This window comes from Melanostigma gelatinosum (assembly GCF_949748355.1).
Source record: "Melanostigma gelatinosum genome assembly, chromosome: 17".
NCBI lineage: Eukaryota > Metazoa > Chordata > Actinopteri > Perciformes > Zoarcidae > Melanostigma > Melanostigma gelatinosum.
In genome coordinates, this window is record NC_136650.1 from 3,031,028 (window position 1) to 3,152,923 (window position 121,896).

At 42.0% G+C, this 121,896-nt stretch overlaps 6 protein-coding genes and 1 pseudogene across 12 annotated transcripts; 4 read left to right on the forward strand and 3 right to left on the reverse strand.

Moving 5' to 3' along the window:
* The first annotated feature begins 6,251 nt into the window (after positions 1-6,251).
* Positions 6,252-8,457, forward strand: agr2 (anterior gradient 2). The gene is made up of 8 exons (XM_079287442.1): positions 6,252-6,300; positions 6,819-6,939; positions 7,030-7,093; positions 7,179-7,231; positions 7,422-7,498; positions 7,813-7,876; positions 8,060-8,143; positions 8,243-8,457. Exons 2-8 carry the CDS (start codon positions 6,831-6,833, stop codon positions 8,290-8,292), a joined length of 501 nt encoding a protein of 166 aa, XP_079143568.1. The 5' UTR covers positions 6,252-6,300; positions 6,819-6,830; the 3' UTR covers positions 8,293-8,457.
* A 5,191-nt stretch (positions 8,458-13,648) lies between these two features.
* tspan13b (tetraspanin 13b) lies at positions 13,649-23,477 on the reverse strand. Of its 2 annotated transcripts, XM_079288374.1 has the most exons (6): positions 23,364-23,477; positions 21,924-22,091; positions 20,382-20,462; positions 19,142-19,255; positions 18,817-18,927; positions 13,649-14,328 (listed from the first exon to the last, which is right to left on the reverse strand). In XM_079288374.1, the coding sequence occupies exons 1-6, from the start codon at positions 23,424-23,426 to the stop codon at positions 14,254-14,256; spliced, it is 612 nt and encodes a 203-aa protein (XP_079144500.1). In that variant the 5' UTR covers positions 23,427-23,477; the 3' UTR covers positions 13,649-14,253. The 2 variants fall into 2 exon arrangements, with proteins under 2 accessions (XP_079144500.1, XP_079144501.1); XM_079288375.1 differs by lacking the exon at positions 20,382-20,462 and having other exon boundaries at positions 21,939-22,091.
* A 4,630-nt stretch (positions 23,478-28,107) lies between these two features.
* Positions 28,108-47,055, forward strand: LOC306791105 (annotated as a pseudogene). The gene is made up of 11 exons: positions 28,108-28,178; positions 29,144-29,153; positions 29,296-29,460; positions 31,713-31,835; positions 33,125-33,263; positions 33,438-33,536; positions 33,612-33,771; positions 37,952-38,166; positions 45,336-45,436; positions 45,896-45,979; positions 46,901-47,055. The product of its transcript is annotated as an uncharacterized misc_RNA (transcript).
* A 16,621-nt stretch (positions 47,056-63,676) lies between these two features.
* LOC306791106 (sclerostin domain-containing protein 1-like) lies at positions 63,677-64,914 on the reverse strand (the record flags this gene model as incomplete). Its single annotated transcript, XM_079287731.1, has 2 exons — positions 63,677-64,092; positions 64,722-64,914. 2 exons carry the CDS (start codon positions 64,912-64,914, stop codon positions 63,677-63,679), a joined length of 609 nt encoding a protein of 202 aa, XP_079143857.1.
* Positions 64,915-71,813: 6,899 nt separating this feature from the next.
* ssr2 (signal sequence receptor, beta) lies at positions 71,814-77,471 on the forward strand. 3 transcript variants are annotated; one of them, XM_079288764.1, is made up of 6 exons: positions 71,814-71,965; positions 73,843-74,003; positions 74,988-75,086; positions 76,133-76,241; positions 76,324-76,401; positions 76,989-77,471. In XM_079288764.1, exons 2-6 carry the CDS (start codon positions 73,843-73,845, stop codon positions 77,097-77,099), a joined length of 558 nt encoding a protein of 185 aa, XP_079144890.1. In that variant the 5' UTR covers positions 71,814-71,965; the 3' UTR covers positions 77,100-77,471. The 3 variants fall into 3 exon arrangements, with proteins under 3 accessions (XP_079144890.1, XP_079144889.1, XP_079144891.1); XM_079288763.1 differs by lacking the exon at positions 71,814-71,965 and adding an exon at positions 73,195-73,260; XM_079288765.1 differs by lacking the exon at positions 71,814-71,965 and adding an exon at positions 73,240-73,260 and having other exon boundaries at positions 73,840-74,003.
* Positions 77,472-83,321: 5,850 nt separating this feature from the next.
* LOC306791602 (death-associated protein kinase 2) lies at positions 83,322-102,969 on the forward strand. Of its 3 annotated transcripts, XM_079288401.1 has the most exons (13): positions 83,322-83,520; positions 87,883-88,031; positions 88,827-88,961; positions 91,197-91,418; positions 91,867-92,005; positions 92,108-92,237; positions 92,445-92,493; positions 92,765-92,791; positions 93,044-93,196; positions 94,607-94,652; positions 94,732-94,821; positions 96,812-96,898; positions 100,170-102,969. In XM_079288401.1, exons 2-13 carry the CDS (start codon positions 87,943-87,945, stop codon positions 100,248-100,250), a joined length of 1,248 nt encoding a protein of 415 aa, XP_079144527.1. In that variant the 5' UTR covers positions 83,322-83,520; positions 87,883-87,942; the 3' UTR covers positions 100,251-102,969. The 3 variants fall into 3 exon arrangements, with proteins under 3 accessions (XP_079144527.1, XP_079144526.1, XP_079144528.1); XM_079288400.1 differs by having other exon boundaries at positions 91,867-92,237; XM_079288402.1 differs by lacking the exon at positions 87,883-88,031 and having other exon boundaries at positions 91,867-92,237.
* A 1,270-nt stretch (positions 102,970-104,239) lies between these two features.
* On the reverse strand, positions 104,240-121,201 carry tpm3 (tropomyosin 3). The gene is made up of 10 exons (XM_079288403.1): positions 121,008-121,201; positions 118,086-118,211; positions 116,285-116,418; positions 115,350-115,467; positions 114,952-115,022; positions 114,192-114,267; positions 107,673-107,735; positions 107,431-107,500; positions 105,967-106,045; positions 104,240-105,191 (listed from the first exon to the last, which is right to left on the reverse strand). Exons 1-10 carry the CDS (start codon positions 121,119-121,121, stop codon positions 105,188-105,190), a joined length of 855 nt encoding a protein of 284 aa, XP_079144529.1. The 5' UTR covers positions 121,122-121,201; the 3' UTR covers positions 104,240-105,187.
* Positions 121,202-121,896: the final 695 nt, after the last annotated feature.

Here is a 121,896-nt window from a genome sequence, read left to right on the forward strand (position 1 = left end):
GTAGTCATAGTAATAGCTGTAGTATTGGTCATAGTATTCAATATCACAGTAGTAGTAGTAGTAGTAGTAATAGTAATGGCAGTAGAATATTTATATTATATTAATTGCCCACTTTCACACACACACATACACACATTATTATATTAATTGCCCATTTTTCCCGTTTTTATGTGTATTGAATGTTTTATTGTAGTATAGTATATGTTTTAACTAGGATATCTGTCTTACCTAGCCTAGGAAGTGTTTTATGTTTTATGTGTCGTGCTTGCACTTTATGTTCCACCGTGGGAGAGTGGGAAACGTAATTTCGATTCCTTATATGTCCTGACATGCAAGAAATTGACAATAAAAGCTACTTTGACTTTGACTTTTTGACTTTGAGAATATGTAGCAGTAGTAGTAGTAGTACAAGTAGCAGTCGTACTAATAGCTGTAGTAGTATTACTACTTTTAGTAGCATTAATAGAAGTAGTAGTAGCAGTTGTCGTATAAGTAATAGTAGTAGTGGTAGTAATAGCAGTAGTGGTAGTAATAATGTTGATGGTAGCAGTAGTAGCAGTAGTAGTAATAGCAGCAACAGCAAAGGTTATAGTAGAAGTAGTAGTAGCAGTAGTAGTAATACTATATTAGCAGCAGCAGCAGTAGTTGTCGCAGTATTAGTAAGAGCATTCATTTTTTTAACAAAAAAAGCCTAATTTTGAGCTTGTTTAAATACAGTTAATCCATGGGGCTTTTATTTTGAAAGGGTGGTGCTGGGTGGGGGAGAGGAGACATAATCATAATGTCTGACACACATAAACAGAGGTTATTAAATGCCTGGCTTCATCACAAGCATTTCAATTAGAATTCACTCTTTGGGGCTTTTATTTTGAAATGGGGTGTGTGTGTGTGTGTGTGTGTGTGTGTGTGTGTGTGTGTGTGTGTGTGTGTGTGTGTGTGTGTAGGTGTGTGTGTGTGTGTGTGTGTGGGGGGGGGTCCTCTAAAAGTCTCTAAGAACTGAATGAGAGACACAGACAGAGAGAGAGAGAGAAGAAAGAATTAGTGAGTGAGAGAGAGAGAGAGAAGAAATAATTAGTGAGTGAGAGAGAGAGAGAGAGAGAGAAGAAAGAATTAGTGAGTGAGAGAGAGAGAGAGAAGAAAGAATTAGTGAGTGAGAGAGAGAAGAAAGAATTAGTGAGTGAGAGAGAAGAAAGAATTAGTGAGTGAGAGAGAGAGAGAGAAGAAATAATTAGTCAGTGAGAGAGAGAGAGAAGAAAGAATTAGTGAGAGAGAGAGAGAAGAAAGAATTAGTGAGTGAGAGAGAGAGAGGAAAGAATTAGTGAGTGAGAGAGAGAGAGAAGAAATAATTAGTGAGTGAGAGAGAGAGAGAAGAAAGAATAAGTGAGTGAGAGAGAGAGGAAAGAATTAGTGAGTGAGAGAGAGAGAAGAAAGAATTAGTGAGTGAGAGAGAGAGAGAGAAGAAAGAATTAGTGAGTGAGAGAGAAGAAAGAATTAGTGAGTGAGAGAGAGAGAGAGAGAAGAAAGAATTAGTGAGTGAGAGAAGAAAGAATTAGTGAGAGAGAGAGAAGAAAGAATTAGTGAGTGAGAGAAGAAAGAATTAGTGAGAGAGAGAAGAAAGAATTAGTGAGTGAGAGAAGAAAGAATTAGTGAGTGAGGAAAGAATTCATGAGTGAGAGAGAGAAAAGAATTCATGAGTGAGAGAGAAGAAAGAATTAGTGAGTGAGAGGCAGAGAAAATAATTAGTTTGTGAGTGTGAGAGAGAGAGAGAGGCTCTGATATCTCTGGCAAACTTTCTCATTTGGAGATTGTCCGATGTTTTATCTTTTACAGCTTACATGACTGTTGTCCTGCTCTGCCATGTCTTTCCTCGTCTCTCCCTCCTGTGTCGCGGTGTGTGTAAATGTCACTCGAATCAGGAAACTTATCAGAATCCTCATATCTGATTGGCCGAGCTGCAACACGTAACAGCTGCAACAAACCATGTGTGTGCGGCTTTTATTTTAAAATGTGTGTGTGTGTGTGGGGGGGGGGGGGGTGGAGGAGGGGGGAAAGACCTCTAAAGATCCCTAAGACCTGAATGACTGTATGAGAGACACAGAGAGAGAGAGAGGAGTGTATGTGCGCGTGTGTCTGTGAGTCTGTGTGTTTATCAACATCACTAATTGGCTCAATCGCAAACACCTGTGTGCCTGAAGCCATTTGAAAATATTCTCCATAGAGATCCCATTGAAAATAAAAAGCTTAATAATTCAAAAAGTTTAAAGGTTAGAAATATGAAAAGTCATAGCAGACCTCTGGTGAAAGAGCTGAACATTTTAATAGTTGAAAGGTTTCTGTAGCTTAAAAAATGAAGGAGAAGAAGAGGTGCGACGGAAGAAATAGAAGTTGAATAAAGAAACAGGATAACAATAGTTGGAATGCTTAACAGCATTCCAACAATAAAGAAACAGGATAACAATAGTTGGAATGCTTAACAGCATTCCAACAATAAACAGAAGAACAATAGATACTCCGCTCCGACTACGTCTGGCCCCAATAAAAGCAGTGATAGTAATATAAATGTGACTAATAATACCAGTAGTAGTGGTGTGTGTCATGCAAGGCCACAGCAGCGGCTGTGTGATGTGCTCACCACGCTCTACCTGATCATCAGGCTCAACACTGGTCATTGTGTCACAAAAGCAGAAATGAAATAATGAAAAGAGAAAGTGATCTAAGGGAAAGCAGTGAATATGTGTGTTTAGTGAAGTCTTGAGTTCGTTAACATGTGTGTAAGTATTTCTCAGCTTTATCTACAGTGAGCGCAGGTGCGTTGTGCTACAAACCAGGAAGTTGCATCCTATTCGAGTGGGCCAGCCAATAACAGTGTGTGTGTGTTATCAGGGCAGGGCTGAGTACAGCTGCTGAATGAGAAGTGTTAATAGGAGCGCCCGTTAACGCTGCCCTGTAGTTCAAATATTGACCCTGGTGCTGTGACAACACACTGACAAAAACAGAGACACACAGTGAAAGAGTGAGCCGGGGGTTAAGGACACCTCAGCACTAAACTGCTCCCACATCCTGGTTACAAGCCAACGTCACAGCACACAGCATCCAAAACAATTATTTGTTTAGGCCTTTGGGATATTTGGTTTGTCAAGCTTTTGACGACTAGATGAATGCAATGAGTGTAGTACAGGAAACAGTATGAGCAAGCAGCTTCACTAAGGAATAAAACAGCAATACAATTCAATCAGAAAGAGACAATGTTTCTATTTGACTGAATGCTGTTGGAATGTCTCGTCTTCTGAAGAGCTGTTCACTGCATGTCAGCATTCAGCCATTCACTTCCACATTCATCCACTGTAGGCAGAGGCTGCCATGTCATGTGCCACCTGCCCATCAGGAGGGGTAGCGTTAGGGTTTGCGATCCATACCTGAACCCATCAGCTATCGGTCTCAGGCGGATTAGCCTCTGGCTGCAAGGGGCAATGTTTGCAGGGTTCCGGTGTAGCCATCTGCTATCTGGGCCAAGACTTCCTTTTCTGTGAGCTGCTCATTGTTAACAGTCCAATTAGCAACTTGAGATGCAAGACTGGAGTTGAAGTTGTGAGACGGTGTGTACGACCAGATTATTTCACAAGTAGCCAGTTTACAAGTGATTTTAAACCAGTAATAAGCTAAATCATCGTCGGATGATGGCCGATGGGTTCCCAGATTGCATTTTGGCCAACGTGTTCCGCCTCTTTTGCTCTCTACATGGAATCTTTACCTGCATTCAACCAAAGCCTGCTCGATACCGCTCGGACTGGACAGAAAACCAGAAAGCTTCCGATACTAAAAAATATTGCCCCATTGCCAACAGATTCTACATGTGAATCCAGAAAATACTCACTCCAGCACCAAATGTAGATTAATCCACCATAGTCCCCACCATAGTCCCCAACGAATACACTATTTCTTTCAGTTTCTTTGATAAAAACTGCAGTGACCAACTGTTTTAGGAAATTGCTGAAACCCAAATGAAACTATACATTTGTAAGGTGTTTTTTTTTATAGATTTGTGTCTACAGTAGAACCAATAGCTTGAGCTAAGAGCTGTGGACAGGAAGTCAGAAAGGTTTTGTTGCATGCCGGTTTTGGTCTTTTCATGTGATTACACGTGGACTGTTCTGTCTAACAGGTGGCACTTTGGTTATGTGGAATATATCCATTCAACTTTCATCTACTGCTTTCGTTTTCACCCAAAGCGTGGTGTTTGTTACATTCATGGAACCAACTTTTCAATAATAACCCAAAAGTCTCAGTTACCTTTCTTACACTATTTGTTAATCACTGAAATTGCTGTTGGGTGCCATGGTTATATAGTCCTCCATGATTATTTCATGATTTTGTAAAAGGAGTAACTTAACTGGAGATCCACTTATTTGAGTAGAAAACCTCAAAACAACCTGGCCACCCAACGGCTGAAAAATAAATGATTTATTCACCATTCATATTTAAAAACTAGTGGCTTGAGAAATACCATGTCTGACCACTAAAAGCTTGGATCTTTGAACAAAAACACAGATGTGGGTGGCTTTTTTAACCTAAGTTTAATTGAAAAATGTGAATGCAAATACCAAATCACAACACATTAGTCATAACATGCATACTCAGCATTTGATATCATTTTATTGTCCTTGTGTTTCATGATTTCATGTCTTGCTTCTTGCTTCTTCTGTTCTTTGCCTTGTTAAACTCTCATGTTTGTTCCAGATAAAACTCCTTCGGAGAGGAGAGACGTGTGTACAGCAGCAGTAGTCTGCAGGTGGATCTGGTGTGGACGATTAGAGACAGAGGATCTGCTGTTCCAGGATGCAGGACGCATTGAGTCATTAAACAAAGCTGCCATTCACAGCAGCACGTCTCGCTGAGCCCCCTGCTGCAGGATACAGGATACTGTTGAGATGCTTCACGATAAACCTCAGACTCCTTTACATTTCAATGTCCGTTCATGTTGAGAGATTGCACAACTCTAGATGCTCTCAGTGCTACACGTGTCACTCTTCAACGTTCCGGGACTTTTTGCGCACTGGCACTTCTCACAAGCTGCCGGTTCAGTTCTCTGTCCTCTCCATGTCAGGTTCTCTGGGTGATTCATAACCGCGCAGCGACTCAAAACCCGCATGAACAGAAAGGCAATGTGGAGAGCATGTGAAGAGCTGACGCCCGGTCCGGCCCGGCACCGGGGGGGGGGGGGGGGGGGGGGCTGTGGACATCCCATAATATATTATAGAGTGACAACATAGGCTACAAGTAACACAGAAAAGCACTTTAAGTATTCAACACACCACCTTAATCCTATGATGTGTCCAGTGGAATATTAACTAGAAGATGCATAGCCCAATGTAATATAACAATGAAATCACAACTGACACAGAGCATGCTTAAATAAATAATACATGAATATGTACGTATGAGACTGACACACACACCAACATGTGAATATGGGGAGAAGAACCAAGTCCTATACTTCCACACCCAGTCTGATTAAAAGAAGAGTAATCACTGTCTCACTCCTTTGAGTGCTCACTGTGATTAGGAAACCTGGATGCAAATCATTTACTGTGCATCTTCATGTGTTCAGTGTCAAGTTGTCTCTCGAGCCATTCACATAAAGACCAATCATCGTCATCATTGTCGTCCAATCACACATGAATGAATAAAACCACTAAATATCCACGGTGTCCAAACTGCTTCAGATGAATGATACAATGGGATGAAACCCCGTTAAGGACATGCCAAAGAATACATGTCTCTTGTGTTCTTTCAAGTGAGCAGAACGGAATGCCAAATCCCATGAAGAAATCTGATCATTTAAGAGTGCGCAGCTTATCGTCCAGAGGCAGAATCGCCTAATAGTGTTCTACATTCGCAGACAGTGTGAATCTACATTTAGAATTGGTTCCTATTGTTCTCGCTCCACCAGCACTTCTACATTTCAGAGGAAGAAGATGAACAGAATATAGGAGACTTATGATAAAACGGTTTAATCTAGCCTAATTTATAATGTTACGTGCTCATTATCTTACATCGTGATGCATTTGGCAACATATGGAATGCATATGGAAACCTTTACCAATTTCCTCAAGGGAGTTTGGTTTGTAAACCAAATGAAATATGAATCACCGTGATATTCCGGCGGAGCAGAAGGTGGGGGATGGGAAGAGGGCGGGCCCGCAGGTAAACGGTGTTTAAATAGGGACAGACGAGAGTGGAGGCACAGCAGATCCTGGAGCGGCGGTCTACCTACATTCTCACCTGGCCACTCAGGAACAGGTAAGCGGCAGCACTGCTCTTCCAGTGCTACTGCATTTGAACTGGAGGGAAATTTCACTTTCTCTTCAGTCTGTAAATGCTGAACCTTCAGTTTAGTCAATTTTATTTCTGTATCCAACAATGTGATTCGAATTCCAACTGTGCTATTATTTTGTAATAACTGACAAACTTAGGAATAACTTGTTGATGGAGCATTTCATCCTGGCTGTCCTTGATTAGTATCTGTAATTTAATGGCATACTTTTTTCTCAGTAACTGTTACTGATTACAATTACCTTTATTTTCAATTGAATTACGTAACCACATAACAACTACACCACGTGTAGATTGTCATATCCTTCTCTCTCTTCACTGGCTTCCAGTTCAATAACATAATCATGAAGAACGCTGCAGATTGTTCTGTAACAGGAACTAGACGAGGTTCCTTCTCAAAGGGAAGGGGAGTTTACTTTTCTGTCATTTTGATGCTGTTTCTTCATTTGCTCACTCTGTACCTTTGTCTGCTCCTCGTGTTCCAGTAAAGCTTAAAGATGATCAAAGCGGCGTTGTCTGTCCTCTTGGTCCTGGTGGCCATGTCCTCCACCTCCGGGAAATACATCCCTAAATCTGGCAAAAGGATCACTCAGACTCTGGCCAGAGGTCTGTGAGCATTATCTGCCTCTCTATGCTGAATGGCTGAGACTAAAGTATAGTATGATGAATATTGAGGAAATGTCCATGTCTGTCCAGGTTGGGGCGATCAGCTGATCTGGGCTCAGACGTACGAGGAGGCTCTCTACTGGGCCAGGTCAAGGTAACAAATAATTCCAGCACTGACACTGACTTTCATTGAAGTTGATGATTAAATGTACTGTAAGTGAAGCTGATTTGTGTTTTAGAAACAAGCCTCTGATGGTCCTCTTTCACCTTGAGGACTGTCCACACAGCCAGGGTAAGTCCAACTCCTGGTCTCTGTTCATTCACTCATGCAGAGAAAGAAATGTACCAAACTTGCCAAACCTGTTGGAAGGGCAAGCAGTCATTTGTTTGCACATGTGACGTGACATCCTGGTGCTCTTCTGCACTGACCTCATGAGCTGCCTGGACTGAGTTGTTGAATTAAAATCCGGTTTCTCCTGCAGAACTCAAGAAGGGTTTTTCTGAGGACAACATGATCCAGAGAATGCTTGACGAGGACTTCATCGTCCTCAATCTGATGGTAATTACTAACTTACCATTAGATTAGTAGTAGTTCACCATTAAACTAGTAAAGGTTTAGCTTAACTATTCTTTAATAGGCAACATGCCCTGTCCCCCCATTGTCATTTTCATATTGCTAAACTAGGATTGGTGCATAGAGATTTGTCACTGTTTTCAATCTGAGCTCGGACCACAAAATACTGGAATCTGTCATGTCAAATAATAACTAATAACTGTTGGACCCCATTGCTCATAGTAATACTTTAGGCCCTATGCTGTGAGATGGCATGGTTCAGTATGTTTGTGAGCTGTTATTCCTTCTCTCCCCTACAGTATGAAACCACAGACAAACATCTGTCTCCTGATGGACAGTATGTCCCCAGAATCATTTTTGTTGGTAAGCGATATCTGTAACACGATGTTTCCTGTTAACAAATCCTGTCTAACTAGTTATACAGACTGAAAGATTCACTTTTCATACAAGGCATGAGCTGCAAATGTGTGAGAAAACATTTTCACCTTTGATACCTTTGATACAAGCAAAAGTCCTGCTCAGCCAGCAGCAATAATGTCCTTACAGATCCCACAATGACGGTGAGGGCCGACATCGTGGGTCGCTACTCCAACCGCATGTATGCCTACGAACCTGCGGACATCAAACTCTGTAAGTGCTACTGCTAACTCTGAGGCTGGCCAGCGGTGTCTGTTTGTGCCCATGAAACACAGACTGATTCAATGTAAATGTTTCCTGCCTCTTCCTCAGTGAAGAGCAACATGGAAAAGGCTAAGAAGCTCCTGAAGTCTGAGCTGTGAGCATGAGGACGAGGAACACACATGATGCCAGTCACATGCTGTCACTACCGTTAACATGTGGAAAACGAAGCACTGGGAAGGTTCCCTTCTGATTCTTACATTTGTTATTATTGCTGTACATCCAGAATGTCTTTTCAATAAATATGAAACTGTTCATACACACAAGATGGAGAGTGTGCCGTTTTATTTGCCAAGAGATATACAACTCAACAACTCATGAATATTACACAGCATATTTGGTTACACAGCATATTTATGGTCATATTTAGCTCTCATGCTGCTACTGCTACTGTAAATTAAGGACTGGATGAAATTAAGTAAATACATTTTGAGCCTCAGTATAGAGCTTTTTTAAAACAGTAATAGGTGTTAGAGAGCTCAGGCATCTATATTCCCTCAGTAAGGCCTGCAGGGCACATAGCCTCCTGCCAGGTTGCCAGCCACTTAGCTTGTGAGCTTGTGCCTAAGATTTGTGTTACTGATAATCAACGTACTTTTAAACAATTGTGTCAATATCTCTGAACATTAGAGTCTTGGACTGCATTCAGCCTATATTAACAGTAAGGACCTTCTAACTTGTAAAATACTGTACCATTCATCCCTATCATCACCCTCCATGTGTCTACATAAAAAGAAAAGGACTGTAATTTTCTATATCGCGCTTTTCTAGTCATCCGACCACTCAAAGCGCTTTAACATCCCATGTCATCATTCATCCATTCATATTCTGATGGCAGGGGCTATCATGCAAGGTACCAACTGCCCATAAGGAGTCCAATCACTCAATAAGTAATCAGTCATACCCATTCATACACTGCAGGAACAGCCTGCGGGAGCAATTTGCAGTTAAGTGTCTTGCCCAAGGCCACGTGGACATGGACTAGTGGAGCCGGGGATCAAACCGTTGACCCTCTGATTGAAGGACGACTCCGCTCTACCATTGAGCCACAGTCCCCCCTCATCACCCCACTTTCTTTCTGAAGTCCCTTTATCTTTACCCTTTATATTTGTCCTGTGATGTATCCCCCAGTGAAACAGAATAGTTGAGATGTGTACAGCTCCAAGAGGGATTTACATAAAATCCTTCACATTTAAAGGACCGCTTAAAGGGGGAAGAAAAGATGACTGGATTTTGATATGAAAATATGAAGAAATAGTGTTTTTTTCAGATATTGTTATATGACAGTAAATGAGATCTAAAATGGTAAAATAGCTTTTTCATTATTTTGGCCACGTGGGGGCAGTAAAAACCAGAACTGACATTATCACCTTCTAAAGGTGCGTCACACCAAACGCAGTGCGAATTGTTTGGTGTGAACACAGCATCACACATCAGCAAGGAGTGGCATGTTCGACCATCCAGCTGACACAGAGCAACATTAGTACTGGAGCTTAATGTCCACCAGCTGGTCTGCTGAGCAGCTATTGTACGGAGCTTAGGCCTTTTTGTGATCCATTGTTGATATTAAAAGATTGATACTTTAAATCAGAGGTCTTCACAGTTTAAAGTGTTACATTAGTCATTCAAATATCACAGTGACCAGAATGTGTGTGATTTGGTTAAAGGGTCAGAAACTAATATATGTCTCAGAACATTTGATTTGGTGTTGTCTGAAATTATGTCAAACAGCAATGTTATATCTTAACTCAGAGGGGAAACCCCTGCTTTAATATGAACACATTGTTTGGTGCCGCTTGAAATGTTTTTCCGACGCAAAATGTGATGTTTCATTGGCACAGGGCTCTCTTGTGAAAGGCAAAAGCCAGAAAACCTGACAGACAACACCAAGAGGTTGTCTGTCTAACAGCTGTGCTGGGAGGAAAGGCAAATAGCAAACAATACGTTTCTCAATCTGTTCTATGCATACAGTCTGTGGTTTTACAATACGTTTCTCAATCTGTTCTATGCATACAGTCTGTGGTTCTACAATACGTTTCTCAATCTGTTCTATGCATACAGTCTGTGGTTTTACAATACGTTTCTCAATCTGTTCTATGCATACAGTCTGTGGTTCTACAATACGTTTCTCAATCTGTTCTATGCATACAGTCTATGGTTCTACAATACGTTTCTCAATCTGTTCTACGCGTACAGTCTATGGTTCTACAATACATTTCTCAATCTGTTCTACGCATACAGTCTATGGTCTACAATACGTTTCGCAATCTGTTCTACGCATACAGTCTATGGTTCTACAATACGTTTCTCAATCTGTTCTACGCATACAGTCTATGGTTCTACAATACGTTTCTCAATCTGTTCTACGCATACAGTCTATGGTTCTACAATACGTTTTGCAATCTGTTCTACGCATACAGTCTATGGTTCTACAATATGTTTCTCAATCTGTGCTACGCATACAGTCTATGGTTCTACAATACGTTTCTCAATCTCTTCTACACATACAGTCTATGGTTCTACAATACATTTCTCATTCTGTTCTATGCATACAGTCTATGGTTCTACAATACTTTTCTCAATCTGTTCTACGCATACAGTCTATGGTTCTACAATACATTTCTCGTTCTGTTCTACGCATACAGTCTATGGTACTACGATACGTTTCTCATTCTGTTCTATGCATAGTCTATGGTTGTACAATACGTTTGTCATTCTGTTCTATGCATAGTCTATGGTTCTAAAATATGTTTCTTTCTGTCCTACGCACAGTCTATGGTTCTACAATATGTTTCTTTCTGTTCTACGCATACAGTCGATGGTACTACGATACATTTCTTATTCTGTTCTATGCATAGTCTATGGTTCTACAATATGTTTCTCATTCTGTTCTATTCATACAGTCTATGGTTCTACATTACATTTCTCGTTCTGTTCTATGCACAGTCTATGGTTCTACAATATGTTTCTTTCTGTTCTACGCATAGTCTATGGTTCTACAATATGTTTCTCATTCTGTTCTATGCATAGTCTATGGTTCTACAATACATTTCTCATTCTGTTCTATGCATCCAGTCTATGGATCTACAATCCGTTTCTCATTCTGTTCTATGCATTCAGTCTATGGTACTACGATACATTTCTTGTTCTGTTCGACGCATACAGTCTATGGTACTACGATACGTTTCTCATTCTGTTCTATGCACAGTCTATGGTTCTACAATATGTTTCTTTCTATTCTACGCATTCAGTCTATGGTACTACGATACATTTCTCATTCTGTTCTATGCATAGTCTATGGTTCTACAATATGTTTCTCATTCTGTTCTATACATAGTCTATCGTTCGACAATACGTTTCTCATTCTGTTCTACGCATAGTCTATGGTTCTACAATACGTTTCTCATTCTGTACTATGGATCCTGTCTATGGTTCTACAATACGTTTCTCATTCTGTTCTATGCATACAGTCTATGGTTCTACAATACGTTTCTCGTTATGTTCTATGTATACAGTCTATGGTTCTACAATACGTTTCTCGTTCTGTTCTACGTATACAGTCTATGGTTCTACAATACATTTCTCATTCTGTTCTACATATACAGTCTATGGTTATACAATATGTTTCTCGTTCTGTTCTACGTATACAGTCTATGGTTCTACAATACATTTCTCATTCTGTTCTACCCATACAGTCTATGGTTCTACAATACGTTTCTCATTCTTTTCTACCCATACAGTCTATGGTTCTACAATACATTTCTCATTCTGTTCTATGCATACAGTCTATGATTCTACAACACTTTTCTCAATCTGTTCTACGCATACAGTCTATGGTTCTACAATACATTTCTCAATCTGTTCTATGCATATAGTCTATGGTTCTACAATACGTTTCTCAATCTGTTCTATGCATACAGTCTATGGTTCTACAATACGTTTCTCAATCTGTTCTATGCATACAGTCTATGGTTCTACAATATGTTTCTCGTTCTGTTCTATGCATAGTCTATGGTTCTACAATACATTTCTCGTTCTGTTCTATGCATAGTCTATGGTTGTACAATACGTTTGTCATTCTGTTCTATGCAGAGTCTATGGTTCTACAATACATTTCTCGTTCTGTTCTATGCATACAGTCTATGCTCTGCAATATATTTCTCATTCTGTTCTACGCATACAGTCTATGCTCTACAATGTTTCTCATTCTGGTCTAGGTATACAGTCTATGGTTCTACAATACATTTCTCATTCTGTTCTAGGCATAGGCTATGCTCTACAATATGTTTCTTGTTCTGTTCTACGCATACAGTCTATGCTCTACAATATGTTTCTCGTTCTGTTCTATGCATACAGTCTATGCTCTACAATATGTTTCTCATTCTGTTCTAGGTATACAGTCTATGGTTCTACAATACGTTTCTCATTCTGTTCTAGGCATAGTGTATGGTTCTACAATATGTTTCTCGTTCTGTTCTACGCATACAGGCTATGCTCTACAATGTTTCTCATTCTGGTCTAGGTATACAGTCTATGGTTCTACAATACGTTTCTCATTCTGTTCTAGGCATAGGCTATGCTCTACAATATGTTTCTTGTTCTGTTCTACGCATACAGTCTATGCTCTACAATATGTTTCTCGTTCTGTTCTACGCATACAGTCTATGCTCTACAATACGTTTCTCATTCTGTTCTAGGCATAGTGTATGGTTCTACAATATGTTTCTCGTTCTGTTCTACGCATACAGTCTATGGTTCTACATTACATTTCTCGTTGTTTTACACATACATCAGCAGGCTCATGATTATGCATCAACATTCATAAGGTGCTTTGCGTCGACCATTTATGGACGCTACATGTCATCATTCACCCATTCACACACTGATGACAGGGGCTACCATGCAAGGAGCCACCTGACCATCAGCACCAACTAACATTCACACCCATTCATAGCGCTTTGAGTGGTCGAAAGGCTAGAAAAGCATGATACATGTGCAGTCCATCATCCTCACCAGTGCTTGGACTCCACAGGGGGTTTATCTTGCTGCTGGTCAGGGAAGATGCCCCTCCATTACAAATCTCCCTGTAGAGTCCAAGCACCAAAGGCTATGTCAAGACTATCATCACACGTCAACTGTTTATATTGATAATGTTTATAAGTATCTGTCCTTCATCTTACTTGTCTCTCCTGATTGAATTGTCAAGATACTGACTCAGTTCAATAAGAACCTTATGGAACTTGTATTTTAACTTGAAATAATCTTTCTGTGCTGACATATTTCTTCACTTATTTTTTGAAAGAAAATAAGACCTTTAGGACTGAATGACAAAAATAGTTTTTTGCACTATTAAATTCAAACATTTTAGACACTTGTAAAACACAATTGACAGCAAAAGACACATAGCCAGGGAAAAAGATGTATTTTTATCCATCGGTGTCTTATTGTGGTGTCCAGTACAAAGGCTCAAACAGGTTGTTTACAGAAACATCATTGCAGCTCTCATAGTAGCTCATATTTGCAAAAGAGTCATGCAAAATGCCAAATATACCACACACACACACACACACACTCACACACACACACACACGCACACATCTCCATACTTGATGGTCAAAATAATGTAGTCATATCAATATGCAGAGTAGCAGTTGACATTATTGCATTCAGTCAGGCAGACAAACAACAGCAACAAAGGGAAAATAACAGTGTTCAGGGTCAACATCAGGCAGGCTGCATGAATACTTTTGGAATATACAACAGACTGCTGGAACAATATTGCCTCTTTTACACCCACAACTCTTCAGTGTACTAACTGCATATGTTCAGACACTTTCTTAGGCAGAGCTGTCACACTGGAGGCAACATGTGTGCTGTTCCTTCACACACAACCACTTGTTTTAAGAACACATCTCACTCTTGACAAACCAAACACATCATGTCAAAAGAGCATCACTGCAACAATCAGTGGAAACACACAGGACAGTGTTGTATCTACAGTTGAAGCCCAGAGAAGGTCCATAGAGGTGGTGAGGCGACAGTGCAGATGGGCTGATGCTGTCTCACAGGAAAGCACTGGGGTTCGCTCGGGGGTCCTTCTGGTTCCTGTAGCGATATGTGAGCCACACCCCCAGAACCTGAAATAAAAACACAATAACCGTTAGATACTGTGAGACACACATAAACAGCTGCTTATGTATGTGTTTAAGTTTCAAACCCACAATCAATGTATCTACTAATCTACTAGTGTTCGGAACCAAAAGCACCTTGTTTGAGTTATCAGAGGAAATATGAAAAACTAAATTATTGGCATTGTGACGACCCCTCCCATCCACTAGGGGTCTGTGTCCTGTTTGCTGCCTGGTCTGTCTTTCAGGATGTTGATCGGCAGCTAACGAGCCCCACCTGAGCCTGCTGGAAGTGGCCAGCCATAAAGATGCACCACCTGACCATGGGTACTTCTCAAGTCTTTTAATTGTCGTTTCTCGCTCCTCGCTTGAGCCGGAAGTTGTTTCTGCGCCGCCATATTGACGGCCGTCCCAAAGCTCTAACGTAGCTCGGAGGAGCGAGGATGGAGGATGGAGGAGGGACCTCGGAGGAGCCATGAGCGAGGAACCACGAGAACAGACTTCCAGGAAGTCTTTTAACAGTCGACACGCCCCCTCATTGTTATCAGTCATGTGATTGGACGCTGCAGCCGATCGGACTGATGACTGGAGTTTAACACCAGAGTGAAGACAGATCACAGAATAAAGTCAAGCTTTATATTTGATTAGGTTTCCGATTCAACATCTGGTTTAAATAAATGTTCATTGTAGTCTGAACAACAAAACGACCACAAACAACTTTCTACATTTATTAGAATGATTTGTATTTTCATGATCTGATGTTTCCCTCAATAACTTTTATTATGGAAACAATCAAAGTCAGAGAGAGCTGGAGAGATGAAACACTTTTTACATCATTCCTGAGTGTTTGATGAGTTTTATAATTTAAGAGAAACAATAATCATATTCTGGGTTATTTAATAATGACGCCACAGTCACAATTTCAAAACGTACAGACGCAAATAATTCATAAATAAGACGATCGCATTCCGCCAGTAGAAATGGATCCTGTGCTTATAAACAGAACACAGGACACAGTTTGTTAACAGACTGCAGAGAGAAACACCTCTACAGTGATGATTACTGTGTCTTTATAGTTATTAGTATTATTAGTTACTATTATTAAGTACAGTGATCATGTGAACAGACAAACTTATCAAACGTCTCTCCAGCTGTTAAAGCCGACTGACAGCTGATGCAGCTGTGATCATCAGCACCGTCATCAGAAACAGACGTCGCTTCACGTGACGCAACTGAGGAAAGGACGTCTCAAGTATTTTAAAACATATTTCCTCGTTCCTCTCTCCTCGCATGGTTTCCTCCATGCATCCCTGGTGGGAGGGACTAAAACGCAAGGAAAGGACGCAAGTGAGGGAAACGAGGATGCAATTAGAGACTTGAGAAGCACCCCATGGCAGGGCTCTCGCCCCTCCTCTCTTCTCTGACTCGCCTGGGCTGACACGGATGGCACTTTATTTGATTGATTGATTGTTTGTTTAGTTTGGTTAGTTGTTCTCTAAATAAATGTTTATTTGTTATAGTGATGGTGAGATGAAGCTTCATGAAGCATTGACGCTTTCCATCTAATTTGTTCACTCATGGGCCGAAGCCTCATGGTGCTTCATTTGCTCTACTGCGCCATCAAGTGGACAGTAATGGTAAAACAGGCAGAGTGATTAAAATGACACCATGGCTTTGGTGTGAAGCATTGAATTGAATAAATGAATGAATGATGTTTGTGATGCGTGATACATAACTTATGAACTTGTTAATATGGTGTCTGTCTTTATGATACAATGGCGGGGTCAAAAGGGAAAGTGGAAACAAATTGGTGAGAGGGTTGTGATGTGAGAAGTTTAAAAAAACGTAGGATTTTATTGTCATATACATAAATCCAAAATTTGACTTCTGCATTTAACCCATCCTTAGCTTATACTTATACACAAAATTGCGTTTCGCTGCCCCTTGTATTTCGAATCGCACGCCAGACCCGTGAACCATTTCCTGATTCAGGTACGTGGCTCTGCTGTTTGCAATTGACTTGATGTGCAGAGACTGATTTCCGGATCAGTAGTAGCCTACTAGGCAGGTGCACCTGGTTTGGCGATGAGAGGTTCAGTCTGGTAGTTTGGGAGACATGGACGAGTTTCGTGAGGTGTCTGTTTTCCTGTGTTTGGTTATTGTGAGCAGCTGGAGTGATCAGTGTTCCTGAGGAGTGTGTTTGTGTCACTGAGCATGTGTTGTGCTGGTGATTTTTGTGGAACAGAGTTTGGGTGGTCCTATATACAGTGTGAGTAAATTGCTGCTGTTCTGTTCCTGTTAGGTTGAAGAGCGGACTCCCTTTGGAGGTCGTTGGGGGGGGGGGGGGAGTTTGATAGTGTGCTGATGAAAGTGGTTAGAGCAGTTGTCTCGGGGGCACGTCCGAGGCTGCAGGTGGGTGGCCAGTTCCTGGTTGCTTTACCGGGCCTGCGGGCTTTAGTGCGTAAGTACCCACCACAAGTAGCACCTGCAGACGAGGGGGAGATTACTTAGTTTCTGGCTAGGCAGTCAGAGGGACGGGGCTGCAGTGATGTTAGGGCTGCTCTTGTTAGTTAAATTCTGTATGGATCAGTTTGGGTTTTGTGTTCGGGCAGTCGAAGTTTGTTTCCTCTATTATGGCTTCTGTGGAAGTATTCTTCGGCGGAGTTACTGGAGCGCTGTTAGGTTTCAGGTTTGAGTTGGATGCTGTTCTTAGGCTTGAAGTGTTTGCTGGTCCGGGCTTTACTGAGGAAACAATAGTTTCTGGTGTTTCCTGCTGACTGCACGTTTTGTATTCCGGTTTTTGTGATGATGGTAATGTTCTGGATAATTCTGGACTCTGTAATGAGCAATGCACAGCCTGTTGGGTGCCTGGGCATTGGACCCAGTTACCTCGCAGGTGTTTAACCTGAAGACTGCTGCTGTAGTTATGAATGGTTCATTGGGTAAGCAAGTCGGTAGTTAAAGGAGGGATGTGGTGAACTGTTCGTCGTTGTGCGGTGAAAGGCAAGTTGTTACCTTCGGAAACATAAGCGCACAGCTCATGCCTCGAATGGTGTGAGCTGAGTTGTAGTTTGGTTCCCTCCTGGCGTTGTGCGTCTGAGGACGATTTAGCTGGCTAGTGAGCCTATTTCAGAGGAAGCTTTTTGAATACTACGGATTAGCGCTTATGGTACTTCCGTTCTGTGGTTTTTGGTCTTCGGGAATTATGGAAAGTCCAGTCCTTCGTGTTCACCACTTGTTGCTCTCCTACGAAGACTTGCTTCCCATTCATGTGCTGTACCATATCACTGTGTCTCTCTGGCCTTCCGTCCTCTGCTCTCACGCTTAGATGCTTCTCCACATGTTGGAGTTGGGCTGCAGAGTTGCAGAGTGGAGATTGATTGGTGGGCCGGGGAGATGCACTCACAACCGGTACTCCCACTGATACTACTACTACTACTGACGCTAGAACTACTACTGCTACTACTGATACTGACACTACTGCTGCTAATACAACAACTACTATCACTGCTGGTACAACTAATGCTACTACTGATACTGATACTTTTAGCCTAATACTGATGATATTGTTACTGTTAAAACAACTACTTCTACAACAACACTATTGCTACTGTTAATAAAGCAACTGTTGATACAACTACTTCTACTAGGTATAATACAGACGCTACTGCTACTACTACTGCTGTAGCATCTGATTAAAGTTAAACATGTAAATGCAAAAAAATATTTTACAGCAAATTGAATTTGGCTCTTACAACTGCTGAACTACTACAGCTCGTAGCTAAAGGCGGTAAAAGTGCGAACTACACGGAAAGTGCTGACAGAGTTAACGGTGTTGAGGGAGAACTGGAGGATGGGTGCTAAGTTTCCACGACGAAGCTGTCAGTCTGGATGGCGTTATCAGCTGTGCAGAGCGGCGGCCGTGAGATACCCGTGGGGCACGTTCACATGTACTAACGTGCACTAAAAGGCATGCGGCCGGCCTGCTATGTGAACAAAGAGAGGAGGAGCTCTGATATACACATACAGAGAGAGACACACTTCACTCTCTGATCAGGAGACATTACTCCTCTAGATCTTTGTAGACTGTAGTTGTTTGAGATATTAATGCTCTTACTGTCGTATATTCCTTCCTGTAAGATGTAACCATTCAATTATGTTGGTGGCATTTTGACGAGCACATTGACTGCCCACCTGCATATGTTATTTCAGTACAGTTGGCTGCGTCCTGTTTTCTCCCACATAGTTTGTCAGCACCACCCCTTTCCTTTCACTTTTCGATACCCATAATCTCTCCACAATTCCGATGAAGGTAGGACTGTATCCCTTTTTCTCCTTGACTGTTGGTGGCAATGTAACCTGTGTGTGTTTGAATGTGGAGACAGCCGGGGTGCTAGTGCGTCAGCACAAATATTGTATAAGTTATAAATATGTTTTTATCATTAAACTGTGCACAGCATCTAGCAACTCAGCAGTGTTGTAGTTGTGATAGCTCACTTCAGTGAAGCTGAAAAAGAGTCCGATCCCTCCTACAAAGTGAAGAACCTCCCCAGCATGTTCCTGGATCTTATCTGCACAGGGCAGACAGGAGCGGTTGGGGAAACAAGCCTGCAGGAGAACAGGAGACACACAACTTGCTTCAGACAAATACAAAACAAATACTTCCCACAGCATGGTTAGAGGCCTTCGATAGAATCTGACCAACAATTTTAACATGCGGAAATTGTAAAGCAAATTGTGATTTTGGGCCAAATACAAAGATAAATAGAATAGAATTGAAATGTAGCAGGGGCCTGGACACATTTCATTAATCCAAACTCACAGCATCACAAGTGAGGTTGGGGTCCACCTGTTTGAAGCCACAGCAGTTGAGGCTCTTCTCCACATCCCTCTGAGTGCTCTGAGAGTTATTCCAGCCCACCTCCAGCAGGTGATCCTGCAGCACAGACAGGAGCAACACCACGCTTTACTCTTCTTTACTGCTGTGTGTAAATGACTGAATTACAGTCGTATTTTAGTAGTATTGTAGTAAATCACAGGCGCCTGTCACATAGTGAGTACATGCAGTGATCAGTGACTGGGATTATTCAGTAAATAGACTGTATTAATATTGTGCTTTTCTCAAACCATTCAAATCGCTTTACAACTCAAGCCAGCATTCACCCGTTCTTACACTGGTGGCAGAGACGACCATACAAGGGGCCACCTGCCCATCAGGCGCGATACACACTCACACACTGATGGAAAAGCCTTCAGGAGCAATTTGGGGTTCAGTAAGAACACTTGGACATGTAAACACAGTCTTCGTGCCATCACTGTATGAATGTGTGTGTGAATGGGTGAATGACGACATGTATCGCACCTTTCTAGTCTTCTGACCACTCAAAGTGTTGATGCATCTCTGTCATGGGCCAAGTCAAACGACCTGTTCTTGTAATTTGATATATTTTCTCGCCCGATGAGAAGAGTGTAACTTAAATATCATATAGTATATATCAGTAAATGTATCAGGCAGGCTATTTACGGTGCCAGAAAAAACAGCATCATCATATTTTCTCCTTGGCAGCTGTGCTGTAAAACAGGAACACCCCAGTGTAGATACCTTCCATAAAAAGTCTCAAGTATTTAAGTCCTAGTTTAACTCTGCATGAGTCGGCTGCTTATTGTTCCTTCACTTGGATGTTTGAGCTTCACTGTGCACAATGAAGTCTGTGACACAAGAAGGATGTTTTCAGGGAAAGTTTCTCTGTTGTCACCTTAAATCTCACATCTGAGAACGTACCAACAGGATTTATGATATTACAAGTATTTATTACAATACACAACCAGAACAACAAGAACAGTGAATACAGTCCAGTTAACAACGTAAAGTGAAAATCCCCTCAGTGTTCGGTATGAACACACTTTTATAGCTGCATTACACCAAAGTCTCTTGAAGCTGCTGCAGGTGTAAACATTTGTATTTCTGGTACAAAACAGTGGACCACGGTGGCCAGTTACCAATACAAATCAAACAAGCGGAAACTAGGATGGCTTCTCTTACTGAAAGACTTTCATCTTACCTGTTGCTCTCTGTTGATAGCCAAGCAGGCACTGGAAACAGAGAACTGCACAATAAACACCATGAACAGAACAACCATGTACTGAGATTGACTGTTAAGGAGTCTGCTCACAGCCAGTGTCACTAAACCAGTGCATTTACCACAGACGATTGTGTCAGGCTGGAAATAGAGCTGAATGCTCCGTCTCTGCACGACTGAGTGGGAAATACGATGCTCTGTATTGCACATGCTTACATGGATGGAAAATAATTTTACAAACATTGAGATGAAGAGAGAATCCTGTAGTAAAACAGCTTCCTTAGCCAGACTGCTCACAGATTCATACTGGATATCTCTCGTGGTCACGTATGTACATGAGTGTAGAATATGTATTCTACACTCTCTCTTCATGTAAGAATTTGGTGCTTCAAATATATTTATTCAGGTTTCACAACATAAATCAGCAAACACACATCTAACTCAGGGCCAGCTGAGCCTTCTCTGCTGGCCTAAACACAATCACAAAGTTATAGCTATTTTATAATTTAAGAATTCTTTCCCGTTTATCTTATATTCTCATTGCACAGCTCCTGTCTTCCTCGGTTGCTCTGCTTCCAGCACTGCTTGTTTTAAGGAGAGATTCTGAGGTGTTGCGGCGGATTTATTTGTCACGCGTGACAATTTTATGTGACTGGTTCTTGTCATTGTGTTCGGTTCGTAAGCCTCGTACCGAACGGTTTAATACGAATACGTGTATTATTACACCAACAAATAACCGTAACTCAGTAGCACAGCACAGAAGGCCCAGGTATAAAATGCACGGCCCGCCACTGAAATATGGCAGGTGCACAACTGACTGAACATACTGTATATGTAACAACTGCTACAACGGGTAAGTAGTTGAATTGATTCGTATTAACATTTGTGACATTTTCAGTGGTGGTAAAATGACAGTGAATATGCACACTATTTAGAGGGTTAAACATGTGTTTTATATTTGTGGTCCCCGTTCTTAAAATGTGGCTTTACTAACACGGTAAACTCTCATCCAGATTAGATTGAGTTGTTTTACCTGGATACAGTTCTCTTGGATTACAGTGCACTTTTGAAATCTACAAATGATAGAGTTGTGGCCATATTAGGCTAAAGCTATATGTGAATAAACCAGCACCTAACTCCTAACTCTTGACCTATTCGTTTAAGGGGTTGTTGCTCTGACAACAGCTCCACTGAAGTCAGCTTTGAAGAACTGAAAACTGCAGGCTTGTGTCAAATCATCAGCAATCCATTCAAGCCAACTCAGTTATTCAGAGCAGAGATCCCTGCCATGCTCCAACCAGGATATCATCTGTACAGCTGAAGGCAAACACGTATTTGAACCCACAGAAGAAGTAGCAGCAGTGCTTTCTGTATAATTAAGTGATGGATTTTTTAAAATACTGATCCAGTTCAACCAGTCACACGCTGTGGACATTTTCCTGGCTGGTAAGATCATAAATGATGTCAAAGCTATAATATATGAGTATCCTATATCAGCCACAACATGAGCAGTGTGAAGGATACGAAGAAGAGCAGGACCTGGTGATGCTTCATGGCCCCGATGAGGCCAGCCAGGGCCACAAAGAAGAGGAAGACGCCCACACCGATGATGCCTCCCACCACCTGGAAACTGGAGACCAGACCGAACCACTTCCCCCATGCTGCGATGCCGATCATCAGCAGGCTCACCATCTGCAGGACAGACACACAGACGGAGTGAATGCTCCAATGTTTGTATGAAATGGTTTCGTAGGATTTGTGAAATATGAAACAATAATTCTAAGTTCATTTCGATATCAAATGAAAATATTAGATGCAGGCCGTTTTTAATTTAAAAAATCCTGTAAGGATGGAACCCTGCCAGGCAGACAAACACCTGGATGAGCTTGATATCCTATATGAGCTCCTGTGATGTATGTGGACATTGACCTCACACAGCAAGCTGTACAGACATAGTGGAAGACATATCTGCTAAAAGCATTACAGTAGAGGAAAACATATTCAGATTGTTTACTAAATTAAAGTAGCAATACTAAAATGTCAAAAACCTCACTTAATGTAAAAGTCCAGCATTTAAGTTAAAAGTACAGAAACAAGAGGGGTCCTGCCCCTGCGACTGTGGTCAGAGAATTTGCAGGTGGCAGGACTTGAACTTGAATGTGAAGTCTGAGGACCGGCCCCTGGGGGCCCCCCTGTGGCTCACCTCAGTGACAGACAGCAGTACAGCGGATACTGGAGCCAACCACAGTCCCTTCATTTGCATTGAAATCGCATTGAGCGGGGATCTGTTCACGGCCAGGATGGACATAACTACAGCAGTCAATAACTTTTTGAATATACTGTACATATGAGCATGTACTTATTGCTTTCAGTGAAAAAATGTGAATTCGTCCTTTAACCTGCCGCTGTCGGAGTTAAAAAATAATGGTAAAATCGATGACATCATTATGACGTCATCAGTCAAATTCCTTGTGTGTGCATGCAAATAAAGCAGATTATTGTCAAATCTCCACAGCAACACCACACATTGTGGCCCTTTTTAAAAGAGGACTGGAGGACTCGGACCATGGCCGTCCGTTGGACTCTGAGATGAAGCCCTGCTGGAACCTGATGGGGTCTCACACACACACACACACTTAGTTTATAATATAGAAAGCAGCGATGAAAAGAACCACCAGCAAAGACAGGACGTCCTCTGTATGCCATACTATGTGACGGAAGGAAATAACATTGCGCTGTAAAAGCGGGACTTGTAGTGTATTCTCTCAATAGCTTTATCTGGCGGACACAGTGAGCATGTGATCCTGGTGCCGAGTAAATCATGGATCGACCGGTGTCTGGCATCAGCAGTGTACTGATTACAGAAGGACGTTTCCTCCGCTGTGTTTACAGGATAGGAAAAAACACAGATAGAACCGGCGCTATATTCATCCATATGGCAGCTATTCTGCTGCGGATACTCACAACATAGAGGATGTTGAGCGCGCACAGGGAGTGTTTGGAGCAGGTGAATCCAGTGCAGCCCATCTCGGTCAATTAATCAACCAATTGAAAGAAATGTTTCAGCTCCAGAGATCAGATCCAGACAAACACAAGCCCGCAGGAATAGACGGTTGCTCTGCAGCAGGTCGAACCTGGAAAGAACGGAGCTTGTGCGTCAGCTCCAAACAATACAACCAGACTCCAGAGGAAGTTACAGATGAAGCCTTCAAAATAAGTGCATATCATTTGTCATAATATAATTGTAAACTGATATGGCACACATTGAGCTTTAGCAGCTTTAGCAGCCTGGGCGTTCACATTCTACGGTTAAAGATGTAGATGGTGGTTCATTTAAGCGGATTCCTCTACTTTTAGACTCAGTACATTTTGATTTGACTATTTATTTGGTCAACAAAGATAAAAACATAAATGTGTCAGTGTTTATCCACCAGGCCTGTATTACTGTTTGTAAGGAGAAGGCTTTGAAATAGCAGTAAGTTTCCTGGAAAGATATTCAAGCTTGTGCTAATTATGTGGACATTAGTTTACATTTACATTACATTACATTACAGTCATTTAGCTGATGCTTTCATCCAAAGCGACTTACAATAAGTGTATTCAACATAGTTATTCAAGAGAACTACTGGTCACCAGAAGTCATAAGTGCGTCTCCTTGTTTAAACAAGCATCTAAGAGCATAAACCAGAGCATAAGTACAGTGCAGAAACAAAGTAATACAATAAGTGCAACAAACTAATACGAATACAACACTGGATGCGAGCTCTTACAGGCAGTGTAGAGAACGGAGAAGGGAAGTTGTGTGGGAGAACTTGGGGCGATTGAACAGCAGGCGACCTTGCAGCTTTCTGGACAAGCTCCAGCGGTCTGATGGCCGACGCCGGGGCTCCGGCAAGTAGTGAGTTGCAGTCGTCCAGGCGGGAGATAACAAGAGCTTGTCTCTCAGTGAGGAAGGGGCGAATCCTCCTGATGTAGAGCAGGAGTCTGCAGGAGCGTGTAACCCAGTGGTTCTCAAACTGTCCCCTCTTGTGGGGCGCGCCCCACAAGAGGGGCGCGCCCCTCTAGTGGGGCGCGGTGGTATTACAGGTGGGCCGCAGGGGGAAATGCAGAATTTTTTTCTTCTTTTTTTTAAAAGTAATTAATAAATACATGGCGAAATGCCTGTACTTTTCGTGTAAATGTTTACGTTACGCCGTTAACTTGCGCATGCGCGACGGCCACGATCCTTGGCGACTCACATGTGTGGCTTAGTGTTCCAAATGAAGAGACATTTGGCGGGACCAGAAAAGCAACCGCAAGCGATGCATCCGAGATGAACAGCAAGCAGCCAAGAAGAACATATGATGACGCCTCTCTTGCTCTGGGTTTCACAGTGAACGCGGTAGGAGATGAGGAGAGACCAGTCTGTGTTTTATATCTGAAAACTAGCTGCGGATAGTATGAAACTTGTTTAGTTTTTCACAGGTTGCACTTTATTGTTATCTTGAAAAGATGTTTAGTGCAAAACAGGTTAATTGCAGCCAATTGCAATTAGCATTTTTTTTTGCCAAATTGTTGTACTTTTTTGCACAGATATAACTTTATTTGCAGTGTTCTAACAAAGTGATTGCAATTTTCTTTATTTTATTATTTGAAAAAGCACAGACGGAGGAGTCACAAAATGTTCTTTCAATAAAAATTCAACATGGACCATTTTGTTACAATTTTGTTGGGGCGGTGGGGCATGAACATTTTTCTTCCTCCAAAGTGGGGCGCGACAGAAAAAGTTTGAGAACCACTGGTGTAACCGATGCAATGTTTGCTTTGAATGACAGTTGGTCATCCAGGGTCACACCCAGGTTCAGTCCGAGTTGGCGTCACCACGGTATCGTCAATGGTGATGGACAGGCCTCGGTGCGGGCAACCCTTCGCCGGGAGGAACAGTAGCTCTGTTTTGTCCAGGTTGAGCTTCAGGTGGTGTGTCGTCATCCACTTTGAGATGTCAGCGAAGCACGCAGCGATGCGTGCCTCCACTTGAGTGTCACCGGGGGGAAATGACAAGACCAGCTGGGTGTCATCGGCATAACAATGGTAAGAGAAGTCATGCGAGCGAATAACAGAACCCAGAGATGTTGTGTAGAGCGAGAAGAGAAGGGGGCCCAGGACTGAACCTTGTGGAACCCCTGTAATCGGCACCCCTCCATGTCACCTGGTAGGATCGACCTGTCAGGTAGGATTCGTTCCTACACATAGTTTTAGATTTGAGTTAATTTGGCTGATAAGAGGTCAATGGTTCCCCATGGAATATCCTTGAAAGAACTTCTCCATTTAGATATAAACTTGCAGAAAATATAAATGGAAAGTTAACACAAAAAAGGTCCAATGTGACATAAGAACGTATGTCTTTACAAAGAAAATTGTTTCTCATTATTATGGCATATCTATTGATCTATCTGATTCCAGTAAATATGCCACTAAAAAAAGATATGAGGGTATTTTGTAGTGACAAGAAGCTTAAATATGCTATTATAACCTGTAGAAAAGATATTGCAGACAATAACTTGTCTACCAAACTTGCTTATGTTTCATTTCATGCTTTGGATGATCCATTTGAAGAGATCATGGGGATATGCTGTTCAGCCCAGTAGATGATAATGTGGACTGTACAGACGTCATCATCATTGTGGATGCTTGGACAGTGTCTTCTTATAGCAAGAAAGAGATTTGATTTAAAAAGTCAAAATTCATAAAGAGACAGAGCAGATCATTTTCTTCACACTGGCGGAATGTGTTTACTACCAATGATTTCTGAGGTTTGAACAATATAGCTCATTATTTAAATAAAAAAATCGTATTAAGTATTCGTCTTCAGTAAATTACTGGCATAAATGATGTATAAAAGCAGGGTATCTGAGTCTCTTTAGGCTTTGGTGAATTCATATTATTTTCATGCTCTTATTTTGAAGACAAAATGACATAAAATCCCAGTGTTACTGTGGTGAATTATTTTAACTTGACACCTGTTCAGCATGTGACTCAGTGGTATCGAGCTCCAGAGTATCCAGGCCGCTGATTGGCTACACAGAAGTACTGTTATTTCCACTGAAGATCGTCCCCAAAGAGTCTGGATCAGTAGAATTAGCATGGAAGGCCCAGGGATCTGCAGTCAGTCAGTGAGCATTAAACGCTGTGAGGAGGTGCCTTATTTGTTTGGTGATGCATATTCCTGCTGTCTTATGTTACTCTCACAGTTCATTTATGATTCATCAATGACCCGAGAACACGGTTGTTTCTGCATTACACCAAGACTCTTCTCAGTGCACACACACACACACACGCACACGCACACACACGCACACGCACACACACACACACACACAAACACACGCGCACACACGCGCACGCACGCACACGCACACACGCACACACACACACACACACACACGCACACGCACTCACACACACACACAAACACACACACACACACACGCACACGCACACACACACACACACAAACACACACACAAACACACGCGCACACACGCGCACGCACGCACACACGCACGCACACACACACACACACACAGTGTAGTGGTATAGGGCAAGAATGTGAGGAACTAATATCTATTCATTTATTTTTACTTGTCGGACTGCAGTGTTCAGTCTTAAGTACTGGAGCTCCACAGGGGACGATGCTGTCTCCCTTCCTTTTCACCTTGTACACCACAGACTTTCAGTACATTTCTGAGTCATGTAGGTGTGTAAGTGATGAAGAGAGCAATGGTGGTTGATCTCGTCAAGTGGGCTGGAAGAAACCACCTGCTTCTGAACATGATGCTTTTTTCACAAATGTGTTATGAAGGAAACACAATTGCTGCCGGGATTAGGTTGAGGGGCTGGAGTGAATGGAGGTGGTCAGGGTGAAAAATGTGGTACGTTTTAAGCAACAACAAACATGTCACATGGCAGAGTTGTCATGAGCAACAAATCAAATTGAAATAAGTTGTCAAAGAATGTTTCGAAAATGCTCACCCATCTGAAATATATCAAGGCCAACAGATAGGCATTATTGAAGGCGTGGCCGCTTTAAATGACAGATGGGTGTCTTACCAGATTGCTATCTGCTAGCTGTCTGCTCTGCTGCATCACCCAGGCTGCCTCAGCTCCACTGACCATCCTTACTTTGTATGAAAACAATTACTGATGCTAACAACCTAAGTGTGACAGTAATGGTACAACTAATTGTAACAAGATGAACCCCAAAGGCAGTGTGTGGGTTAGCACTGAGTTTAGCCTCCCACACATGATCATAGAAATCCCATAGATTCAGAATGTATGTGTGGACGATGGAAACATGTCAGGTGCTTTCACGGAAGCTTCAGCTTGTCATACTTGATTGTGTAAATGTAGCTAGGCTTAATGACTTAGTACATGTGAGTCTGGACTGAATGACACATTTAACACATTCAGTAGTCAGAGTTAGTCAGAGCCAAACTTTATGTATAGATGAAATCAATACAATATGTATTCCTTTGAGCATGTTTATACTGCAGACAGGTGTCTCTCCCTTGGTTTGGTATCGTGATACGTTCCAGGGATGGATCCATTCTTTGTTGTGTCCGAGCAGTTTCTCAGTCTACCCGTAGATTGTAACTGTGAGATGGACCAAACTGCAGAGCAGGACAGAAGAGATCAGATTATTCAGACAGAACAGAGCTGATCAGAGAGGATGGCTGCTTCTCAGAAAGGAGATCTATCAGCATCTGAGAGGAAGATCCTGCAAGTTATTAGTGCTAAGTAGTAAGTTATTTATCAGTTATAAGATTACACTTCTAGCTTTATTCTCTCACTGTTCTTCTCACTTATTATAAACTTTTGACGTTTTTTCTTATGAAAACTTTGTTTATGACAAATTTTGTAGATTCATTTGATTCCTCAACAGTAAACTTTTAGGCACTCACTTAAGATATTTTTGTAGCACAGTAAATTGTCCAAACGTTGAAATTGCACTGTTTTCAAATAAAATCATGGTACTGTTGTTGTATTTTATGGGGATGTCCTTTTTGAAAAATAAACATGAATATGTAATTCGGCACGAATCATAAGGAAATTAGACACTGATGATGAATAAATAATTAATTTTCTTTCATGGAAAAATGTTGTTTTCCTACCAGATTATACCAGATTATATAGTTCTGGTAAGTAAACAATAAAAATTCAGAATTTGCAGCAATATATATATATATATATATATATATATATGTATATATATATATATATGTATATATATATATATATATATATATATATATATATATATGTGTATATATATATATGTATATATATATATATGTGTATATATATATGTATATATATATACACATATATATATATATATATGTGTATATATATATACATATATATATACACATATATATATGTATATATATATACATATATATATATATATATATGTATATATATATATGTGTATATATATGTATATATATATATATATATATATATATATATATATATATATATATATATATATATATATGTGTGTATTGATATGATAACAATCGTAATGTTGTGTATGGTGTAATGTATTGTAATGTATTGATGTTTGTTTTTGACACTCATCTTTTGCAAAATCTCTGCTCTATTGTTGCTGTTGTTCTTGCTCTAATGTCCACACCTCAAACGTCTCCACCAGGTATGTTTTTACAAAATGTTTAAAAAAATGTATCACACAATAAAAGCAGTTCTGAAAAGGTGAGTTTTGATTTGTGATTTAAACATGTATCATCCGTTGATCTCGGATGTGTTTGGGGAGAGAGTTCCAGAGGGATGGGGCAGCTCTGGAGAAGGCACATTTTCGCCAGGTCTGGTGCTCGGTCCTGTGTGGTGGAGACAGAATGTTGGCATCAGAGGAGCAGAGGCTGCAGGAAGGAGTGTGGTGGTGGAGAAGGTCAGTGAGGTAGGAGGAGGCCTGTTCATGGAGGGCTTTGTGAGTGAGGGGAAGGACTTGGATCCTTTGTGGGACAGGGAGCCAGTGGAGATTCTGGAGGACGGGGGTGACGTGAGCAGGAAAAAAGTTTATTTCTACTTGCTGTGTATTTACTGTTGCTGGTAACCTGCTGCTGGAAGACAATTATTTCCCTAATAATTTAAATATTTAAATATTATGAAATATAAATATATTATAATATCATTTACATCTTGGGATTTTATGGGAAATGTTTTGAATGTGCAGAAGGTTTTGACCATGAGCTGAAATCTGAAACACAAATGAGCTTTTGAATTCCAGGAATTTATAAATTAATTAAAATGAATGAATGTCTTATTGAGGTGAATAGGTGCCACATGCACATTTAATGAGGTTAAAGACAATAAAAGTAGAGATAACAATTAAAGAAAAGTATAACAGATATTTGAAAGCAATACAGAATGCCTGAGAGCCTTACAGCATTATATTTTTATATTTTGAATTGCCACCAGGGGCATTACTTTTGTGTTTTCCTTTACATCAATAAAGACATTTCCAGAAAGAAATCAACAGAATATTTTTCTGAAATTAAGTGTTTTTACGCTCAAAATGTTCTGGAGGAGGACACCCAGACCCCATACCTAATATGTGTCCCAACAAATGTTGAAACCAAACCTTCGCCCTAGTCCAGGGGTTCTTAACCTTTTTGACCTCGGGGCCCAACTTTTCAAGTACAAAGTGTCCCAGGGCCCACTCTGACTATATGCATCAAAAGTGTCAGACAACCTGTAGGTCATACAGAAACAGAGCAGTGGGCCTTTGGAGTCAGTAAAAATTTAAGATTTTTGTCCGCATAAAATAAAAAGGTATCTTTCAGTATAAATAACTGCCGGTGGCTGTATCTGTACAGGTAAAGGACAGTATAGGGCTGTAACTACACTATCAGTGAACAACTGCCTCACATTTGAAGAATTGGACAAAGTATGACCATTCTACAGTGTTTCTTCATAAAGAGATCCAGGCGGAGCTCTAAAAGGACATTTGGAGACCCAAATGGACACATGGTAACCTCATGATATTCTGACACACTAAAGGTGTTTCTCCCTTTATATTTTGATATTATATTATTTCCCTTTTATTTTTAGCCTTTGCAAATTGCAAAAACTATGTACATATGGTCGAAGACATGGTGTGTGAGTAGCGGACTTGCTGTGCTTAATGGCTGCGACCGAGCGCACGATCGAGCATGAGAATAGCTCAGTTACGCAAACGTTGGTTGACGGCTTATGGAAGTGGAGGATAAGGTTTGTGCTATAAGTATTAGCGTTTTCTGAAGCCACTAGCTCCATGGTAACATCCGCTAGCACGTTGTCGGGTCTGTAATGTGTCTTTTTCCGTCGAAATGCTGCACAATACGACTTGCAGCGGTTATGGCGACTTTGGACAGTGTGTGTGTGGGCTCCTTTTGTGGAGAAACCATAAGAAATGAAAGAAAATCGATGATTTCTTCGCAAATATGAGGATTTTTGGCATGCTGGGATACCAAACACGGCCATGTTTTGTGACGTTTTGCGCAAACAAGCCGTAGGAACGGAAGGGGATCGAGGATGCCGGTGTCCTCGCAGAGTTGAACAGGCAAAACCCTTGTCAAATAAATGAGATGATAGAATGTGATGATCACAAAGACATTTATTATCATGTGTATGTAAACCTGCATACACAACAAGAAGCCCAACAGGCTTTCCCACGAGCGTTGGATGTTTCGTCGCTAGGTGTCGCTTTATTTTTGAAGGCTTCAGTGCTTCGTTTGATAGCATTAGCTCACATTCCACACACTGAGCCCTCGGCTCTGCCTCGTTGCCTCCGTTCACAAAGCCGTACTTAAGAAAGTCAGGGTTGTACTTGCGCACACATTTAGACTTTTGGGGGGTATGGCACCACTGTCGTCTTCATTTTTTCTTTTTAATAACTTATCCATAACTTTCGCTACAGGCTAGCGGCTAGCTGAGTGTCTTCTTCTGCTTATTGCAGCTTGTTAAACAACTGACTGACGCATTACCGCCACCCGGTGGTGGGAAGCTATATTGTAACTGAGCGTCTCATGGATAACAGTAATATCTCTGGTGTCTTCAATTGATAACCTATGCAGTCCCGCGGCCCTCGCTGCCCACAGGTGCAAAACTGAAAGTTTTTCGCGGCCCTCTAGGTGGTGCTCGCGGCCCAATCATGGTTAAGAATCACTGCCCTAGAGGACCAAGCACTGCACCCTGTGGAATGCCTGTGGACAGAGGGTTGGAAAAGGAGGAGCATTTGTTGATGTTTATGAATTGTTTTTTGTGTGTGAGATGGGACTTTCACCAGGAGAGGGCAGTCCTGGTGAAGTGGAGGGAGGATTCAAGGCGGGAGAGAGAGGTGTGGTTGATGTTGTCAAAAGCTGCAGTGAAGTCGAGGAGGATGAGAATGCTGAGGTGAACAGAGTCCACGAAGAGGAGGGGGGTGTTGTTGTTCTGTGCTCTGCTGTAGATAGAAAGTGGATTGAAATGCCTCGAACAAGGTGTTGGAGACGAGTTAGGCTTTGAGTTGGGAGGCAAAAACCCGTTCCAGTATTTTTGATAGAAGGGAGAGATTTGAGATGGGCCAGAAATTGCTCATAATGTCAGGCTTGAGTCCAGGTTGTTTGAGGATGAGCTGACAGCAGCCAATTTGAGTGTTTGGGGGTCTGAACCAAAGCTGAAGGAGGAGATGATTATATCTGTGATGAGTGAGGAAATAGCTGGGAGACCGTCCTTAGCAAGATTGGATGGGAAGGTGGTCAGGTTACTGGAAATGTTGTTGGTTTTTGTTTGGAAGAATGAAAGAAAGAGTTGCACTTGTCACTGGGTTTAAGAAGTTAGTTTATTATGGAAAAGAGAGCCTTTGGGTTGATGGAACCGGTGTGTATAAGGTGTAGGAAGTTGGTGAACTGGGCTGTGATGACTGTTTTGTTGAAGGTCTGTGTAGGCTTGGACATGCACTGTTTAACCAGTTGTCTTGGAGTCCTTCAGGCTGTCACTTAGGTTAGATCCACTGGCTCCGCTAGTTGCATGTCAACATGTCTTTGAGCACTTCACCCCAAAATTGCTCCCGTAGCTGTGCCTACGGTGTGTGAACGAGTTATTCTGATAGGCAGGTGGCACCTAGCCCCTGTCGTCAGTGTGTGAATGGGGGAATGATGACAAGTAGTGTGAAAGCACTTTGAGTGGATGGAAGACAATAAAAGAACTACACAAGTACAGTCCATTTACCATTACGGTTGTCAATGTCCATAGTGACTGCCAGCTGGTCAGAGATGTTGAAGTTGAGGCAGTGGAGTTGATGTATTGTAAGACCAGTGGAGCAGACCAAATCCAAGTTAATGTCTTGTGTTAGGTTGAGGCATTGTAGCAATTGTATAAATCCTGTGGCAGGTTTGCTGTTAGTGTCATAAATGTGGCATTTTGAGTTTTCATGTTACCTGAACGGAGGGGTGAGGTGAGGGGTGTTGAGCTGGTTACAACATGTAACCCCACCACTAGATACCCCGTAATCCTACACACTAATTACCAACTCTGGAATGTAAATGTTAATAATGTGTTTCAGCTTGTTGCCCTACAAGTGATCAAACAAATCAGCTGATGCTGCTTTAAGTAAATGCCTGGCATGCTTCTTTTTCCAGGTTCATCAGCATAAAATTAGCTAACTCCTCATGTAATGTTGTCTTTCTCATTTGTTTCTTAAGTATGGTATGACTCCACTGATGCATGCAGCGTATAAGGGCCAGGCCGATATGTGTCATCTGCTGCTGCAGTATGGGGCCGATGTCAACTGCAACCAGCATGAATATGGATACACTGCTCTTATGTTTGCTGGCCTGTCAGGTATAACTGTCACTCAGTTTTCCAACATTTGTTGTACGTTCCCTTGAAGTTCTCAAAAATCTAATTCTAGTTAAATAGACTAACATTCATTGTCATTTTAGTCTAGAAAAATAATTGGTGATGCAACGTAGTGTTGTATTTCTAAAATGAAAATCTCTGATCCACCTCCTCCAGGGAAGACCGATATCACCTCCATGTTGCTGGATGCAGGAGCAGAGAAAAACTTGGTGAATTCTGTGGGTCGCACTGCTGCTCAGATGGCAGCGTTTGTAGGTGAGACATGCTTAGACTGTGTTAACTGGTGACCGAGACGGTGGTTACATCTTAACCTGTACATTCTCCTTCCAGGCCAGCACGACTGTGTAACAGTGATGAACAACTTCTTCTCACGGGCGAGGCTGGAGTATTACACAAGACCACAGGGGCTTGAGAGAGACCCAGGCTACCCCCCAGGCTGGCAGGACCCTTGCACAAGATCATCATGACCACCAACCTAAACCCGGTCACGGTGAGGCCCGCTAATGAGCTAAAACCTGCCCACTTATTCACAGGTTCACTGGCATGTGATTGCATATGTGAAAAGTTGGACCTGCAGCTGGCACTAGATGAAGAGTTAAGATATCTCTAATGTCATCAGGATTCAGCATGAAGGAACCTTAAACATCCATAACTAATATTTCATGTCAATTCATCCAATAGTTGTCAAGACCTGGCCACTGGTCTCCATTATACAGCCCTACGTAATGCACAAATTGTGGCGAATGTGTCCCCTGGAGGAGCCGTCACTGTGACATTGTGTTTGACAAGAAGGGTCCCGCAGTAGTAGAGCATGCTGCAGAACCCTGAATGCAAATAATGGTATGCAAATAACTGCAAATATGTAAATAATTTAGCTCTACTGTGGCCCTGTTTTCAGCCGCAGGAGGAAGCTGTTTTCATTGATTGTTATTTTGTAGATAGTTTACTTTGTGTTCAATGTTTACAGTGTGTTTTAGTGCTTGCTTGCTAGTATTGACCAAACTATTAAAACAGAACCAAAATGCATTATTGTCCCATTGTCTACTATAAAAACAGCACAATATCCAATCAGTGGCTGTAACTCACAGAGCAAAATAAGTATTCACGTCAAACTTCCCTAAATACAACTTTTCACATTAAAAAAACAAAACTCGCCATGTTGACTATGGAGTTATTCAACAAAATAAGTTTTAAACAAGTATCTTTTTACAAAGCAATGTTTTGTATGCTTTCACAAAGGTAATGCATGATGGTGACTTGTCACTGCACAAGAAAGAAAGGGTAGGATTCCTTGAATCATGTGATGGATAACACTGAATAATGACAGAAAGAATAAGCTCAGAACTTGTGAAAAATATGAAACTATGTCCAGGCATTTCTTTTTCTAGTTAGGCTTTCAAGATCTCCAGACGAAACCTAAAACTGCTACAGCAAGAGCAGCAAGACTGTAGACTGCCGAGTGAGAAGCCCTCTGTTATTAGTAACCTGATTGGCCGATTAGACAGTTTTATCTATTTCTTTGCCTTCAGCTTTACATGCTTATTCTGAATAGTGTGAACCAGATATCTAAACAGACTTAAGTTCTTCATGAGCATGGTCTACACCCATATGAATGCTATGAGCATTTTGGTGGTTGGTTTGCACATGCTGAATTATATTCTTACTGCATTATGGTTGTTTTCAGGCTGTTGTCATCCATCATTTGTAGCTATACCCACAAACAAAATGGTCAGTAGTTTGTAGATACCCAATGAAATCATTTTGTATGTTATCCCCGGAATTATGATTCAGGAAGTTTAAAGATCGTAAAAGCCCATGCAGAGTAAGTCGATGTGTCCAACAAACCCCGGCCCTTCAGCCAGGAGAACACTGTTCGTCCTGAATGTGAAACGAAAAGTCAACATTGAATCATTTGTCACCCAACTTCCGTACTTCAGTAACGGCACTTCCGTAGTTATTTTAACCCAAACGATGATCTTTTGCTCAACCTAACCAAGTAGGTTTGTTACCAAACCGAACTCAGTAAATCACATCTTTGCCTTAAACTAGACAAGTAGTTTTGTTGCTTAAATCTAACTAAAACGTAGTTTATGGTCGCCAAAGCGAAAATGACGTAATCATGGCCTGTGCATGGTGCGCCAAAGCTCCGAAGCCTTTGGTTGTGCACCTCTGAATTATTTTGTAACTTAACACGTGCATTGTACGCAATCAGAGCTTTTCAAACTTGACTGTCACAAAGAGTTGACTGATAAAATAACTGTTAACATATCTGGAGATTATTCAAAGATAGCCAATTTGAAATGTTTTAGAAACAGGAGGTCATAAATATCTACATTTGAGTAAATATTTTGCAGCCAAATCAAATTGTTTACTGGATATTCAACCTTTGTTTCTTAACAATGCATGCAAAACTTGACTTCTTTCTTTACAGGGCTTGTATAAAGGAACTATAGTAATCCAGGAGAATGAGATGAGTTTTCAGATAATTACAATCACTCTTCTGCATTGTGGAGGTTGTTTTTTTGCTGGTTACACTTGTTATCTTTGTGATTCTTCACAGTTCATTTTGTTTCTACGCCCTCTATCGGTTTGGAGAATAATGCAACAAACTGGGCATGAGCATAAATGCCTCAGTGCAGCTCGGAGCACATGTGCCGTTTGCGGAGGCTCACGCTACGGTGCCAAGTGCAAATATAAACAAAGCTCAAATTGTTTCCTCTGAAGACAGCAGTTCATTTTGAAAAGACTGTATGCATGTAACAAGCGGATATTGACACATGTTCCTGGCTTTCGTAGGAAAAATGAGGAGTAACCTTTTTGTAAGATATCATACAAACCTTTGTGAGAGGATACGTTGTTATTTTCCGTCCTCAGATGACAATTTAATCCTTCCATAACTGTGCACAGACAACCACGACCAAATGCAATCAATATAGCAATGAACGATTGATGATTGAAGGATGACGACATTATATACCAGGGAATTAGTGAAGGATTTCTTGGTGTGATGTAGTCATATCTGGAAGGAAACCACAAAGTGAATACAAACTTGGCCAACTGAAGAAATGAACTATTCAACAGCTAAGACATGTTACTATTGTGATGGGAGATCCGTCTTGGTTACTTAGTAGTCTATATTATCAACCCCAGTATCCCTTTGCGGTTTTGATGGCCAGGGAAAGATTGTGCTGAAGGAGGCAGTCGATTCTTGGCTGGAGGTCCTTTTTGTCATTGGTCATTTTTGTGTGTGCTCGGTCCCAATGGCTGCCCGACTTGAGCCGATATGTGTCTCTCAACAGTTAGCAAGATGGTAACATATTTTCACCCCCCTGAAAAGATGATGGTTGAATTCAGAGTTTCATTTTTCAAAGTTTCTTTCTTTCAAAGTTGACTAGAAGCCGGACTTGAACAGGTTCGGTGCGGCTTGGGGATTCAGCTATAGGAGGCACACCTGCTATAGGTAACGGATCAAAATAAAGAGCGAAGAGCAAAAACTACAGAGGAGAAGAGGCATTGAAGAGAAGAAAGAAGAGCTTCCCCTTGTTTTATAGTCTTCTGTCCAGGGGTTCTAGCGTCAATGGAGCAAAACCTTACCCCTTCCAAAAAATCAAACTTTCTTTCTAAAGCATTAATGGTGTTCAGCATTAATGGTTGAAAGATGGGTCTCCTCAGCAGCTGAAAGATACTAAACACATGATATCACCCACTGAATAAAACCTTATAGAATTGAATTAAATGAATGAAACCAGCTCATAGTGGTCCGTGTCAAAGGAATGTGCAAAAGAGGAGGTGTAAAGCAGCATAGGCACACACAGTCAGCACTGATCTTTCAGCTTCCATTTTGTCATATAAGCTATGATCAAGTTTCTGGTCATATATATTCACATTCTCCTAATTTGGTTATCTCTGCAAAGAGTCTGAACACACAGGCTGTACCTATTCCAGAGACTGGTGTTTGGGACACTTTTCTTTCTTGGGGAGATATGTGAGTGCCTGCTGTGGAGGGAAAAGCTCCTTTGTTTACACCAAGGAAAAACTCCTTGCCGGAAGATTGGCTAAGGTACCCAGGGAGAAGCTGGAGATCCCGTACAAAATCAGGAAGAAGTACCGTGGCTGCAGAGCGGGTTAAGTTTTTGACAGTTTCGACACATAGGCCCCCTCCCACCAACCCACCAACCCACTAACCCCTGCACTTCTCAACTCTTCCTACAACCACCCTCCACTGACTACATCCTTGGACTGAATAAGGATTGTGGTTTGTGGTGTATTGCTAATAATAGAGATTACTTTCACAGTGGTGCTTAGATAGGCCAGTGCTCTTTGAATTCCATTAAGGTCCATGGGACCAATGGATGGCAATATCTCAATAACTATTGGGTGAATTCCTGTTCCTCAGAGGATAAAGCCAACTCGTCCCCCTGGGGATCCCCTGACTTTTCCTCTTGCACTACCAATGCGGTTGATATTTAAGTTTTTTAAAATAAAATTCTATCTAGCCTAATAGAATGATATCTATTAGAAGCATTGCCTTGGTACACATATCCTTGGGGCCCAGAGGATGAATTCTTATGACTTTGGTGATTTGCTGATGAACTCTCTTCTTTATGTCTCAATCAGTAACATTATTTCTGTCCAGAAATGTTTATCTAACCAACTCTCCAATCTGTCAGATAGTCATGCTGGTGAAGGAGAACCCTGTGCTGGTCAATGTGGCAGCTCTGGAGAAGTGTTACCAGGTGATGGATATGCTGTGTGAGCAGTGTGTGAAGCAGCAGGACATGAATGAGATCCTTGCCATAGAGATGCACTACATCAGCTGTGTGCTGCAGAAATGCCTGGCCTTCCTGCAGAAACAAGATGACAAGCTGGATGCACTTGTCAAGAAGTGAGTGCAACGAGTCTGTCCTTTGAATATATAACCAGCAGCACTCCCAGCACCCATTTTACAGGGGGTTAGAGTAGCGTACAGACCTGTTCTATATAAAACGTGTCATGAGATGACTTCTGTTGTGATTTGGTGCTATAAAACAAAAAATGTAGACTTGACTTGACTGGTAGATCAGCATCAAGTTGCTCTCGTAATTGTGGTTAAATCAATCAATCTGTGTTTTGTTATTAAAAGCCCATCATTTTCTTCTGAACCATTTAAAATACTGTACAATAACATTTTAGTGATAGTATGGGGTTTTCTTCAATTGCAATGATCACTGAACAACCCAAGACCTTACTGTTTCAGGCGGGAAAGTAGAACAACAAATGTTCAGTGTCTTTGACCATTCCAAGGCTCATGGCACACTTTTTATAGTCTTGGTAACCCATCTGCAGACACTCCTTTTATCTATATATGGCAGTGGCGGGCCGTGCATTGTATACCTGGGCCTTCTGTGCTGTCCTACTACAGTTGAACCACCTCCTAATAACCTCATTGTGACACCATAGCTCCGGGTTGTTATTTGTTTCTAGGGGTGTAACAATACACATATTCGGATTAAACCGTTCGGTACGAGGCTTACGAACCGAACAATACGTTTGAATAATACTAGTGCGTTTGGAAAATGCAGAAGCTTAAATTGTGGGAAATATAATGTTCTTTCGGTGGAGCCACTGCGCTCAACCTGGCAACCCACCCAGCGTAAGAGACACTCTGACCCCGGAAACAAAACAAAAACACACCCTCGTGTGGCGCGTGTGTTCTGGGAGGCGTGCTAAACTAGCTTAGCAGGAAAACAACAGCAACACACAAGCTACAAACTCTCCCCGCAGTGTTTAGGCAGCTGTTCCCATACTGATTCAAACAGGGCTAAAGCCATCGCCACACAATCCCCATTTCTCCAGACCATAATTCTTGCTTTGTTAAAGAAAACAACAGCCCAAACAGAGAATCAAATGTCCGACCCTAACCCCGCGCATGACGGGATGCTTCGTCATTAACGGACAATGCATATCGTCAAAATCAATGTAATTAACACAATGACAAGAACAAACTCACAAGAACCAGTCACATATATTTATATGACAACAAAGCATGACAAATCAATCCAGCAACACTGCAGCGCTAAAACACGTATTCCGCCGCACACTGAAGAACATGTAAATTTCATATGAATCTGCACATTAGATTGTGAGATCTTGAGCCGCACATCTTGTTCTTGAGTCCTATTGTTTGGAGATGACTGTGTGTTACCCACTTCCTCTCACCCTCTGTGCATTGTATCCCATTGCCCTCAAGTGCCTGTCAGGCAGACTGCAAGAGCAGAAAATGAAGTCACACTTCCCCAGTGTGTGTTGTAAGAGAAGAGAAGCCGGCAACCGTGCCGGCTTCTCTTTTAGTGCATGTTTGTGCATGAGAGCGTGTGTTACCGGCACCAGACCTCGAGGAAATCTGGACTAGCAGCAAAGGTTACACAGGCTAGGAAGCACTGTGTAGCCAATAGATATAACTGTGGATTGATAGAGGACCAAAGTTAGCGTCGTGCTCAGGCCAGAGCTTGTTTTATTCTGACAGACACAATTGCAGATCAAATCATTTCTCAATTTACATAAATATTGTGTGACCAGGTTTGAAATGATTTCAAATATATTCCACATTAACACAGATTCCAAAATAATATCACTCAAAACATACATGCACTTCACTGTTCATACTTACAGTGGCTCACATATTAACACATACAGTCCTGCTAACATTTATTCACGGTCGCATAATAGACAAAATCTTCTACAACATTCTCACACACTTGCGTTAAACAGCAGAGCTTAACAGTATGGCGCAACCACCACGATGTTAGATATGTTAGACATGTTAAACTAGCTTGAATATCGTATCTTCCTCCAAATCATTTACTTTCTGCTGGCTGGCTAATAGTCTCATTTAAAACACATTGTATTATGACACAGAAGGCTTATGTTAGTGACTTACACTTACAAAACTACAGTGTAACACTGAAGTTTACGGACAGAACTAGCTAGGCCGCATTACGACGTTCGTCGGAACAATTGGCTACAAATAAAACTAACTACATTCATCACACATCTCCAAATCCTGTTAAAACATTACATAACATTTACTACTGCATTCACATTAGATCGTAAACCAAGCTAAAGACAGAAAAACGAGTTTTGCAGAACCTGTGAATTGATAGAGAGGACCAAAGTTAGCGTCATGCTGAGGCCAGAACTTGTTTTATTCTGAGCATTTATTCTAAAAAAAAAATGGGCATGTAGCATTTCCAACCTACTACACGTGGCCCACTGGTTAGCTCATGGCAGCCGCCCTGCACTGCTCTCATACGGCAGCTACAGCTGATAACGCCATCCAGACCAACTGCGTCGTGGAAGCCTAGCGCCCACCACCTGGTTCCGCCTCAGCGTATCACTATTAACTCTTTCAGCACTGTTGCCATTGTTTGCACTTTTAGCACCATTTGCAAGCCCCCAGCTTAGCTGTCGCCATGTTGAGAGCCGTGTGGATGCACTTGAAACCCTCTGATTTTACTCATCAAAGTGTGTTTCCAGGTATTGGAGTACTACTGCATTTTAAAAAATGTATAATTTATAAAGCCTTTGGTGTCTGTGAGCTGTGTGAAGACTGATTCATATCCTCAAGAGATGTCTCTTGAGTCAGCGTTGGTTAGTTGTGAAGACCACATGTTAAAAAATCTGAAAAATATGTATGGAGCCAGAAAGAAGTGAGCTTACCCTCTGTAGCTCCTTATCTCTGCTGCAAGCGAGAAGCTCCAGGCTACATTAGCCACAACTAGCGTAATCAGAATCAGAACCGTTTATTTGCACATCCAAGTAATTTGACATGGCAGGTGGTGCATAACATTAAACATTAAACAATCAACAACAATCAACACAGTGCAAAAAACAATTAAAATTTACAATAAAATATAAAATAAAGTGAACAAACAAACAGTACTATAAACAAGTAAAATGAAAGTGTAATGTAAAGTGTCAGGTGTATTTAAATAAAGAAACATAGAAGGGATGTGCAGGGGAGTGTACCGGAGGGAAGGAAATTGTCCTGGGGATGACAGTCAGTGGGGGTCCTGGGCTTTGTTGATGAGCCCCACTGCAGATGGGAAAAAAATGTTCATGTGGCGTGAGGTCTTGGTCTGATAGGTGATAGGGAAAGGTATGGCTGCGTTCTTCCGGAAATCCACAACCATCTATACTGTCTTTAGAGCATTAAGCTCTAGCTTGTCATGCAGCAGAGACGGGATGATGGTGTTGAAGGCAGAGCTGAAGTCCATAAACAGGATCCTGGCGTAGGTTCCTGAGGAGTCCAGATGCTGGAGGATGAAGTGATGGGCCTTGTTGACTGCGTCGTCTACAGACCTGTTGACTCTGTAAGTGAACTGCAGGGGGTCCAGGAGTGGGTCAGTGAGGGTTTTTAGGTGGGACAGGACAAGACACTCAAAAGACTTCATAACCACAGAGGTCATTCAGTCCTGTGATTCTTGTTTTTTTGGGGAAGAGGATGACGGTGGAGGCCTTGAAGCAGGCTGGAACGTGGCATGTCTCCAGGGAGGTGTTGAAGATGTCTGGAGACAGCTGATCAGCACAATGCTTCAGGGTGGAGGGGGAGACAGAGTCTGGGCCGACTGCTTTGTGTTCTGTTTTTTAAAAAGCCTGTTGACATCTCTCTCCAGAATATAGAGAGTCGTCACTAGGGAGAGGGATGGGGTGGGTACTGGGATGGGTGGTACAGAGGCATGGGCCCCTGCTGAGCTGGAGGAGGGGGACCTGGTGGTCTGGGGCTGGTTGATGGAGCCATGGGAGATGGGGTCAGGACTGTCCAATTGTCTTTCAAAGCAACAGTAGAACTCGTTCAGCTTGTCCACCAGGCATAGGTCGTTTATGGAGTGGGGGGTTTTAGGCTTGTAGTTTGTTATTTGTCTGAGGCTACATCCACACTACTCTTTTGTTTTAAAACTCTGTTTTAAAACAAAAACGATCCTTGAAAACACATGCTTAGTTACTACCGGTAATATCGGCGTGTATATATATTGCAATGTCTTCAGGCAGTAGCAGCCTCACTGCCAAAATTTCCTGCGGAATTTTCTAGTTTACTTTAAAATCAACACTAAAATCAACACTTACACAAGTTTACTCGATTATGGGTCCATAAATGTGGTCAGCACACGTCTCTCACTCGTTTCGTTGTTCTTCTCACTCATAGCTCTGCTGGTGGCTGAAGTCTCTGTCCTACTGGAGAGCATTTACTGCTTTTGTTCCTTTTACATTTTATCTTCACAATAGCTGCGCAGAACAAAATAATCATTAATAAGGAAAGGAAAGTCCTCCGTTTTGTGTCCGTCCTCCTCAAAGCCGCTAACTGTGACTTCAGACATCCGCTCCGTAGGTCTGATGACGCTGCTGGTCACGCCGCTCACTAATCGCTCCAACAACAGCTGCTTCTTCCGCAGAAATGCAGACTTTAACAGCAAAACAGCTGCTAGTAAAGACAACAAGGTCAGCAACACCTGTAATCAGTTGTCCATGTTGAATTAACCTGGTAGTCGATCGATAATCAATGTTGTTGTGGTTTGTGATCTTCTGGGTAAGGGTCACGTGATAGGAGTGTGACGAATCAGGGAAGGACACGTCATGACTGCTCAGAACCAATCAAGTAGCGTGGGTGTCATCGTTAACAAACGTATCCGTTTTCGACCATCCACACGAATAAGCAACCCTAACTTGTCCTCGGGAGCGTTTTCAAACTCCTCCGTGTTCGGTGCTCGAAAACGCCGGCGTAGTGTGGACACTCAGTGGATACGTAGCAAAACGTATGCATTTTCAAATGGAAACGGAGTAGTGTGGACGTGGCCTGAGACCTCTCCAGACAGAAGCAGAGTCACTTGCTGAGAGCTGGTGTTGCAGTTTCTCAGAATACAGTCGTTGAGCATCTCTCACCACCTTACTAAACCTGTATTTTGCCTCTTTATACATGTCCTTGCCCCCACTTCTAAAAGCCTGATCCTTGTGCAGCCTTAGCTGCCTGAGTTCTGCTGTAAACCAGGGTTTGTCGTTGTTAGAACCCACCCTGGTGTTATCCAATCCAAGCACCCCAATCTAAGTTTTGCCAGGTTTTTAAAAGGAATACCAATGTGTAGAATATAAAAATCTGATAGCAATGGTTCTGATGCATGGATTTTAAGCCTTTTTTAAAACATGTGATGCCAAATTACCCCAATCAGGTATATATTCCGGTGTCATCCAAGAGAACATTCAGTTTTCATGTTTTCGTGTTGGGAACGTAAAGGAGCGTGTTTGGGTATCAGCATCTAAGAAACTGAATTCTTGACATCAATGGAATTATTCATGTAAGTAACAATTATTAATGATTATTAATAACAACGGGGCACCACCCTGCGAACAGGGACCAATAACCAAACGACAAACTAAGTCTCATAATTAGTAGTCACTCATAATGTTAATAGTCTGCGTATGACTACACATTCAGTGACAGTGAAGGTTTAAGTTCGTACACAAAGCTACTACATACAGTTTCATTACGCACATATGCACAAGTAATCACAGACGACTGCTCCTTAAAGTATAACAGAGTTTATTAAATCAAAATAATAAATGATCAGATCAATTAATACTGCAACCAACAAACGCTATCACACAATTGTATGTCTACTACCTGAAGTCAAATGAATAAAATGGAGGATGTATGTATGTAAGTATGTGTGTGTGTGAGAGGAGGGGGTGTAACCTATTCCATCAGTGATGAAAGGAGGAGGGGCAATCTTAGAACTACAGCCAAGAACTACAAACCAAGATGGCGGACAAAATGGCTGAGAGGTGGCTATATGTAATCACGTGTGCCGGTGCAGCACGTGTGTGAGGCAATCGACTGCTAGGGGTTTCCCCAGGGGCCCTGACTATGTGTGTGTATATTACGGGAGGGGGAGAAAGAAAAAGGAGGGCGAAAGCGACATGAATCAACTCTGCTGCGATGTTGTAATGAGGGTTGATGTACGCTGGTCTTATCATGCACAAGCCTACCGCTGTCGGTTTGAACTGCCGGCAGCTTATGCAGTGATCGCCACGACTCTCAGCTCACTCACAGAGTCAATTTAATGAAGAGAGAAATAAAACAGAACGAAATGAAATAAATGAAAATCATCCACAAACAAAACAGACCTTTATCACTGCGGTGGGCTGAGCGTATTGTTTTGTTATCACCCCGAAACTCGGTCGGCGAGACGAGGGTCCGGCCACTGGAGTTTCAGTCTTTAAAGCGATAGTACACAAACTCTACACCCACTGGCGGCGACGGATCTGATGCAGACAGTTACAGCAGTTAAGTACACAAGACAGCGGAGCTCCTCTGGTCCGTGATGATTGCGTAATACCTCCGTATAACGCGACAGTGTCTTAACACAACAAGATACGGGAATGACAACACATAAATGAATAACCTAGATTAAACTAAGGCTAAATTAAGGTAAGCTATGCCCAGACACCATGAACCGTACTTTGAGAAGCTTCGGAAAAAAAAGGTCAGTCTCCGTGGAGGAATCGTTCTTTCCTCGAGGAAGGGGGGGGGGCTGCTTGTCGGCACGGCTTTTGAGCTGGTGCGGCTTCGGTCCGTTTCCGTGATGGGAAACGGTCAGTCCTCGAGTGTTGAGGGCTGGTGTCGGCGCGGCTTCGGAGCTGGCGCGGATTCGATCGCCTCGCTGCAGAGAGGACGATTTAACTTCGGTTGAGGCGACGTGGTCCGTGCGTCCTCCCGGGGATCATCGGTCAGGAGAGAGATTAGACGTCTTCCTGCCGGCTGTGTACACAAAAAGCGGAGAACGGATCGCGGAAGTGATTCGTTCTAGCGGGATAAGGGGCCTTACTCAGAATATAACACGGTCTGTTTCGACCAGCGAATGGCGCGTGCACGCTGAGATGAGGGTTGAGGCCGCGGGTTCCTCGTGGCCTTCGGTTGCCAGCGTGATGCTGGAGGGAGAGATGGACCTTCTTGTGGCCTGGACGAGTCCGGCGTGAAGAGGAGGAATCTCGCTGTGTTAGAGCTTATAAACCTGGTCTCAGAAACAGCGGGGGGCATTTTCTTGGCCAATGGAGGGTCAAGCATCAGGTTTTGGCTGGAGCTGGGGGTGTGGTCATCAGGGGGAGTTTCGCTCTGATTCCAGGTCAGGCTTTGTGAGGAAGGAAAACATGTGAGGAGCTCAGCCAGCCAGGAGGTGGCGCCAGACCCCAACACAGGTTAACTACTGTGGTAGCATTAAATTAAGTTACTTTGAGCTATTTGCTTGTAGCCCTGTGATCCCACCAATCTGATCTCACCCCAAAGGCTGCGACAAGCTGTCCCTCTCCAGGGACGGAATGGTGTGTTGGCTGGTTGACTCTTAGTCTAGAAGTGGTGGACGCTCCGATCCTCGGTCATCACCGGTGTGATAAGGTCCATCTTTTTCAGTAGACATTCAGTTGACATGAAATTGATTGACATTGCTTTAACAAGAGTTAGCTGGTATTGATAGTGTATACATTGTTTTCTGTAATGTAAATGTAATGTTTTTACAGTTTTTACAACGCAGGAGTTGGCCCTGATGTCAAGTGAACTTAGGCATTTTATGTCCACTCTGATTTAGACTTGCTGCCAGTTTTGGCTGTTGCAGTCACCCTTGTCAGAGACAGTGGAACCGGGGGAGCTAGTCGGTTCAGCTGCTCTACAGGTACTCAAGCTGACTGTCTAAGCTAATCAGACCAGGCAGCAGTTCTTGGGCCTTTGCAGCAGCTCAGCTACTAGGCAGCTCAAGCTCAGACTTCTGGATGGTTTCCTCCTTCAATTCTGACACCGGTCGCCAGCCATCAGCTGGGTCAAAATGACCATAATCAGCAATATGTCAAAAGCCCTAGCCATGAACGAGGAGTTATCGTCCCTCCTGGCCAAGGGTATAATCGAACTTGCTACAGGCTGTGTACCTAGCACTCAAGCACTTCCTTCCAAAGCACAAGCACATGCTTCCCTGCCAGACGGGACGACACCTCAACTGTCTTTCATATACAGTAAACCATCAGGGGGTTACCAAATCCACACGGTGTCCACACGGTGTCTTCTGACATGGGCGACCCCTAACCTGACCACCCTGGCAATGTATCTACCAGGAGAACAAAACAAGGTTTTGAAAACAAGCAGATTAACACTCTATCCTCTCTCTATTTTTGTAATTATGTAGAAACTAATTTATGTTGGGACACATTTTTTTAAATATTCTGTTGATTAAGTAAAAAAATTAAGGAATATTAAGTATTTTACCTGTCCAGATTCTTTCCATTTAAACCAACTGCTTTTTTAGTTTTGAAAGTATAAAATCTTCCCATCATCCTACTCTTCCTCTTCCACATGTTTGGTCTTTTTCTATTCCCTAATGCTGGCAATTGGCTTGTTAGAGTCAGAATGAAGGTTTTTATCCACGTAAGATTCACCCCGTTGTCATATATGATCTGGTTTAATTCATAACAACAACATGTAATGCAGTTCAGCAACAGGACAATGAAGTCTTAGGACTGCAGTCAGGCTACTGTGTCTGTCTTCTTGTGTTAAATATACACAACCGACATACGGTAATTACTCTGTGTATGCTCCTGTTTAGATGATGAAAGCGACCTGGTAATGGAGACAGCCAACTTCCTTCAGGAGCTGTGTCTGTGGGCAGAGAAACAGGTGGCTGCTGCAGGAGGCTGCCCTGCAGAGCTCCTGGCCTGTTCCTCCACCTCTGCTGAGGGACCTTCTTGCACCCAAGACTGAGGTGGGATAACCAGCCATGGGTCCTGAACGAGGATAAGTCATCTCTTTTTGTGAATTTTCACAAACGTTACACATGGAGACGTGTGGCTTAACAGGAACCATGTCAGCAGGGTACATCCTATTTGTATATATTTCATACCAAGCCGTGAAGTTTAAGATATTCAGCGACACATAAGCTGCTCCAGAAAAATGTATATACTGGCAGTTGCAAAATGGTAAAGGTATTTACGAAATACAATCTCATAACGATGCCAGCAAACACCCTGAATAGTCTGATTAGTAAATAAGAGAGGCATAAAGTGAAGACCAAGCCTTTTGTAGGTGGGACAGTTGCTCTGTACTTTTACAGAGACCATGAGGATGATTCTAAACTTGACTCCACAACTTAATCACAAAAATCTACAACAAATCTTCTCAAAAATTAAGAACGTGACCTATGGTTCATTGTGTAATGTTGTGATATCAGGTTTTTAGCTGGATTCCTGAAAGTGATACGGATGAATTTGCACGTAGACCTTGGGAAAAGTTGGTCATAAAAAAAGGGATTATTATGTTTGCATATCAAGAGACATAAGAAGAGAAAAGTCCTCTACTTTTGGCCCCGTGAGGGTGTTGGAGAACTAGCGGTGTGGAGCTATGATAAAAAAACAAAAATCAAATCAAACTTGAAGTGCAATTGGAACTGGTCGGTTTGAGTTGGGCCGGGGATCTTTATTGCATCGTGCTCTCGCTCCTCTGACTTTTTGTGAAGTTTTTACTGTCGATACACAGAAGAACATTAATAACGGACAATTCTACAACACCCCAGATTAATATTTTTTCCAGGTTTTTCAAATGCTGACTTTCAAAAATATCTGTTCATATCATATATAATTTTTGTTGGGGAACAATTACATATATATATATATATATATAGTGCTGGGCAAGTTAACAAGTTATTATCGCATTAATTAATTAACGCAGACAATTATTTTATTGTGCGTTTTTATTTTTTATTCAGCGGACATTTTTAACACAGCTGTTTGTGTGGCGTCTTTTCCTGTTTCCTTCACCTACAATCCCCTGGGTCCTAAGTCCCTCCATGTACAGCTTCTTATCAGCCTCTATGTACCTACGTACATTTATAACAAATACCACACATATTAAAGTTTTTAAAGTTGTTTTGTTTGGAATATGTATAATCAGCATATATCGTTTAGTTATTACCACTGAGAATTTAACAAATTAATCCCAGAAAATCATGCGATTAATCGTGATTAAAAATGTTAATCGTTGCCCAGCACAAATATATATATATATATATATATATATATATATATCAAATAAACTTTGGTTAAGGTGTAGTTAAGGTTAGGCAACAAAAACAATGACTGGTTGGAGAAAGTTGGTGGTCTCTGTTAATAAAAAGGGAAATGTTAATTGCAGTTATGTTATTCGCTGCACGCCTATCCATCACCTTGACCTTCACCCCCTTTACTTTACGCATTACAAATGACACGCTACGTCCTGGATTGGCACTGAATGTTGGGACTAGATGTCATTTGTGAGGTGCAGAATCATCCATGTCCATAAAGTCGAGTTTCAAGTTAGTTATAGTTCATGGAAGTTACCAAATTCTTATTGAATTGCCTTGATATAATTGTCAAAAATTATGACAATTAACGATTTTGCAATGTCAACAAATACATGGTAACAATTGATATGAATAACGTACTGCACACAAACCTGGGTGGCCTACAGTCCAGCCAGGTGGGACAGCTGCACCAGGCCATTAAGGTCAGTCATGTTTTCGTGTTTACAACTTGCAAGTGCTTCTAAACCTCCAAAAGGAGATGTCCATGGTCGCACTTTTTTGGTCACTACCCAAAGCCAGGCTTGCCTTCCAGCAAAGCTCCCTCTTTATCACAATGGTCTGCTACAAAGCCAGTATTACTCCTGAGGCTGCACCGAAACGCCTCCCCATCTTGCATTCCATTTTTCCCTCACTAGTGAACAAGACCTTCAGATACTTGAACTTCCTCGCTTGGGGTAGTGACTCACTCTCAGCTCGGAGGGCACAATCCACCATTTTCTGGCCTCAAACTTGGAGGTACTCTCTTGTCCTGACAGCTTCACACTCAGCTGTGCGTGCCCCAGTTGCATGCTGAAGGTCACAGTTTGATGGAGCCAAGAAGATCCACATCATCTGCAAAGAGCAGAGATGTAACTGTGATGTCCCCAAACCGGACACTGAAAGTCCTTCTCCATAGTCTCACTGAACTCCTCCCACACCCTGTATTTTTACTAAGTACAGCAGCTGCAACCCTTTTAGCCAACCGGTACCCTTTTGCACGTTCTGAAAACCCATGGGCCAGCAAAGCCCGAAAGGCCTCCTTCTTCAGTTTGACGGCCTCCACCAGTGGGTTCTTAGTTTATTGCCATGACAGGCACCGATGACCTTTCGACAACTGACAACTCATAGTAGCTGCTTCCACAATGGAGACTTTGAACATTGCCCACTTGGATTCCATGTACCAAGCCTCCCTCAGGATTGACGAAAGATTCCTCTGGAGGTTGGAGTTGAAGACCTTGCCAACATGGTCCTCAGCCAATTGTTCCCAGATCACCTTCACTTCACGATGACAAGGTTTACCAGGTCTGTACCGCAGCCTCCCCGGCCATCTGATCCAACTCACCACCAATTGGTGAGCAGTTGACAGCTCTATTGCTCTCTTCAACCAAGACATATGGCCTCAGATCTAATGATACTACCACAAGTCAATCCTCTTTTTTCTGGTGCTAAGTATACTTATTAATTGCCCTATGCTCAAACATGGGGTTTGTTATAGCCAATCCATGACTAGCACAGAAGTCCAACAACAAATTACCACTTGGGTTCAGATCAGTCAGGCCATTCCTCCCAATTAACCCCTTCGAGGTTTCTCCATTGCTGCCCATGTGAGCATTGAGGTCCCAGAGTATAACTATAGAGTCCCCATTCTGCACCCTTTTCAGGGTGACACCAGAGACTCCAGAGATAAGTACAAACCAAAACACAGAGGCGACCCTCTCGTTCCCTGGGTAAACTGCAACACGGCTGCGCTCAGCCGGGCGCAGCCGGGTGCTCGTAAGTATCCCCTCACCCGCCCAGCAGCTATCACACTGGGCAATTCCGGAAGATGCTATAGTTAGTGCACATAGTATTTCGACATGCAGGTTATTCCTACACTGCATCTCATGCATCTATCATGAAGAATGAAGAGACTTTGCTTGACTGTGGTCAGAATACCAAACTGTATATTGATAAGAGGCTGCTTCAGTCACATCACAGAAAACACGTTTCAGTTATGTATCACCTTTGTACAAATGCAGTCATGAACTCAAACTGAAAATGATAGTGTTTATGAAAAAGATGATTTCATGCTGTTTCTTGACCCTAACTGTACAATTCAGTTGTGTCATGGAGGCAGTATTGCTTTGTGCGGTCTTGACAAGGATGAAATTGATAAAGTGTTGCACATTCAATCTTTCTATTAGATGTATGTGTTTTGTTGTTATGTTGTTAACGTATCCACATCTATCTAGTAAAATAGCAGAATCGAAGAAAATAACAATACTCCTGAAGTGGTGACTGCATGCATTATATTATATTTCATGTGTAATTGTACAGAGAGAGAGAGAGAGAGAAAGAGAAAGACAGATAGATGGATGGATAGATATTAGACGTAAGTTCTTCAGGTGGACACAAGCATGACTTAAAAGGAATGCTGATGTTGCTCCGCGTCTGCTGGATGTGAAAATAGGCAACAGTTTGCTACCATGTTTGTTGTACAATTTATAGTGAACATATATGCTGAATCTTCTAACATTACCCCAGTGACAACACTAGATGGCAGCGTGTTCCATCTCTGATGTTGAATTTTAGTTTCAGGTTTAATGTACTTTATTAGCAGTATCAACCTTGATGCTAATTGGTAGACAAAGCTTTGTCTATAGAGCTATATTCATAGGAAGAAAAATATTTTATCTTCCATTCAAGTCTCATTAATTCAATTTTTTTATATTGTTTACCCTTACTGGGATTTGTATGGAGTATTTGTATGGAGTATATGGCCCCTGATTAGCTACTTTAACTTTAGTGCATTGACTAAATTTAATCAAACTAGATATTAACTGTATGCCAGCTTGACGACAGATCTTCAACGTGATGCCAAAAGGGTTTCCAGGATTAAAAGACTTCTCAGCCCTTTAATTCTCACACATTAACATCCTTCGGCGATGCATTCGATTTCTATAGAGCTCAGCCTTCCTGACTGCATTGTCCTTCCATTTCCCACAGCTCTGCTCCCACGGGAGCACACTGACCCATGTCACTATGTTCAGAGGCACAAACGTCAAGCATGGCTACTGTCATGCTGATTATCAATCATCCCCGTCCGCCAGTTTTCACCCTATTCTTCCCTCTCCGATTATTTGTGTGTCACACTCACTTTGGACTGCAACCAAGCATAAAAGCTTGATCTCAAATTTCCGGTTTCTGAAATGTAAAAATGTGCAAATGCTCTGTCAGATCAAATGACGTCTTTGAAGGCCCCCCAGGTTCTTTTTTTCCTCCGCTGCTCCTCATCCATACCTCTGCCTCTATGATGTGATGTGACAAACACAGCTTTTTGGGGTAATTGGAGATCATTTTGAGAGCAAAAAGAAGAAAAAACACTCCCTACCTCTATGTAACAATAATGACATGAGCTGGACACTTTTGGAGTGGATTTATTTTCAGCTTCATCAAAGAGGAGACACGGAGAGTTGGAGTAAAGTCATTGTCAGAGAGCCCTGGGAAAGGCTTGTAAGAGGAAACCTTGGGTCTTAGGGGCAAAGTTTCGGCAAGATGAAGGTGGAGAGGAGGCTTTGTCTGTCTCCTGTATGATTTGGATAATGGTTGTACACATACATCATGATGATGAGCTCATCCACTCAGCTTTGGCTAGATGAGGCTCAGTGAAGAACTTTAGGTAATGCTTTCTATGACATCCATGTCTATAATGCATTATAAACATAATTGTAATGTATTGTAAATTGCTTATAACACTGTATAATTATAGTTAGGCACTCATAAATATGTATAATGCATGAATACAAACCATCGCTACATTATAAAGCATTTTATGATGGCTCAAGTCAATTATCATAATACTTGCTGGTCACTCACTGACATCTTTTTGCAATTTTTTAAATAGTGTATAACAATCAGTTATAATGCATTATGCAATTTCGGTTTAAAATGTTATTTGTATAGCCCATATCATAAATCACAAATTTGCCGAACAGAACTTTTCTATCTGTACAGCATAAGACATCCGTTGTCCTTGGACCCCTGTGGAATTTTCCAGTTGTATATACTGTGCTTTTTTTATTTTCATTAAATGTATTATATTCTGCTGTTATTTTATTGTATTGTATATATTGAGCATCTTTCATACTTCATATTTTTATGTTTACTCTGTAACTTTGTTTACTGCTGCTACAAACTAATTTCCCCCTGGGGATGAATAAAGTATATATCTGTCTATCTATCTATTTACCTTTGCTAGCAGCTGTTGTGCTGTTAAAGTGTGCATTTTTGAGGAGGAAGCAGCTATTGTTGGAGCGATTAGTGAGCGGCGTGTCCAGTGGAGGTATCAGACCTACGGAGCGGACGTATGAAGTCCCGGTTAGCAGCTTTGAGGACGATGGACACAAAATGGAGGACTTTCCTTTTCTTATTAATGCTATTTTGTTCTGCACAATATGTGATGGCATGTTTTTCATTGTTTTTCAATAAAAGGGAGAAATTGCCCTTTAATTATGTGTCCATCTTTAATGTACCCATCCCACGTAGAACTATGTGGTCATCTGGTCAGATACGGACAATAGGCCTACATAGGCGTGTATAATCAATGCTATGATGGCACCATGTAGTTTTCATTAATATCTTGCTGTAGGCTAATACTAATATTAATGCCATTTGTTAAGTGTTCAAAAAGCTGGGCAGGAACAAGCTGGTAAAAAAGGGAACCGTACAGATGTTTTATTTATTACTAGTATAGATAACTATACCAGTATCGTATCTTATTTGTGGTATTGTATCGAATTCTGGTATCGTATCGTAAGTATCGGTGTCGTGATACTTATGGCAGGTATCGTATCGAAGTCATACTTTTGGTATCGTGACAACCCTATTTGACATGTATACTGAAAGAAAGTCTTACTGTGTTTGTGATTACAGCCTTATAGTGAGGCTTTACTGTCAGTTATCTGTTAAATGAAATTCCTGTCCTTCCTTTTCCGATGTTGATGATTGTAGTTCTTTCATAGGCAATACATGATTCAGCAATAACTTTGAAAGATAACATTCCCATTCACAAACCTGTTATGACATCATGCTATTATATTTTCACTGAGGAGAGAAAGCATTAGCACAGCAAAATACATGAGATGTATGTGATGTCGTTGAAAGCTCTGTGAAAGGATTATTTTGCCATTTCTGATCATGTTTTGTTCTTCTGTTTTAGTTCCCCAACTGTAATCTGAATCTGAGTCATATCACATTATAGATATAGGAACAATTCATGAATTGACATTGGCAATGAATGTCACATTGTCAGATGTTGTCATTACAACTAAACTAACGATCTGCAGAGTCATACAATACCACTGCTGCGATTGTGTTCAAATTGTATGCACGACAAACAGTTGAAGACTTTTAATACCCTTGCCACAATTTCAATTTATTCCAAATCAAGGAAAGGAAAAATACAAGTTGCTATGAAAAACAATATCTGTATGCAACTGTTTTGTTTTTGTGCAAAGTACAAATAGTACCTACAAAAATAGTGAACCAAAACATTATACGATTTATTTTGTTTTATTTGTCCTTTGTGTTTCCTATTTCTGCTGCTTTAACAGCACTATAATTGGATCAAATAGAGAGGGAAGACATGTGATCCCTGTGTGGCTGTGAACCACATTCTCTTTGTCTGCCGAAGGTTTCCTGAGTGTTGTGGCTATGAGGCCATCCTTCACGAACTTCCTGCCTGAATGACAAACAGGTGTGTCTGCAGCAGAGAGATTAAACTCTCTTTGATTGTGTGAGTCTATTGACTGAAGAACACACATGTAGACAGACATTCAGCAGCAGGCACCTTTCACAGCTTCAGGCCCCAGGACATTCAACAAAATGGACTTTTGTTCGACTCTATTTTGGTCTTTTTACTTAGTATGTTTGCGGAAGATGGATTTTGGCGGCTTTTGATGTGGCTCCCACCCTCTCTTTGATTAATACAATACCAAAATGTGTTCAAACTATATAAGAGAGGAAGATGAATACTTAAAGTGGAGGGGCTTTATAAGATATAGTGAGGGTGTAACCCAGCAGTGGCACAACACAATCTATTAATTGCTGCTTGTTCTGGCCTAGAACTGGCTACTGGCTTCCATTAACCCACTTGTGACATTGCATCTGGCAGTATCACTGACTGGGCTGTACTCCTCTTTTCAGATATGTGTAAACTCTACAAGTGGAACTGTGGGTTTGTTGTATTCAGAGAATGACAGTGCTTTATAAATGTAAGACACCAAGGTTCGGCAGGATGTGATGTCAGTTCAGATAAAGTATTTTAAGTCCATCCATTGACATGTAATTATAGCTTATAGGGGATGTTGTATGGCCCTGAAATAAGCTAAGAGATGCGCTGAATGTGCTGCAAATTGGCAGCGAATCTCATGTTGACTGAGTAAGTCACATATGGTACCTGCTGGAGGGACCAGGGTCACACAGTTCAGTACCTTGCTTAAGAGCGCTTTGACAGAGGCAGTATGCCATTCAACCTTTATTCTTGCCCACATTGTCCCAGTAACTAATTCATGGATCTGAACTACTACCTCTGACCATCTGACCAACATCTGACAGAGCAAGCTTCATTACATTGCATATTATACAGAACTACACTTCTTATTGAATGGCCCTGTCATGGGTATGGACAGTAGAGGCAAGTCTCCATCAATATTTTAATTTAATCTCCACATTGTGTTACCGTTAATGCGTCTACAAAGATACCTGATTTGTACGTTTCAAACCTGATCTCCATTCTCAACAACACTGTGTCTGCTGTGGAAACCTTCAGGGATCCACCATCTCTCCAATGTGATGTCAGCCCGGGCTTTTGGCAGTAGGCGGCTAATGTTGTAAGTGAGGCGGCTAATGTTTGTAAGATGTAGTTAATGTTGTGAAACAGTGGTGGTTACCTTGCAACATGGGGTTAATGTTGTGAAACGGTGAGAGTTAACGTTATAACACGTGGTTAATGTTAAGAAACAGTGTCCGTTAACATTGCAACACGTGGTTCATGATTAGAAATGTGGCCGTTAACGTTGTAACACGTGGTTAATGATGAGAAATGTGGCCGTTAACGTTATAACACGTGGTTCATGATTAGAAATGTGGCCATTAACGTTGCAACACGTGGTTAATGGTGAGAAATGTGTCCGTTAACATTGTAACACGTGGTTAATGATGAGAAATGTGGCCGTTAACGTTATAACACGTGGTTCATGATTAGAAATGTGGCCATTAACGTTGCAACACGTGGTTAATGGTGAGAAATGTGTCCGTTAACATTGTAACACGTGGTTAATGATTAGAAATGTGGCCGTTAACGTTATAACACGTGGTTAATGATGAGAAATGTGGCCGTTAACGTTATAACACGTGGTTCATGATTAGAAATGTGGCCGTTAACGTTATAACACGTGGTTAATGATTAGAAATGTGGCCGTTAACGTTATAACACGTGGTTAATGATGAGAAATGTGGCCGTTAACGTTATAACAAGTGGTTAATGATTAGAAATGTGGCCATTAACGTTGCAACACGTGGTTAATGGTGAGAAATGTGTCCGTTAACGTTGTAACACGTGGTTAATGATGAGAAATGTGGCCGTTAACGTTATAACACGTGGTTCATGATTAGAAATGTGGCCGTTAACGTTGCAACACGTGGTTAATGGTGAGAAATGTGGCCGTTAACGTTATAACACGTGGTTAATGATGAGAAATGTGGCCGTTAACGTTATAACACATGGTTAATGATTAGAAATGTGGCCGTTAACGTTATAACACGTGGTTAATGATTAGAAATGTGGCCGTTAACGTTATAACACGTGGTTAATGATGAGAAATGTGGCCGTTAACGTTATAACACGTGGTTAATGATGAGAAATGTGGCCGTTAACGTTATAACACGTGGTTAATGATTAGAAATGTGGCCGTTAACGTTATAACACGTGGTTAATGATTAGAAATGTGCCCGTTAACGTTATAACACGCGGTTAATGATGAGAAATGTGGCCGTTAACGTTATAACACGTGGTTAATGATTAGAAATGTGGCCGTTAACGTTATAACACGTGGTTAATGATGAGAAATGTGGCCGTTAACGTTATAACACGTGGTTAATGATGAGAAATGTGGCCGTTAACGTTATAACACGTGGTTAATGATTAGAAATGTGGCCGTTAACGTTATAACACGTGGTTAATGATTAGAAATGTGCCCGTTAACGTTATAACACGTGGTTAATGATGAGAAATGTGGCCGTTAACGTTATAACACGTGGTTAATGATGAGAAATGTGGCCGTTAACGTTGTAACACGTGGTTAGTGTTGTGAAACGGACTAACTACCTAACTAAACTACAAAACAGAAAATAAACAAAATGAATGAGTGAATAAAGAATATGAGGAAAGGTTCAATGAATAACAATGAACCACAAACAAATGAAAAGGATTACATGTGACCAGGTGCAATCCGCGACGAATATCTTTAATTGATGTCTATCAATTAAATTAGTCGATTAATGTTTTACAATGAATTTAGTTCCAATGATTTGTGCACCGTTCAGCAACTGAGAGTTTTAGAAGCACCAGGGAAGATTGTGAGGCACCTTCATATTAGTTTTGATTGGAATTTAATTTCTATCTAACGTTATTTTATTACCTGATTTAAATTTATAATGCTTAGGAACATCAAACTCATACCTTTGGAAATGGAATAGTTCACCTGACGGTTCTGATGGGCAGATTGGAGGTAAAGCTGTATGCAGTAGCGACTGTTCTTCTGTGGACATCTGCATCTTGTTGGATGATAATAGTTTGTTGAATCGCATTCTTCCATCTCTCACTCTGTGGTGGTTGATTCGGCTTCCTCTGGTGTCCTCGTCTCCGTCTCTTTCTCAGTGGAATGCGGAATCATCAGTGAGAGACACAAAGGACAGGGAGAAACATCCCTCCCCCCATTAGGTGGGCTGAGCTGTGGTAGAGATAACAGTTGCAGGCAGAACAAACAACATCCAGTTTATATGGCAGGAAACAAAAATAATTGTAAACAACGTTGTTTATCGTTATTGTCCTCAGGATGTAAATGTCCGAGTCATTCCGAGTTCATTTTTTCATTATTTAAGATGCACGAATCCATGTTTTTCTACTAACATTTGATCAAATGCCTGTGTAATGTGAAAGCTTTTTAGTATCTGTTCGCTTTCGGCTCTCATCAACCTGGTTTCCAGCAGCAGGCAGCTGTTTTCAACCAGAAAGCTTAATAATCCCACTGTACACGATACCCATCCCCAAAGTGCAGACAGGCATACTTAGAGACTAGCATTTAGTAGCTTTTTCACCGCCAGACTTTACCTTCCATTCAAAAGTATTTAGGTTTAGAAAATATAACTCATTGGTTCGTAATTTCTATGGAATAAGGTGTCGAGAATAACAAGAAGTACTTTGGTATTGCCTTCTGAAAAGGGTAAGGTTTATCTATAATTATATTTCTGGGCTGCCCAGATTATTCCCCTATGTCATTGGTTTAATAGGGAACATCAGCCTGAATGGACCAAGATTGAGGGATATTTTCAAGAGACAAGACCTGGCCTACATCCCTTACTACTTCACGTCAAAAACATATTTGGTCATTCACATCTAATCCCATTCTTAGTCACTCAGTGAAGATTTGGGAGTATACATCTATGAGACACAGTGGCGGCTGGTGGATTTTTTTTGGGTAGGGCCATCCAATCAATTTCAGCAAATAGTATAATTCAATGCAAAAACGCATTAGTACTTTGCAGTTACATTGTTATCATTTATTCCAACACTGACATAATAAGGACATCTTATTCATACAATTCAGTATATTAATATATATATATATATATCATATCATAATAATATTCAATATAATATGATATATAAATACCATATAATAATAAATATACAATATAAATATCATGAATATATTATAATAACATATAAATATCATATATAGTCCAATAGAACAAGTATATTTTAAGATGCCCCTATGAACCTTGTTTGTTGGAGAAACACCCAATCAGTGCGGTGAGGAAACCTGCATGTTTTTATGAGTTATTTGTAAAGGAACTTTGCTCTTCTGAGTGGCAAACCTCTCAATGACCTTCTTATTGAAGTCAGGCATGTCCCTGACAAGTTCCTTCTTCATGGAGACCATAGCCAGAGCATTGAAACGCTCTTGTAAGTTACCGTTAGCATCGATGTAGCGTAGCACAAGCACCAGCTGGCAGTGGGTGGAAATGTCCGTCGTCTCCTCTGCTTGAATGGCGATAAAATCAGCGTTCTTTACTTCCTCCAGAATGTAATCCCTTACAACCGACAGCATGCAGTCCAACAGCTCATTTTGTACAGTCTTCGACGTCCCTTTAAAAACGCTGGCTGTCTCCAGGTGCTCCTCCAGCACATCGTCGAGGGACGCAACAAAATCCACCAGTCCCTTGAACACGCCAGGGTTGTCCGAGGAGTCAGTCTCGTCATGCCCACGCAAAGCCAACTCAAAAGCCCCACAAAACTTGACACAATCAATTATTTTTCATAAAATGTGCCGGTTTTTATCCACCTCCTCGTTGTGTTTCTTTACCGCAAGCCGGTGACCGTCGTCCAGCTGGGTAGCGAGAACACGCGAGATGAGAACTAGACACGGTGGGCCAGATGAGAATGGCCCTCCAGGAGGTCTTTTTTAGGGCGCTGATTGGCTAAATTGTAAGTCACTCATTTATTCCTTTAATCAGTGATTGGCTGAGCTGCTTATTAGACCCGTCTTCCTTGGGCCAAATCGATCTGGCCCCAGCACGTGCACGCCCAGTAGAGACGTGCACGGGGACAGCTGAGAGGTGCACTAGCGGAGAGGGCAAGCAGGGAAAAGCATTTATTACAAATATTACTGGGTATATTAAATAGCTCAAAAACACAAATATTGACAATTTGTATAATTTATTAATATTATAAAAACAAATTTTAAAAAAATAATAATTTTGTTTTTTTGTGGCTCAAGGTGGGTGGGGCCAGGCCCCGTGGCCCTCTATTGGCCGGCCGCCACTGATGAGACAACTAATTTGCATAACTAATTTGCCTCTTCCTCAAAGCAGCCATCATGTTCAACAGCACTCTACCGCTGAGCCCATTCCTTTAGGGCAGTGGTTCTCAAACAAACAAAATGGTCTCTGTTAAATTTTTATTGTAATAACATTTTGTGACTCCTCCGTCTGTGCTTCTTCAAATAATAGAATAAAGAAAATTGCAATCACTTTTAAGGAAACGAGATCGCTCCATCAGACAAAAACAAATAAAATGTGCAATCACTTTGTTAGAACAATGCAAATGAAGTTATATCTGTGCACAAAATAACTACAATTTGGCAAAAAAATTGCTTATTGTAATTTGCTGCAATTAGCCTGTTTTGCACTCAACATCTTTTCAAGATAACAATAAAGTGTAACCTCTGAAAAACTAAACTAAACAAGTTTCATCCTATCCGCAGCTAGTTTTCAGACATAAACACAAACTGGTCTCTCCTCATCTCCTACCGCGTTCACTGTGAAACCCAGAGCAAGAGAGGCCTCATCATATGTTCTTCTTGGCTGCTTGCTGTTCATCTCGGATGCATCGCTTGCGGTTGCTTTTCTGGTCCCGCCAAATGTCTCTTCATTTGGAACACTAAGCCACACATGTGAGTCGCCAAGGATCGTGGCCGTCGCGCATGCGCAAGTTAACGGCGTAACGTAAACATTTACACGAAAAGTACAGGCATTTCGCCATGTATTTTTTAATTACTAAAAAAAAAAAAAAAAAGTAAAAAAACATTCTGCATTTCCCCCTGCGCCCCACCTGTAATACCACCGTGCCCCACTAGAGGGGCGCGCCCCACAGTTTGTGAACCACTGCTTTAGGGTGTGGTCGCAGACGGGTATAAAAAAGATCTATACCAAGAGGACACACTGATGAGAGAAGGTTTTCAAATTCCAGCCACACACTTCCTTAGATATGTACAGGTATACTTTTCACATTCCAGGCAGGGAGGCTCCCTGGACAGACCCAAGTACCCTAAGTAGTATTGGAGTCTTTATTGCTTCAGGATAATCTGAACAAAAATATCACAAATATATATTTTATTATTGGACTACTCTAAGACTTACACAATAGCACTGAAAGAGAAGTGGAAAGGGATCTGGAGATTCACAGATCTTCCCATGCCCATGCCCCCCAGTACCTATCGGACCTCCTCCGCCCACATGCCCCTCCCCGGAGCCTGCGGTCTTCAGACTCTGGCCTGCTTGCCACCACCCGCACCAAACTGCGAACCTTCGGGGACAGAGCTTTCAGTGTGGCAGCCCCCACCCTCTGGAACTCTCTCCCTGCGGTGATCCGCAACATCTCCACTCTGGACGCCTTCAAAAGGGCCCTCAAGTCCCATCTGTTTCGCCAAGGCTTTCGGCCCCTAGTTTACTTGTTCTGTTTTTCTGACTGTTTGTCTAAACAGTTTTTGTCTAAACTGTTACTCTTGTAAAGCGGCCTTGGGTTCCCTGAAAGGCGCTATATAAATTAAAGTTATTATTATTATTATTATTCCCTCCGACAGCTGTTACGGCTGGCAAAAGATGCATTACATCCACATGGAATTACGTGGAACTCTCAGTATGACTAAGCGGATTAATGAGGTAATTCATGTGCTCCTTTGCCCTCTGTCTCTTCGTAGGACTTTGGATCCAGGGCTTACTTACTAACTACTTTATTGTCTTTAGTATTATTATTTCATCTTTCTTTGTAGTGGGTGAAATGTTGAAGGACCTGTCCCTGTATCTGTATGGTGTGGGTCTCTGTGTGAAACACAGGTTCCAATGCTAATCAACAGTCCTACTTTACTTTGTTCTTTCCTACAGGATATTATTGGGAGAAGATATCTGTTCTTTGTCCTCTGCAGGTAAGACAAAATAAACATCCTGTTGTCATCCAGTGAAGATCATTCTATTCACAGCTTTCAGGGTGAACAAAATGAACGGATACATGACACAATAAAGCGTCTTAACATGTCGCAGCAGCTGGAACAAGCCCCACTAGCCTGGAGGGGAAGGTATCCCCTTCACAATAAAACATGGAGTCTGTTGAAAGAGAGCTTCGCCACTGACTAATGCCTCTGTTGTTAGGGAGTTCCTGTTTGCTGTGAGCCTGTCTGGCACGCCTGCAGCATTATGTCACAAACACAACCTTGTTAACAATTTTCATTTATTCTTCATTTACTATTATCACTTATTTCAAATAATAACCAAAAATACAAAAAAAATAACTTGAACTGTTCTTTTACAAAAATAAATTACATACCATTCACTCTGAAAAAACCCATAGAACTTTACCCACATATTGTACATTCCATTATACTAAGCATCATTCCATTGTATACATCTAACTTCACATTTGAATTTTTTATGATGGTATATCATATATATGATATATCAGGCTAACATTATGTTGTACAGGTCTTGCATCCTACATCTGTTGAGCATTTGATTACATAATAGGTTCTTTTTTTAGAAGATGCTCTACGGCAAAACTACCTGCCACACGTGGCACAATAAACCCCAACACAAACCAAAGCTCCTGACTAACATATTACTACATTATTACCTTTACTGTTACCAGAGGCTTCATTAACGTTACATAGTGGATTTGGGCGGTACTTTGTGTGGTGGGGGGTGTATTATGTCAGGTGACATAATACACCCCCTGGTGGCCATGTTGGAGCACCACACTAAGAGTGTGTCCATGTGCTTTTCTGGAGGCACTTTCAGACCAAATGTGCAAGAGCCATTAGTTTGAGCAGCACGAAAAAAGCAGTTTAGTGGAATACTCCAGACCTGTTTCCAGTTGGGATTTCACTCAACTAATTAGCAAGAGCACATGTTTCCAAGAAAATGTAAGGCCACTTACATTTTTTTTGATAAACATAATGGGGACATATTGTTAATTAACGTAAAACTATTGATATTGAATCTATGAATACATAATTACCATACTGTATTTGCTATCAGAGCGCCAGGCCTGGGTCACATGCTGTGTTTCTTACTGCATGGTTGGGCACTGCAGTGCCTATGAAACAGGGTTTTAATAGACTGTTGAAGTTACATCTACTCTAGTGCCAACTTTTAAGGATGCGGAGGCAGTTTGCACCTGGCGTTGCTAAGCGACCATAGCCAACTGTATCTTTGACATCTATCTGATCTTCATTCATGCGTTGTTTTTAAGTGTGTAACAACAGATTTTCTGTGGAAAGTAGGGTTTTCACCTATTCTGTCTCTGTCTCCGCTCCGCCGTGTGTGTGTGTACACGTGAACCATGAGAGCAGAGGATACAAAAATGATTGTATGAACTTTTAGCAGTTGCATGCATAGAATGAATCGAGGAGAAACAGTGGACAGGTCGCAAAGCTCTGGGTAGTCCTGCACTAAAATATATTTACAGAAGAAGAGATATCTGCCGGCTGTGATAAGTTGTTCCTCGCTACATGACATTACGTGACAAGAACAGGTGTTTTACTTGGCAAATATCAGATAAACACCTCCTCAGTACTGAACCAGAGACCGTTCAAATTCACTTGCCTTACCAATGGACCATGCCAGGTAAAAGTTGGTTCGTGTCTAAGGAATAAGTGAGGATGTAGTTAACCTAGCTCAGCAGCTAGCCTGGCTCAGGACAAAGTGAGAAAAAAGAGTTGTTAAACTCTAATGAAGGCATTGTTTAATCTGTATACAAAATGTGTCTGGTGTGAGATGTATACGGGGGAAGGTTAATGTGTTTGTCATCAAGAAATATTTCCATCAGATAACTCAAAACAACATTTTTACATTTGTGTTTGTATACAGATTAAACCAACACCATATAACATGAGAGCTTACTCTCAGAGGAATTTAGGTGTATTTTATAATCTTTGTACATAGCCAGGCTAGCTGTTTCCCCCTGCTTCCAGTCTTTATGCTAAGCTAGGCTAACCAGATTCTGACTCCAGATCATACTTAACACAGAAATGAGACTTATATCCATCTGAACATCTCACTCGTTTTAAGTGTTGACCTATTCCTCTTATTAAACCGTGTTTAATCTTAAAACCTTTCTCTGAGTCACAATATTACATTTGGAGACAAATCTACATTGTTGTTTTTTTTACCTCTGTCTGGCCTGGCTATTAAACATTTGGTTATGATGTCCACACTTCTATTTCATCCATACACTTCCTGATGTTAGTTGTCAGACTATCTCCCGGCTCTCTCCTCAGGCAGTCCAGCCTTCCTCTGATTTTTCCCTTGGTTTCCACTGTGGACAGGTGTATCCTTGTGTCCTGAGTTATTCTGCTGTCTGGAGTAGCGCTTGCACTTGCAGGAGGTCACCACAGTTATCTTGTAGGTCCTAGAGCTGTCATCCTGGCACTGCAGCCGGATCCGCTGAGTCCTGGTCCGGTCAATGACGCAACGCCACTCCTGGGCGTCGCGGCGGCTCCAGTACCTCCCGGTGTAACCCCCACCCCCGATCCAGTTGGGCAGCAGGTGGGCCGGCAGACACTCCCCAGCACACACTAGCTCCTTGATGGGGTTGACGCTGGTGCACTGGCCATCAGAGATGTACTTTGTGGATCTCAGCTCCCTGCAGCCCACCTGGCTCTGGTCTGGGCCTGAGAAATGAGATCTGAGTTAGATATATGTCGGCTCCTCTATCTGTTTACATTACTGTTCAGGTCTACTTCTTGGAAACAGAGGTGGCAACTCTAAACTGTGAGTCAGTTGGACCCTTGTCTAAATTGTAATTGTCATATAAAACAGGGGCACTCCACTGAGTGCAAAGGAGAACTCAGCCTGTGTCTCAGCTTCGGGTCTAATGATATATGCTATGCATTATTTTTGGGGGAGTTGACTGGTAGAAGTCAGGATACCTGAGCCTCTGCTGCATCCTTTTTGATTTGCATCCATACATTTCTGCTCACAACAGTCATGCCAAATGCTCCCAATCCCAACATGCTGTAGGCCACGTTACACTTACAGAATGCTGAACGCTTACTAATCATATTTTGCAACTAGTGCACGTTAGGAAACCATATTTCCAAAAACAACGAGATCAAATGTATGCGTTTTGACAATCCAGCTGTTACTCCTGCCACTCATATCACCACACTACGAGAGAATAACCTATTGACTCAATCTGAAACGCATGTGTCAAGCTTTAATGAGAAAGATTAAAAAAAAGTTGAAACGATGTAAATATACTAAGTAAGTAAGTGCGCCGTGCGTAACCGCTTGGACTCACCATTACGCACAGGATCAGCCAGCCGTCTCCCGCCGTTCCTCGCATGGTTCGTGTCTTCATTTATCGGCTCCTCTCGAGTATCGTGGACCAGCTGAATACTATCTGACTCTGTGGCGTTGTTCTGGACAGCTGAGCTGCTCCTGCTCAGCAGCAGAAGCGCGAGGAGCTGGAGTCCGCTGGCAGCACGGGGCATGACTGCACCTGACTGATCTGAGAAAGACTAACCTGCTGCAGCAGCTGCTTTGCTTTATATATCCTCTGCTGTCTGAACAAGACACACCCACCTGAACAACAGCCTGCACTGGGATCAGCAACTTCAGGATCAGGCCATCAGCAGCATTCAGGATGTAGACGGCCAGCAGCTTCTCTCCAATAAAATGTAAATGCTGTTGAAATGTTATCAAGAGCACTTATAATCATCTTCCAACGATTATTTTGAAAATAAACAAGATACACTGTTACATTATAATTTGGGAAAAAGGATGAGATAATCTCATCCTTTTTCCCAAATTATAATGTTACTTTCTCAGAAAAGAGAAAAATAATTTTGTTCGTCCGCTGATTCCCTATTTTCTCTCACACAAATTTTAAAATAAACACAGGAGGACATATTTGTCCATCCTACTCATTCAATTCAATTTACTTTTCAATTCAATTTATTTTTGTCGAGCCCAAAAATGACAAATTACAAATTTGCCTCAGAGGGCTTTACAATCTGTACACATACGACATCCTCAGTCCCAGAACAGAGGAGGATCCTCTATCAGGATGGACAGAAGTGTGGTAGATGTTATGTGTACAGAATGAACAACATAACAGAGTCATAACACATTCAATGCATATGACAGAACCACGGCAGGAAGCAAGACCATGATCCATAATAATAATATAACCACTATCCACGGAAACCTGCGAGGCGAGAAAGCAGAAAGACTCTGGGGAAGAAGCAAAGTCAGTAATGTGCATTAATGGGACATGAATTCATACAGAAGGAGAGAGAAGAGAGAGGAGCTCAGTGTATCAAGTCCCCCGGCAGTCTAGGCCTACAGCAGCTTATCTTGGGGCTGGTCCAAGGCGAACCTGAGCCAGTCCTAACTATAAACCTGAGCCAGTCCTAACTATAAACCTGAGCCGGCCCTAACTATAAACCTGAGCCGGCCCCAACTATAAACCTGAACCAGCCCTAAATATGAACCTGAGCCAGCAATAACTATAAACCTGAGCCAGCCCTAACTATAAACCTGAGCCAGTCCTAACTATAAACCTGAGCCAGTCCTGACTATAAACCTGAGCCGGCCCTAACTATAAACCTGAGCCGGCCCCAACTATAAACCTGAACCAGCCCTAAATATGAACCTGAGCCAGCAATAACTATAAACCTGAGCCAGCCCTAACTATAAACCTCAGCCAGCCCTAACTATAAACCTCAGCCAGCCCTAACTATAAACCTGAGCCAGCCCTAACTATAAACCTGAGCCAGCCCTAACTATAAATCTGAGCCAGCCCTAACTATAAACCTGAGCCGGCCCTAACTATAAACCTCAGCCAGCCCTAACTATAAACCTGAGCCAGCCCTAACTATAAACCTCAGCCAGCCCCAACTATAAACCTGAGCCAGCCCCAACTATAAACCTGAGCCAGGCCTAACTATAAACCTGAGCCGGCCCTAACTATAAACCTGAGCCGGCCCTAACTATAAACCTGAGCCGGCCCTAAATATGAACCTGAGCCAGCAATAACTATAAATCTGAGCCAGCCTTAACTATAAACCTGAGCCAGCAATAACTATAAATCTGAGCCAGCCCTAACTATAAACCTGAGCCAGCCCTAACTATAAACCTGAGCCAGCCCTAACTATAAATCTGAGCCAGCCCTAACTATAAATCTGAGCCAGCTCTAACTATAAACATGAGCCATTACTAACTGTAAACCTGAGCCAGCCCTAACTGTACACCTGAGCCAGCCCTAACTATAAACCTGAGCCAGCCCTAACTATAAACCTGAGCCAGCCCTAACTATAAACCTGAGCCAGCCCTAACTATGAACCTGAGCCAGCCCTAACTGTAAACCTGAACCAGCCCTAACTATCAGAGTTATCAAAGAGGAAAGTCTTCAGCCTACTCTTAAATGTGGTGAGTGTGTCTGCCCCCCGGACTGAAGCTGGTTCCACAGAAGAGGAGCTTGATAACTGAAGGCTCTCCCATCCTACTTTTTACGACTGTAGAACCACAAGTAACCCTGAATTTAGGGAGCGCAGCTCCCTAGAAGGATAATATGGTATAAGCTCTTTAAGATATGATGGTGTCTGACCAATTAGGGCTTTGTAGGTGAGGAGAAGGATTTTAAATGATATACTAGATTTTACAGGGAGCCAGTGCAGAGAAGCTAATACAGGAGTAATATGATCTCTTTTCTTAGTTTTTGTTAGTACCTGTGCCGCAGCATTCTTGATCAGCTGGAGAGATTCAAGAGACCGGTTAGAGCAGCCTGATAGTAAGGAATTGCAGTAATCTAGTCTAGAGGTAACATATGCATGAACTAATTTTTCTGCATCGCTTTGAGACAGGATGTGCATGATTTTTGAAATATTACGTAGATGATTACACGTGACGTTCTTTTATATGCACTAATATTTTATGACTTTGTTGCCCAGTCATGAAAAGGAGGCTCTTTGTGGGTCTTCCAGTTTATGGAAGTCATTTGGTGTCCAATCATCATTGCTGTCTTATGCTGCGTTCACACCGGTCGCGTTGATTTTTTGACGCGCGTCGAGATTACATACAAAGTCTATGCACAGACGCGATAGACTGGCGCGTCGCGATTTTGCGATGGCGCGGCGCGTTGGACGCGTTTTTGCGTTGGACGCCGCAAAAATCGCCAACGCGCGAGTTGAAATTTTTCAACTTCTGCGAAATAATCGCGTGATGCTGTGGCGTGATAGCCTATCAGCGTTGAGTTGCTCCCCCTGTCATCACTGCCTTCCTGCCGTTGTTGAATCAGGAAATAAATCCTGTAGCCGTCTGTGTTCACCCAGAGCTCTACGATACCTCATATCAATATATGAGTTAGTGAATTAGTTGCCACGCTTCCGTCAGTCTGCCCCAGGGCAGCTGTGGCTACAGACGTAGCTTACCATCACCGGTATGACTGGCCGAATGGTGTGCATGGATCCTTGTAAAGCGTCTTTGAGTACTTAGAAAAGCGCTATATAAAATAAAGGATTATTATTATTATTATTATCAATAGAGAGCGGACCAAACTATGTGTATACATGTGTGTGTGTAAACCATATGGTACAAACAATTAATAGACGCTGCCGTATTTACGTCTACGTGACGTTATTGAGTGCTGGTGGAGCTGCTACGATGTTAGCATAGCCTAGCACCGATCCATCAGAGCTCCATTGAGAAGACAAGTAGCCTACAAATCGGTATCATTACGTAGTTATTTCAGAGTCCCTTTTTGTCGGTTTATTGCCGTTGAATCACAGCCAATCAGTTTATTTAGTGTTCCTACAGCTGTAGTAAACAGCGACCGGTGGCTTACTAGACAGTGAATACAGCTCGATGAAATCCACGGAGCTCCTCTGAACAATATTATGAACCAGACATGACGGCGTTTGGCATTCCGATGTTTGAGGGACTTTCACAACACGTACAAAGCAGCAATTGTCCTTATTCCTTTCACGGTTGAAAGCGGAAAGAAATGACGGCCAGGTGAACGGCTTCCAGTTGATAAACCACGCCCCCTCTCCGGCGCTACGCGATTTTGCGGCGTTTGGTGTGAACACGACCGGCGGCGTGTTGGACGCGATTTTGCAGTGCGTCAAAAAATCAACGCGACCGGTGTGAACGCAGCATTAGTCCTTTAAACAAATACCATACAGTCTCTTAAGATATAAGGCATCGTCCCCTCATCTTTAGAGTCATCATAATCTTTGAAACCGGATCAAATGAAACCCTGCTGTATGCGACTGACTGCTTTTAACAAGATACAGAGACAAACTTGTCACCTAGTGGCTAAATATGGTTCAGTTTGATGAAAACATGGCTACTGCGCAGCCAAACCTCTTTTGGATAGCCTCCATATAACTTGACTTTACCATTATAGCCTTGGTGTAATAGGTTTTGAAGAAAACAGCTTAAAACAATATTAACGGCAAACCATGGGTTAAACCAGAGTAAAAAGAAAAAAACACTGATAGTGTTTTCAGTTTGAGCAATGTGCTTTGATTTATTAATCGAGGTATCATTCAGCCCCACATGGGGTAATTGGTCGTAGGTAAAGCAGAGGGCGGGGTGAAGAGAAAAGAACGGGGCAGAAGGGGGAAGAAAAAAGGAGCGCGAAGGAAGGAGAGAGAAGAGAGGGGTATAGCTAAAGAACGGGAGAAATGAGAGTTTAGTTCAGTGGCGGCTGGTCAATAGAGGGTGCTAGGGCGCCGCCCCCCCTTGAGTTACAAATAAAAAATAAAAAATAAAAAAACTACAATAAACTATACAAATTGTCAATATTTGTGTTTTTCAAATATGGAATTACCCAGTAATATGTGTAAAATATGATATCTGCGGTAAATATATGCTTTTCCTACACGTCCTCTCCGCATGTCTCAGCAGCTCTGGGGTGCTGGAGAATCTACCCCAAAGAGGCGGGTCTATGAAGCAGTTTAGCCAATGATGCTTTAATGCTGATTAAAGGTATAAATGAGTGACATACAATTTAGTCAATCAGCGTCCTCAAATAGATTCAGCTTCGGGCAGATTTCGTTATGCCCCAAACTGCGCGTTCTCGTCAGGACTCGTCTCTCCAGGCGAGCACCAGCGAGAGCACTGCTCCTCCAAATCCTGTTTGAGAGGAGAACTGAGAGGAGAAACTACAGCTGAACAACGGGGACAGATCCAGCATGGACAGTTACGGGAGTGAGAGACATGAAGCACCTGTCTGAGAAATGGACAGTTATAAATAAATCATTATATATATATATATATATATATATATATATATATATATATATATATATATATATATATATATATATATATATATATATAGTGTGTGTGTGTGTTTTATATTATAGTGAATATTATTATATGATATATATATATATATTATTCTGAATTCCCTGTGAGAGTGACAAAAATAAGATGTCCTGATGCATTTATCAAAGTGTTATTTACTGCTTTTTTTCGTGTTGGAATACATGTTAAATATTTAACTGCAAAGTAGTAATGCGTGTTTGATACCTTAATTTTTTTGGCATTAAATCATTCTGGGATGTTTGCTGAAATTGATTGGATGTGGCACAGCACACCAAGAAAATGTTCCACCAGCCGCCACTGGTTTAGATAGTTTCGTTTTAAACTGTGTAGCTGTTTAGACAGTACGGTACCTCGTTTGTTCATCTCAGTAGAGTTTTCGGAGAGTTTGTAAAAGTTTTGCTTTGTAAAGTACAAGTTGCTGAGTCACTAGACCTGAGGACGCGTTTGCGGACCGAGACAGACTGTTGGTGTGTTCCGGGTGAGGATTTCACCGCCGTGGCCGTCACCTCCGCTGTCGGTGTGGTTTTTTGGACGACATACTGTTTTTCTCAAGGACTGACATAGAATGGTGATTTTAGATTTGCTGTGTAACTGTTTATGCTGAGGACGAGGATTCGGGAGGCAGCACCGCACCCGAGCTACACTGGCCTGCAACGTTTTCCTATTGTATTTTAAGTGAGTGTGTGTGTGGGCCCATGAGTGTTTTAAAGTCAATTTGAGTATTCTGTCATACCCTTAGTATGCTGTAAGGCGTTATTGTTGTTTTGTTTTCTTGTCCACCGAAAGGGTAATTATTATTTGAACATTTACAAAAGCTTTTATTTATTTTTTTCATCCCAATCAGTTGTCAGTGGTCAGTTATTTAATTATTGCTAAGTTTGATAGTTTCTTTGTTATTCGGAGTGTATATAAATTCACCAAAATCAGGTAAACCTGAGGAGTTCAGAACCCAAACACCCCATCATTCCAGTGTAGGCCTACTCTCTAGTGTTGGGGTGCTACACCATCAAGAAGTTTTTGTTGAGGTGCTTTTTCTGTATCAAATACATTTCATGTGGAAATCAAGATGCTTTCATTTGGTAAAGAAACAGACCATAAGATCCACTGACAGTATCTGCACCTCTGAAGGTAACTTAAGTGAGTGTCTGTTGCAGCAAGGGCAGTCCATCTCACAGTGCTCTGTTTGAAACAAACTTTCTTTAAATGCTCATATACATGCAGGTCTATACATGAAGTGTGACCTCTGCATTTAACCATCGTCATCAGGAGCAGTGGACAGTGACCTTCAGGTTAAAGGGCGACGCCCCGTTTCAGAAATCTGAACAGCAGGTTTTGAGGTAACTTGATAATTTTTTCTACATTGGTGTTCAGGAATCTGTGTTTCAATATCCTAGATGATAGATTTTGGTAATTAGATGACTATTTATTTCATGAGTGAGAAGGCTGCTACTGCTGTCATGCTACTGATTGAATGGGAGACAAGTGAAGAGAGTCAACATTTTAACTTGTATATCACCATTAAACTTCCCCACTTGATTACTTAATAAAGACAATTATTATTTGTATTACATGTTTTATGAAATGTGATGTTTAAATATGCACATCATCTTATAAATGTGCTACTTTGCATGGATATCTTTTTGTATAACTCCATGAATCAGAAAATACTGTCAACAGCCATAAAAAAGAAATCCCTTTTCTGTTATGAAGTGGTGTGTTCATGGACCCGAATGCAGACTCAGACAGCGGAGTTCTATTTCAAAACCACGATCATTTATTGCTCTCAGTCAAGGGAAAAATATACAGGAAATGGACAAAGTCAATAGGAGGCGTCGCCACGCCTCCGCACGGTTCCAAGCCGGAAAGTGGCTAATCCTGCTGAGCGGCAGACGAAGCCGACAGGAAAACTGTCAAACGTCAGTACGGAGGCGCGTCCTCGCGCTCCGCTCGGATCTTAGCCGGGAAGTGGCCGATCCGCGTCCGCGGCTGGCAGGCAGGCTGGATCGTCTGTGTGACACCCGAGGCTCGACACAGGAACGCCAAGACTACACAGTTGATCTCCGAGGAACTAACTGGAAGGCTTCTTCGTACAGGTGAAAACCCGAGGCTCGACACTGTACGGCAGGCAAGTTGAAAAAACGAAATGGATCATTAGTAGCGGATCTTCAGAGAGTGAACAAACGGACTACTCACGGGTCGGAATATCAGGTAGGTAAACGGACGGACTGACAACTGGAATGAGAGTGACAGGAGTATTTATGTCAGCTGGAGGCGATCACAGGAGATGAGGCACAGCTGTGCCTACGGAGAGAGGCGCGGCAGTGGGCGGGACTCGTAGGAGGACCCTACTGAGGGAAATACAGCAGAGTTAGACACAAATCCTCACATTTTCTCTGTGTTTTTAGGATTACAATGTTGTATCAATCAGGCTATGATATAGAGACCCTGATATATCTGACTATAAATATAGATAGTATATAAATAATAAAACCCAGAGATAACCCTGAAGTTACCTCGCTAAGCCCAAATCCTGCTTTGTACAGGACTCTGTGTTCAACCAATGCCTGATCCAACGTTATTTGTCAATACTACTCAGAATACAGACCGATTTTGTTTTTAAAACACTTTATTAAAGGAAATATCATACACAATACATAATGAACACACAAAGACACATAAGAAACCACATGAACAATAGAAAGCCCAGGCGTACAGGCACGTAAACAAGGGCAACAAGGCTCTTTTATACAGTAGTCCCAATCATAGCTCCACAATCAGCTTGTGAGGTCATGAAGGTTATGGATGCAACACAGTCCTCATAGCTTTAGAGTACTTTGAATATGTTATGGCATCCACATAATCATTCAGTTCATTCTTAAAAGTAGGAAAGAAAGGTTTAGAACCATTGAATTTGATTATGGACGTGGTGCCCAGCATTAATATGTATATATATCTATATACACTTTTTTGGGGATATATATTCATACTTATATTGAGCTGTTAAATGTGTATACCTACATCGGTTCTACTTTTTTGCTGCCCTTTTTTATTCTTATATATTTGTTCTTGTTTATTGTAAAATAGTGTATGTACATTGAGAGCGGAGTGGAAACCGGAGACAAATTCCATCATGGCCAATAAAGCTGATTCTGATTCAGTCCGAGTAACACACTCCTGCCCTCTGTTACAATCGACACACCTCAGATTGTAAAACGGGTGCAAGCATACAGATTATTTGCCTAGTTAGAAGTAGCGAGCCTTTACAATGTGACAATCTATGGTAACAATACAGTACACGTCCGGTGTACTGTACATTGAATGATTTCCCCTTCAGTCAGAGGAAACAAGACCGCTCCTAGGCACCAGGGGCGCTGCGCGGTCCGCCGCTCTCCTTAGTTCCCTCTCGGTACACGTCATGCAAACAGCAGCGTTAAGGTTCTGAGCATGCGCATCTCCAGCTCCTTCAATAACTGCGACTCGAAGAGAAGCACAGGACGGTGAAGGTCTGTTCCTCTTCTTTCTTTTAGCTATACTAACTGACATTTTAGAATCACATCTAAAATATGATTTTAGTTTACATAACGTAATGTAAACGTAGACAAAGAGCGCTGTTCTGTAGTGTAACGCTAACTCTGTCCCTGGAAGCTAGCGTTAACGTCACATATGTCTCTTGTTGTACACGTAAGCGTCTGGAACAGGAACGTTAGTGTTCAGCACTCTGATTTGAAGACAAGCTTCAATCTTTATATTTTTACATAATCTATACACTAATGCTCTCAACTTTTTGAACAGAAGCGCCTCGTTGTTTGTAAATCTAGCTTTGATGAAATGGTTGGGCTTCAGCTAACTCTTAGCCACAAACATGTTTAAAGACATTCCATTTGTCGTGTTGTATTCCATAAGCGCATGCTAGTTGGTTTTCCTGCTGGCTACGTTAGTCCGTGTTCAAAGGGAGCCTTCGTCTCTACATAGCAACATGTATGTGGACATGAGAACTCTGGAGTCCTCATACTTAAACCTAAACCCCGTCTCTCTGAACGTTAGTCCTATTTGAGTTGTTTGATCTCTGCCTGTTTTCTCAGCAGATGATGAAGACGCTACACGTGTGTTTGGTCCTGGCTCTGATGGGCCTGGGCTCAGGAGAAGAGGGAGCTCGTCTGCTGGCCTCTAAGTCCCTGCTGAACCGCTATGCTGTGGAGGGCCGTGACCTAACCCTGCAGTACAACGTCTACAACGTGGGCTCCAGGTCAGCACTGAGCACTCTCCTACAAAGCTGTCGTTCAGAACGGCCTGTGAGCTGTCAACCTCCTCTGATGAATCCACGAAGAGTTCAACTTGATTGGATATATTTTAATACACTTTTCATAGAAATTCAACACTATAACATGAAATTGACAAACTAAAAACTCCAAATAGTATGGTGTGATTCATGAAATGGTTTTAATTAGCCAGCTATAACAGGCCATAATAGATGCATGAATATACACTATACCAGGCGTATTCTATTAAAATACAGCGAGGTCCAGTTAAAGACAATTTCCTCATGCTATGATTTAGTCCCATATATATTGAAGTAGTCAACAACTGACTGTCAAATCAAATAAAGAAAGTTCGATTGAATAATATCGCAACAATATTTATTGTCAGATTTCAAATTGAACTGGATGATTTATAAATAAATCATAATCTAATAATAAATAAATGTGCTAGATTAAACAATAACATGCATAACGCAAAGCCTTTGGAAAATGTGACTTAAAATAAAGTACTTAATTTTAGCAAAAATGATTTCACTGAATCGCCCTGCAGCTTAAAATTCAGGTGTGGAGTGATGTCAATCAGAAAAGCCACAATATTATATTATCTTCTAAAAAAGAGTGTGTGCAGGGACTTTATCTGTGGTTATTAAACCACTTCTTTCAGCTCTATTCCCTCTGTTAACATCATTGTTGGACATGAATTAACATGTTAGGATTCTGATCATACTGGGCTCTTAGGTTGTTTATTATCTGTGACTTCATTTCAGATGTGAGTGGGTACGTTTGCCCAAAAAATTGTTTTTGTCTCGTAGTGGCACTTCATATTACAATCGCCACGGTCTCTGAACATATGAGACGTACTGGTTTTAAACTGAACACATGAGACGTACTGGTTTTAAACTATCTGTGTGAAGAATGGACATATAAGAGTCTGTCCATTCTTGGTTAAAGGTTCTGGTTTGTCTCTACAGTGCTGCGCTGGAGGTGGAGCTGTCCGATGATTCTTTTCCCCCTGAAGACTTTGGAATCGTTTCAGGAATGTTGAATGTCAAATGGGACAGGATTGCACCGTATCCTTGAACCTAAATGTCCTGTAATGTTGGTGTTGTAGGGTGGGTAATGTCAGTTTAACAAACCTGTAACTGAGGGCTCCACACTGACACGGAATCAGTCTAATAATCGGGATGCGATTCCCTTTAGAGCTGGGTCATGAATACATAAAGAACCCTGCTTTAGGACAATGTTTGAAAATGGATTTTCACATAAACCTCTTCCCTGAGCTACCACAATTACTGCTAAACATGTGAGTTCTCTTCAGACAAAGGTCAAATATCAACAAGGCAGCATGTGCTAATAACAATGAGGAGTTTTTTTCCCCACAAAAAGACAACCAAAAGTTCTATTTTATTCCAGCATCTCAAACAGAGTTGCATTTCCCAGCAACCAGACGTCTGGACACTGCAGCCTTAAAACTTCTGCTAAAGAGCCGCTAACGTTAGCCCAATCAAGTTCTCTCCATTCCATTTGAAGTTATTCTGCCATGTTGGTAGCGATTAGCAGATCACTGGTGTCCTGCCCTGACATGTCTTAAATAGAGGCTACATAATATCAAAAGATTACCGCCATATTTTCTGTAGGGCTCAGATATGGAGGATATGCTTCTAATCATCCTGATCGATATACTCTGTCTATTATGTTCACAGACATCTACTGCCCCAAATGTCAATCATCTCTCTGATCAAACTTCTACAAATCTAAAGAGGTTACTATGTTTTTTTGTTTATGTAAAAGTGACTCATCCGTGGCGACTGTGGCTCAGTAGTAGAGCAGGGTCGTCCTTCAATCAGAAGGGGCTCTGCTAGTCCGTGTCCATGTGTCCTTGGGCAAGACACTTGACTCCAAATCGGGTGTGAATGGTTAGATAGTCCTGATGAGCAGGTGGCTCCTTGCATGGTAGCCCCTGTCATCAGAATATGAATGGGTGAATGATGACATGTAGTGTTAAAGCACTTTGAGTGGTCGGAACTCGGAAGACTAGAAAAGCGCAGTGCAAGTACAGTCCATTAACATTTACCATCTTTTTCAAGTTTTCTGATTTAACTCCTGAACTCTTCAGAGCGAGCAATGTCTCTCACACAGTGGTGCTGCGCCCCCTGAAGGCTGGTTACTTTAACTTCACCTCTGCCTCCGTCAGCTACCTGGCCCAGGAGGGAGGACAAGTTGTGGTAAAAGCAGTTGCTAATCTTCCTGGATCAAAGCAGTTAAAGAGTGTAGTGTAGTGAACTCAAGTGTCTGTCCGTCCTACAGGTGGGCTACACCAGCGCCCCCGGCCAGGGAGGGATCCTGGCTCAGAGGGAGTTCGACCGCCGCTTCTCCCCACACTATGTAAGTGAATCAGGCTGCTAACTGAGGGGATGGGAGTTCCAGGTTGATGGGACTTTTGATTCATTAGTTGACATAACATATAGGACTACGATAAACACATTTTGTCTTTTTATTTTAGCATGAAATTGAGTTAATTATATTTATTGGATGCCTAGTAAATCCCTTAATTGTAATATACACCAGTTCTGTCATGTGAATTATGTCAGTAGTGGATTATTATTCCATCTGAGTTGAGCACTTCATTCTATTAATAAACTAGTTTATTAGGTACATCTAGGTAACACTAATGCAGTCTGCATTCAGTCTGATTGAGCGGTATTGTTCGACTGAGAGGTGTTTCTGTTTTGTACTCTACACTTGTGGATATGAATAGGTTGGACATCATATTAACAACAGCTGTCAGTATGGTGCAACATTATTTAACAGCACTGCAAACGACAGCCTCCAAGATGACCTCACAGTTGAATCTGCACCTCTCCAGAAACATTAGAGCATGGAAGTGTGATTTTCCTCTTCCTTCCACTGAGCACAGTATTAATAGAAATGATCGGTCTCCTCACCCACCTTTCCACATCTCCCTTTTCTAGCTGGACTGGGCTGCGTTCGGGGTGATGACTCTGCCCTCCATCGGCATCCCTCTGCTCCTCTGGTACTCCAGCAAGAGGAAGTACGACTCACCGAAGGCCAAGAAGAACTGAGAAGACACCATTTAACGGGAGGGGGGGGGTCTCTGAATAGCTTAATAACCCATATTGGGGTTGAAAGTCAAAAGAAAGTGCGGTGACCAAGGAACGTGATTGTGATCAAGGGAACTTTGGATCAGGAAGTAGGACAACAGCTAAAGTCAGGTGAACCGTTCCAGTGTGCATGAACGTGACCTCTCTCTGTTCTCATCGACAGCTGCTGGCCATTTCTTCACCTTTGGGTTCATGGGTTCATGAGACAGAACAATTACAATGCTGTTACTACTGTAACTGACTTTTGTAATTGTGTACATATGGAACTGAATGCTGATTTGAAGTTTCTTGCCAGTTGTTGAACTTGAAGATAAATTAAAGGGTTTTTCTAAATCTGTGTCTGGTTGATTTCAGAGTTTTTCACTTTTGTAGCATTTACATGGAACCAAACAAAGTGAGTTTAAGGTTCTGTGTAAGCATGGAGTTTGTCATTTGAATCAAATCAACACCATCCAGCGTAGTGGAGAGAAATCTGCTGTTAACAAATAAGGCAACATTGTGTGTATGAGACATTACTTCAGCCCTTCAGGGTTCTATGTCATGTTCAGGCCCAATGTAAATCTTCAAGTGGCTGAGGAGACTCACGGAGCTCAGCTAGCCACTGGGCTGTCTGAAGCTGAAGGCTGCACAGGCCTCTAGCGTACAGAGTGGACATCAGCTCCCTCATGGAGCCCCTGTCTTTAGAATGAGCAGACTGCTGTGGCACTACACACTAACAGTCACTGTGGTGTCATACATAGTGAGATATTGTTTTGAAATAAAATGACCTGTATTGGATTTTTCTATGTTGTGCTGATTCCTGCATTGTTGCCCTGTGAGAACGAGTCTCGTGAGACAGTTTTTTTGTGTGGGGATCTTCTTTTGCGTGAGTCACGTCACACCTGTGTGCTGGTTTGTTTGAGTTGTGCCACTCACCTGAAGCTTTAACAAGAGGAGCTGGAAACATTTCAGAGGGAACCAACTCTCCAGCCTTATGTCTGCCATAAAGAGCCTTAAATCAGCAGTGAGAGAGCATTTTGGATATAAAATGACCAGGGAGTCGTGTGAACAGTTTAACCATCATAGAGTGAAAAGCAACTTTTACTGCTGGTTGTCATCGGCCTTGATTAAGTAAAAATATGTGAATTGGAGATTGGCATTGGCTTTGCTAGTCTTCTAATGCCGTTACATTGTGAAGAACAAATGTGTTTAAATCGGCAGGAGGAGAACTAGTGACGTGTGCAGCTAACAGACGCTGAAGTGCAGAGCGGAGCTGTATGGCTCTGGTATGGAGGTTCCATTAAACTATATTATGTTGTGTTCAAGCTCCACTCACTAACAATGAGTTTTGGACTAAATTAAACGATAACGTTATCATGATGTGTTCAAATGTCATCTTGTAAAATGTAGTTTTGCTGAGAAATTTAGATAAATTCAGTTGTTTGAAGGAGATGTTTTCACAGTGATATAAAATAAGATTAGAGATGAATTATGACCAGTTTAACTTCCTAACACTAAGCAGTTTATATACCCAAGCATCATTAAAACTACTACTGACAAGATCTTTTATTTCCTAATCATTTGAATTGTGTGTTTTATGGCAAATAACCACTATTGATGACGAATAAAGTCAAAGTAAATAGTTGAGGATGATTGTGGTGAAGTCTGACCGGAGTGGCTTGGAAAGTGGTAGGAGGCAGACACGAGAAACTATCCAGAAAACAAAGTGTTTTATTTACAAAAGTGGCCCTGCTTCACGTGTAACCAAACACACATACAAACAAACGGTTAACTGAAGCTTAACTGAATAAAACTCAACTCATAAAGTAACTTAGATTAGATTAACACACTGATGTTCCTTTCTTGCCTTCATCAGCAGGATCTAGTTTACATGAGTGCAGGTGACACTAATTACTTCCTCAAATGGGTAAGGGACAAAAGCCATAGCTGACTGCACACCTTTAGGTAGGACTAAACACTTTTAGACATTTTGCAATTTGCTATCGACTCTCAACAAAGCACAACCGTTCACAACTCACCAAAATACATGGTCTGGTCTGAGCCCACATCACTGCTGACGTCATCCAGTGTATAAATACAGGAAATGTTTGCTCCCCTCCTCCTGTAGCCTCTGGACCACATGGTGGGTATGGTAAGCAACAAAGAAAGCTAATGATCAACGAATGAAATGCAGAACTCAATCAATAAAGATGAACTAACTTAACAATACCTGTCTGTGTTTTACTTTAACCGATGTTTGTATGACATGAACTGTAATTTAATAAAACACAAACAAACCAGGGATAGTGGACAAATGTTGTGTTCTCAACCACTCTGTCACAATGATAATACATACAGTATTTTAGTTTATTAGCTTTAGGCCTATCAGAAATATTCTGGTTGATAATCCTGAAAACTGTAAAACAGTGATATTTTCTCTGACAATGATAATGATATCAAAATGTCATGAATTGACATCTCTAGATCAGACCGGTCGCCATTTAAAAAACTTCTTGCAGGCAAACGAGGTTCCAGCAGCCTACATGGAGTGAGCTGAGCTGGGTGAAGCTCGTCTGGCAGTAACATTAGCTAATCTAAATGTGCGTGTGAGTTAGCTTGCATCACACATATTCTGATGAATATAAAGTTAAAGTTTAAATGAAGCGTCAACACTCAGTTTCCAAATCTAAGCTCCAAGGAATGCAAAGTAAGATTATATCTGTCTCATCTTTGACAAACTGAACAACGGGAACGTGCCATCTTTGTTAACACGGTGTCTGCCCAAGACCAGAAAGACGGTTCAACGCATCCATTAGTAACTGTCATCCGACAATAGCGTGTCATTTGCATGTCAGCATGAACAAGATGATAAATGCAGTAGGCCTAGTATTCGTCCCCAATTATCATGTCTGTGTAGGATCCTGTTTGTGTCGAAGAGGAAGAGGAAATTTGGATATTTCAGATCTGCATGAGGAAGAAAAGTAAGTTATCGGTTACAGGGATTCAACTGGCACTTATTGCCTTGGTTGATTGTGTATCTTATTTGTAAATTGTCAAATTGTAATGGTTTAAGCCCTGAGGCGGGATTGGAAAATTGGGAGCGACTCAGTATTTGAGAGACAGAGAGGGTTTAGTAAGGGTAGAGGATGTCTGCAAGGTATGGGGGCAGCTGGGGAAGGGCTTTATGAATGAAAACTGGGATTTTGTAGTTGATCCAGTGGGAGGCAGGGGCGCAGTGAAGGTCTTTTGGGACTGGAGCGATATGGTGCCAGATTTGGTGTGGGTTAAAAGTCTGGCGGATAAATGTCAGTAGCAGGTTGTATGGGAGAGGCCCGGATGTGAGATATATTACGAAGGTATGGTGGCAGAGGGAAAGAATGGGATCAAAGATCACGTCAAGGTTGTGTGCATGGGAGGATAGGAAGATATTGGTATCATCAATGTATGGAGTTGTTGATTTTGCTGAGGGTGGACTTGCAGGCGATGAGGAAAGATTCTGTTTTGTCGCTGTTGAGTTTGACTTTTTTTTTTTGCATCCAGGCTTTTATTGCAGGCAGGAGTCAATGTGGCAGAGGGCTGGGTTGGGGTGTGGTTTTGGTGCTGAGGAATATCTGGGTGTTTCAATCCTATTGCAGTGGAAATCCAGTCCACAATCTGATTGAAAGGGATGATGTAGATCAGTGGTTCTCAACTGGTCTGGCTGCGGGACCCACCATCACCCCTTAATGACAAGCCGGGACCCACGACCCAAATTATATATATATATAAAATGAATGAAAAATCCACGATATTATATTTTTCTCATCTTCTAAAAAGAGAAATTAGTGTTTGAAGAATTCACCTCTATGAGTCTGTCCAGTCAGAGTCTAATGACTCTGGTCTCTCTGGTCATTTCTCTCTTTTGGAGATCGTCCTATGATTTGACTTTCACATCCCACAGCTCAACAGTCCTGCTCTGCTCTCTGTATCCTCGTCTCTCCCCGTGTGTCACGGTGTGTGAACATCTCACTGAGTCAGGAAACTTGACAGAATACTCATATGTGATTGGCTGAGCTGCATCACGTGATGTGATTCACAACGCATTGGTCGGTGTTTTTCCTGCACCGCTGAACAAGTGCCGTAAATGCTGGAATAATTCCGCTGTATAAAAAATGCCTTTCAATATAAAATCACAAAATCAGCCCGCGACCCACTGAAAACGGGTCCGCGACCCACTTTTGGGTCGCGACCCACCAGTTGAGAATCACTGATGTAGATGATGAAGCGGGATGGGCCGAGTACAGAATCATAGACAGCACTTTGTGTGACTGTGGATGAGACAGAGACAGGTTGCATCGAGGGAGCTGTAGTGTGATCTATTGGTTAGATCGACAGAGCCTTCTCCTTATCTGCCCCCTCCCTCTGGAACTCTCTCCCCAAAAACATCCGAGACTGCACTGACCTTTCCACATTCAAATCACAAATCAAAACTCACCTGTTCAAAACTGCTTTTAAAGTGTGACTATTATTGTGTACTTTGTTTTTAGTGTAGTGTTTTTATATATGATGATTTTGATGTAAAGTGTCTTTGAGTGTCATCAAAAGCGCTATATAAATAAAATGTATTATTATTATTATTATTATTATTAGGTGGGACTGGAGCCAGCTAAGTGTAATGCCTTCAAGCCTGGAGAACAGGATGTTGTGGTTGACTATATTGAAAGCTGCACTCAGGTCAAGAAGCATGCAAATGTTAAGGGCTCCGGTGCCAGCAGAGATGAGGAGGTCATTAAAAACTTTCAGATGTGCAGTTTCTGTGTTGTGGAATGGGCAAAAAACGGACTGTCGGGCTATGAATAGGGTATTGGAGTGCAGGTGGGTTTGGAGACAATGTTTTTTAAGAGGGAGGGAAGGCTGGAGATTAGCTAGTGGTGGTTGAGGCAGAATGGATCAACACTAGTTTTTCTGAGGATTAGGGTGACAGAAGCATTTTTGAAGGCAGAAGGGACAATTCCATGGGACAGTGAGGAAATGAAGAGGTTGGTGAGGTGAGGACATAGGACAGAGAGGCAAGTCTAAAAAATGGCACCCTTCCCCTTTCAAGTGTGTAGGAGAACCTACGGTGGCTGCGATAAAGACACAGAACTCTCTCTCTAGAGCCAGTTTTTGGTTTGTCCTTTCTGGGTTACTGGAGAGACATGGCAGTGCAACATGGCGGACTCTGTAAAGATGAACCATGAAGAGATAAAGGCCTCATTCTAAACGAATGAAAACACATTATTGGTGTTTTAATGGGATTATACACTATTTAAAACACAGGCTGTTTATGAATATTCAATTGCATTTCTGCCAAGTCCGTTCTACTTAATGTCACTAAATTCTACTCACTGGACCTTTAATTCCACACAAATGAACATCTATGGACATGCATGTATTAATAGGTGTCTGATTCAGTGACAGAGGAGTGTCATCATTTTCTCTCCAGTTTAACTGTGCTAGTTCAAGTTAGCTGCTGTTGTTCAGTTGACACTCATTCGACAACTGTCATTAAACCTGGTTTGATAAAAGGTTGAACAATTCATGTATTTCTGTGTTTGGAATCAGTGGCAATTTACACAATCTGATATTCATAATTTGTTCAGGGTGACTGAGAAATGGGTCAAGATACAGTCAATGAAAACGTCTATGTTTTTAGGCAAACACAACCAAAATGTATCTTGGCTGATGGATGTGTGGTGATTCAGGTGTGGAACCAGACACCTGTTACAACTTGGTATCAGACCAGTTCCCTCACTTATTTCAAACATACGGCATCCCAAGATGCTGTTCTTCTATGAATGACCTTAAAGTGTAAAACAATAAGGAAAAGATCCCAGGTTGTGCTATTATATACAAAGCTGTACTGTAAATACATATGCACACTGAATGTGGCTGAATCTTATCAATGTTATCAATAGCACCTTTATTTTTGGACCTTTTTCTGTATAACTGTACCAATGCAACGTTAGAAGGTTTTTGTCGAACTAGTGAACAACACAAAAACAGAGCACTGGCTCTGTTTCTAATTAAAACGTTCTCCGCTTTTATTTTGAAGGCTGTCTGCAGTGCTTTTATTACGTAGCAGCTCTTGGAGCAATGTATCCTCAGACTGTACATTACAACGTCTCAGTTTGTCTCGTCCTTGTCAACATGAAGACTGAAATGAAAGGCAGGTGGTTGAACGTCTAACCGGTAGGAGGTGCCGTGGACCCCTCAGGTCGCTAAACTCGTATTTGGACAGGACATCCGCATTCCTCAACCGCCAGTGCGCCGCAGGGCCGAGAGCACAGCGCCGCACGGACATCGAGGACATCGACATCTCCCGGGAGCAGAGCCTGGTCTGATCGATGGGATAGACGACCTAGAAGCCCAGCAGTCACACTGGGTACGTAACCTAGTTCTGTTGCAAAGACTACTTCCATGTCTATGTCGATGGCAGAGAGAAAACGGTGTTCCCGGTTCATGTTTCCGTACGTACACAGCCTGAAATCCACGCAGCAGCTTTCAATTTGAACTGTGGCACTTGTGAGATTATAAAGTGGCTATTGCACTCAGTAAAAACTGCAGGATTACATAAACTAGTCCCACAGGTAGAGATTACTAATGTAGGCGACTGGCCGGTGCAGACCAGATGATGAAGTCTAATGCACATTGTATTGGGAAAGCTAAGGCCTATTTCACAGACATATGTTTTATAAAACGAGTATTGTATGAGAAGTAAATGAACAAAAAACACAAATCCATAAACCATATTTTGATCTTGGTGGTGACCACTCCTCTTTCCTTCATTCATCCCTCTCTTTTTGACCTATTTTTGCAATAGAAAATAAAACCTGAGCTCAGAGGACCCGGTACCCTGATTAGCCATTCTCATCTCAACTGATGTCGACATTTCTGAATGCAAAGGCAATACTGGGAATCATCTGACTAAACTCGTCTACATTTGAACTGATCACAGACTTGTAATCATTTTCAACATGATTTTACAGGAGTAGATCCAGCAGGCACAGCTCTTCTAGTGGTAAGATGATGAGTCCACGTCTGTGCCCTGTGAACAGATGTGCTATGTTTAATATACATTTATATATAATAATAATAATAATAATAATAATAAGACTCATGAGACTTTGTGCACACTTTTGGAACTTGACTGGCATTCAGGCAGATTAACTGGACAGTGTATCTCAGCAGCCTATCATGGCTCCTCTCAGCTGGTCTGACTCAGAACCCTGAACCCTCTTGGACGACCACAACACACATCAGCAAGAAATGTTCCACTCAATCTAAACGTCTTTTAGAGCAAACAATTCTTTGTTGCATATGTTTTTAGAACTGAAGTAGACTATAAAATGATGAATTCAGGGCTGATTGTTGCTTTAACAATAATACATCTCAGTCTATTATCCTGATGATAATGATTATAATAAAAAGAATAGACTTTGTTTATGCAGCACTTTTAAAATCAAAGATTCAAAGTGCGTTATAATTGAATGAGATTCAACTTTCATCTTTCTTCAAAGTACATTTCTAGAAATACATCAATGTCTTCTGCCTTATGACAATCAGCATCACCTGCAGAACTGCATCACATGGTCGGTCCCTTGTGAGGTTTTCAGTCTTTATTCAGTATGCAGGCTCTTCTTGTTTGATATCATCATTCTGTAGCATTTCCCTTGTTCTCTACAAGAGAAATGTGTAAATGGTAAATGGACTTGTACTTGTACAGCGCTTTTCTAGTCTTCAGCCACAGGGAACCAGTGCCTTTACAAGGAGTTAAGTGGCATATTCAGTCAGATAAGACCTCATCTTTCTGATGTTAAATGAGCAACACTGCCAAGTGACAGATGCAACATGCTCAGTGAAAGTTAGTTGGTTCAATCACAATGCCCAGCTTTCGAACAGACACCCACACACATGTCGTCGTATACATTTTAGTGTACATGCATTCTGTTGCAGTTGCTCCTGCTCGTTATGGGTGAACTAACAGCACTAGCGAGGAGTTCTGGGAGTGTGGTATAATGCGCGTTGCTGAAACGTGGTTGCATCAGGATAGACCCGATCCCGATGCCTTTCAGACGATTTGGGCTGACAGTGATCGTAGCGAGAGCGGTAAGCGTAAAGGCGGGGACTTGCTGTTCTCGTTAAAAAACAGCAGTGCAATCCTGCTGACATTACGATCAAGGAACTTATTTGTTGCCCGGACATGGAACTTGTTACCGTGGGACTCCGGCCTTATTATTTGCCACGTTACACTCCCCCCTCTGCCAACTCGATATCAGCGCGTAGTCATTCACACTGCCATAGCTCGACTCCAGACTCAACACCTGAGTGCCCTCATACTGAGAGCATGTGCTCTGTGAACCGCATGGAGAGGACATTGTATATGCAACCGACTAAATACCCCTCACCTCAGCCCCTCCCTTTCTAAGGTATATTTAGGATTTTAGTACAACTAGGGGCTACTTCTACATGACTAAACTTTTAAAAACATATGCAAGATTTTAAAAACAAATAAAATTAGAACAGAATTGTTATTAACGTTATTTCTAATTTAGATATTGATAAATATTGTTTCTAGAGCAGCAACAGTTATGTTTTCAACAGCAAAGTCACTATATATAGTCATTCATATCTCACTGGAAACTAATGTAAAATGTCACTAAAATAAATTACATTTTTGAGTGAAGTTTATGACTCATTTGTCACTTTATGGACTATGGACAGGTCCATAGTAACATGCTATTCACATGACTGGTTAGTCACTTGCTAGTTAGGAGTCCTAACTTGTTAGTGACATGAGTCCTTTGTCACTTGCTAGTGACGTGAGTCCTGAGTCAGAATCATTTGAATTGTGTGTTTTTATGCAAATAACCACTCCAGATGACAAATAACAAAGTATAAGGATATAGTTGATGATTAGAATGAATATTTAGTTCCTTAGTATTAGGCCTATTAGAGATATTCAGTTAATAATAGTGAAAAACATAAAACCGTGATGTTTATGCAAATAACCAAAATAGATGACAATTAAAGTTAAGGGACAACATTTGGAGTCTTTGCCAGTTTACAGGGTGTCACAATTTGATTTGGCTTTCGGTTACAAGGTCACGATTTGGTTTTGGATTCAAACATTCTTTTGCAGCACTGACAGGTATGCCATTGTTAAATGATGGACTCTTGATTCATTAAAATCAACAGATTGTTGTTTTTTTTGCCATGACTCTCATTTACATTTTCAAATCATTTTTTTAAAAAGAGAAGCTGCATGGTATCAAGCGTAATATTGTTTTGAATATACCACACTCTATGGTCAAATGTAAATGTAATTAAATATGTAATGACAATAACTTATTTCACCAGAACAAACTGTTTCACAACAGGAACAAAGACGATCCACTAGATGGCAGGAGGGTACTTCACTACACCAGCTTAAATTACTCAGAGTTTATGAGTTGCATCTGAATTTTTAAATCTTCTGCAGCCCAACCCCGAAACTAAACAATGATGCATTTGTTGTTTACATAACTCATGTAGAAGGCAAAAATAATGCCACACTGGAGACGTCAGGGAAGTAGGAGGATAGTGAAAGCTCATTTTGATCGATTTCCCATTAGAATCAGTATTGTGACGCCCCGAGTTTACACTGACTTCGGGATGGTTGAAATAGTTTTTTGAACCTTTGTGTCAAGTCCTTGGCAAGAAAATCAAACTTAAAAAAAAAATAAAGAATCGACCAAAGAACTTTAGTTGGTTATAATGCACAGCTTGATGCTGGGTTCTTTAACACTGTGTCATAAAGGGAAGTGAGAAGAACTGAGGGAAGTTAGTTTCACAAAGCTGATGTGTGTGTGAGTGGTGTGATATAAGAACCAAGTCACGTGTCATCAGAGAGTGAGGGGAATTGAGGAAAAGGTACAAGGTCAAAACTCTTATTGGCATATACTAGGTGATGACTAGAATATAACTTTTTTTGGGACAATTTTCAAAGAATGTAAAAGTATACAACAGGAGATACAGAGCTAGTGATAGGGCAGTGGGCAGGACAGAGTTGGAGGAAAGAGTCTCCATCTTTAGTTCAGTAAGGGGTTGATTTATTGTCTCGTGGTATTGCAGCCAATGTTAAAAACCCTCCGGTTCACAGCCCAAAAGGAGAAGCTTAAATTAGGAAGCAGTGCACCCACATGTGATCTGGGCTTCTGTAGAAGCTGATGATGACATCCAGGGACCTTTCTATTCCACAGAAAGGCTTTCATGAAACTGATATCTTATATAGTCTTGGTAAAGAATGGCCATGGTTACACTTGTCTTTTCAATGCAATTCATGTGATACAATGCACCATTTGAACATAGCTGTGTCCACATTTGTGTGTGTTGGTATCTGGAAGGAGCGGATTTGGTTATTGGCAAGTATTAAAGGAATAATGATTGGTATTATTAATACAACTATAACAATAATCAAAGTGACTAACAATGTCAATAGTCAAAGTACATACTAGTACTACATTCAGAGTGGCGGGATGAATTTGAGCACTGACTATAACAACAAGCTATTATCACAACACATATGCACACAATAATCACAGAAACTGCTCCTTTAAATATAACAGTGCATTTATCATCAACATTACAATATTTTATATGATTGATCAGATATCAATAATATAAATCAACAAACATCCATTATACAACTATAAGCATACTAAACCTAAAGGCAACAAACAAACACTGAAGTTTTTACCTCCTTTAGCAACGTGAATCGCAGTGAAGTCTGAAGGTGTGTGCTGATGTTTAGAGCCTTGGTGATGTCATGGCCGTGTCACTGGGACTCCCTGAGGCCCCGAGGGGCTCGTCCAATGAAGCATCAGTGTTGTGGTTTAAACCAAATCTCACACTCGGGTAAGAATTGAATGCCTTTGAGGGTTTGGTGCGGTTTAAACCAGTTCAGGCTTTTCTTCTTACATGTAAGCCTCTCTCTCTGTTTCTCCGACATGGTGAAGTCCCAACATGTGTCCACACTTCAATGCAACCTGCCTTATAGCATATATTTCATTGTTAAAGGAGCGGCTGTAAGACGGTATAGACACAATTCATTTCCTATAAATTCTTATCAGAACTCAGACAGCAGGTCTCAGTTGGGATCCAGCGTGGCTTTCCTCCTCTCTTCTCTTTGCTCTCCTGAAGTTTGATAAATTGTTTGGATTGTGTCCACATGCTGGCCACTCTCTCGTAGATCTGAAGTCAATGAGAGCCAGTCCACCTCGACATGTGGTCTGATTGGATCCCAATGCGAGCAAGGTCCGATCTCTTAGCGTACAGTCATTATGTCCTGACATGATCAGAGGACAAGTCATGCAAAAAATTCATGCAGTATCATCAATGATCGATGATCAAAGTTTACACAGCCAATAGAGTTGCACTTTATCAACTGTATCTTCATGCAACTTTGTTTTTTTATATTTTGTGATAAACCAGTATATTTCAAACTAAAGTCCTTACAAACATTTAAAAAAGAAGAAGAAAGAAAAGGACGTGGACACCCATTATTAGGAAAAAAAACTGAGCTAATCATTTCGGATTTTAAAGAAACAAAGTCTTTGTTTGTTTTTGTTGTTAAATGTAGATTTGTTTGGAGAAGACCACATAGTGTGTGTGTTAATTTACACTTACTGGGATGTTACTGTTACTCATCAGGTCCAACTTTGGTGTATGTTTGGAGGACCATGAACCACTTGAAGTTGGACTAACAGGAGTGAAGCAAAGCAAGATGGCGGTCTTCAAGCCTGAAAATGTCGAAGACTTCTATGAGATCGGGGAAGTTCTGGGAAGGTATGGATACATCAACTCGTTTACCTCAATGCAGCATGAGGTATTTGGACTTTTACAGATGTTGTTGTGTTTCTTCTGTATGCCATCTCATTGGATTGGAAATTAAACATTGTCTATGAAGGTAAAGTGCTGATTTTCAGATTTAATTTAAGTGTGCCCATATAAGAAACCAAATAGCTTAACTCTGTAACTTAAAAAGAAAATCCCCCAAAAAAGGAGAAACGCCATCACTTTACCAGCTTTATGAAGCCAACACAGTTCCATATTCCATGTCTTAAAACATTTTAGACTGACATAGAACCCTTAGCATCCAGTTTTTCCTGAAGTAATTTTAAGTTTTGACTGAAGTTGCCAATCTTCACCGGCCTCACGGTTCGATTCAATCATGATTCACCTGTCAACTAAACAAATGCACAATGATTCTCGATGTGTCTCGGTGCATATCAGTGATTTTGCTTTTTCAATTTTCAATTTTACGTCACATGGTTACTTTTTCAACAGTTAATACCTGTGATGTTCGGGACCGTTGTCGATCCGTGAAGTCATGTGATATTCGTTTTCAACTGTGTTCGTATGGACGGAAATCATTTTGGAAACAGTACTGGAACGCCCGCGTGGAAGTAGATTGTTTTTGTTTGAAAACTCTGTTTAAAAATGGAATCCTAGTAAAGGTGGATGAAGCCTTAGTTCTTTGTCTCTACTGACGTAGGCAACATTTTCTTTTGTATTTGAATAGCCAGTGTCTTAGCCATTGGAGAGGTGGAAACCTAATTAACCCCTTTTAACATATCTCGTTAAGAAACCCTTGATCTTCTTATTTCATAGCTTCTGCCTAGATTAGCCCCCATATACTACTTTGATTTTGAATCCACGATAGTTATGCATATAGAACTGCTCTTTGTGACTGTGTTATGTCATTTCAAACAGTTGTTGATTACCGGCTCATTCTCGGTGGTATTCCTTCAGCACATCTCAAGGTTTTTTGGTGTTCAATTGGTTTAAAAAAAAAAAAAGTTTGAAAAAAGTTAAAGTTTTACAGGTAAACCCTAATTTCTCTTTAAAGAAAATACATATATTTTACGTTTCTAAAGACAAGAAAGAGCATAGAAGAGGGTACTTATATGATAAAGAGACAGAAATGATTCATTTATTTTCTTTATTTTATTACGATGGAGGAGATGCTTCACCGAGGCTCTATCGGCACAGGGTATATTTTATGCTGAGCCAGCCAGCGTTTCTCCGATTGGAGTGAGACGAGGAGAAAAGCTGATGTGGTGATCTTCGCAATAAAACATCTTTGATGTGACGTGTCGAGTCTTGGCCAATCAGCATTCAGATGTCTACAGCGTCTTCATTTCCCTCCGTTACAGTTTAAGTTCCGTTATGTTCTGTTGCCGTTCAGACTTGCTGGGTTAGTTAACGTCCACTGCATGCGGAGCTCTGTGGACTGTTAACGTTCGTTATTATCGCGATTTAGGAGGTAAAAACGTAAAGTGGTGAAACATGCAACCCTCCCCCCCCCCCCCGTGTTCCGGTTCAGTTCACGCGGCCACTCATTAACGTTACACCGGAACACCGGCGGATCTGGTTGCGGGTTGTGTAGCGCAGCTTGACGTAGGCTGAGATGTGAGTGGAGCTGGGCCTGGATAAAGGTGGAGGTCTAAACAGACGTGAAGAGAGAGCAGTACAGCTTCCTGCTGTCAGTGTTTTAAATACATTGATCAGGCAGGGCATGCGAAATGAAACCTCTGCGTCAAGGAGACAAACTATGACTTGTGGCTTGTGACAGAGTTGCTGTTCCTTTTGGGTTATCTGCTCATGCTCGTTTACTCCAGGGTGAATGTTGTGTAAAGTGTAATTGTATCCAGCATCCAGCGTTATCAGGCTATATCCAGCAACCAAAGTGAGCTGTAGTCTATACATGCTGGACCGCAGAGCCCTGAAGCTCCACCCCCGTGGTCCACAGTGTTGTTTATTTGGTTATTCAATGTTTTTTTTTTTCATCATTTTGAACATGTCCCCTCTCCAAATTGCACCAAATTTGACAAAGCACCCCATGGGGTCCCAAGGAATACACCCACCATATTGATATATGTGAAAGACAGACAGACAAACAAACAGACAGACAGACAGATAATTTGCTTTGTAGTTAGATTGTCAAAACAACACAATGCTGCTGTATCTCAAGCTCAGTGTTTACTGTCTGTGAATTACTGTATGTTCTTGCCCCTACAGTGGGCACTTTGGTCAGGTTCGACAGGTTCGGGAGCGGGCTACTGGGACTTGTTGGGCAGGCAAATTCCTGAAGATTCGGAAGAACACGTGCAGCCGCCTGGGCCTGGACCGGAGCTCTGTGGAGAAGGAGGTGGAGATCCTCCAGGCTGTACAACATTCAAACATTGTGACTCTCAAAGACGTTTTTGAGAGCCGAGCCGAGGTGGTGCTCGTTCTGGAGCTGTGAGTTGTGTGTGTGTGTGTGTGTGTGTGTGTGTTTGATTTAGTCCTGTTATTGTAGTATGTTCTCTCGTGTGCATCTGCATGAAGTGTCATGTGTCATGGCAGCGTCAGTAGGCGTGAGAATCAGACCTCTGTCACAGCAGACATTTGGAAAAGTGTCGCTCATAACAAAAATGTTGTGCCAGTAAACCCTTTGCTTCCAATCTTAAAGGAACAGTGTCTAACTTTTACTGGGATTTATTGGCAGAAATGGAATATAATACTCATAACTACGTTTTCATGAGTGTATGATGACCTCAAACTAAGAATCGTAGTGTTTGTGTAAGCTTAGAAAGAGCCCTACAATACCTGAATGCCATAGCAGTTCTCTAGATGCTGTGAAAGGGGGGATTGAGGGGAGGGGACAAAATAAGAGAAACACTTAACACATGTCTGTTTGGCATTTCAGTGTTAGTGGAGGGGAGTTGTTTGACTTCATTGCTGAGAAGGAGAACCTGCTGGAGAGTGAGGCCATTGAGTTCATGAACCAGATCCTGGAGGGACTGGGCTTTATGCACAGCAAGAACATCGGCCACTTTGACCTCAAGGTACCAGTAAACTGTCGCTTCTCTGCTTGCTCTGGATGTTTGGAAACAGATGTGAACTCAAATTGGACATTCCATCACAACGATATTTGTGTCTCTATTCAGCCAGAGAACATCATGCTGTCAGACAAAGTGGCTGCTCAGCCCAACATCAAACTCATCGACTTTGGCCTGGCCCACCATTTTCATCAAGGGGAGGAGTACAAAAGCACAAGTGGCACCCCACAGTACATTGGTGAGGATGAGTAGTCCTTCATTTGTGTCTTTGTTTTTTTTAGAAATCAATCTGTGAGAATTTTTCTATTTGCATATAAAATCATTCACGAACATGCACTAAGACCGGCAGGTATGAGGCAAGTCCAGGGCTCAAAATATTGTTCTCTGGCAGTGCACTGATGCAGGACTTCTTTTATATGTCTGTCTGTCTGTCCCTCTCTTTCAGCCCCTGAGGTAATCAACAGTGAACCTCTGAGCACAGCAGCAGATATGTGGTGAGTATTGTTCGATCTCCAACAGAAACTGTTCATATCCATGATTGCGCACACAAACATTTGGTATCCAAAGCTTGTCTCTTCACTGCTTTGTCTCTGTATGAATTCCTCTGATAGTGACATGGCAGGGCCTGTTCTGAGCCCCTCTCACTGTGTCAACACAGTGACACATTGAGTGACTGAGGGGATGTCCACGCAGACAGTATTTGTCTTGAAAAAGTTGAAAGCACACCACATGACTGCCTGCGTCTTGTGCTTTTTTCTCCTCCAGGAGCGTCGCAGTTATTACCTACATACTGTAAGTTGTGTTTCAGTGTTGGTTGGCATGTGAGTGCTTGCAGACATTACGTACTGTATGTTGATGCACACATTTAATGATCAAAAGCATCTGCTGTCTCGCACTATTTGAAACGATGAGAATTCAACCACCGTTTTATGGTTTATAGATCTTATAATCATCGTGTCTATTATACCCTTCAGCTTTTTTCAGCTGGAAGCACAAAGACCTTGCTCTGTATTGATGGCCTGAGATGTCTCACTCTGTCCTCAGATTGAGCGGTTTGTCGCCATTCCAAGGTGAGACTGATGAGGAGACCCTGACCAACATCAGTGTCATGAACTACGCATTCCCTGTACAGTATTTCAGCATGACCAGCTCCATGGCCAAAGACTTCATCCAGAAACTTCTGGTTAAAATCCCCAGGTATGTCGTCTAGCTCGACTCTTTGTCATGGTTAGTCCCCTGTTAGAGCAAGAAGCATGGAGACATTAGAGCATGAAGACAATAAATGTAATTTATTTACTCATCTTGACTATACCTCAACTGACTAAAGATGCCCGTGAATGTATTATCAAGATTTGTATGTATTGTCAAGGTTGTTGAAATAAGTGTTCGCTGGGTCTGTGATAGGAATAGGACGCATGATGCACTGCTGTTGTTTACAGCAGTGGTTCTCAACTGGTCTGGCTGCGGGACCCACCATCACCCCTTATATATTTTTATATATATATATATATATATATATATATATATATATATATATATATATATATATATATATATATATATATATATATATATATATATATATATATATATATATATATATCCTGGAGGGACTGGGCTTTATGCACAGCAAGAACATCGGCCACTTTGATATATGATATATATATATATATAGAAAATTTGGGTGGTGGGTCCCGGCTTGTCATTAAGGGGTGATGGTGGGTCCCGCAGCCAGACCAGTTGAGAACCACTGGTGTAAACAACAGCAGTACATCAATTTGGGTATATCTATATTCAAGAAGTCTAGTGGTAGTAACGTCTCTGTGTAGTAAACAACTGTCAAATCAAATAAAGAAAGTACACATCAATTATATTTTAACAAATATTATTCTCATTTTTCAAATTTAACTGGATGGATTATAAATAACACATAGAAATACATGAATACATGTTTTTCTCATTTCAAGTAAAATAACAGCTGGATTAAAAAATAAATTACGTAATGAAATTCAATTTAGAAAAAATATTTTCACTGAATTACGCTGCAGCTTTAAACTCAGTCCATTCAGGGTGAAGTGAAAAATCCACAATATTATATTTTTCTCATCTTCTAAAAAGAGAAATTAGTGTTTGAAGAATTCACCTCTATGAGTCTGTCCAGTCAGAGTCTAATGACTCTGGTCTCTCTGGTCATTTCTCTCTTTTGGAGATCGTCCTATGATTTGACTTTCACATCCCACAGCTCAACAGTCCTGCTCTGCTCTCTGTATCCTCGTCTCTCCCCGTGTGTCACGGTGTGTGAACATCTCACTGAGTCAGGAAACTTGTCAGAATACTCATATGTGACCCACTGAAAACGGGTCCGCGACCCACCAGTTGAGAAACTGGTGTACAGTATATTAGATTCGATATATACTTTATTCATCCCCAATATATTGAAACATGTAGATTGATCGACTGAGTCATTGGTTTATTTAGGTGTCCTGCACCAAATGGGGCCTAGGCTACATCGGCTTCCAAGACATGAGACAACAAAAAGAGTTTTACTTCAGTTCTTCCTGCTCTCGTGATCCGTTGTCATGACTTCTGTATTGATGTGTATTTCAGTGAAAGAATGACAGCTGAGGATTGTCTGCTTCATCCATGGATTAAGGTTGCTACAAGTCTTCTAACCTTCTTTGATTGTTTGCTGCGTGTTCCTGAGAATGACTACAAATGTTCGTCTGTTTCAGCCCGTCACACGCAAACAGGTGGCCAATAGGAATCGATCCTCAATCAATATGAAGAACTTTAAGAAGTTCAACGCCAGAAGAAAATGGAAGGTGAGTGTGGATATGTATGTCAAACCAACATGTAAGTACAGTATGAAAAGGGAGATGAGGATCAACATGCAATAAGACTCAAACTAGGGGTGGTGTGTTTCGTGGTCAGCGGTACCATTTAAGTTATTTCGCCTTGTGAGCAGTGACAGTCATTATTTCATACCGCCCCTGAGTGTGACATTGACTTTAGGTCATGGACACATAATTCGGGGGATCGACACACTTGAGCCGGATGAGTAGTGGATGGTGCTTCATTTAGTTCAAAATAATGTTGTTCCATTACGTTTCTTGTGTTGCACTTAACAGCTGTTTTAGTGTTCCCAATATAACATTTATATTCATAGTTCAATGGTCACATACATACTACATATATGGCCTCTGTATTTAACCGTCCTCAGCTTTAGGAGCAGTGGGCGGCTGTAAATCGCCCGGGAATCAACGGGTTCAGCTCAAGGACACTTTAACATGCAGACAGGAGGAGTCTGACCCGCTCTACACCCTGAGACACAGCCGCCCCAATAAGCTTTTACTTAAGAGAGCCCAGCAGTGTCACCTGTAAACAGCACTGTGATGGAATTGTGTTGCCATTATTAGAAGGCTAAGAAAAACAAATATTGAAGGTCTATAAAAACATCTGTGTTAAAATCAGAGAACCACATGAACAAAAATGAGTGTAATATGTTCTAAAGTCAATTACCCAAATCTTATTACAAATAGCTGCCTCACCCCAAATATCCACGGCATGTTTTTATTGATAATTATAGACACTGTAGTGGTCCACTGGCGAAAAACCTGGTGGCAATCGGGGGTCCTTCTTATTTTCATCTTTTATTCAGGGACAAAAGTCATTTGCAGAATGGCAAGACACTTTTCATCTTCTGTCCAGAGTCCTGCACGTTTCCAGTTCTACAAACCTGAAGTGCACCCGCAATGCTCAGCATCGGAACTGACCAGTGACCTGCAATCATTTCTAAATCAATTCTGTAAAAAGGCGAACCAAACATGCTCAGAGCTCTTACTGTACAGGCAAAGCCTGAAGGCGTCTACAACAAGGAACTAGATAGATGTTATAGATGAAGTGGCAGACTGCGCAGACAGAAGCACCCTCCACCGTTTCAGTCAATTCATATTTTCCCTTGCGTTTCCTGCTGCTCACACAGACACACAATAGGATGGATACCTTCATTCTTGTTACATCCTCTGACACAACAACGGGATAGAGCTGTTAACTGTCCCTGTGTGCTTTTCCGACTGGTGAGCTGTTCTGAAAGAGTCACTGTTGACATTGAGGCTGTCACGCGAGTTCACGGTTAGGACCCAATAGCAAGACCACAGGAGACAGAAGTTGATATAATAGGTTTTATTACGCCAGAATAAAGACAGGAAGGTGTGGAGCCCGTGGTCTGACACCGGAGGGCAGGCAGATCGACGGTGTGAATCCCGTGGCAGAGAGGAGAGAGGTTAGTCCGGGAATAGACAATGGTGGTTCAACTTACAGAGGCTACCGAGGCAGAAGACAATACGGGGTTTCAGCAGGTGAAAGACGGTACGACCTGACAACCCCAGACTGCAGGACCAGAGTTTATATAGAGATAGGGGAATCATCAGTGGGCCCTGAGTCTGGTGTGTCAGGCTGCAGGAGGTGATTGGCTGGAGTGTCCTCAGCTGTGCACAATCAAGGGTGTGGCCATGGGAGGTGTCTGGAGGCAGAGGACAAACAGAGCACATGGCACACAATAACACACAGGGGAATGACAGAACACATGAGGAGAGGAGATCAGGGGAAACAGAAGTAACATACAACGGGTCAGACCGGGATCCTGGATCCTGACAGAGGCTGACTGGGTCTAGCTACCTGTTCTAATGACCGAAATAAATGAGAATAAAGTTCTGCCCCATCGAAGTATGATCCTCGGACTAACGTTCATGTATTCTGGTTGGCTGGCAAGCTTTACTGAACACTGTAAGACATTGTCTCTTTACCCCCTAGATGTCCTATAACATGGTGTGGATGTGTAACCGGCTGGTCCGGTTGAAACTGCTGCGGAAGGGCAGTTCAGATCCAGATCCTCTACAGGTGAGACCACTTTATGTCAGTCACATATTGATATGTATTTATTTTTCTATTATTGTAAGAGATTGCTCTGGTTGTTTATTGTAGAGAAAACATAATGCGTAGGCCTGGGTGGCTAAACTGCCAACTGTGGCCCGCTGCCCATTCTTAAATGGCATGCGATTCATTTTTTTAAATAAACTGGAATGTGACTAAAGCATATTACATTGCACATACTAGTTTAAACACTTCATGTCAACTCAATTCATTGAAATCATTTCTGTCTTAAACTCTTCAGATTACATTGACATTGTAATCTCAAATTGGCCCTTAGACCATGAACCAATATTTAGCAATTTCTGCCTGTTTTGACTTAACCTATTTACAGATTTACACATAACATCATATCATATTTTAAGTGGCCATGCAATGTATTAGAGTTGTGAAGTATTGAATTAATTTAAAGTAAATTTAAGGGCAGCACATATAGAAGTACTTTTTAGTAATATGAGGGCACTATAGACTGTCATGTTAGTGTTGAGTGGTCAGTGTAGTTTGATAGAAAATGAATCTTCTTTGGCACATGGGGTTTTCTAGTCAAGAAACACTGATTGTCTTGCAGTGTAACTGGTTGAAAGCTACAGATTCACTTCAGTTTGACTCCTAATATTGTGGTCCACGATCCAGAACGTTTGGCCATCCCTGCTGTTGACTATCTTATAAAAGTGAGTTTTAAGGAGGCATGTAAATGCTGCAGTAGAGTCAGCCGATTGCACACTGAAGGGAAGGCTGTTCCAAAGCTGAGGGCCAGGGCCAAGATAGCGCTCAACAGAAAATAAGGGCTGCAAGCTCAGCCACTCTGTCACAAACTGATGACAAACACGCACACACACTCGCAACTACCATCATGCAACTCAGTATATCTCTCGCTCCTACACGCCGGGCACTGCTAAATTTTAGATCCGAACACAAACTGTGTTTTTGGTTATTTCTTCTTGAAAAACAAAGTTTCTTGCTGCTTTGGAGTGATTCGTCTCAGCTTCGTACGCAAGAGTGATACACACATCCAGAATTAAATGATGCGCAGGAGAGGTTGTGGTGACCAGACGAACAGCGATGCAGACGCTGAACTGGGCCCTGGACAACAAAACTAAAAACAGAGAGACTGAGAGCTGTTGAGGAAGAGTGTGTGCCTTTCTTCCCAGGTTTCACACGAAGGATCAACACATTGAGAGACTCAATTGTCAGTATATATATGCTGTATTCTGCTACAATGTGTCATTTTGTAACTTTGTTTTGTTGTTGGTGTGCCGCGGGATCTTTCTAATGTAAAAAATGTACCGCGGCTCAGAAAAGCTTGAACACTGGTCCCAATGATTAGTGGGCGATGAGCAGTTTGATTCATAAAAAGGTGCTATCATCTTAGCAGAAACATAAGCTTACAGTCAACAGTACGATGTTGATGGATAGTGACTCACTGAACTCAGCAAAGTGTATTTTTACCACTTAACCTTTTTTACCACTTCACTCAAAATACTGTATTATGCTGATAAATTACAGTTATCTGCCGCCATGGATAAATGCATTAACTGTTAATTTACATGCGAAGGATGAATGTTTAATGTTAACTATGTTAGTTATGATGAAATACTGTAAGATACTCTTGTAATCTACTGTCTGTTTACAGCAATTCATTACAGTGTAGAAAGTAAAGTGGACCCAAACAGAAGCTTGGGGGACCCCTGACGCAACATGTAGTAAAGGTGACAGTGTCCTTTCAGAAAGCTCATTTTCAAACTAGCTAACAGCTTGCTCAGACAAGCCATTAGTGATTAGCCGTTTCTTCACAATAAGGCAGCCAACTTAAAGATTGATTAAAAAAGAGCAGCACTGAAAAAAAAAATGAAGTGAAGCGGTTGCCCAATTGCCTGAAATCGAGCCAATCAGACTATGTCCCCGTTTTCCTAGCCTTCGCTCAGGGAAAATTTCTCTCATGGAGTTCCGTAGCCACGTCAGAGAAAAGCATTCTCTCGTGCCTTCACTCTAAAGCTTCTAACAGCATGGTGAGCCACAATAAAGGAGAACCAGTAATACCACTGTTCTCAAGCATCATCAACATCATCCATGAGAGCAGTTCTTTCCCAGTCGTTGTTGAGGCTTGGACTTGGCAAATTTTCGCATTTCTATTTGCACAGTGATCACTAGCGTCGTTTGCAAAAGCACATGAGGGTCATTTCTTAAGACAAATTATTAAAGAGGATTTAAGAATACGATAAGTGGGACACCCGATAATTTGGGGAAAAGTAAGTGAGCTCCGTAGATCTTTTAGAGCATTAGATATCGGTTTTAGCCAATCCCAAATTAGACCGCCTGCCAAAATGATCTCGTGAAAGTAGCTGTGACAGTGTTGGACGTGCAACCGCTGCCAGCGCTCTGTAGCACCCTACTACAGTAATAAAAAACCTGAATATATCGGGCAAGGAACTCCTATTGCTTACTGATTTAGAGAACACGGCATTCACAGGAAAGTTAATGAACATTGTACCCTGCAATAGAGTTGACTTCATCCAAAGTAGAGTTGGTGTGCCAGGTTTTGGGTAATCAATAACATAGGTCATCAGTTGATTTGGCCCAGATACATAACGAATACATTTTAGGGTGAGCGGCACGTGGATTCAAACTGCATTTTGTATGTTAACTGCATGTCAAATTATTCAGAAACCACAAGTTACCGTATGATTGGTTGCTGACAAGCAGTGTAGCATTTAAGAGGTTCTTTTTTAAAGGGAGTCCGGCACAGTGCTCCCTCCACATCAACACATTGGGGCTACATTACATCACTTCTAGCAAACTTGCCAGTGAAGAATGAGGATCTGTTCTATCTGAATATCCTCTGGCCTAGCTCAGATAAAAACACAACACTGAGTCCGTCAGCATGTTGGCGAGCCTGTTTGTATCCGCTACTGACAGCATTATCTTCACTTCACTTGTTGAACTAGCTTCAGCAGTTTAGAAAACACAAACTGTTCTAGTGTTATACAGACATGTGAATGATCCAGACTCCTTCTTGGTTCTTGGACTCAGGGCGGTGCTCCGCTGCAGAATGAAGGAATTTCTAGAATGGATATTTGGCGTTATTTCTTAAATATATATTTTTTGCATGGCAGGAGTTATGTGTGTGTATGAGTGAGTTATTCAGATGGTCCATATTTCCAGTTCCAGAAGTGCAGATGTATATGACACTCATAATCGTGAGGTGTTCGATGTAAATGAATCTACTGATCCTTTCCTCCAGAGACAATGTGAAAGCGACGTAGAAGACACAGAAAGCAAGCCTGCCTCTCTGCTGCGTCGAAGACTCAGCAGCAGTTCATAGAGCTGAGCAGAGAAAAGCAGAAGATTCCAGGATGTTCAGCAGGACGGGAGCATCGCGGAAGGGAAATGTTCAAGTGAAACAGACGTCTACTGTCTCAGAAGTGCTCAGGATGCTACTGAGCACTGCCTCATCTGACGCACATTTCTTCATGAAAGACCTTCAGTGGACTCCTCAGCGCATTGTCTCTGAGGATACATGCCTTTTAATGTAGCGTGTTGGGAAGTGTACAATGTATTTGGGTGCTTGCTGATTTTTGGAAACTCTTTGATAACACAATGTGCATAGAAACTGCACATTGTGTTATCAAAGAGAATAAGATGTCCTGCGATAATACGAATGGTAAAGAACACAAGGAACTGTAAAAAACCGAGCAACACAATATAATAGAGCCACTGTTGTCCATCAGTATGTAGTCAATGTACACAAACTGTTACCAAATCTTGTTCTCGACTACAAGTCCTGCCTCCTTTTTTTGCTATCGTGTGAGAGGCTGTAGCGTCATCAGGTTGTAAGAAGTGCCAAAGCTCCGTCAACTAGATGTGCATGAAAGCTCAGTGAGGAAGACACTGTCCACCTGTTCTGTGCACCAAAATACGGGACAGATTATGTCTCGTTTTGTTTCAGTAAGGGACAGTGCATTGGATTTTTCAATATGGGACAATCCCGTATTTTAAGCCAATAAGCTTCTATAGCCTGTCGTTATTTTGACTTGTAAAAAGTTTGGACTAAAGTGTGGGGTCTTTCCTTTTCTCTCCGTCCCCCTCGCTTATAAACACCTTTGTTCTGTTTGGGACTGTCCTTGTAGTCCAGGATGCCTCCCTCTGAGGGAAGCAGTTGTGAGCTGCACTTTATCGGAGGCGGTCAAATGAACATTTGTGTGGACAATAAACCACACAGTGGTGAGTTATTTTTGGTCACATGTGTGTTCTGTTTTTTTATGGCCTCCCATGAAAAGCAGCGTGCAGTTGCTTCTCGGAACTTTGTCTCATTCAGAGTCCCAAACAGGATTCTGTGTCCGTCAGATGGCTGAAGGGGATTCTACCATATCAGCTGACTATTGGACAGGTAGAATTTTGCTTTAAATAACATGACTTCATCTTATTATGTTATAACTTTATTTTTGTAATATGACTTATTTTCTCAAAAATAATACTTCTCCAGGAACAGAGATTTGTGGAAAATGTTTTGAATGTGCAGTAAGGCTTCAACACGAGCTGAAACTCTGGCTGATTCCAAGCTCAAGTAGGAACTGTGGAACTCAAATCCACTGATCATTTTTCACACTGGAGAAGATGCAATGTTTGAATGAGTACTTACAACATGTCTTGTTTGATATCTTGTACTCATGTATTATATTACTTGTCTTGTGATGTATCATTTAAAAATGGCACCAATCATACATGTGTTGTAAAAAGTTCACCACGTACACATATCTTTTTTATTGTCATCTGTCATCTCATCCAAGACTTAAACAAGTATAACCCATGTTATAACTCGTGTACATGAGTATGTTTGTTTTGCTGTATTTGTCTGTTAAGTGCTTCATTTCTTTACATCTCATTCAGTTGATTAATTTGACAAAGCAAATTGCAGTAAATATACAACAATGAAACTGCAGTGACTTTAATCACTGTTATGAGCTATACTTGAGTCTAAATATATATCGAATTTATTTACATACACCATGATCTTGAAGTAGCCTACTTTCCATTGAAGCCAATGCAGAAGTGCCTTTAAAGGTGCATTCTTTCTAATGGCCATTAGGGGGCGACTCCTCTGGTTGCTTATAGAAGACCGATTGTGTAGAAGTCTATGAGAAAATGGCTCTACTTTTCACTTGATTTATTACCTCAGTAAACTTTGTAAACATGAGATAAGAGTGAATATGAATAAAGCTGCTGGGCCTGATAACATCCCTGGTCGTGTACTAACATGTACCAACCAGCTAACTGATGTCATCACTGATATTTTCACACAGGAGAGAGTTCACATCTGCTTCATTGTTCCTGTACCTAAAACATCTGCAGTGTCCAGTCTAAATGACACTCAGCCCCATTCTGATGAAGTGCTTTGAGAAACTGGTTCTCCAGCTCATCAAAACCAACATCCCAGCCAGCCTGGACCCTCACCAGTTTACATACAGAGAACAGATCCACAGAGGACGCTGTCTCCACTGCTCTCCACTCAGCCCTCACTCATCTTGAAAATAACAACACCGACATCAGAATGTTTGTTGAGTTCAGCTCAGCCTTCAATACAATCTCCCCCATGAAACTGAGTGGTAAACTGAGCATCCTGGGCTTGAGTGAGTTCCCCACTCTGCAAACAGAGTCCAGTCAGTTCGGATTGGCAGCCACACCTCCTCTCTTGTGTTGGGTGAAACGTTTGACTACGCCCATGTTTAGTGCCTCCCTACCTGTTAGACTCACCCAACAGCACCTACTGGTGGCGAAAGCAGTGCAGCGCATTCACAAACGTCACTTTTAGAGAATGCTTATTGCTTGCATATAAAGAAATAAGGATGCAACTGCAAATTTACCTGTTAGATTAATTAAATTCAATGATACAAAAATAACTGTGGGGTCCCCATATAAACAATGTCAAACAGTGGGACATACTAAGAGTATCAATGAATATCTCATCTTGGCAGCACAAACTAATTGTTTAAATGTATATGAAAAAATACTTCTACTTAATAAACACAACACTTTTAATATGATTTCTCTTTTTAACTTGCCATAATTTGCAGCCTTTTTAAAATAGTGTTTTGTCTGGTTCTAGTGCATTGTAGCCCACTAATTATTTAATTTAATATGGGTCGTTATTTACTGAATGTTACGAGTTTGAAATTTTATGAATTCATAATTTATACATGGCTACTTACCCTAAGTTATAATGCTGTTGTTTTGTACCTTGTGTAACATTTGACTTGCACCATGACTTTCCTCATGAGAATGTAAACATTCTGACAAGCTAAATGTGCTCTGTACACGTTTTACCAGCTCCAGTGGAGAGATCCGAGACTCAGGTGACTTCTGTGTCATCTTTACAACATAACAAACTTAACAAATGATCACAACAAACAAAAACAAGGCTCAACTCCTGATATTTAGCTTCACTGCTGCTCCTCAAAATGAGCGAGATGTTTCTTTTTGTTGTTGTCTGCCTTTATACAGGATGGCTCACAGTCGGTTTGTTACTGTAGTGAAAACATGAATGGTTCTAAGAAGACAATGGTTTCCTCCTCGTCCTGGCCAGCATCCAACCGCAGTTCTGTTTTGCAGTCTTCTCCATCCACCTCAAGTAATCACCAACTACAAACCTAAAACACCCTACTCCATGAACAACCTATGCCTGGCAGCTGAACCAGTTCTACTGTAGATTTTAAAGACAATTGGACAGTCCTGACCCCACCCCCAAAGGCTCCATCAACCAGCCCCAGAACCAGGCCCCCCTCCTCCAGCTCAGCAGGGGCTCATGCCTCTGTTTCACCAATCACCAATCAGATTGAGATGATGCTTCATTTCTTTCGTCTTGTAAAGTAAAACATATGATATAATTTAAAACAATTATCAGCTACAGTGTGAAAGGGACACAATCCAACACCAGGCTTCAACGAGGAGCAAGTTTAGTTCGAAATAACTTAAATAAATCAAAAAATGGTAAATGGATAATACTTGTATTGAGCTTTTCTGGTCTTCCTTCTTCAAAGCGCTTTAACACTGCATATCATTCACCCATTCACACTCATTCACACACTGATGGGCAGGGGTACCACCTGCCCATCAGGACCAACTGACATTCATACCCACATACTGCAGGCACAGCCTACGGGTTGGAGTTCAGTGTCTTGCCCAAAGAAAAACTAAAAAGTTGTGTGGCTCCTGTACTTGTTGGAAACAAAAAACGACTTAATACTATAATACGTGACAGAGTCACAGTGAAGTATTACTACTTTTACTTAAGTAGAGATCGGAGCACTTCTTCCATCACTTTGTGACTAGTTTATTGAAATATCAAAAAGGGTTTTTTTCATTCATGCACATATTTTCAGATACAGTTCATGTAGTGTAGTGCATGCAACACCATGTCCATCAGCTGGTACTGTCTGTCTGTGGCTTTCTGACCGTCTTTCTCTCCACAGTGACTTTAAGAAGCGGTCAGAGTTTTAATTTATCGTAAAGAGTCATTTAGTGTTGTAGTTTGTATAGGAGCCACACCGTAACCAAAATGATGTTTTGCAACGTGAGCTTTGTAGAGTAAAGTACAACTCCTATGATGTATTTCACATTATAAATCACACTACAGAGGTTATCATCTTGCCTTTCCTTCTTTTTTCCCACCTGAAACTGGAGCTGCTATGTCTCCTCTATTTTTCCTGCAATGAGTCACTCAGTGCCGATGACCGTCAGAACCCCCCACTGGGTTTTTTGTTGAGCTTTAAATCATTTCAAATTATATTCGGGGCTGTACTCAAAACATTTAGGGTTTAATCCCCAGCACATTGACCTAGTGAGGCCTACAGAAGAGCCTGTGCTGGGACACAGTGTTAAGTGTAGTGTCAGATGTTGCTCGATATTGCAGTGTTTGAGGTTTTTGTCCGCACGATTATTGATATGCTTCTGCAAACAGTATGTAACAAGAACAGCCATGGACACAGATTCCTTAACTCAAGCTGTCTTCCCTCACTTGTTTAACTCTGGTCGATAACAGAGTTGATACAGAAGGAATACATGAAAAGTGAAATCCAAGAGACAAGAGAACAATTGAAGGGAGACAAGTTCAGCAGATACATAAAGAAAGTGCTGAAGACAAAGTACAACCGGCACACACACAACGCAACAGTTGAGAGATTAGAAAAAAGATCGATGAGATGGAATTGGTGGTGGTGGGGTCTTGAAACCACAACTTGGCAGGATGGTGGAGCTTCTGGATTTTTAGCTGAAAACACAAGATGCAAGAGTAACTAACCATATTTATCATAGCAGAGTATTTTTACATACTTTAAAACATGTCTAAAGGGGAACTTATCAGAAGTAATAACAATGTTCCAATTATGTTTTTCTGACATACCACTGTCTATGATGTTGCATGATTGCATGTGAGCAGCACATTAAGCCATTAATAGCACTGAGGCCGGCAACAGAGAGAGACAACGGGGTAGAGACAGCTTCTCTGGCCTTATTTAGAGCTCACCAGAGTGGGTGATTGTTGGAGGAGACGAGGCTAAACAAGACGGGTTTGATACGTTTCATTTTGTTTCAGGTACAACTACTGTGTCTTGTAATGGAGTCTGATGGCTTTGAGGAGAGCTTATTAATTGTATGTTGTGTAAGTTTGTATAATTATTTTTTATTTTTATAAAAAAGGAATACAAAATAAATATTTTCTTCTTGTAATTGTAATGCAGTGAACTATTCGAAAAAAAAAAAAAAAAGTTGCAATAACCAACATTGCAGTCTGACAGATCAGTGTACAATAATATTTGATCCAAATTAAAGAAATAATAATAATAACAATAATAATACATTTTATTTATATTGCGCTTTTCAAAATACTCAAAGACACTTTACATTAAAATCATCATATATAAAAGCAATACACTAAAAACATGAAAATACGCAATAATAGTCACACACTAAAAGCAGTTTTGAACAGAATGTCACACTGGCAGGCTCAATAAGCTGCTCACTAGGAAATTAAAAATATCACTTACATAGATGTCATGTCATTGAGGGCGTGGTCCAGTTCCTCGCTGATGGCTTTGTACTTGAGTTTCTGTGCATAAAGCTCATCTGTATGTCCACACACCAATAAAAAGTGGGTTGTAAAGGAAATTGGAAAACACAAGTGAAGCTCAAATTAGTATTGTGATAAGATCTTTAGGGACCAGAAATATGGCAATGCAATAGAAAGAAACTGGTTAATCTGGTTAGAAACCGGGTTCAACCTCAGGACATTATTGGTCCACATCCATTGTGGAAATGGGGGAACAGAAAGTTAGGTAGACCCATAGAAATACAATAGGAATGGAATGTACCTGTTGTCTGTAGTCATTTGACGATACAAAAGAAAATGTCAATTGTTGTTAGTTGTTATGGTGACAACATACTTTAGTGGGGCCGAAAAGTGTTGTTGCAGTTCACCTGGAGGAGAGCAGACGCAGCTCTGAAGATGTACAGTTAGTTTTGTAGCTTGTCTGTCTACAGAGCAACGGGGAGTGAGACGGAGGGACCGTTTCGTTCATTTGATGGAGCAGGTAACGCATTAAAGCATGTGCAATTAGCAAGCGAGCTAACTAGCTAGCTGTCTTATCTGCTTCATTTTGTGCGTACATTTTTTTTCTACTGCTATTTACACTCATACATCTATCTATCAGCTGTCAACAAAATAATACTGTATTATCATTTACCTGAATTGATCTGATAACAAAATACAGTGGAAAGAGCTTATATTGATCACGTTGTTTTTTACTTTTCTCTGGATGAAAAACGACTACTGATGGGCAAAGCACCTGTGGTTGACGCCTTGTCAAGTAGATTGATAATGCTCCTTAAAAGTGAAAGTCTGCCGATCCTCAACTGGTGATACAGAGCCGGTTGAACCGAATTCCTGCTCAACTACCGGTAATCCGCCACTAGACTTCCCTGCAGATTTTCAGATGACTTTTACCTGACTGCTGACATCAGCGTTAACCAATGTAACATTAACAATAGACTGGGGTGACTTCATTCTTTAGAGCCCCATGGGGCAAACGGTAACGTTTACCAAGCGCTGATGCTGAAAGCAAACCTGTTAACGCGCAAGTGTTAACAGTTATTGTTAGCGAGCCAGTAAATTACATCCCACACTTTAATCACACATGATGTCGCACATTTTAATGTGCTTGCATGACTGGATAGTGCAAATTAAAAGTAACCTACATTATTTGTACAAAACTGACTCACTCGTGAACATGCACTTAGAGCACAGACTCAGATGTCACTGAGTTCGTGAAAGATGACTCCCATCACTGCATCACAGATCAGAGCTGTCAACACGTCCCACTCGTATCCAAAAGGTTTGGCTGTTATATTACGCTGTATTGGCGTTTCCTTTTTTGAAAAATTTTGGTTCGTGAATTTAAAGTCTATGTAAAGGGTGCCCTTAGTGTTGGTTGAAAGTGTATTCAATGTTGTACCTTCCAGATCATCAATGGTCTTCTCCAGCTTGGCCACAGATCTCTCAGCAAACTCAGCCCGGGTCTCAGCCTGAGATGACAAAGCACAAATCAGATAACGTCTGAGGTCAAAAAACTATAGTAAACCTAATATGCAAGGGTATGTCAACCTTTTGTGTCTTAACACATCTTACTGGAGTCTCTTAGGGTGTAGGATGGTTTTATATTCAGGAAAATATTGCTCATCATTGCTTCTAGCTCACCTCTTTCAGCTTGTCGGTCAAGATCTTGATCTCTTCCTCATACTTGTCCTCCTTTTGAGAGTACTGCAATGAGAAACAACATTATTAAGATGCTGATTTCCTCTTAAAAAAAGAAGAAATGACACACATTTACATTTAGTGTGGGGCGATTCTGAAAATCCCTGGATTACCAACACCATCATTTAAGAAATACTTATTTTTCACAATATCTGTGGAGGGCAGCGGGGGTTAGGGAAGGAAACATTCATGAATAGGACAAAAACTCTTAAAGGACACATTACTTTCTGCTGAAAAACTGAATGCTGGCACCAAACAGGAATAAAGGGCAAGGCCTCTTGTCTGTAATAGATGCACATAATGTAATGTATTTTGTGGGTAATAATTATACTCACACTTTTTCCACTGAGGCTACGCTACTTCCATTTTCAGCAACACCACAATAGTCCTAACATGCTCATATGCACTTTGAGTGAGTTATATATAGTTATATATATATATAGCTGCATTTTTCTGTGTCCATACTGGCCATGAAGGGATAAGCTTTTGATGCAACTACGCACAGCCCCCCGCCTATGTACAATTACATTACAAGTTCCAAAATGCAAATTGGGATCTTTCAATGTTACAGTCTTAGTACCACATTTGCATTAATTAGCAGTGAAGAGGACATTTTGACCCAAACTTCACTGAATAACAGCATTCAGGACTCACATAGACCTGAATGCAGAAGTAACTTTAGTCAAATACAGACGCTTGGTCAGTGGCACTCGGCTTCAAGCTATGTTCAAACTATGTCGGTCAAATATACACCGGCCTTTCTCCCAGGAGACCGCTGTTTGTGTCCCGGGTGAAACGAGAAGTCTACGTTGATTTATTTGTCACATAACGTCTGTATTTAAGTAACACCACTTATTTTAACCCAAGCCGTTGTTGGATACGTTGATCTTTTTAATGCAGCAACTAATTGATCAAAACTTAAACAGGAATTAAAATTCCAGTATATAATTGATACGGTACATGAACATGGAACTGAAATATCACGATACTCAATCCATCTATTTGAGTTGGTATTGCCTGATATCAGTATCAGTGCATCCCTACTGTAGTTAGGTCGTCCTCTAGCATCAGTTCTGGACATGTCAAGGACAGCTTGTCAGTTTCCACTCGTTACATGCATAGAGTCTTTAAAAACATAGAAGTTCAGCCTCAAAATACATAAATTAAGTTTGTTAAGTAACTGCTGTTAGTTCGGTACGTAAGTTACGTAACAAAAGTAAGTAAAATAACTAATTGCTGACTTGGTTCCACACAAACTGGGGGGCGACTGTAGCTTAGTGGTAGAGCGGGTTGTTGATCCCCGGCTCCTCTAGTCCAGGGGTTCTTAACCTTTTTGACCTCGGGGCCCAACTTTCAAGTACAAAGTGTCCCGGGGCCCACTCTGACTATATGCATCAAAAGTGTCAGACAACCTGCAGGTCATACAGAAACAGAGCAGTGGGCCTTTGGAGACAGTAAAAATTTAAGATTTTTGTCTGCATAAAATAAAAAAGTATCTTTCAGTATAAATAACTGCCGGTGGCTGTATCTGTGCATAATGGCTGCGACCGAGCGCACGATCGAGCATGAGAATAGCTCAGTTACGCAAACGTTGGTTGACGGCTTATGGAAGAGGAGGATAAGATTTGTACTATAAGTATTGGAGATAAACCTTAGCTGAATTTCAGGAGCAGGGCCACACCTCCACGGGGCCACTTCCGGCCACACCCTACAAATACCCACGACCACCATAGCTCAGCCTGCTACGCCTTTCGCACCAAACCGTAAGGCGGCTACACCTTCAGAAAAGAAGAAGGCTGCTACGTTGTTCGCACCAGACCGCAAGAACGCCCGCAGCACCGCAAAAACAACGAACAGGAAAGGAAAATAAACCCCTTACCTCGCCAGCATGGACCTGCTACTAACCGGGCCTCCCGATGACGACGAACCGTTTGCCTCCCCAGCCGCCACCCGCACAGCCCGGGGCCGCACTCCACCGAGGCAGGGCTTCCAGACGCCACCGATCGCCTCTGAGAGCGCCCCGGCGGCCCAACGCAGCCGAACCCGCCGACCGGCCACATCCATCGACCGGAATCCCTCCCTCCGGGCAATCCGCCAGTACGGGGGCCCAGACCGACCGTCATCTTCCAGCGAACCAAGTCCCACACCGGCACGCCTCCGCGGAAGTCCCCCCCCTTCCTCCTCCGCTCGCTCCGGACGCAGCGCTCGGGGGCAAACCTCCGACAGCCCGGCTTCCGGCGACTCCAGCATCCCAGCACGCCGCGCTCGAAGCCACCGGCACGGCGCTCGCGCCCTGACCGCATCTCCCAGCGGAACCGACCCGCCCAGGATCGCCGCCTGGACCGTAGCGCGCCGTTAACGGAGCTGCATGAGAGGGGGATCCCCCACAAGCGCCACGACAAAAAAAAAAAGCGACACTGCTCCAACTCCTCGCAGCCGCCATGACACCTCGCCACGCAGCGACGGACTTTCCAGCAACACACGGGCGCGCTGTCAGTGACGCAATCACGCACCACCAAGCCCCGCCCCGCCGGCCTCGACGTTCCAGGTTGCCAGGTTCACAGCGTCCCCCTCCACCACCACAAGGAAAGAGAGAAGAAAGGGAAAAGAGAGTCTACGCAACAAAGCACACCGTGCCAACTCCTCCAAACCTTCCCAAAGTCACGTCAGGCACCAGGTAAGTCCTGGCACCGGGTTGCCAGGTTCCCTCTCCTCCATCCCCCTCTTTAAGTCCGGGCACCGGGTTGCCAGGTTCCCTTTCCTCTGTCCCCTAATGCCGCTTTCCTACTACGCATACTCTGCCCACCAGGCGATTCCTGGCACTGGGCTGCCAGGTCTTCTGGCCCCGTCCCCCTCTTTAAGTCCTGGCACCGGGTTGCCAGGTTCCCTTTCCTCTGTCCCCTAATGCCGCTTTCCTACTTCGCATACTCTTCCCACCGGGTGGATTCCTGACACCGGGTTGCCAGGTCTTCTTGCCCCTGTCCCCCTCTTTTAGTCCTGGCACCGGGCTGCCAGGCTCCCTCTCCCCCCCCCCCCTCCCCTATCCCGCTTTTCCTACTACGCATACTCTTCCCACTAGGCAGATTCCAGGCACCGGGTTGCCAGGTCTTCTTGCCCCTGTCCCCCCCTAAGTCCTGGCACCGGGTTGCCAGGTTCCCTCTCCTCTGTCCCCCTCCCCTATTCCGCTTTTCCTACTAGGCAGATTCCTGGCACCGGGCTGCCAGGTCTTCTTGCCTTGTCTTCTGTCCCCCTCCCCCATTCTGCTTTTCCACCATGCAGATACCAAGCAACAACGAAACGCAGCAACGCAGCCACGGAGTGCAAAGACGCAGCCACTCAACGACTCAGCCATGCTACGCAACGCAGCAACGCCGGAATGGAACAGAGCGCAGCAACGCCGGAACGGAATGCAGCAACGGCAGAACGCAGCAGCGAATCGCAGCAACGCAACAACGCAGCAACGGACCGCAGCAACGCAGCCACGGAGTGCAATGACGCAGCCACGGAACAACTCAGCCATGCCACGTAACGCAGCAACGCCGGAATGGAGCGGAACGCAGCAACGCCGGAACAGAATGCAGCAACGGCAGAACGCAGCAGCCACGCATTGCAACGACGGAACACAGCAACGTAACGCAGCAACGTAACGCAGCAACGTAACGCAGCAACGTAACGCAGCAACGCAACGACGCAGCAAGCAACAATGGGATGCAGCAACACAGTGCAACGGACCGCAGCAACGTAACAACGCAGCAAGTAACGACTCAGCAATGCAGCAAGCAACAACGGATCACATCAAGCAACAACGGACCGCAGCAACGTAACAACGCAGCAAGTAACGACTCAGCAATGCAGCAAGCAACAACGGATCACATCAAGCAACAACGGAACGCAGCAACGGAACGACGCATGACGCACAGCCACGCAACGCAGCAGGCAACGAGACGCAGCAAGCACGGAACGCAAAGCAACAACGGAACGCAGGACGCCAGTGCCCCCGCCGCCTACTTCAGAAAACACAGCAAGTGACCATAACCGGGACATCTGGCACCGGGATGCCAGTGCCCCCACCCCGCCCACTTCCAGCGACGAACTCACACAATTGGCCAACAACGATGCCGCGCCCTCTGCCGTCTTTTGGGGGGTTTTCACGACTGACGACATTGCCGGAGACCAGCCTCGAAGAAAGAGAAGAGAAGAGCGGTCCCCATACTATATTTCAAATTCAACTCACACCTGAGCCCCTACGAACCCCTCATGCGCTAACTACAAACCAGGAAAACACAGCAAACCGCCCCCCACGAACCACTGTTCACCACAGAGACTGGCCGCATCGCCGACCGATCCTGGTTCCTCTTGCACTTCAGGGGAATCCTAACCATCTCCGGGATCAATCCCGGCTCCTTCCCTGGCCACTCCTCCCGCGTAGGAGCCGCCACCACCGCAGCGAGCAGAGGAGTCCCAGACCACCATCAAAGCCTGGGCCGCTGGCCCTCCCCCGCCTACCAACTCTATACTCGCCACAGCGCCACCGACATGCGCAACGGGCAGGCGGCACTGCTCCCGTAGGCAGGCTTTTGGGGGTCTGCAAGGCCCGGGAGCCACAGTGGACCCTCAAACTAGCCTTTCCCCAAACCGCTTCGCTCAGGCTACCCTCCACCAACCATCCCTAAAACTCTCCAGCCGGCCAAATCGCCGAGGTGGGGCCCTAAGCTAGTGAATTGGAGATAAACCTTAGCTGAATTTCAGGAGCAGGGCCACACCTCCACGGGGCCACTTCCGGCCACACCCTACAAATACCCACGGCCACCATAGCTCAGCCTGCTACGCCTTTCGCACCCCACCCTCCCGCCCCTCTTTAAAACCACTCCCGGAAGGCCTCCTGCCTCCACAGCCACTACTGTCCCACATGGACCGGGGGGGGGGGGTGTGCAAGGCCCGGGAGCCGCAGTGGACCCTCAAACTAGCCTTTCCCCAAACCGCTTCGCTCAGGCTACCCTCCACCAACCATCCCTAAAACTCTCCAGCCGGCCAAATCGCCGAGGTGGGGCCCTAAGCTAGTGAACTAGCATTTTCTGAAGGCAGTAGCTCCATGGTAACATCCGCTAGCACGTTGTCGGGTCTGTAATGTGTCTTTTTCCGTCGAAATGCTGCACAATACGACTTGCAGCGGTTATGGCGACTTTGGACAGTGTGTGTGTGTGGGCTACTTTTGTGGAGAAACCATAAGAAATTATTATGGCAAAACCCTTGTCAAATAAATGAGATGATAGAATGTGATGATCACAAAGACATTTATTATCATGTGTATGTAAACCTGCATCCACAACAAGAAGCCCAACAGACTTTCCCACGAGCGTTGGATGTTTCGTCGCTACGTGTCGCTTTATTTTTGAAGGCTCCAGTGCTTCGTTTGATAGCATTAGCCCACATTCCACACACTGAGCACTCGGCTCTGCCTCGTTGCCTCCGTTCACAAAGCCGTACTTAAGAAAGTCAGGGTTGTACCTGCGCACACATTTAGACTTTTGGGGGGGTATGGCACCACTGTCGTCTTCATTTTTTCTTTTTAATAACTTATCCATAACTTTCGCTACAGGCTAGCGGCTAGCTGAGTGTCTTCTTCTGCTTATTGCAGCTTGTTAAACAACTGACTGACGCATTACCGCCACCAGGTGGTGGGAAGCTACATTGTAACTGAGCGTCTCATGGATAACAGTAATATCTCTGGTGTCTTCAATTGATAACCTATGCGGTCCCGCGGCCCTCGCGGCCCACAGGTACAAAACTGAAAGTTTTTCGCGGCCCTCTAGGTGGCGCTCGCGGCCCAATCATCTATGGTTAAGAATCACTGCTCTAGTCCATGTCGATGTGTCCTTGGGTAAGACTTAACCCAAATTGCTCTTGTAGTCTGAGCCTTCGGTGTGTGAATGGGTATGAATGTTAGAGAGGCCTGATGGACAGGTGGTACCTTGCATGGTAGCTCCTGTCATCAGTGTACGAATGGGTGAATGATGACATGTAGTGTTAAAGCGCTTTGAGTGCTCGGAAAACTAGAAAAGCTCTATACAAGTTTACCATTTACCAAGTCCTGTCCTCCCTTTGTGGACTTTCTCATTCTTTATACTATGTCAGTTGTATTACCTATCTGATACTGTCAAGGATGATTTCATATTCAACTTTGTTGAAGCTAGTTTATCCCATACAGACGCTGAAGGATGCCTCGGCGAGTCGGTATCAGACGGTGACCAGCGCTAGTATTTGACGGGTTGGGAGTGAGACCGTGTTGGTCACAGCTAATCGTGTTGTCTTTTGCCATCTGTGCATCTTTTTATACTTTTTAGGGAGTATAATAGAAACAGCTCTGTTTGTGTATTTACACTCATTTTTCTTTCCTTTTCCTCGTCATTCGTATACGCAGAATAAATAAAGCAAGGCTTGAGTTATGCAGCCTGTCTCTACCTTCTCAGCCTGGGCCTCCAGAGACTTCAGGTTATTGGTGACGGTCTTCAGTTCCTCCTCCAACTCAGCACATTTACTTGATATGTTTTGATTTCAGGAAAGGAAGGAAGGAAAAAAGGAGGGAAAGAGGTGGTAGGAAGGACATCAGATTAGTTTGGAGAAACTGGTGAGAACTGCACATTTTAAAAAGAGTATTCAGGTCCTTCCCTAAGTAAAAGCAGTGTAAAAATCCTGTCTTTCCTCAGGCTCCTCAACTCATCCACAGAACTCCACCATTAAGAATTGTTTTGTTTTGTTTAATTTCTTCTTGTAAAAGGACAACATATTGCATTTCCTTTTGCAATAATGTTGTAGAATGACAATAAGTCAATATTGAACCTTAAAAGTCCTGCTTTCAATATATTACCAGAAAAAAAATACAGAAGCTAAATGCACTGTTGGTACTGCCAATGTACAGTGTGTAAGTGTTAAAAGTAGAATTGCCCCATCAGTTATTGGATCATTATCATGATAGCATGGTCATGTTATGGGTGGGGTGGAGCTTTTTTCTCTGTGGAATATCAGCTCAGCTACCAGTGAGTTGCTGAGTCAAACCAAACTGCCCACATGAGCAGAAGTTAGAGAATAGTAATTGGAGTGTGATCAACACACATTTTCCTTTGTAAGAGACTTTTGCTGAGGGGCTCAACTTTGTAACTCAGTTGGTAATGTTTCATTCCTGACCAACACATACTAAGTCACATGTGGTGTGGATACTCACGCCTCAGCCAGCTCTGCCCTCTCCTCGGTTCGCTCCAGCTCTCCTTCTACAATCACCAGCTTACGAGCCACCTGGAGAAAAGCATTAGAAATCCATATGTATTTATAGGGCCACTATGGGTATGGGTATCGGTATGCTGCTGTAATCCTGTACATTTCCCTGCTGCGAGACTAATATAGGATTATCTTATCTTATTCATCAAAAGTCACCAGTAACAGTGTGTGTTTTGTGGACTGGTCAGTTCGAGTGCTGATCTCAGTGTCACTAAATTCTGTTGTTGGGTATTGTGAAGCGAACACACCATTGTCAATACTGCAGTGGCAGGCCTACATGAGGAAAAAGCTCCTTTGAGATGTGTGTGAAGAAGCTGCATCATAAGAGCCTCGTCACCAACTCACCTCCTCATACTTGCGGTCAGCCTCCTCTGCAATGTGCTTGGCCTCCTTCAGCTGAATCTCCTGAAGCTCCATCTTCTCTTCATCCTTCTGAGCCCTGTTCTCAATCACCTTCATACCTCTGCACACACAGACATTACTTATTTCGTACCTCACAAATATTGAAGTGTTTTCCATTTTATTCCATTATATTTTATAAAAAGGTAAATTACTAACCAGAAACTACTGGTTAAGAGTCTGTTGTTTCATAAAAGTCAACAAAAAAAACACATCAACACAATAAATGCTTGCTGTTTATTGCTCATATTTCTAACCAGCTTTTTTGTGTTCGTGTTGTTCTCATCTATCACAAGGTGGAAAAGGCACGTTTTACTTGTCCTCTCACAGTGTCCATGTCCCTCTTTGGCGATTAGCTGGTCAGTGGGGCACACACACATACTCACATGCACTAACGTGCATTAAAAGGCATGTGGCCGCCCGGCTATGTGAACAAAGAGAGGAGGAGCTCTGATAACAACACAGAGAGAGAGAGCGAGAGGGAGAGAGAGAGAGAGAGAGAGAGAGACTTCATTTTCTGCTCAGGGAGACATTACAGCTCTAGATACATAGTTGTTGGATGAGATATTAATGATCTGTATATTGCATAGAGATCCTTTAAAGAGTAACGATACACACCCCGATAATCATATTTTGGTTGTTTTAATCTTACTCTGCTGCAGTGCTGTGCAGGTGTACTCCAGGACCCTGTGACATCATTGTTGTTGGTTAAAAGTGCAACAGAGGATGTTTCTGTGGGGAAACACTGCTCCACTTCTAGTGCACTATCCCAGCATGGATTTGAACTGGCCCTAGTTGTGAACCATGATGGCAATGTGATCTACGTATCTGTCTTATCTAATAACACTGATCATAATGACTCATTCATAGCAGGAAATCACCTCTCGCTCTCATCAGCAGACTTCTCTGCATCCTCCAACTTCTGCAGAGCCGTTGCCAGTCTCTCCTGAGCTCGGTCCAACTCCTCCTCCACCAGCTGGATACGTCTGTTCAGGGAAGCCACTTCTGCTTCCGCCTGAGCACAAAAAAACAATGACAATGAGTGAAAAGTGTTTTCTTCCATGGTGTAGACACACTGTAGCTTATAGAAAACATGTTCCTTGCTAAGAAGCTAGTATGACCCTTACATCATGGTTCATCATCTGTGACAAAGTCTGTTAGCTGTATTGTCCTATGTTAACTCTTGCTGTAATGCTTTATAATACAGCCCGCACATTAAAATGCTGGATAACACCGATATTCTGCTAAACTTACAAACTGTATATATTCATAAAAAATTCTAAACATAGTTGGAAAAATGAAATGTAACTCTAACAAACACAACTCTTTTTTCTGAGCGACCCAACAGGTAGATCGGCCCATTGCTTCTTTCTTTAACTGAACACTGAGCTGGTGATGATGATGGAGGCGTGTGACATGCTTTATGTGAACGTGAGCGCTCAGCCTGCCGAGTAGAGCAGAGAGTCATCTTCAGGGTTTGACAAATTTTAGCATAATAATTGACGAGAACACATTAAGAATTGCATTGATTGCTCAGACAGGGGCCATCATCATTAGATGTGCTGCTTTGAAAAACGATGGTGGCAGCAACTTGACCATTGGGCTTAAGGTTTAAAGGTACAATATATAAGATTGGGGCATTTGTAATGCCCCTCAAAGGCTCTCAAAATTTCAACGGCCGGCTGACGGAGGTTATCAACCGGTAGCCTCTACCTCGGGCAGCGTGAACATGGTCTCATGTGGTCTCATCTGGACCAAAATGCTGAAGTCAACCCCTCTTTGCGCTTGATCTTTTTGAAAAAGGGAAAGTCCAGTCATCATATGGGATGAGGACTTGAGTGTTTTTAGTGCTTTTAGTTGATTAACTAGAATTTGATGAATTAGAATTTGGAGAATTTAGAGCTTGCTACTCCTGGAACCACACCCGTACCCTGGTATGTTGTTCCAGCCAGGCATTCTTAGAACAGCGGCCTTTGCTGACAGCTGTGCTTTCTATATGTAAACTTTGAAATACATTTTTCAGTAATGACTTTGAAACTGAAAAGAGGCAGAAGACTAAAGGCTGGAATGTTTTCTTTCCTTCCTTCTATGATCGTAGATCAAAATGCTGCCAGTTAGCAGGAACCACACTCATACATATAAAAGTCCATTGTTCATGTGCTGTAATAGCTAATGTACAAAATTGTAATCTTTTATTTTTGTTTGCATATTCATTCTCTTCAAAAGGAAAGGGACTAAATAAATACTGTGACCCGGGAGGAATGGATGATGCACTCAACATGGACTTGGACCATTGTTAAGCCTGCAGTCAAGGTTGAGCGACTGACATCATGGCCAAAATAGGGCTCTGAAATCCCCCCGACAGCTGTGAGGAGTCCACGCAGAGCATGATGAGAATGGAATGCAAGGGAGAAGCTGGGAATCAGCCAGCCCTGGTTTACACTGGCAGCATCACAGCTTTCATCAGACTCAGTTCCAGGCTCACATTGTATGTCACTATGAGAAGCAATGTACATAAAGCATTTCTGTACATAATGTACAACCTATTATTTACGACAGTCCCTCTTCCTCAGGTAGAAATGTGGTGCAGAAGAGTATGTTTTGTTCTTTGAAATAAGGATAGACAAACTGCGAATTAATGACAACAAGTGTGTATTGCACTTTTGGAATTGTATTACTCACATCAGCAGCCTTCTTGTCGGCCACCTCAAGCTTCTCTTGAGCATCCTTCAGGGCCTCCGAGTATTTATCAAGCTCATCCTCCGTCCCCTTCAGCTTCTTTTGCATTTGCAGAAGTTCGTCTTCATGCTGATGGCATGGGAGATCAAACAGAGTTAGCAGTGTGTTCATCAGATCATTTGTTGTCATGCTTAATACATTGATTGTAATGCCCTGGAAGTGAATAGCTTCTATGCATTCCAGTTAAAGGTATGGCAACATGTCTTCAACATGCCAATATGAACATTGAAGAGCTTCCTCATTTCCTACTGGCCATCAAAAGATCCCTTCTTGGCATTGCTTATCAAGAAAAATCCACATGTTCTGTGTGAAAAAAGGACTAAAAAGCCTGCAACCTTGGAAGCTATCCCATCGCTTTGGCTAACTCCAACTGCAAGAAGTTTTGCTTCTTGTGTGTTTGCGTAGTCTGTCCTCTTTCCAGGTCTTGCAGCTTAGGCTGTTTGCTACCTGCAAGCTGCTTGACATCCATTTTCTTTCAAACTTTCATCAGAGCATATTATTCTGTTGGTTATTCTGTACACACAACATATATTGCATGTGTGTCTGTCCTGGAAGAGGGATTCCTCTTTAGTTACTCCTCCTGAGGTTTTTAGTTTTCTTCCATTTTTTGGGAGTTTTTCCTGGTCTGATTTGAGGCAGAGGGTGTTGTATGCTGTACAGATTGTAAAGTCCTGTGAGGCAAATTTGTGATTTGTGGTATTGGGCTGTGTAAAAATAACTGACTTCACTGAATATTTACTTTGGAATGCATTTTTACTCTGAATGAGGACTGTGGATTTTGTTCTCGATCACATTAAGAAATATCTTAATGACCAGTTCAAACAGCAGGAATGATTACAGCAAGCAGAACCTGTTTCAATATGGGTATCCGACTGTTGTTTAAATACAGACTTTAATACAGTATAAATTGAATTCTGAGCTTCCTTGCACTCAGATACCAACACATATCTTGATGAAGCATAAGGCCAGAGTGTGCTTCATAATGTACTTAAACTAATTGAAGCGGCAGTAGCTCAGTCCACACGGAGGGAGACTGGACCGGTAGTTGGAGAGGTTCACCTCCACATCCGAGGTGCCCTTGAGCAAGGCACCGAACCCCCAAACTGCTCCCCGCATTTAACCTATCCTGGGAAAATATCTTTTCACTCACCTTTTAAAAGTGCGTGGAGACCTTTTTTTCCTTTTTAAAATGACATTCAATTGTTGTCATGTACAGTATATTGTGTATTGGATTAAATCCAAAGTGTCAAAAATGAGAAATGCAGGCGCGTGCTGTGCGGTGTACAATATCACGTGTGACATTAAAAGTTGATTAAGATTAAAAGATAGTGAAGCATGTCTCAACTGAAGTGGAATTCATTTGCATAAACAAAGTACAGTATTTGTGCGCGTAATATTTACGCAATTTACTATTGCGTACACCAGAATAATATATAATATATATATATATATATATATATATGTATTGACACTTGTCTGTATTAATGTAGAAGTACAATACAAATATAACGTAAACTAACGACTGGGCGGAGAGCTGCCAGTTTATGGCAAGACCCAGTGTTTGCGGATGCTGTATGACTTTTACAGAGTGGAAATACACCTGAGCGGCACACTGGTGCGAGCGGGCAATGAGGCACCCATAAACGTGGTCCCAAAGAGACGGCGGAGTAGTTTTCCGGGGTCGGAACAAAGTCTCACCATTGACTCCCCATTGGCATCAGGGAGGACTCTCCACATCTTCCGTCACAGACTGAAAAGTCATCTGTTCAGACTGCACCGTGGCCCATAAAATTACAATACAAAAAAACTCTTATTGTTTCTAAATGTAGCGCTTGAAGTAGTTCAGCAGTTTTTATGATTTCTTGGGGTTGAATGTTCTTTTTGTAAGTCGCTTTTGATAAACGCTTGAGCTAAAGAGTTATCCAATTTGGAAAGTTTGGAAAGTTCAGGTTTGTTTTAAGTGTTAAAACCCAAACATGCTTAGTGACAATTAGCTCATCATTTAAAAAAAAAAGAAATAGCTCACTTTCTTAGATTAATAATAAAAATGTGATGCTTTATTATGAGAACGTGCTAGTTGTTTTTGAATCATTAAAAGTTCAATTTTCATGTTGACGAGTTACCTAAACCTATGCATTATAAAATATAACAAATTATGGTTTGAGATGCTGTGCACAAACAAATAAAAATAAACTCGAACTAAACTACTAAACTAAAATACTCTGACTCTTAGAAGCCAGAGTATGGACTATAGTTTGACATGAAAATGGGAATTCGACATCAAAGTTTAATAAAAAATAATAAGAATAATTAACTGCAGAATTCACTTCGATGAGAATTGTTCATGGAATTAAAGCTGCTGATTAATAAAGTTTAGTCCGGTTTCATTTTCACAGGGGAAAACGACTTGTAGAAAACATCACTTGTAGTCTGACCATATTCACTGGTCATCTCTAAATGTTTAACAGTGAAGAAAGCAAACAGCGTAAGCGTGTGCAGCGCAATGTAGAACAAAATGACCAGTACAAATTCAGGAACATAAAATGAGATCTGTGTCTATGAATAGATTACCCCAGTTGCATGCTGGGAGGGTTCCCAACACATCTACCTCATGTAACTGCAATTACATGATCAGCAGTGAGTTAATCATGCTACTCATGCTTTCAACTCTACTCATTTTAACGTTATTTCAAATAAGAGCACACAGTTATAGAAGATTACTTCATCCGGGATTAAAAAAAAATAAAAAATCCTCAAACAGTGTTTAGCCTGATAACCTGATTTAGGACATGGGTTGGGCTGGTTCCCAATTTTTCTTAGTCTGACTGGATCCCATTCTATCGCTTCTGTGTGTTTATTACCCACCTGCTTGCTTCTGTCTTCGGCTGCTTTCTTGTCTGCTTCAGCTTGTTCAGCCTGGTCCAGTGCATTCTCCTTGTCTAACTTTAGCATGAGCATCTTCTTTTTGATGGCCTCCATTTTGGCTGAGGTTTAGCTAATGGGTTTTTGCAACCGTGTACAGATAGGAAGACAAACGGACAACCTGAGAGCCTGGTAGAGACACTAAACTCTGACAAAGATAGAGGGAGGGCATTTATATGACAGAGGAGGAGACACTCCCACTACTAAGCCCCTCAACCCACGCACATGACTGCACCCTCCTCTATCTTCCACAATCACCTCTCAAATGAGAAGCAAACCTGCACACTAACAACATGTGTTTGCATGTATGTTTTCATGCTTGGAAACTGAAATAGATTAGCATTCCACAATAAGATGCACTGTAAGTCTGGCCTGTTCCTTGTGATGTGGCTTCTAAAGTGAAGAGAACATTGGAAAGAATAGAAAGATAACTTTCATTTCCCTGCATGGGATCAAAATAGTTTATCCATTATGAAATAGGCTGAGCTACAAGACATGAGAAAGCAAAATAATTTTGTCTTTTTCTGTCTGACACAGTGCTCAAATTACAGACCAGTTATAGGTCGGATGTTAGTCATCGGAACAAAATGACCAGTCAGTTGTGGGTTTGTGATTGACTTTAGTCTATGTGTTATCTTTCAAATGTTCCAGGGTCTTTTGATTCTTCTTCTTCTACTCTTTTTCTTCAGAATACTCCTGTCATCACTGACGTCCTGCCGTTGTTGAATTAGAAGCTATGGACAAAGAAAATGTTGTAGCCGTAGGTGGGCACCCAGAGCTCTACGATACCTGATATCAATAGACACCGGACAAAAGTATGTGTATAAATGTA

What these genes read in the sequence shown, in the direction of transcription:
- agr2 (XM_079287442.1), top strand. Translation starts at nt 6,831, where the DNA reads ATGATCAAAGCGGCGTTGTCTGTCCTCTTGGTCCTGGTGGCCATGTCC. An exon ending in CACTCAGACTCTGGCCAGAG is followed by an intron (nt 6,940 to 7,029) that starts GTCTGTGAGCAT and finishes ATGTCTGTCCAG; the next exon opens with GTTGGGGCGATCAGCTGATC. An exon ending in GGACTGTCCACACAGCCAGG is followed by an intron (nt 7,232 to 7,421) that starts GTAAGTCCAACT and finishes TTTCTCCTGCAG; the next exon opens with AACTCAAGAAGGGTTTTTCT.
- tpm3 (XM_079288403.1), bottom strand. Translation starts at nt 121,121, where the DNA reads ATGGAGGCCATCAAAAAGAAGATGCTCATGCTAAAGTTAGACAAGGAG. An exon ending in CCGACAAGAAGGCTGCTGAT is followed by an intron (nt 116,419 to 118,085) that starts GTGAGTAATACA and finishes TTTTGTGCTCAG; the next exon opens with GCGGAAGCAGAAGTGGCTTC. An exon ending in CTGACCGCAAGTATGAGGAG is followed by an intron (nt 115,023 to 115,349) that starts GTGAGTTGGTGA and finishes GCTTTTCTCCAG; the next exon opens with GTGGCTCGTAAGCTGGTGAT.
- ssr2 (XM_079288764.1), top strand. Translation starts at nt 73,843, where the DNA reads ATGATGAAGACGCTACACGTGTGTTTGGTCCTGGCTCTGATGGGCCTG. An exon ending in AAATGGGACAGGATTGCACC is followed by an intron (nt 75,087 to 76,132) that starts GTATCCTTGAAC and finishes TGAACTCTTCAG; the next exon opens with AGCGAGCAATGTCTCTCACA. An exon ending in GCCGCTTCTCCCCACACTAT is followed by an intron (nt 76,402 to 76,988) that starts GTAAGTGAATCA and finishes TCCCTTTTCTAG; the next exon opens with CTGGACTGGGCTGCGTTCGG.
- LOC306791602 (XM_079288400.1), top strand. Translation starts at nt 87,943, where the DNA reads ATGGCCGTGTCACTGGGACTCCCTGAGGCCCCGAGGGGCTCGTCCAAT. An exon ending in AGCACAGCAGCAGATATGTG is followed by an intron (nt 92,494 to 92,764) that starts GTGAGTATTGTT and finishes TTTCTCCTCCAG; the next exon opens with GAGCGTCGCAGTTATTACCT. An exon ending in CTTCTGGTTAAAATCCCCAG is followed by an intron (nt 93,197 to 94,606) that starts GTATGTCGTCTA and finishes TGTGTATTTCAG; the next exon opens with TGAAAGAATGACAGCTGAGG.
- tspan13b (XM_079288374.1), bottom strand. Translation starts at nt 23,426, where the DNA reads ATGGGCTGCACTGGATTCACCTGCTCCAAACACTCCCTGTGCGCGCTC. An exon ending in ACCAGGTCCTGCTCTTCTTC is followed by an intron (nt 20,463 to 21,923) that starts GTATCCTTCACA and finishes AGTCAATCTCAG; the next exon opens with TACATGGTTGTTCTGTTCAT. An exon ending in TCTTTTTCAGCTTCACTGAA is followed by an intron (nt 14,329 to 18,816) that starts GTGAGCTATCAC and finishes TTTTTATTTCAG; the next exon opens with GTTCTGGGGGTGTGGCTCAC.